This window comes from Mustelus asterias, chromosome 20 (genome assembly GCF_964213995.1).
Source record: "Mustelus asterias chromosome 20, sMusAst1.hap1.1, whole genome shotgun sequence".
Classification (NCBI taxonomy): domain Eukaryota; kingdom Metazoa; phylum Chordata; class Chondrichthyes; order Carcharhiniformes; family Triakidae; genus Mustelus; species Mustelus asterias.
In genome coordinates this window covers 59,523,766-59,667,944 of record NC_135820.1, presented here as the reverse complement: position 1 = coordinate 59,667,944, position 144,179 = coordinate 59,523,766, and the positions used below count along the sequence as shown (strand labels likewise).

General features: G+C 43.5%; 1 protein-coding gene across 1 annotated transcript; it reads left to right on the top strand.

Annotated features, from left to right (window-relative positions):
* Positions 1-41,411: 41,411 nt before the first annotated feature.
* Positions 41,412-140,555, top strand: mtcl2 (microtubule crosslinking factor 2). Its single transcript, XM_078236648.1, has 14 exons — positions 41,412-42,344; positions 51,541-51,765; positions 61,167-61,325; positions 80,085-80,147; positions 81,765-83,054; positions 95,452-95,619; positions 99,175-99,300; positions 101,205-101,435; positions 103,171-103,335; positions 104,898-105,065; positions 125,499-125,750; positions 130,577-130,647; positions 131,842-133,297; positions 135,361-140,555. Exons 1-14 carry the CDS (start codon positions 41,631-41,633, stop codon positions 135,496-135,498), a joined length of 5,226 nt encoding a protein of 1,741 aa, XP_078092774.1. The 5' UTR covers positions 41,412-41,630; the 3' UTR covers positions 135,499-140,555.
* Positions 140,556-144,179: the final 3,624 nt, after the last annotated feature.

The window sequence follows — 144,179 nt, the reverse complement described above, 5'->3', positions numbered from 1 at the left end:
AACAAGCGTAGCTAGGACCCATGCGGTTTAACTCACTGCCACTTCTCTTCCAGGAATGCCTACCCTGAAGAAGTACTGCTCTTCTCTCCAACAGGAACCATTCCCTCTGGGATAATCTAGTCCACTCCTCCACTATACCCAACACCTCTCCCGTCACTCATGGCACCTTCCCACGCAATCGCTGGTGTAACACCTGTCCCTTTACCTCTTTTATGTTCATCATCCAAGGTCCAAAACACTCACTCCAGGTTAAGCAGTGTTTCACTTGCACCTCTTTCAATTTGGTCTATTGCATTTGCTGCTCCCAATGTGGTCTCCTCTATATCGGAGAGACCAAGCGCAGACTGGGTGATCGCTTTGCTGAGCACCTTCGGTCTGTGCGCAATCAGGACCCTGACCTTCCGGTTGCCTGCCATTTTAACACACGATCCTGCTCCCACGCCCACATTTCTGTCCTTGGCCTGCAGCAATGTTCCAGTGAAGCTCAACGCAAACTGGAGGCACAGCATCTTATCTTCCGGCTCAGCACTTTACAGCCTTCTGGTCTCAACATCGAATTCAACAACTTCAGATGATTTGCTCTACCCCACCTCGACCCCTTTGCTTTCATTCTATTTTATTTAATTTTTTACTGTTCTCTACCTTTTATTTCTTTATTGTCTTTCTTCATTTTTCTTCCCCCCATTCTTTTCCCTCCACTTCATCCCCCTTCCCTTACCTTTTCTCCCCCTGCTTCCCCTTTTCTACATTCTACCTCTGTCCCATTTCCCCCCCTTCCCCCAAAATCTTCATCTGTCACAGTTTACAGCTTCTCTGTCGTTTGGCCATTCACACCCTTTATTCTCTCTGTGGACAGCTATTAGCAGTTTTTCCCCTGGTTTCCATGGCTATGACTCATCTTTCATTCCCTCCCCCTGCAGTATAAATATCTCCCACTTTCTATGCCTTTCAGCTTTGACATAGGGTCATCTGGATTCGAAACGTCAGCTCTTTTCTCTCCTTACAGATGCTGCCAGTCCTGTTGAGACTTTCCAGCGTTTTCTCTGTAAAATAGTTGCTGAAAACCACATGGCCTTTGGCATTCTGAACTCCGGACAGTCTTGAGCATCAGACAAAGATATCATTAAATATGGCAACTTACAGCCATCCAGGGAAACTCACATATCCCTTTGTTTGTGGATGGACCATTAACAAAATAACTATAGCATTCCAGCCAGACTGTCTTTCTCTTTCACCATGGACAAAGGAAACATCAAAATTCAATTTCTGGAATCTTACCGCCTCCTTACCGATTCCGGGGCGGGCAAGGGTCGCAGAACAGTATTCTTCGTTGGTCTCGGGCGGGGTTTTACGAGCGAGGTTGTAAAATCCCACCCAATGTGAATTAGACAGACGTGAATGGATCTCATCGAAATGTGTTTTTTAAGTTTATTTATTAGTCACAAGTAGGCTTAAATTAACACTGCAATGAAGTTACTGTGAAAATCCCCTAGTTGCCACAGTCCGGCGCCTGTTCGGGTACACTAAGGGAGAATCCAATGCACCTAATCAGCATGTCCTGTGGGCTATGGGAGGAAACCGGAGCATCCGGAGGAAACCCACACAGACACGGGGAGAACATGTGGGCTCCACACAGACGGTGACCCAAGCTGGGAATCGAACCCGGGTCCCTGGCGCTGTGAGGCAGCAGTGCTAACCACTGTGCCACCCTTTATATTATGATGTTCCCTTACCCAGCCTAGGCTGATGAATTTTAAGGTGTTAACACAGGATATGTGATCAACGCACCACCCCTAACACACTTCGTTAGCTTCTAGAAAAATAAAAGCAAAAGGTTGCTCTGCAGCGATGGGGATTCATCAGAAAGCCATCAAAGCAGCTGTGAATCATATCCAAGCAGCCATGGTAATAAACAGTAACACTTTGAAAGTGGGAGAAGGACCCCCCCCCCCACTTCCCGCAACCTGTCTGAGTTCACCTGAGAACTAACCTTCTGGAAATTTAACTGCATGAAACCTCACAGCTTACCAAAAATCCTCTGCTTAACAAGACTGTCACTGCAGCCCAAGTATCAAATTGCCCAGGAAACTACAGGTTTTCCCCAAAAGAGATTGAGATAATCATTAATTGCAAATGTATTGCTTTACCTTTATCTGTATCTAAGATTTTTTAGTGAGATAGTGGGTGTGAGTTGAGTGAGTGGGTTTTAAACTTCTGGGCAAGTGTGTGATAATAAATAGCCTTTTTTAAAAATAACTTAGATTAAGCTTGCTGCTGGGCTTATTTAAAATGGGACGAGGGTAAGAAAACATGCTTACGTGCAAAGCATACTGATCACAGACAGTAAGAATTCTGTATGTGATGGTAGAGATACCGACAGATTTCAAACTGGGGAGAATAAAAACATCTTTCTCAGCAGCTTCACAATTTTACTGAGCCAACGTCAATGTGGTGGGCAACATTGCCTCATAAGTTCATAAGATATAGGAGCAGAATTAAGCCATTCGGCCCATCGAGTCTGATCCGCCATTCGATCTATGGCTGATATGCTCCTCATCCCCATTGTCCTGCCTTCGCCCCATCAGAACTGGCTTGCCTGCAGAAGGCAGAGAGTGGTTGTAGACGGGTCTTTTTCTGAATGGAGGTCGGTCACCAGTGGTGTGCCCCAGGGATCTGTTCTGGGACCCTTGCTGTTTGTCATTTTCATAAATGACCTGGATGAGGAAGTGGAGGGATGGGTTGGTAAGTTTGCCGATGACACGAAGGTTGGTGGTGTTATGGATAGTCTGGAGGGATGTCAGAAACTGCAGCGTGACATAGATAGGATGCAAGATTGGGCGGAGAAGTGGCAGATGGACTTCAACCCGGATAAATGTGTAGCGGTCCATTTTGGCAGGTCAAATGGGATGAAGGAGTATAATATCAAGGGTAAGACTCTTAGCAGTGTAGAGGATCAGAAGGACCTTGGGGTCCGGGTCCATAGGATTCTTAAATCGGCCTCGCAGGTAGAGGAGGTGGTTAAGAAGGCGTATGGTGTGCTGGCCTTCATCAATCGAGGGATTGAGTTTAGAAGTCGGGAGATAATGATGCAGCTTTATAAGACCCTCGTCAGACCCCACTTGGAGTACTGTGCTCAGTTCTGGTCGCCTCATTACAGGAGGGATGTGGAAATGATTGAAAGGGTGCAGAGAAGATTTACAAGGATGTTGCCTGGATTGGTTGGCATGCCTTATGAGGATAGGCTGAGGGAGCTCGGTCTTTTCTCCTTGGAGAGACGAAGGATGAGAGGTGACCTGATAGAGGTGTACAAGATGTTGAGAGGTATAGATCGGGTGGATTCTCTGAGGCTTTTTCCCAGGGCTGAAATGGCTGCTACGAGAGGACACAGGTTTAAGGTGCTGGGGAGTAGGTACAGAGGAGATGTCAGGGGTAAGTTTTTCACTCAGAGGGTGGTCGGTGCGTGGAATGGGCTGCCAGCAACGGTGGTGGAGGCAAACTCGATAGGGTCTTTTAAGAGACTTCTGGATGAGTGCATGGGACTTAATAGGATTGAGGGTTATAGGCAAGCCTATATATAAGCCTAGGTAGGTAGGGACATGACCAGCGCAACTTGTGGGCCGAAGGGCCTGTTTGTGCTGTATTTTTTCTATGTTCTATGTTCTAACCCTTCAACCCATTACCAATTAAAAATCTGTCTAACCCCTCCTTAAATTTACTCACTGTCCCAGCATCCATCACACTTTGGGTTAATGAATTCCACAGATTCACAACCCTTTGGGAGAAGTAGTTTCTCCTCAACTCTGTTTTAACTTTGCTACCCCTTATCCTAAGACTATGACCTCTCGTCCTAGAATGCCCCACAAGAGGAAGCATCTGCTCCAGGTCTACTTTATCCATACCTTTTATCATCTTATATACCTCAATTTGACCTCCCCTCATTCTTCTAAATTCCAGAGAGTATAGGCTTAAACTGTTCAATCTCTCTTCATACGAGAAACCCCTCATCTCTGGAATCAATCGAGTGAAACTCCTCTAAACTGCCCCCAAACGCCACTACATCTTTCCTCAAGTAAGAGGACCAAAACTGTGCAATAGTGATTACAAACCTCCTGGCCTGCCACTGTGACTAAGGGAGGGCTTAAGGTGGCAGGTCGGGCCATATTTCCATTAATGTCTTAATTTAGCTTAGATCAGCTTGGGAGGACTACCCACCCACCCGCTCCAGGGAATCAGGGGTCCAATTAAAGGGTCAAGGTCATGGACCACTGATGTTATTCAGACATGCACATTATTTTACCAGAAAATGCTGGAAAAACTCCATCATGCGATAACTCCAAAATGGAGTTTTCCAGCATTTTCTGTTTTCCATTGAGGAGAGGTTAAGTAGGTTGGACCTGTACACCCTGGAATTTAGAAGAATGAGAGGTGACCTTAATGAGACGGATCGGATTCTCAGGGGGGTTTGACATGGTAGATGCTGAGAGGTTGTTTCCCCTTGTGGGAAAGTCTAGGACCAGAGGGCATAATCCCAGAGTAAGGTGGTCGTCCATTTAAAACAGAGATGAGGAGGGATTTCTTCACTCAGAGGGTAGTGAGGGAATTTGTGGACTTATTTACCAGAGAAGGCTGCAGAGGTCGGGTCTTTAAGTATGTTCAAGGCTGAGATAGACAGATTTTTAATCAGTAAGGGGATCATGGGTTATGGGGATACAGCGGGAAAGTGGAGTTGAGGATTATATCAGATCAACCATGATCTCAATGAATGGCAGAGCAGACTCAATGGACCTACTTCTGTTCCTATAGCTTACCGTCTTATTTCCAGTATCCGCAGTATTTCACTTTTATCACATTATTATAACTTTGGGCCACCAAAGGGAAACACAATCTCAAGCCAACTGCAGCATATGTTAGGTGGATTGGCCATGCTAAATTGCCCCTTAGTGTCAGAGGGACTAGCTAGGGTAAATGCATGCGGTTAAGGGGATAGGGCCTGGGTGGGACTGTGGTCAGTGCAGACTCAATGGGCCAAATAGCCTCCTTCTGCACTATATGATCCTATGATCTGGCAAGTTTATTTCTCTAAGATAAAAGCAAAACACTGCGGACGCTGGAATCTGAAACAAAAACAGAAACTGCTGGAAAATCTCAGCAGGTCTGACAACATCAGTGGAGAGAGAATAGAGCCAACGTTTCGAGTCTGAATGACCCTTCGTCAGAGCATACACGAATGTCCTGTCTCACCGGCAGTACAGACCCAGCAGAGTGGCGACACAGTGTGGTGGGAGTAACCCTGGGAATTCTCAACATTGACTCTGGACCTTGTGCAGTCTCATGGAATCAGGTCAAACATGGTCAAGGAAACGTCCTGTCGATTATTACGTACTGTCCCCCTCAGCCGATGAATCAGTACTCCATGTTGAACACCACTTGGAGGAAGCACTGAGATTGGCAAGGGCGCAGAATGTAATCTTGCTGGGGGACTTCAACGTCATCACCAAGAATGGCTCGGTAGCCATGGCTGACCGAGCTGGTCAAGTCCTAAAGAACATAACTGCTGGACTGGGTCTGCAGTGAGTGGTGAATGAACCAAGGAGAGGGAAAAATCTACTTAACCTCAGCCTCACCAACCTGCCTGCTGCAGATGCACCTGTCCATGATAGTCTCGATAGGAATGACCAGTACACAGTCATTGTGAAGAACAAGTTCCGTCTTCACAATGAGGATATCCTCCATCGTGTTGTGTGGCACTGCCACAGTGCTAAATGGAATAGACTTCAAACTGACCAAGAAACTCAAGACAGGGACATTGTGGTTATCAGCAGCAGCAGGAATGTACTCAACCATGATCTGTAAACTCATGTCCCAGCATATCCCCCTCTCTACCAGTACCACCAAGCCAGGGGACCAACCCTAGTTCAATGGAGAGTGCAGGTGGGCATGCCAGGAGCAACGCCAGTATCAATAATAAAGTATCAACCTGGTGAAGCCACAACACAGGAATACATGCTTGCCAAACAGCATAATTAGCAAGTGATGGACAGAGCTAAGCAACCCACAACCAACAGATCAGATCTGAGCTCTGCAATCCTAACACATCCAGTGATAAACAATTAAACAATTCACTGGAGGAGGAGGCTCCACAAATATCCCCATCCTCAATGATGGGGGAGTCCAGCACATCATTCGACTGAAGCATTCTCAACAATCTTCAGCCAGAAGCAGTAAGTGTATGATCCATCACGGCCTCCTCCAGAGACCCCAGCATCAAGGATGCCAGTCTTCAGCTAAATCGATTCATTCCACATGATATCAAGAAGGTACTGGATACTGCAAAAAGGCTAAGGGCCCTGACAACCTTCTAGCAATAGTCCTGAAGACTTGTGCTCCAGAACTTTCCGCACCCCTAGCCAAGCAGTTCCAGTACAGTTACAACACTGGCAACACTGGAAAATTGCCCAGGTTTGTTCTGCACACCTAGAGCAGGACAAATCCAACATGGCTAACTACCACCCCATCAGTTTACTCTTGATCATCAGTAAAATGGTGGAAGCGGCCATCAACAGTGCAATTAAGCGGCACTTTCCTAGCAATAACCTGTTCACTGATGCTTACTTTGGATTCCGCCAGGGCCACTTAGCTCTTGACCTCATTACAGCTTTGGTTCAAACATGGACAAAAGAGCCGAACTTCAAAGGTGAGGTGAGAGCAAATGCCCTTGATACCAAGGCCACATTTGACTGAGTGTGGCATCAAGGAGCCCTCATAAAACTGGAGTCAATGGGAATGGGGGGAGAACTTTCCACTTAATGGATTCATACCTAGCATAGAGGAAAATGGTTGCGTTTGTCAGTCTTGTGACGTCACCGCAGGAGTTTCTTAGAGTCGTGTCCTAAGTCCATCCATCAATTGCACATGGATAATTTCACCACCTCCGTCTGTTCTTGTCCTTATATATTCCAGTCATCTTCCCAAACCCTATTTATCTGGATCCCTTAAAATCATTTATTAACATAGTCTTTGCTGGGAATCTGTTCCACCCTATCCACCATTCACTGTGGGTGTGTTGGGGAGAGAGGGAGGGGGTGGGAAGTGTTTTCAAACAGTGTTTTCACCTGTGGCTTATAGATTTCCATATTTCTATTTTTCTCACCTTTTGCCTTCAATATCCAACCCATTCCTTTAGCTGTTAGTTAATATGAAATAAATTCCATGAGCTTTAAATTGTTTTCAAAAATCTTACATATGGAACTTTATCATATTTCTTTTGAAAGTCCAGGTAGCTGAAATCCATTGGATAACACTTAATCCTTGATTTAGGAAGAAAGAATGTGACCTCTTAGTAGATTAATGAAGTCATGATGTGGAGATGCCGGCGTTGGACTTGGGTGAACATAAGAACTAGGAGCAGGAGTAGGCCATCTGACCCCTCGAGCCTGCTTCGCCATTCAATAAGTCACGGCTGATCTTTTTGTGGACTCAGCTCCACTTACCCACCCGTCACCATAACCCTTAACTCCTTTACTGTTCAAAAAATTATCTATCCTTGCCTTAAAAACATTTAACGATGTAGTCTCAACTGCTTCACTGGGCATAGATTCCATAGATTCACATCCCTTTGGGTGAAGAAATTCCTCCTCAACTCAGTCCTAAATCTGCTCCCCCTTATTTTGAGGCCATGCCCCCGAGTTCTAGTTTCACCTGCCAGTCTAAACAACCTCCTTACTTCTATCTTATCTATTCCCTTCATAATCTTATGCGTTTTTATAAGATCTCCCCTCATTCTTCTGAATTCATTGGAATTCAGAAGAATGAGGGGTGGGCACAGTAAGAAGTCTCACAACACCAGGTTAAAGTCCAACAGGTTTGAGCTTTCGGAGTACTACTCCTATATCAGGTTAGATTAATGAAGTATCACCAATACCTTCTAAAGCTCTGCTGATTACTGTTTATAGCCTTTGAATTCTTCGGATTATCATTGATAGCACCCAGCATTATGCTGTCAAGTATTTTTTGCTGCAACAGATGTTAGACTTACTGCACTACCATTTCTTATTTTTCCTCTTCCTTGTACTTGACGGACTTTGTAAATCTGACAAAGAATGGATCAATAATTGCCTCTGCAAAAACAACAGCATACCAAGCCCAAGTGGCGCTATCATAAATAATCCTATCTTCCAGCTAAAAACCACTAAATAACTTCCATGTGATAAATTTTTATTCTGTGTTTAGTGGACAGAATTGCACAATGCTTTTTGTTGCATTAAACTGTAGCATTATTTGTACTGGTACCCTGGAGTTGATAAGTGCACTTTTCTCCAGAGGACATGTGTTTAGTTAGCACTGCAGAATATAATGGATGAGGAACAATAAGAACAAGCATCTATATAGCGGCTTTAATGTAATAACATCCCAGGACAATTCACCGATTGGATGAATGAAAACCAGATACCAGGATAGGGAGATGAGGATGCGTGACTAAATGCTTCACTAAATAAATGGTCTGCTGTAGAAACTTTTATAGGAGAGAGAGAGAGAGAGCGCTAGGGAGACAGAAGGAGATAATTCCAGAAAGTTGGATCCAAGCAAGTGAAGGCTCTGTGGCCAATGGAGGGAAGGAATGGCTTTTCTTCCTGCTCTTACACCATTATCTGTGGAGCTCCCCCAAAGTGCAGGATGGAAAACCAACCAGGAATCATTGATTCTGGGGAATGGCAAAGGCATGGACAAGAGTCTTGGTGGCAGATAGGTTGATGTTGGGGTAGGGTTACAAAAGGGATTTTAATGGCTAGGATTTTAGTGGAAAAAATGACAGAGCCGGTAGGGTCTCATGAAGAGGTGAAAGGCCATGTTATGGAGATGGGTGCAGACTTTGCAATGGGCAAATTGCCAATCGGGAGCACAGTTCAAAGTTGGGTAAATGATGAAGGTTCCGCACAGCCTGGCTCAGTTTGGGATAGTGGATGGGGAGAAGAGTGGAATTGATACAAAGGATACAATATAGCTGAAACAAGGATCATCAACACAATTAAAACTCGAGGGCATATCTTTAATAGGTGATTGGATGGAAGTTAACCTGCTTCTCCAGAAATTAGGTCATGGCATTTTAATTCTCGAGCCTTAGTTAAATCTTACCAGCTGATGTGTCTCCTACCAGGGAACTAACAGAAAGTCACATAGCCTGCAAGTTGTTCACTAAGACCAGGTAGTGGGATTTGCTACTGGCCTTTCCTGTAGGAGTTTCACTCCTGCTGCTGTTATCCCTACATGTAAAGCAAAAGACAGCGAGGTACTGATCTTCCTGAACCTCTTCCAGAGCTGATCCCTAATTGGTTGGTCTCGCAGGCAGCTCACTATGGACTGTCCGCTCAGGACAGTGAGTTTAAATTGCAGCCAGGTTGCAAGAATGGCGGCATGATTGCACAGTGGTTAGCACTGTGCCTCACAGCACCAGAGACACAGGTTTGATTCCCAACTTGGTTCACTGTGCGGACTCTGCATGTTTTCCCCGTGTCTGCATGGGTTTCCTTCGAGTACTACAATTTCCTCCCACTGTCCAAAAGACATACTGGTTAGGTGCATAAGCCATGCTAAATTCTCTCTGTGTGCCCAAACAGGCATCGGAGTGTGGGGATTTTCACAGTAACTCCATTGTAGTGTTAATGTAAACCTACTTATGACACTAAAAATAGACTTTCAACTTTCAAGAACGTTATTACATTTGGGAGAGAAACCTATCATCCCCGCCTGGTTGGTCTACCCTTCAAAATGCCCCTGCAAGCTACCCTGGTTTAGTAACTGCAGAGTCAATGGTTAATTCTATAATAGCTACTGAGCATGTTCATAAACAGCTGTGTCAGAAGGAGAGCTCACTGTGAGAGATCATGCATGAGAAGCACTTTAGAGAGGATCTGTAGCGATGTCCTGATAGTCTACAACCTTGTAAATAATCAGCAATGTAAGTAAAGGTACATTGAATGAAAGATCATCACCCCTGGCGAGATCTCTTCTAGAACGAGAAACCAAGGGATCCTGAGATGAGCCCACAGTAACAGAGTAACTCTCTACACACACAGTGATTCAAGAAGACCCACCCATTAATGTTTAAGAGATGGATAATAATTTTGGCTTTGCCGGGGACAGACCCATTCTCAGAATGAGGTTTGAAAAATCACAATGAGGATTTTTAAAGGTGAGTTGAAAAGAAGGAGCTGGCGCCAGGGAAGTATGAGGGCAAAAGAAAGAGAGAGGTCAAGGTACAAGTCATTGAATGGGACACACTCTACCTTGGCAGTTTGGGTAGGATAGGTGGGATGATCTCATTAAGGGATAAGGATCCTGATTTTCAGTGTGGGGTCAGGAACTAGAGACCTAGTGAAATTCTGTGTGGAATATCCATGTCCAAGCTGCATCATGCTCGCGACGCAATTTTTAAACGTAAATGGACTAATTGACCAGGAGCAGCACCAGAGACCAACAGCACCATTTAATTTATCCTCCAGCTCTATTCTATTGGCATCAGCGGAACATTGAGGGTGGCACAGTGGTTAGCACTGCTGCCTCACAGCACCAGGGACCTGGGTTTGATTCCCGGTTTGGGTCATTGTCTGTGTGGAGTTTGCACATTCTCCTCGTGTCTGCATAGGTTTCCTCTGGCTGCTTCGGTTTTCTCCCACACTCAAATGATGTGCGGGTTAGGTGGATTGGCTATGCTAAATTGCCTCTTATGTTATGGGATGTGTATGTTAGAGGGATTAGCAGGGTATATGTGTGGGGTTGTGGGGATGGGGCCTGGGAGGGATTGTTGTTGCTGCAGACTTGGTTCAGCATCAACTCAGTGCAAACCTGCCTAATTTACAAATGTGCCTGCTCAAATGACACACTTTGCAGAATGTTGAATTGTCACAGTGGCAGATTTAGATTACACCTGGTTTAAATTTTAGTTGCCATTGGTTGGGTGGAGGTTAAGCTCCGGGAAGCAGCATCCAGTTGACATCAATATAACAGGTTTAAAGAGTGAAAACTGGCTCAGCACTATTCAGATAAAATGTAAATGTTGCGATATTCTGTGATTTCCATAGTGAATGAGAAAAAGAGTAAGTGTAAATTTTCAAAGGCATGTCATTGGAAGTATTTAACATCAAAAAGAGAATGATTCCGAAAGGAAGTTGGATTTCAACTGCAGGAGGAACTATATTAATATGCAAATTTTCAGGACACTTCAACCCTCTCCTCTTCCTTTCAAATCAATTGTTTTGCTTATATGTAACCCTTTAAATCATGAATGTAGCCCCAATCCATCACACAAACCAGCCTCCCAGCCATTGACTCTGCCTGCACTTTCTGCTGCCTCGGCAAAGCAGCCAGCATAATTAAGGACCCCACGCAACCAGGACATTCTCTCTTCCACCTTCTTCTGTTGGGAGAAAGATACAAATGTCTGAGGTCATGTCCCAACAGTCTGAAGAACAGTTTGTTTCCTGCTACCATCAGACGTTTGAATAGACCTACCCCGCACTAAGTTGATCTTTCTCTACACCCTAGCTATGACTGTAACACTACATTCTGCACTTTCTCCTTTTCTTCTCTATGAGCGGTATGCTTTGTCTGTATAGCACGCAAGAAACAATACATTTCACTCTATGCTAATACATGTGACAATAATAAATCAAATCGAAAAATATTCAATTCAGATTTGGATTAAAGATAATACAAGCATGGTCAATTCCACGCTGTTTGTATGTTAATGAAAAATTACCCCAAATATTGAAACCTGTCTCTTTCTGCTCCACCCCACCATTGGCTTTCCTCAGTCAAATCAGTCTACTATCTGCAAATTCCTTCCACATATTGTTCCGTTGTGCAACATCCCTACCTATATTTCAAGGACATTTCTTAATGGCCTTCCCTTAACTCAGGTTCCAGGACCCTAGCTAATGTAAATCTTCTATTCAATCAATTTTTTGGGAAAATTCCACAGCTTTTGATCTCGGTAACAAGCTCCTCCAGCACATACCCACCCCTTCCTGCACTCCACCCCACCTCCCCTCCCCAACCCCCCAGCAATTTAATCAACAGCAACATCATGGAAAATGTGGACCATTTTTCCACATCTTGGAAGCATCATCTTGACAAAGGCAGTCATAGATGACAAAGTTCATCATTGCCTCCAAATGTACTTTATTCTGAAAATTTGTAAAGGTATCTTACATAATAGTTCAAATTTAACATTACATAAAGTAAAAGACGGATTAATTTCTTTCAATAGAGTTGAGATGCCTCATGTAGTGGTGACTCATTGGTTACATCTATAATGTACATTTAAATTTTATGTCATACATTCTCTGGTGCATAAATTGCGATGGATTTTTACATGGTTTCCAACCCCTCAATATACTATGGCTGGAGGACCTTAGACTTTCCCCATTGAGCCTTTGCAGGTACTGCCCCTAGCACATAGCCCTGGACCTTGGAATATGCCAGTCTGTAACACTCAAAGCAGCAACAGCTCTTTGCAAAGACAAGCAATAGACCCTTATTGGTTCGCTCACCAATTTCAACTTGACTGATATGTCCTTCATACCTCATCCAGCTTGGTCAGTAATGGTGCGACTGAGTCAGTCTCAGTGCTCGATATTGAAGTCCCCAATCCACATGTCAGGTGCAAAATCAATTTTTAGGCCCATACATTGTTCTCTGGGATTGGAGCAACCTGCGCCAGGTGTGGCGAGATTGGAGAATTGCCCCTTGTGGTGAACCATTGTTGGTTCCCACCAGGTAGTGCTGAGCCATGGTCTGGCCAGTACTATGAGTCTGTATATATGTTACTGTTGGGGTTAGGGTTGGGCTGTTCTACCTGTTAATATAGTTGTTATGGTACACCCCAGTCGGCTCCGCCTCCTGGGAGAGGTATAAAGGTCACTGCTCTGCTTGGTGACCCTTTAGTCTGGGATCGTGTACTGTATATGGTAGCTCTGTTATTGTTGGCAATAAAAGCCTTTATTTCCCGAGTACATCACGCCTCTCGTGTGTTATATCGCGCATCACCCCTCCCCCTTTATAGATCACCCACTGCTACCACTCACCCCTGTCTGATACACACAACCACTCAATGCATTCCATCCAGTAGGTGAATATGTGATCTTCAATCGCTCAAGAAGTCAGAGGCAAATTCAGGGCATTGGTGACCTTTACAGAGAAAGACTCTGTGTAGTCTTCAGGATGTGGAGATGCCGGCGTTGGACTGGGGTAAACACAGTAAGAAGTTTAGCAACACCAGGTTAAAGTCCAACAGGTTTATTTGGTAGCAAAAGCCACACAAGCTTTCGGAGCTGCAAGCCCCTTCCTCAGGTGAGTGGGAATTCTGTTCACAAAGAGAGCATATAAAGACACAAACTCAATTTACATGAATAATGGTCGGAATGCGAATACTTACAACTAATCAAGTCTTTAAGAAACAAAACAATGTGAGTGGAGAGAGCATCAAGACAGGCTATTGGAGACAATACACATCTTTTTAGCCTGTCTTGATGCTCTCTCCACTGACATTGTTTTGTTTCTTAAAGACTTGATTAGTTGTAAGTATTCGCATTCCAACCATTATTCATGTAAATTGAGTTTGTGTCTTTATATGCTCTCTTTGTGAACAGAATTCCCACTCACCTGAGGAAGGGGCTTGCAGCTCCGAAAGCTTGTGTGGCTTTTGCTACCAAATAAACCTGTTGGACTTCAACCTGGTGTTGCTAAACTTCTTACTGTAGTCTTCAGGAAGCAGCTCTTTGCCTTCAAGGAAGTTGCAGATCATAGAATTACAGAATCTCTGCAGTGCAGAAGGAGGCCATTCAACCCATCGATTCTGCACTGACTGCAATCCCACTCAAGCGCTAATCCTGTAACCCCACATATTAACCCTGCTAATCCCCCTGACACTAGGGTCAATTTAACATGGTCAATCAACCTAACCCACACATCTTTGGACTATGGGAGGAAAGCGGAGCACCCGGAGGAAACCCACGCAGACACAGGGAGAACGTGCAAACTCCACACAGACAGTGACTCGAGGCCGGAATTGAACCTGGGTCCCTGGCACTTTGAGGCAGCAGTGCTGACTGTTGTGCCACCCAAATGTCTGCTACCACTCGATGTGAGCCCGCATAGTCACAAACAGGATGCTTAGTCTTTGTCTCACATGATGAGTAGCTCCTCTGTGACTTAATCCCCTCTTTCCTTCTCTCCATTGTTCTCCATATCTGTGCTGTGCACCTTTCTTTTGTGGAAATGCAGTCCGAACACAGCACAATGATAGCCATTGCTTTCCTGCTCCACTGTGTTCTTGAATACACCGGTTACACATTACACACGCCGTGCTCCATCTTGATCTTGTCAGTTTAAAAGGCTCCAAAGGTTTTAGAAAGCAGGACCAACACGAGGACTCATTTCCAAATGTTAGCCAGAGGGAACTGAGACTCCATGTGAGCATTTATTCAGATGGGACAATCACAAGTTTAATTACCCACATGGACTGGGCTCAATCTCAACGCCCTGCTGGTGAGATTCATGAACCTCAACAAGTCCTGCCGGCAGCACAACCCCGTCTGTGGGTTTCCTGCCGGCATGGGGGTGAAGTCAATGGGAATTCCCATCGACAGCGGCAGGGCCAGGAGAATCCCATCGCTAGCAAACAACGTGCTACCTCCCGCCGGCAGGATGACTTTCAATAGATCGCAGCGAGATAGCTGCTCTGCTACTTACGAAACCCTGAGCCAGAATCAGGTCGTCTACGAATATTTTAGCACCACGTTCCCAACGAACATGCTGTGTGTTAACAGGAGAGAGGCGGCGCCCATCTGGCCGCACTCCAGCCCTGAATCGAGAGGCACTCCGCACCGACCGGAGTCGGCTATTCCCACCAGCAGGAAACACACAGCTGGGAGGCCGGAGAATCCCACCCATTAAATGTAAAGGTCAGTGAAAAATACCTAATTAGCATCTCATAAGGGCATTAATTGCTATATAACTGCTTCCCCACTTGCACTAATTAAGGTCCTGACTGTGATGGATATTCAAGTATCCAAACCCATTATCTGTTAAACTCGGAAGTTGCAGCAGTTGTAAACAGGTCATGGTCGTGAACCCAGAATGTATCAATTCAAACACCCACCCAGGCATTTTTGAAGGCTAAAAGATCTCCCCATTCCCCCACCATCCCCTGCCGCCCCAAAACAGTGCAACGCTGATAAAGTTAGGTCACAAATTGTATGTCTGAAAATGTGACGGTGAAGTGGAAATAAAAGTAAGATGACAGGAGTGCAATCTGTGCGCACTAGATGGTGCTGCAGGCTTGACAATTCTGAAAACCACCACACACACAAGACCAGAAGTAAGATTGCCTTTGTAAACTGCACATTCAACCAGTTACCATTGGACTCACACCTAAGTGTTTATATTTTGCAGCAAGTAACATTACAGGACGACTCATGAAACATTGCATCTTTACGTGACCTTATCAACATTAAGCAGCTCGGAATATAGGAAACATTTCAAGTGTAGTAGAGGCGGGTACAATTTTGTCTTTTAAGAAGCATCTAGACAGTTATATATGGGTAAGATGGATATCGAGGGATATGGGCCAAACACAGGCAATTGACACTAGCTTAGTGATTTTAAAAAAGGGGCGGCATGGACAAGTTGGTGGCAAAAGGCCTGTTTCCGTGCTGTAAACCTCAATGACTCTATGACTCTAAGTGTATTTACACTCCAGTTTCACTTTGCACCAACACAAACATTTTGAGGTGTGAATCGAGAGTTGAGGCCTGACCTGAATCTAGAATAAAGTTGAGTAAAACCATCTGGAAATTGAACCTTTATTCCAACACCACAAAGTTAACCAACCATCTAACTGGACAAGCCAACAAGTACTGAGTTGAAACAGAAAATGCTGGAAAATCTCAGAAGGTCTGACAGCATCTGTGGAAAAAGAATAGAGCCAACGTTTCACATCTGGATGACCCTTCATCAGAGCTAAGAGCAAAGTAAATCAGAAAAGATTCATACCATGAGTGTGGGGAGGGGCGAGGGGGGGGGAGGGTGCTGTGATAGGACAAAGGGAATGGAAATGAGAATGAATAAGGCTGTGAGAGGTGTTAAAAGGGTCCATTAAGCGGTCAGAATGTGTGAATGGCAGAACAGAGGTACAGATGGTTAAGGGGAAGGGGGGGGGGGGCGTTGGAGCAGTGAAGCGGGGGTGGGGGCAAGAAGGAGAGCAGGAATGAAGAAGTGGAAAAATGGAAGTGAGAAAGTAGGATGACAAAAATGGATGAATGGGAAGAAAGGAAGAAACAAAATGAAGTGAAATAAATGAAGGGCAGATGGAAAGGAGAGTGCAAGCTCTGAAGTAGTTGAATTCAGTGTTCAGTCCGGAAGGCTGTCGGAAGATGGATGCTGTTCCTCCAGTTTGCACTGGGGTTCACTGGAACATTGCAAAAGGCCAAGTACTGAGTAGTTTGGATAGGGCTATTGAAGGGGTCGCCCTGTCTATTTGCACCATGAGTTGCTAAGTGAGTTTATCATCATATTGAGTCAGGCATTGGGACAAACCATTTTCACGTTAAATGTTTTAAAATAATTCCACCATGCGCCCTGGACACCTATGGGGGATTTGATTTGATTGATTTATTATTGTCACATGCATTAGTATACAATGAAAAATATTTTTCTTGCGCACTATACAGACAAAGCATACCATTCATAAAGAAGGAAATGAGAGAGTGCAGAACGTAGTGTTACAGTCATAGCTAGGGTGTAAAGAAAGATCAACTTAATGTGAGGTAGGTCCATTCAAAAGTCTGGTGGCAGCAGGGAAGAAGCTGTTCTTGAGTCAGTTGGTCAGTGACCTCAGACTTTTGTATCTTTTTCCTGACAGAAGAAGGTGGGAGAATGTCCAGAGTGCGTGATTATGCTGGCTGCTTTTCTGAGGCAGCAGGAAGTGTAGAGGGAATCAATGGATGGGAAGCTGGTTTGCGTGTTGGACTAGGCTTCGTTCACAGCCCTTTGTAGTTTATTGTGGTCTTGGACAGAGCAGGAGCCATACCAATCTGTAATATAACCAGAAAGAATGCTTTCTATGGTGCATCTGTAATAGTTGGTGAGAGTCGCAGCTGACATGCCAAATTTCCCAATCCAATATAACAGGTAGCTCAGTTCTGCTGTGAATGGGTTTATGTCGGCCTGTAAATGAGCAACTTGCCAACAGCAATGACAAGCGTGGAAACCGTGCAGTCAAAACCATTTATGACCCAAGCATCCAAGGACCTACCCCACTGAGGGCTAAGAATGGAGTGGCACTCATCGAAGACAGAGAGGCAGTCAACACTTGTTGGAAGAAGCACTTCAAATATCTCCTCAACCAAGACTTAGTTGCGGCTCTTGAAGCTCAATGAAATAACTTGTAGCTTGTGAAATCAAACAGCACCTCCTTGTTTTCTTGTACTTTAAATTAATTTTAGTATAGATTTTTTTACAGTTGAGAGGTAATGTGAGCTGCTACCATACATTGAATACCAAAGGTTGAAATGATCTCTTTAGGTCTTTTGTCTGGGGGTCACTTCACCCAAAGACAGATAAAAAATTGCTGCAAAATCACCTGCAGCCTGCTAAAAAGTCCTCATAAATTCCTGCTCAATTACTAAATAATGTAAATTAGCTTACAATCAATTCATCAAACACACAGAGAGATGATCAGCCAACAACACCACCCCCCCCCCCCCCATCAGCACCCCCCAATGGGGTCCCATTTCCCAAAATGGCCAACACAAGCTCCCCAATCCCGACACCACATTGCACCCCATGTCCTTCCATACATCATGTTTCAATCCCCCTTATGTCCCCACAGGGGAAAAATGCGCACAACCGGCCATGAGGGGGAAAAGACTGGTGAGGGAGTTCCTGAGCTGCAGCTGTTGGCAGTCTGTGAGCAGCGTGCCCTGGAGCTGGCAGGCGGGAGGGGCATGCCTAGAATGGTAAATGACAGCCAGATCGGCATGTGGCATACAAATGAGCAACAGCTGAACCCTATTCCTAAGTCTTCTTTGAAGTAAGTTCTATGTTGCGTGGACTGTTTTCCGGATGTGTGGTCTTTCTGGACGCTGATGCACCAGGCCCTTCTAGTGTCTCCAAACGCCAACCCCGTCCCCCCACCCCTCCCCCCACCCCACCCCGCTGCTCCTGAGCCAACTTCCCTGGACACCTCAGACGATACCTCGGAGGGAGGCCCTGAAGAATCCTCCGAGGACAGCACCAGTGATTCAGCGCAGGCATCAATTACACAACCCACCAACACAGAGGCTATCATGACAGCGGGGCATGTTAGTGTTGAGGCTTGTGGGTCACTTACTGGTGAGTGCATCACAGCCGCTGATGCACATCAGATGGAGGTGGGCACATCCGGGGACTCGGGCACACAGAAGTCTGCCAGAGGCGAGGATTCAGCTGGCCCCAAGCCAGATGCCAGGCCTCAGGGTCCGTTCGTCCCAAAGATGGTGGAGATGCATCAGCAAACCCAGGGAGTTGTGGATGGGCTGTCAGTAACCATGGTGCGATTGCAAGACTATTTAGAGGTGGTGCCGGCACAGTATGGTAACCAGGCCAATACTGCAAGGGTGGCGTCCGCAGTTGAAAGTCTGGCACGGAGATTTGACCTCATGGGTGACAGGGTCCATGCCATCCTGGAGACACAGCGGGCCACGGTGAGGGTGTCGCAGGCATCCTGGAGGCCCATCGGTCCATGGCCACAGGGGAATGTTGGAGACTCAGCAGGCCCTGGCTAGGGCTCTCGCTGGGATTCTGGAGACACAGCAGGCCCTGGCTTTGGGCCTCGACAACTTCACCCAGTCTCACAGCACAGCAGATGGTGCCTCTCCTCCACAATTTGAACATTAAGTGAATGGAACCCCTTCCTGTTAATGAAAGTTTGCCCCTCACCTCACAGGGGCTGCAGGGCGATGTGTGTCCCATCCGTTGCCCCTGAACATGGAGTATCCCAGCAATGGTGACGAAGCCTGCAGCGCGGGCCTCCTACTGCGCCTGGCCAACATCAAAATGGATGTATTCACTTGCCCGGGCGTACAAGACATCTGTGACCTGATCCACAAATATCCCCACTAGGTGCCTGGGATGACCCTGCAGCATAGAGGTCGAGTGCCGCCGTCATCTGAATTTCTACTGGGAGCGGGTGGCCTCCCCTTCCCTGAGGTGCCAGGTGTGCTAGAACGTCACAAAGTGCAGGACCATATCCTTAGACTGGCAGAGCCAGCGACGGTATGCGGCCTCTGATTGGCCCTCAAAGGACCTCCTGATCCTGCATTGTCTTGGCCTCCACATCCTCCTTCTCCTGGTTCCCCTTTCGGGAGTCTGCTCTCCCACTTCCTGGGCATCACTGGCAGCTCCCTACCCTCTGGGTCTGCCACTGGCTGCTCCTGGAGTGGCCTAGCTACACCCTCCGCCTCCTGAGCTGTCTTCTCCTCCTCAGCCGCTACCATGATGGCCAACTCCAGACCAATAAGTCTGAAATCCATTCTGCACGGTGGGGGTTAGAGAGAGAGAGAGATTGATAGATACATGTCATTGCTTGCGACTATCCCAGCACCATCCCACCTCCCTAAAACCCCAGCACTCAGTGCAGTCCCTCACCACACCCCACAGCCAGAACAATGGCACATCCCAGTGGCTGCAGATAGCTGCCTGACCAGCACTCAGTAGAGGACCCCCTAAGGTACAATTACACTTCTCACTGTAGCCTCCAGAAAACCAACTATTGAGAAGATAAATCTGCAAAGAAATTGCAGAGAGCTGCAAAAAATATGAAGTAATTATAACGGGGGACCAGTACCCAGATATAGATTGGGATAGTGCTAGTGGAAAGGTCAGGGAGGGGCAAGAGTCCCGAGAGCGTGTTCAAGAGAATTTTCAATGGCAGTATGGTTCCAGCCCAATGAGGAAGGAGGTACCACTAGGACTGGTTTTTGGGAATGAGGTGGGCTAAGTAGATCAAATATCAGTAGGAGAACATTCAGGGGAAAGTGATCATTGTATCATAAGTCTGGCTATGGAAAAGGATAATGAACAATCCAGAGTAAGATTTTATTTTGTTCGTTTATGTGGGTGACATTGGCTAGGCCAGCACTTATTGCCCATCTGGCTATCTTCTAAGAAGAGATAGTTTGGGCATTCTTCAGATATAGGTGTTACTGGCAAAACCGGCATTGATTTACCCATTCCCAATTGTCCGTGAGATAGCAGTGGTGGCCATTCTACTTGAACCACTGTGGTCTGTGAGATGAATGTGCCCCTACAATGCTCTTAGGTGGTAAGTTTCAAGATGTTGGCCATGTCAATTATTTCTGGCAACGCCCCTTTTCTAAGACACTGGCCGCCATTAATCAAGTAAGTTTAAAGGTCCAACCAACTTCAAGTCAAGGAGATGGTAGGTTTGTCAGGCAAGTGGTTAGAGTTTAGGGGGTTGTGGGGGGGAGTTGGTGGTCAGACAGTTGGGAGGAGCAGTTGGAGGGGGGATCATTCGGAGAGGATGGGATTGGACAATCGGGACGGTGTCAAGACATTTGGGGGGGAGGTTTGGATAGTCGGGGGCTGGGAGTTGGACATTTGGGGGTGGGTTGGTCATGCAGGCAGTCTAACAGTCGGGGTGAGGGTTAGACAATTGCGGGGGGTCAAGCATTTGGGGGCATCAGGAAGTTGGTGGGGGAAGGTTTGGGCTGTCAGCGGGGCAATCAAGTCTCACCTATTGGGGGGGGAACTCAAGGAGGAGAGTCCCAAGTGGAGGAGGTGGTCCAATGGGAGTTGTTGGGGGAGTGGGAGAGTCGCATGGGGGGGTGGTCGGGGAGGGGAGGGGTCCTGTCGTGGGGTTTGTCGGGGGAGTGGGGAAAGTTCCCTACGAGTTCAGGGAGTGGGGGAGTCTCGGGGGAGGGGCAGTCATTGCGCGGTAGTCCTAACTGTGTGTAATCCAGGGATGGGGAAGGGTCCGCTGGGGGCTTGGAGGTGGGGGAGCCATATAGGAGGGGCGGTAATGTGGGGTGAGTCCCATGAGTGCTCAGGGGGAGGGGGGCGTACCATGGGGGTTGGTGTGAGTCTCTACAATGGTTACCCAGAAGTGCTTTTAATTCCTCTAACTTTTTTTGGATCACGATTGCTGTAAGACAATTGGAAACATACAAAATTTATGATTTAACTCACATTTTTCAGATTGTTTCCAATGCAGGGCAATTGTCCAAAGGAAGTTTGATTTTTCTGGGCAATTGCTGTACAATCCTCACCTGGGAATTTTCGGGGGACTCAGTGGGGTCGGTGTGGCGGGGGGGTCGTTGTTCCCTTGTGCATCTTTGAGCTACCCTCCAGAAACACAACACACTGCCCGAGAGCTCGGAATTCATGGCTCAGAGTAATTTATACTCAGAGTAAACAGTGAAATAATCATTTGAAGTGTGTAAGAACATTAACATTATAAGAGATTTATTGCGATAGTTTGGACATTTAAACATGAGAAAAATACCATTCTCGTAGTAACAACCAAGCATGACCAGAAACCAATTAATTTGTAACACATAAAAGCTAATGTCTGCATTAACTCACTTGATGTATTATGCAATAACTTGGTAGATTCAAAACTTTAAAAAAAATTACATTTAATGAGCAAAAGTCAAGCCTAGAATTATTTGGTGTCAAACACCTTTTAAAAGCTCTGCTATAATTTGGTGTGTTGAATTCAGGCTGTGCTGCCAGGAAACAGAAACTATTCCACTTCCATAATTAAGCAGAAACAGGAGATGATATTAGTAACATTTGAAGCGAGCTAAAGATGGTTCATGGTGTGCTATGATTTTCATATTACATTTTACATTAAGTCTGCTGGAGCTTGTGTCAGTCAATATAATGCATGTGTAGTTATTGGTGCTATTCAGATGACCCCTGTTCCTTAATCATCTCTGTGACTGAATACAGCTAAGGTCTGTGTGCTTCTGTGGAAACATATATGCGGTGATGAAAGTGTACCAGGTAAGTGCTACCTATTTTAATTTATCAACCCCGATAATGGCAATTTTGTCCTTGCCTTGTGCAGGCAACTCTGTGAAAGTCCCAGTAGCCTTCTATTGATTTGAGTCCACCAACATTGTACAAATAAACCTGTTGGACTTTAACCTGGTGTTGTTAGACTCCTTACTGTGTTTAGCCCAGTCCAACGCCGGCATCTCCACATCATAACTGTACACTACCATAAATTATATACTGCCCTTGTTGATAGACCTGGGTTATTTGCAAAGGTTCATTGATTCACTGTGCATAAGGCTGATTAGCTCTATTCCAAAAGTGGTCAAAGATAGGCTTTCTACAATTTGAAGTAAGTTCTGAGGCTGACTTTATGCTTCTTATTAGAGATAATTTGCAATTGACACAGCCAAACTTATGGCCTGACAATAACATTGAGGTGGACAGTATCCAGACCATGTCTTTCCAGGAAATTCAATTATTGGTTAGTTTTTAAAGTTAAAGTTTATTTATTCGTCACAAGTAGGCTTACATTAACACTGCAATGAAGTTACTGTGAAAATCCCCTAGTCGCCACACTCAAGCACCTGTTCAGGCACACTGAGGGAAAATTTAGCACGGCCAATTCATCTAAGCAGCACGTCTTTTGGACTGTGGGAGGAAACCGGAGCACCCGGAGGAAACCCACGCGTGCAGACTCCGCACAGACAGTAATGAATCGAACCCGTGTACCTGGCTCTGTGAGGCATCAGTGCTGACCACTGTGCCAATATGGCTTCCAGCAACTCAATCCATGCATCCTGTTCCTTATTCTGTTGAAGAATAGCACACATGCGCTGACCATCAGCTACCTTGGCCCTAAGCTCTGGAATTCCCTCCCTAAGCCTCTCCACATTTCTACATCTCTCTGTTCCTTTAGAAAGCTCCTTGAAACTTACTTCGCTGACCAAGCTTTTGATGACCTTTCCTAATATTTCCTCATGTGGCTCGGTGTCAAATGAAATTTGATAAAGCTCCAGTGAGGTGGATTTCATGCCATTAAAGGTGCTATATAAATGAAGGTTGTTGTTGGTAAAGGCTCTAAGGATGTGCAGGCGTTGTCACTGGTGCTTCTTCCTCTCGTGGACCATGTTTGGCCTGAGTTGAAGAAGTAAATAATCTTAAAAGTGATATTGAAGACATTGGCCTGAATTCTCCAGCCGCTCACACCTCACTGCCACTGCCAACGAGGACAGAAATTTTGGCACTTAGTGGTTAGCACTGCTGCATCACAGCACCAGGGGCATGGGTTCGATTCCTGGCTTGGGTCACTGTCTGTGCAGAGTCTGCACATACTCCCCATGTCTGCGTGGGTTTCCTCCGGGCGCTCTGGTTTCCTCCCATCGTCCAAAGGACATGCTGGTTGGGTGCGTTGGCCATGCTAAATTCTCCCTCTCTGTACCCGAACAGGGGCCAGAGCGTGGTGAAATAGGGGATTTTCACAGTAACTTCATTGCAGTGTTAATGTAAGCCTACTTGTGACACGCATAAATAAACTTTAAACTTCATCTCCGTTCATTGCAGCGGGACCAGAGAATCCCACTGCATACGTGCAGTGGTGCAAATGTACTCTAGAGAATCCCGCCCATTCTGTAACCCCTTTTCCCACCCACTTTCCCAGGCGATCCACAGGCTGATTGGCTGTTAGTGAAGTCGCTTGAGTATTTATCTGGCTTGTGGACGATTGTAGCCAGGGCTGATTTCATAGCAAGTTGCAAAGTGACCCAACACAAGCAATTTATTGAAGACGTCAGCAGTCACACTCATTATTTCTGCAGGCGCCTTGTTGTGTGTGCTTTCAGAAATGCCTTGAAGCTGCAGTCTGAATGAATCATTCCTCCAACATCCAATTCAGCACTCAATATTTACATTCAGCAAGTATTATTTTCGCTGCAGTTATCCGGGTGTGAGCTGAGATGGTGAATGTTGCTGGGATCTTTGTCTATAGGGAACGCACATCTAAATCTTCATTCACGTGTTCTTTGAGCAAAAGTCACTGGAGAAGAAACAGGAACAGGCTGACTTTCTAGTTTTCCACACCTTAATTTACAATACCCTGCCTGAAGAAATCAACATCAATTTGTGAAGCACCTGAAACAGCAAAATGCTGGAAACACTCTGTATCCATGGAAAGAAAATATGAGTTAATGTTCCCAGTGTAGAACCTACACCTGTGCGGCATGGGTGGCACAGTGGTTAGCACTGCTGCCTCACAGCTCCAGCAACCCAGGTTCAATTCCGGCCTTGGGTAACTGTCCGTGTGGAGTTTGCACGTTCCCATTGCGTCTCCGTGGGCGTCCTCCAAGTGCTCTGGTTTCTTCCCACTGTCCAAAGATATGAGGGTTAGGTGGATTGGCCATGCTAAATTGCCCCTTTGTGTCCCAAGATGTGTAGGTTAGGTGGATTAGCCATAGTAAATGTGTGGGGTTACAGGGATAGGGCGGGGAGGGCCTGGATAAGATATTCTGTCAAGAGAGTTGGCGCAAACGCAATGTGCCAAATGGCATCTTCTGCACTGCAGTGATTCTATGATGATCTTTCAGAATTCTGCCAGCAATGTGAGATGATGGTGTCCTTGCTACAACCAACTCTGGCTGCAGCCTGTGGTATGTTACCTTAGGAAGAATGGTATAGTTACAGCATTCAAATCAATGCTTTTTTTAGAATGTATTTTCACCACAAGATGGAGTGAAATAAATCATTCTTTGGAGGAGGCTAGCTTCCTCCCTTTAGCAACTCAGGTGCAATATCCGTCTGATTCTGTGGAAAAGCAACTGCATGATCGAATCCAATTTTCATTATTCACTACAACGCGACAAATTCTGCACTTGTAAAGTACGCCAACCAAATTCAACAGGCTTTCAACAAAGATTTCTGCAAAATTTATTTAAGATGTGGAGATGCCGGCATTGGACTGGGGTGGGCACGGTAAGAAGTCTCACAACAACAGTTTTAAAGTCCAACAGGTTTATTTGGAATCACGAGCTTTCGGAGCGCTGCTCCTTCATCAGGTGAGAGACTCACTCAGCTGATTGCATTCACCTGATGAAGGAGCAGCGCTCCGAAAGCTCGTGATTACAAATAAACCCGCTGGACAACAACCTGGTGTTGTGAAATTTACCTAAGAGGCAGGACAGCATGAATTGAACACAGATTTTTTTCCTAACGTCTGTGGGCATCTCAGTCACAGTGTGTTTTGCTTCTCAATCCATATTGTATGAGGCATCATTCATGTTGGTTTCAAGTTTAGGCCACAGCAGAGCCTGAGCAGGAGGAATCATAGTCCTTTTGCACTTGGAAAAAAGTCACTGTTCTGACAAAGGCTTGCCCTGTCGTGGTAGATTTCACAGGCTGAGGTGTGCAGCATAGTCATCTGTGTGATCCCCTGCACATTTCCCGAGAAGATGCTCAGCTGAGTGAACTGCCAGTCCTGCCAGACCGGTTGACTGTGGATATAGGGGGCTGTGCGTGGTGTGCTATGTGCCATGTGTCCTATGTGCTTGCAATATTTCAAAATTCAGTGGTGACAAGCATTGTCTGTCATGAGTCTTTGTGGGATGCTGAGTGTGGCAAAGCGTCTCTCAACCTTGAGAGTTACTGTTTTACTCATCATGTTTGGCAACTAGTTGAGTTCAAACCACCCAGAACATGAATCAGCTAAGACTAAGTGTTGTTTGCCGTTCCAGTTGAAGATGTCAGCTGCTGTGAATGACGATGGGAGGTCTGGGGCCTTGTGCAAATGCAGCAGCTCTTTTGCCTGACGCAGCTTGAGTGCACCGCACAGTGAGCATCTGGAGATTTCCTTTTCCACGTCTGCATACATGGAGGGCCAGTCCAGTGATTGTATGTTGACATCAAGTCTTTGTTAACAACTCGTAGCTATGTACACAATTACAGTAGAAGGCATAGATATGGAGCTGATCCCATTCTAGGTCTTAACCCAACTGTGTCCACCTCCAGACTGAACCTGGTTCTGGGGCATGTGTCTTCTTACATCACTGTGTGGACGGAACTGTACTTAGCCCCACAATAACCCTTTATGTACCTGACCCTTCTACTCCACTCTCCTACTGTAAGGTCCTTAAAAACTACTTATTTATCCAAGCTTTAGGTCATTTTTCCTAATACATTCTTAAGTGGTTTGGTGCCAAAATTCCTTTGACAATTCTCTAGTGAAGCTTGGGAATGTTTACTATGTTAAAGATGCTATAAAAATGCAAGTTATTGTTGTAATAATTCAAGCCCTGATTTGCCGCTAAGTCCATGAGGATCCAACTGCTATTGCTCCCTCTCTAAATTGTGGCTTGGCCCCTGATTGGGGATGATAATCTCAAAATCTGTACCCTCTACCATAACTATGTAGTTAGTTCAGTATTGTTAATAATTACTTCTTGGTAACTTCTACAAGACAGCTTAATGATGCTTAATGATTTCTAATCAGTAAGCACCATGGGTTTTGACAACCCAACAAAAGACTGATCTCATTATAGCCTTGGTCAAAACATGTACAAATGAGCTGAGCTCAAGAGATGAGGGGAGAGTGACTGCCCCTGATATCAAGGCAGCATTTGACTGAGTGTGGCATCAAGTTGTCCTCGCAAAACTGGAATGAATGGGAATCAAGGGAACATTCTCCATTGGTTACTCATACCAGGACAAAGGAAGATGAGTGTGGTGTTTGGAGGTCAATCATCTCTGTTCCAAGGCACCACTATTGGAGTCTCTCAGGGTAGTGTCCTCGGCCCAATCAACTTCAGCTGCTTCATCAATGACCTTCCTTCATCATAAGGTCAGATGTGAGCATATGCACTGATGATTACACAATTTTCAGCCCCATTCGCAACTCCTCAGATCCTGAAACAGCAACATACAAGCCTGGTCTGAAAATTGGCAAGTAATATTCGCGCCACTCAAGTGCCAGGCAATGACCATCTCCAACAAGACAGGGCCCAACCATCTCCTCATGACATTCAATGGCATTCCTTTCACTGAAACACCCTCTGTCAATGAGGGTCACCATTGACGGGAAACTGAACAGGGCCAGACATATAAATATTGCGGATACAAGAGTAGATCAGAGGCTTGAAATTCTGCCGAGAGTGTCTCACCTCCTAACTCTGCAAAGCTTCTCCACCATCTAAAAGGCTCAAGTCAATCATGTGATGGAAAACTGTCCATTTGTCTGAATGAGTACAGCTCCAACAATACTCAGCAAGCTTGACACCATCCAGGTCAAAGCAGCCGCTTGATTGGCACCCCATCCACCACCTTAAACATTCATTTCCTCAATCAACAATACACAGTGGCAGCATCTACAAGATGCACTGCAGCAACTCACCAAGTATCCTTCGACAGAACCTTCCAATCCCGCGGTCTTTACCACCTCAAAGGACAAAGGCAACAGATACATGGGAACGCCACCACCTGCATGTTGCCCTCCAAGTCACGCACCACCCTGACTTGGAACTGTATCGCCATTCCTTCAATGTCACTGTGTCAGATTCCTGGAACTCCCTCCCTATCAGCACTGCGGGTGACCCTACACCGCATCGACTGCAGCAGTTCAAAAGAGCGGCTCACCACCACCTTCTCAAGGGCAATTAGGGATGGAAAAGAAATACTGGACAGTACTGGACAGACGATGTCTGTGCCCCAAGAAAGAATTTTGGAAGTACCTGCACTTTTTGTACACACGAAAAAAACAAACTCACAGATCTATTCGGAAAAAAGAAAATCATAAATGTTAATATGAAGTTATTTCTAAAACCCAGCCATGCCTTCACAAAAAAATGCCAGAAACATGGCCTTTCATGTTCTTATACCCAAATCTTCTAAAATGGATGGCAGAGAAATCTCTGATTCTACTGCAGTCAGTCCTGCAAACTAAAAACTGTGCACAGATGGAGCCACATAAATCCCCACTTGTAAAATTCACATCCACTGACAAGGAACAGAAACCTCCAAATTTCATCATTGACACACAACTTCTCAAAAATAGAACTTGGCCTCATACACAAACTGCAAGCTCAAGACCTGGAATCAGAGCAATCATCACCGCACATGCTCTTGGAATCACTCTGTTTTATTTAAATTAATAATGGGTGAAAATATGCAAAATATGACCATAAAGTCCAATTATTTTTGAATAAAGCATTAAATGTGTTTTGACATATGGTACTTTATGTAAATTGAAGTATTATTATTTATTGCAACTTAAACACTCCAAAGAGCAAACTTAAATTAACACTTCTGCCTTTATTTACAGACACAGACAGATCTGTGAATGGCATCAAAAATGGTACTGTTCCACTGGTAACATAATTCTGTACTGGTCATCATCTGGGAGCAATGATTGACTCATTGATGGCTGTGAGAGCGTGGTCCCTTTAAAGGGTGATTCTTTGCAGGCCGTGTGATCGGGCCGGGCCCTACAGAGTGGCCGTGTGCAAAGCTGGGCCAATTGGGAGCGAGGGCATGTATCCTGGGACGTTTCAGTTGGAGCCAGGGAAGTGAAGCCTGTGGACCTGTGCATAAGTTCTGTCAGACCCTCTGGGGGGAATTTTCTTGTCCCGCCCGCCATGGGAATTGTAGTGGGCGGGGGACGGACCATGCAAAGGTCTGTTGACTTCAGGTGGGATTTTCTGGTTTTGGGGGGCATGACCAGAAAATCCCACCCTTTATCTTGTACATAGTTATATTAGTTAATAATCCCTTTGTTGTTGGAGCCACATCAAGTCACCTCCAGTTACATCAATGGCAAACATAGTCTAAATAAAATAGAAAATTCTCCTTGCAGCCCAAATTTCTGCCTGCCTGCATTAATCTGTCAGCATTTTTTTTATTCATTCAAGTGGTGTGGGCTTCGTTGGCTGACCAGCATTTAATACCAATTTCTAATTGCCCTTAATAAGGTGGTAGTCAGTTGCTTTCTTCTACAGCTGCAGTCTGTGTGCTGTTCGGGACGGAGTTTCAGGATTTTGACCCAGTGACAGTGAAGGAAGAGTGATATATTTCCAAGTCAGGACGGTGAGTGGTTCGGAGGGTAACTTGTGCTAGGGTGCTAGATCAGAAACTCCAAGATATATTATGAAGCCAGGTGAAACACCAACAATTTTTCTATTTTGGCATAAATGTGAGGAAAGGGAGCTTCACCTCAGGAGTGATTCCACTGACAAACGAGGGATTTTAAAAATCAAAACAAGTTTTATTCATCACACAGTTTTAAGTGTAACTCTAACAAAATGAAACAGTTTAACTCTTAACCATTGAACGATCTTTAAACATGGAAATAAACAATTCATAACTTCTATCTTATCACTATTCCATTCCAATTCAGCAATATTTCTCTTATAGACTTAAACCCCCAAAATAGTTAGCAAATACAGATAAACTTGCTCTCACATTGGAGCTTTCAGAGAGAGAGAGAGAGAGAGAGCTCAGCTTGTAGGCTTTTATCTTTAAACAGCACTCCCCAATAACTGAACAGCAAGCTGTTTTTCTCTGCTACAAAACTAGCTCCTCCCATTTCTTGGCAGGTGACACAGTGGTTAGCACTGCTGCCTCACAATGCCAGGGATCCGGGTTCAACTCCCAGCTTGGGTCACTATCTGCGCGGAGTCTGTACGTTCTCATGTCTGCATGGGTTTCCTCCAAGTTTTCCGGCTTCCACCCACAGTCTGAAAGATGTGCTGGTTAGGTGCATTGGCCATGCTAAATTATGGCACTTATGTCAACAAAACGAAGGAGATTGTCATCGACTTCAGGAAACATAAAGGAGAACATGCCCCTGTCTACATCAACGGGGACGAAGTAGAAAGGGTCGAGAGCTTCAAGTTTTTAGGTGTCCAGACCACCAACAACCTGTCCTGATCCCCCCATGCCGACACTATAGTTAAGAAAGCCCACCAACGCCTCTACTTTCTCAGAAGACTAAGGAAATTTGGCATGTCAGCTATGACTCTCTCCAACTTTTACAGATGCACCATAGAAAGCATTCTTTCTGGTTGTACCACAGCTTGGTATGGCTCCTGCTCTGCCCAAGACTGCAAGAAACTACAAAAGGTTGTGAAAGTAGCCCAGTCCATCACGCAAACCAGCCTCCCATCCATTGATTCTGTCTACACTTCCCGCTGCCCCAGCAAAGCAGGCAGCATAATTAAGGACCCCACACACCCTGGACATTCTCTTTTCCACCTCCTTCTTTCGGGAAAAAGATACAAAAGTCTGAGGTCACGCACCAACCGACTCAAGAACAGCTTCTTCCCTGCTGCTGTCAGACTTTTGAATGGACTTACCTTGCATTAAGTTAATCTTTCTCTCCACCCTAGCTATGACTGTAACACTACATTCTGCACTCTCTCGTTTCCTTCTCTATGAACGGTATGTTTTGTCTGTATAGTGCGCAAGAAACAATACTTTTCACTGTATATTAATACACGTGACAAAAATAAATCAAATCAAATCAAATCAAAATTCTCCCTCAGTGTACCTGAACATGCGCCGGAGTGCGGCAACTAAGGAGTTTTCACAGTAACTTCATTGCAGTGTTAATGTAAGCCTACTTGTGACACTAATGAATACTAAAAAAAATGAAATCTCGTATCACATGACTATATGACCCTGTATATCTAACTCATCTTTAATTACTTTAATCAGAACAAACGGCATGGTAGCACAGTGGTTAGCACTGCTGCTTCACAGCTCCAGGGACCTGGGTTCGATTCCTGGCTTGGGTCACTGTCTGTGTGGAGTTTGCACATTATCCTCCTGTCTGCGCGGGTTTTCTCTGGGTGCTCCGGTTTCCTCCCACAGTCCAAAGATGTGCGGGTTAGGTTGATTGGCCATGCTAAATTTGCCCCTTAGTGTCCTGAGATGTGTAGGTTAGAGGGATTAGTGGGTAAATATGTTGTAGGGATATAGGGGTAGGGCCTGGGTGGGATTGTGGTTGGTGCAGACTCGATGGGCCAAATGGCTTCTTTCTGCACTGTAGGGTATCTATGATCTATGAAACACCGCAGGGGTCATTTTCTTTTGTAAACAAAAGCACATTAAGCCTTCTGCTAAATAATCACATATGACAAAAATGAGTAATTATTCTGCTTTCCAGCAGCTGCTACATTCCTCCCAGACAAACCGACTGCTTCTAGAAAAACACTGAATCTTAAAGCAGTTCCCCTCAAATGTAAAATATATTAATAGCACAATATCATCACACTTGAAGCTGGTGGTGTTGTTCCCATGCATCTGCTACCCGTGTCCTTCGAAGTGGTAGAGGCCATGGCATTGGAAGATGCTGTTTAATGAGGCTTTGTGAACTGCTGCAGTACAATATATAAATGCTCCACACTGCTGCTGCTGCGTGATAGTGGTGCAGGGAGTGAATGACTAAGATAGTGGATGGAGTGCCAATCAAGCAGGATGCTTGGTCCTGGATAGTGTCCTGCTTCTTGAGTGCTGTTGGAGCTGCACTCATCCAGGTAAGTGATGAGTATTCCATCGCACTCCTAGTTTATGCCTTGTAGATGATAGACAAGCTTTGAGGAGTTGGGAAATGAGTTATTCTCTGAAGAATTCTCAGCCTCTGACCTGCTCTTGTAACCACAGTATTTATATGGCTGATCCAGTTCAGTTTCGATTCAATGGTAACTCCAGGATTCAGCAATGCTAATGCCATCTAACATCAAGGGGAGATGGGTTTAGATTCTCTCTTGTTGGAGATAGTCATTGTCTTGCATATTACATGGTAATTGTCTGCCCAAGCTTGAACGCTGTCCATTTATTGTTGTATGTGGACAGGAGTACACCAGGCTGTAATCTTGGAGTACACCAGGCTGCTTAAGTATCTAAAGAATTGCAAATGGTGCTGAACATAGTATCGTTATCAGCAAACATCACCATTTCTGACCTTAGTTTGGAGGGAAGGTCATTGATGAAGCAGCTGAAGGTGGTTGAATCTGGGACCACCACATTGAGGAATTCCTGCAATGATGACCTGGGGCTGGGATAATTAGTTTCCAACAATCACAGCCTCTTTCTTTGTGCTAAGTATGAACCCAACCAGTAACAAGCTTTGCCCTGATTTCCGTTAACATTAATTTTGTTACGGTTCCTTGATGACAGCCGGTCAAATGCTTCTTTGATGTCAAGAGGAGTTACTCTCACTTTGTTTCAATGGTCCTGAGGCCAAAAATCAGCTAGTGTCAGGGGCGCTTTTCTGGGTTGAGTGGAAGCTATGCCCACCTTTTCCTTATAGTTAGACCTCCAAAAAAGAAGGATGGAAGATTACAGCCGAGTGTACTCCTTCCACTGTTTGCTTCATACTCACACCAACGTTTTGTTAACATAAACAAAAAAAAAAAGATATCTTGTGGCAATGTGGCCCCTTTAAGGGGGCAATCCCTGAGGGCCATGTGATCAGGCCGGACTCTATGGCGAGGCAGCGTGGGATGCTAAGCCAATCAGGTACAAGGGCATACATCCGAGGCCGGGGGGGAACCTCAGTTGGAGCGGGGGAGCGGAAGAGTGTAGAGGGTAGAGTGTAGACATGTTTTGCAGTTCTTTCAGGCCATTGCTTGTACATAAATAGTTGGTAATAAACCCTTCCTAACTTAAGTCACAATGAGTCCCCTTCAAAGTTATTACACATCCCATGGTGTGATATATTTGGAATTGAGAATATGTTGGATATCTGTCAAGAAATCTTGATCCTGGTTTTGTACATTCCCCTCTTTAGGATTCAGCTCCTCAGCTCGGGAATCACTATTGAGCTTTGTTGGAAAAGGCAGGTTATGAAAATGGCTAAAACAGATGGCAGGCAAGTGAAAATGCTCAAGAAATGTTGGTACTGCCTGCCGAGCATCAGACTTCATTTTATTAAAAATTAAACACATCCCTGTCAAGTGATAGAATATTCTTGTGTTGTGCATAGTCAAAGCCTTTGTCAAGTTGATCTCTTCCTAATTTGGATTCTCGGAATCCAGCAGCCAGGAGCCAACTTCTGATCTTGGGGTGGTATTTTCCAGCCCCGCCCACCGCTGTGATTGTCCAGTCCCGCTGCCGAAAGTCAATGGACTTCTAACTGGGCCATCGAATCTCCCGTGGCAGATCCCACCACGACGGGACCAGAAAATCCTGGCCCTTATGTTTTTCCTTAGATCGGGGAGAGGGAGACACATAGATCCACTTTCCCTGAGTCTGCTAACCTGCTGCCAGTCTCAATGTAAGGGCCAGGAGCAAGCCCACCGAAACTAAGCCCTAATTGGAATCCAGATTAAAAGGCTCATTTAATATATTTCTTAATTTTGGCTGGTGTTCATTTTCCGTACCATTATAACCTGCCCGTCTTCCACAAGATCATATGTGGAACTGTCCACAAAATTTGTCGGTGGTGGTTAACTCAAAATTCCAATCTTACAAGGGATGCACCTCAATGTTTTTTTAAAGTTAAATTTAATTTATTAGTCACAAGTAAGGCTTACATGAACATTGCAACAAAGTTACTGTGAAATTCCCCTAGTCGGCATCTGTTCGGGTCAATGCACCTAACCAGCACATCTTTCAGGCTATGGGAGGAAACTGGAGCACCCGGAGGAAACCCACACAGACACAGGGAGAACGTACAAACTCCACACAGACAGTGACCCAAGCCGGGAATCAAACCCAGGTCCCTGGTGCTGTGACCCACGACGGGAATCAAACCCAGGTCCCTGGTGCAGTGAAGCAGCAGCGCTAACCACCGTGCTACTGTGCCACCCCACAGCAAAATGGTAACATTTTAAGTATTGTTGCTCCCACACATGGAGTTGTTTCTCAGGGTTTTGCTCTTTATTTATGAATGTTAAAATATAGAATAAACAACCTTCTGCTGAACCAGGGCTGCTGAAGCATATACAAGATCTGACAACAACTCGGGTTTTCCTATTTGTACCCAGATCATATTAGGGAGTCCTTGAAGGGGCTCAGAGCCTCGAAAGCTTGTGTGGCTTTTGCTACCAAATAAACCTGTTGGACTTTAACCTGGTGTTGTTAAACTTCTTGCAGCAACCACCAGAATAAAATCATGCCGTTTCCGTCTTCTTTACATTTTCTTTTGGCTGTGTTTTGTTTGGGTTGTAAGATTCCAGCAGACTGGAAAGCTGCAAATGTAACACCTCTATTCAAAACAGGAAGCTATAAACCAATTAGTCAAACATCTGTCATTGGGAAAATGCTGGAATCGATTATTAAGGTAGTGGGTAGCTAATCAGCTGAATAGAATTTTGACAAACATTTGACAAAATGATCATCAAAAAGGGTGCAACCAAATCTGAATCATTTTAATTTGCAAGAATCAACAGACACCTCCAACTTGTATGGATATGTACCCGCATGCAGACAATGTTGCAAGTAAAATAACAAGTTCAAGGAAATAAGGCAGTTGAGTCATTGCAGTTAACGAGAATGAATTAAGGTGATGTAGCTCTTGTGGGAATCTAAAGATCTCCAAAATAGACCAGCTTCCTAAACACAGAATGTAAATAATTGTTATGTTCCTAATAATGTATTTCTGTTGCCAAAATTGAAGGCAAAATAATACATTTAAACAGTTTATGACACATGAATGTTTAAAAAATACTATAATCCCACTGTCCTGAATAAGAACACTGTGTGTAAAATGACTGTTGTCAATTCTTAAACTTAAAGGCTATTAAGTTTTTTATGGACATTGGGATCTTCTTCTCATAAATTTTCAAACCTTTTTTTGAAATGTTGACATCCAATAGTAACTGTATAAATATTTGGGCAGCCTGTACCATGAGTGAAATGAAATATTCTCCTCCACCTCCACTCCATCTATAAGACAATAAGACCAGAAGACATAGGAACAGAATTAGGTCACTCAGCCCATAGAGTCTGCTCTACCATTCAATCATGGCTGATATTTTTCTCATCCCCATTCTCCTGCCTTTTCCCAATAACCCCTGATCCCCTTATTAATCAAGAACCTATCTATCTCTGTCTTTAAGGCACTCAATGACCCGGCCTCCACAGCCTTCTGCGGCAAACAGTTCCACAGATTCGTCACTCTCCAGGCTGAAGAAATTCGTCCTCATCTCTGTTTTAAAGGATCGTCCCTTTAGCCTGAGGTTGTCCTTCTGGTTCTAGTTTTCCCTACTCGTGGAAACATCCTCTCCACATCCACTCTATCCAGGCCTCGCAGTATCTTGTAAGTTGCAATAAGATCCCCCTCTCATCCTTCTAAACTCCAACGAGTACAGACCCAGAGTATTCAGCCGTTCCTCATACGACAAGCTCTTCATTCCAGGGATCAGCACCTCCTTCCTTAGATATGGGGCCCAGAACTGCTCACAAAACTCCAAATGGGGTCTGACCAGAGCTTATACAGCCTCAGAAGTACATTCCTAATTTATGTTATTGTATTTCTTACTATCTTACTCATCCATTTTTATTATTTTATATTCTTGTTTTTTATTTTTCCACTTCTAAAATCTCGCTTTCCATCTTGTTTCATTCCCCCCCCCCTTCAGGGCCATCTGCCACATTCCTACACTCTGCACCTTTGTTGCGCCATTTGCACATTCCAATCTCTAAATGGACGCTCTTTGCACCAATCCTACCTTTATCATTATCATTTACATTTCCTTTGTCTGTTTGGCTATGCCATTCCAAGCAATTACAACCCCCTCACCCTCACAGTATAAATCTAGTCTGATTTTCCTTGTCTCCAGCTCATGACGGAGGTTCATCCTGACTCAAAACGTTGGCTCTATTCTCTCTCCACAGATGCAGTCAGACTTGCTGAGATTTTCCAGCATTTTCTGTTTTTGTTTCAGATTCCAGCATCCGCAGTATTTTGCTTTTATTCTTTCTGGAAGTTCATTACTTACTCCGCAGAGTAGCATATGGGATTCAGGACAGAGTGGAAAGAGAACAGACTTACATTTAAACAAAACATTATCATACCTTGCGGAAAAAGTTCAAAGCAGTTCAAATACTAATTATTTGAAACACAGTGAGTGTTGTGATGTAGTAAATGACAGGAAACCTTTTGTGCATCGTATCAATCAAAGATAAGATAAGCTCTCACTATTTGCTTGAATCACATACAAACTGCATCCCTTTCCATGCCTCAATTCTGCCTCATTCTGTATCTGGCCTTGGAGAATCTATCACCCACTTTACATACAACAGCACTTTCAAAATCCCAACTGGCTAGAATTTGGCGCTGCATCCAATTTAACATTTCACCAGCTACTGATTTGATCAGTTGCATTATCTCCTGTTGTAGGGTGTTGGTTACAGTTCATTAAGTCTGAAGAGGTCTTCATAGTTATACACAGGTTAATTGTAAGTCTTTATTGACTCTTAGAATTATTCACAAATCTACTAGGAACCATGTGGTGCAGGTTCACCCACAGTGCTGATAGGGAAGGAGTTCCAGGATTTTGACCCAACAACAGTGAAGGAACGGTGATACATTTTCAAGTCAGAGAGGTACTTATCCACAAAGGAAGACAATCAGGAAGCAAATCAATTAGGGGTCACCTTAAATAGTTCTTGATAGATGTTTGGAAAATATTGTCATCAGAAAGTATGTAAGAATAGATTCAGCTCACCATTTTCTTTACATTCTTCTCTAATTGTATAATTGATCATAATTGCCCTCGTGCGAGAAACCACTGGTATGAACCTGCAGCTACAGTTTTATGTAACCGCAGCATAACGTTACATTAACTACCAAGCAATTGGGCGGTTACATTCTAAAACTGGAATAATGTCTGTTGTAAATGTTATACAGCAATACAAATAATCTATAAAAAGAAAAGATCAAGAAGAACGTTTTTTGGTTAAGCACTGAAAGTCAGGGAGCTTGAACCTCAGACCATAGGATCAGATTTGACTGATGTGTTACTCTCCATCGGTTAATAAACTTGTTCACACGGTCAAGATTTACACACAAAAAAATGGCCACAGGTGCAGGATGGGTAGAATCCTTGAGATGGATTGGTCTTACTGCTTGCCACTCTTCTGAGACCTCGGCGTGCATTATTGAGTTTGGAACAGGATCATAGGGTGTCCATTGGTTCATTTGGTGTTTTTGGCAACCAATAGATACTGATGACTTATCTTGTTGATACAGATAATCAGATTGTGTTTATAACATTTACATATGGGTGCCATCCTCTTGAGGGAAGTACTTATTAATTATAAAATCCCTACAGTACAGAAGGAGGCCATTCAGCCCGTCAAGATTGCACCGCCAACAATCCAACCCAGGCCCTAGCCCCTTAAAATGTAATTACCCTGCTAATACCCCTGACACTAAGGGACAACTTAGCATGGCCAATGCACCTAACCCACACATTTTTGGTCTGTGGGAGGAAACTAGAACAGTCGGAAGAAACCCACACAGACACAGGGAGAACGTGAAAACTCCACACCCAGCCCCGATTTTACTGACAGTGCCGCCCCGAAATCAGGGCGGGCAAGCCTCACAGAACGGCATTCCCCGTTGGCCTCGGGCATGATTTTACGAACCTTGGGCGGGAGTGCCGATAAAATTCTGGCCATACAGTCACCCGAGGCCACAATTGAACCCAGATCCCTGGCGCTGTGAGGCAGCCACTGTGCCACCATGAAGGTTGTTTTTTTTTTGTTCTGGTGGCAATGTAGCCTGTAAGCTGCCACTCTATTAGCAAATAAAAGAGGCACAGAAACTGCTGTTGCTTCTGGAGTCATAATGCAACACAAGTCACTATTCCCTGGAGGAGGAGGACTGGGCACCACATCCATTGAATCTCTTTTATTTTCAGAAATACCCACTTCGGCTGAAAATAAGGATTATGAAGTAAGGATACAACTTGTATTTGTGTAATGGTCATCCTGAGAAGAATCTTAATTATAGTAGGTGCTTGACAATATAATTTTCATAAAAAACACGATTGAGTGAGAACAGAAATAGCTGTGAATTCACGGCAAATGAATTAAAACAAACAACGCTTTAGTCTGTAAGGATTCAGGTGAAAACTCCCCCAATCTTGGGCGAGATTTAGAAAGGCCTGTTCGCCACAGACACAAATCCCATTATGGCCTCCAAACCTCGCTCGAGGGCATTGATAGGATTTGTGGTGGTGAGATCTCGCTTTGAGATCTTCGCCACCTCCCGCTGGCAACATAATCAGGTTCACACCTAGAAAGTGCATGAACCTGATTTCCATGAGTTTAAATTCATTTAAATATAATTATATGGCTCTTATCGCTGTAGCTTCCAGCACTATTAAATGCTCCCCCAGCCCCCGCCCCGCTGGTGTAACGTCATGTCAATGGGAATCACGGCTGGTTTCCAAAAATGAAAATCATTCGCAGTGACCACACTGGGGCGCGGAGGTGAGTATAGCCCCCGGATGGTGAGGGATATGGCAGAGCAGTGCCCTGGCACTCTCAGCCCTGCAACCCTAACAGTGCCAACCTGCCAAGTTGGCAGTGACAGGGATGGGCCCACTGGGTAGTCCCTTTGCAGGAATTTGCCTAATGTGTGGGAGGGACTGATGGTTGATTCGGGGGGGGGGGGGCGTGGGTGGGAGGGTTGTGCCTCATTGGGGTGGGTGGGATGAGTGAGGTGGGTATGAGATCTGGTGAGAAAACCTGGCCGTGTGTCTGGAGAGAAACATGTAGGCTTTCAGTCAGAACCCGACACTTTGGGTGGGGGGAAATTCTGCCCCGTTTTGTTTGTCTCTGTGCCCCTTTTTTGCCTTTTTGTTTGAAGCCAATTTATTTCAGCTTCACAACATTTGAAGGTGTCATGTCACATATCTAATGATCTGGATTTAAGAGGTACAAAAAGAAGTGACTAATGAAAGGAAGATGAATGGAGGAGAGCATTGTGGAAACCCATTATGGAAACCCAATTCAGACAGTGGCTGTGTGTGTGTGTTTTTTGGGGGGCGTGGGTGATGTGCAGTAATTCCAGTGAAAGCAATCTGATGCAGAGTTGGGGGGGGCAGTCTGATACAGGGTTTGGGGGGGCACTCTGATGCAGGGTGGGAGGGACAATCTGATGCAGGGTGGGGGTGTGGTTGTGTGTGTGTGTGTATGCATGTGTGTTTGGGGGGGCAGTAATTCCAGTGACAGCAATATTATGCAGGGTGTGGGGTGGTTGTGTGTGTTTGTTTTTGGGAGGGTGTTTATTTTTTGGGGGGGGCAGTAATTCCAGTGACAGCAGGCTTATCCCGGGTGGGGGGTGGGGAATGGTTGAATGTGTGTGTTTTGGGGTGATTTATTTTTGGGGGGATGACAGGAATTCCAGTCTCAGCAGTCTGATGCAGAGTGGGGAGGGGAGAGGAGGTGGTTGTGTGTGTGTGTTTTTGGGGGGGTTATTTTTTTTGGAGGGGGCAGTAATTCCAGTCTGATGCGGGGGGGGGGGGGGGGGTCGGGGAGCAGTCTGATGCAGGGTGGGAGGTGGTTGTGTGTGTGTGTGTGTTTTTTGGGGGGTAGTAATTCCAGTAGCAGTCTGATGCTGGGGGGGAGGGGGGGAGGTGGTTGTGTGTGTTTTTTTGGGGAGGCAGTAATTCCAGTGACAGCAGCCTGATACAGGGTGGGGGTGGTTGTGCGTGTGTGTTTGTTTTTTTGGGGGGGCAGGGTTTATTTTTTGGGGGGGTGGCGGACAGTAATTCCAGTGACAACAGTCTGGGGGGGTGATTGTGTGTGTGTTTTTGGGGGGGTGTTTATAAATTTGGATGGGGAGCAGTAATTCCAGTGACAGCAGTCTGGTGCAGGGTGGCGGAGGGGTGGTTGTGTGTATTTTTTTTGGGGGGGGGCAGTAATTCCAGTGACAGCAGTCTGATGATGAGGGGTGGGGCAGCCTGGTGCAGGGTGGGGTGTGTGTGTGTGTGTATGTTTTGGGGAGTGGGGGTCGTTTATATTTTTGGGAGGGAGCAGTAATTCCAGTGACAGCAGTCTGATTCCAGGGTGGAGTGTGTGTTTTTTTGGGGGGGGGGTGTTATTTTTGGGGGCTTATTCCAGTGACAGCAGTCTGATGCAGGGTCGGATATGTGTGTGTATGTTTTGGTGGGGGGGGGTTGTTTATTTTTTGGGGGAGAAGTAATTCCAGTGACAGCAGTCTGATTCCAAGGTGGGGTGTGTGTTTTTTTGGGGGGTGTTTATTTGGGGGGGGGGGTTATTCCAGTGACAGCAGTCTGATTCCAGGGGGGGGGGGGGGGGGGGAGTGGTTGTGTGCGTGTTTTTTTGGGGAGGTGTTTATTTTTGGGGGGGTTATTTCAGTGACAGCAGTCTGATTCCAGGGTAGGGAGTGTGTGTGTATGTTTTGGGGGGGGGAGTAATTCCAGCGACAGCAGTCTGATTCCAGGGTGGGGTGTGTGTTTTTGGGGGGGGTGTTTATTTTTGGGGGGGGTTATTCCAGTGACAGCAGGCTGATTCCAGGGTGGGGTGTGTGTTTTTTTGGGGGGGGGGTGTATTCCAGTGGCAGCAGGCTGATGCAGGGTGGGGTGTGTGTGTGTGTTTTTTGGGGGGGGGTATTTCAGTGGCAGCAGTCTGATGCAGTCTGGGGTGTGTGTGTGCGTTTTTTTGGGGGGTGTATTCCAGTGGCAGCAGGCTGATGCAGGGTGGGGTGTGTGTGTGTTTTTTTTGGGGGGGGCTATTCCAGTGGCAGCAGTCTGATGCAGTCTGGGGTGTGTGTTTTTTTTGGGGGGGGGGGTATTCCAGTGGCAGCAGGCTGATGCAGGGTGGGGTGTGTGTGTGTGTTTTTTGCGGGGGGGGGGGGGGGATATTCCAGTGGCAGCAGGCTGATTCCAGGATAGGGTTGTGTGTGTTTTTTTTTGGGGGGGGGTTGTTTATTTTTGGGGGTGTTATTTCAGTGACAGCAGGCTGATTCCAGGGTGGTGTGTGTGTTTATTTTGGGGGGTGGTTATTTTTGGGAGGGTTATTCCAGTGGCAGGAGGGTGATGCAGGGTGGGGTGTGTGTGTGTTTTTTTTTGGGGGGGGGTTATTCCAGTGACAGCAGGCTGATGCAGGGTGGGGTGTGTGTTTTTTTTGGGTGGGGGGTATTCCAGTGGCAGCAGTCTGATGCAGGGTGGGGTGTGTGTATTTGGGGGGGGGGGGGGTGTTTATTTTTGGGGGGGTTATTCCAGTGGCAGCAGTCTGATGCAGGGTGGGGTGTGTGTATTTGGGGGGGGGGGGTGTTTATTTTTGGGGGGGTTATTCCAGTGGCAGCAGTCTGATGCAGGGTGGGGGCAGTGTGTCAGAGAGTGGGCTGCCTGCGTCAGTGGCTGAGTTGCTGTGGGCGGTGCGGGATGCTATTTTCCAGGAGCAGCGAGTGGCGCATTGAGCAGGAGGAGAGAGTTTGAGTGAAAACACACAGAGAGACAGACTGTCCATTTGAAACAAAACCAGCAGCGGGGCGGTGTGCGTGCAGTGGGATGGATGCGGTGTCCGTGCCGGGATGAACATTAGGAGCGGCGCTGCTGTGTGTTGTTGTTGCGGTGTTTTCTCCTCAGTCAGAGCCGGCAGCGAGTGAGGGGGAGATGGAGGCGGTGAACGGAGAGCCGCCGCCGACGCCCCCGCCACCACCAGTGGAGAAGAAGCGGCCGCACCGAGCCCCCTCTCCGGCCAGACCCAAGGCCATCCGCGGCTGGTCGGTGGCCAAATCCAAGTGCGGGCCGGGCTCCAAGCCGGGGCTGGCCCAGTGCCGGCTGTCCCGCCACAGCCCGGCCCTCAAGGACATCAAGCTGGGGAAGCTGCCGGCCGGGAAGGCGGCGGGGGCGGGGGGATCCTCCTCCTCCTCATCCTCCGGCCGGCTGGGGAAGAAGCCGGACAGGGCAGCCGGAGGCCTGAGGGGCAGCGCCGGCGGCAAGAGGAAGGCTCAGCGGGCGGCGGGGGGAGGCCCGGCTCTGGCCCCGGCTCCGGCCTCCGCCCCGGCCCCCGCCAGCGGCACCGACAGCAGCTCCGAGCTGTCCGACTGCCCCTCCGAGCCGCTGTCCGAGGACAAGCTGTCCCCCGAGCGGGAGGCGGCCTCGGCCCAGGCCCGGGCCCCGGGCTCCCGGGACGCCTGCCCCACTCCCCCCGGCGAGGACACCTCCCTGGCCTCGGGCAGCGGGCAGTCGGACGCGGCGGACAGCCGGCTCCATGTCAGCAACTCACTGGCCTTCTCCGACTTCAGCGAGGAGTTCGTGGACAGCATCCAGGAGGAATTCCTGAAGGAAATCCAAGAGCTGCGCTCCGAAAACGATTATCTGAAGGTAGGCGAGGCGGCTTCACATTGTTATTCATCTTGGGCACGATCAGCTTTTGTCCCTGTGGCTTTGTGGCTGTGCCTGAGCTGGCTGGCAATGATTTGATTTGATTTATTATTGTCACATGTATTAACATACAGTGAAAAGTATTGTTTCTTGCGCGCTATACAGACAAAGCACACAGTTCATAGAGTACATAGGGGAGAAGGTGCAGGCTACAGTGTTGTAGTTATTTTAATTTGATTTATTATTGCCACATGTATTGGGATACAGTGAAAAGTATTGTTTCTTGCAGACAAAACATACTGTTCATAGAGTACATAGGGGAAGGGGAGGAGGCAGGATATAGTGTTACAGTTACTTTGATTTATTATTGTCACGTATTAACATACAGTGAAAAGTATTGTTTCTTGCGTGCTATACAGACAAAGCGCACAGTTCATAGAGTACATAGGGGAGAAGGTGCAAGCTATAGTGTTGCAGTTATTTTAATTTGATTTATTATTCCCACACGTATTGGGTTACAGTGAAAAGTATTGTTTCTTGCAGACAAAACATACTGTTCATAGAGTACATGGGGAGAAGGTGCAGGATATAGGGGAGAAAGAGAGGAGAAGGTGCAGGTTATAGTGTTGCAGTTATTTTGATTTGCTTTTATTGTTGCCACATGTATTGGGATACAGTGAAAAGTATTATTTCTTGCAGACAAAACATACCATTCATAGAGTACATGGGGGGAAGGAGAGGACGCAGGATATAGTGTTGCAGTTACTTTGATTTATTGTTGTCACATGTATTGGGACATAGTGAGAAATATTGTTTCTTGCATACCATCCAGACAAAACATACCGTTCATGGAGTACATAGGGGAGGAGGAGAGGGTGCAGGATATAGTGTTGCAGTTACTTTGATTTGATTTATTCTCACAAGTATTGGGATACAGTGAAAAGCATCAGCTGGAATTCTCTGACTGCTCCCGCTGGCGGGATTCTCTGGTCCCGCCGGCAGCGCACCCCTACCCGTGGGGTGATGTCAGTGGGAATTCCCATTGACAGTGGCAGGACCAGAGAATCCTGCTGCTGGCAAATAACACACCATGTCCTGCCGGCGGGAAATACGCCACTGGGAGGCTGGAGAATTCGCGCCATACAGACAAAATATACCCTTCATATAGAGTACATTAGGGAGAAGGAAAGGACAGGGTGCAGAATGTAGTGTTGCAGTTACTTTGATTTGATTTATTATTGTCACATGTAGAGAAAGATCAGCTTAATGTATGGCAGGTCCATTCAAAAGTCTGATGGCATCAGGGAAGAAGCTGGTCTTGAGTCGGTTGGTGTGTGATCTCAGACTTTTGTATCTTTTTCCCGACGGAAGAAGGTGGAAGAGAGAATGCCCGGGAATGAATTGAAGCAATCTCCAGGTGACAGGATGCTGCGCACTGGGTTCAGTGGATGGTTCAGTTGCCCTGTACTTATTCAGGGTTTAATAATCTCCACTTGTACAAATGCATCCAGGGATTGCCCTCATTCAAACCATCAGTAGATTTGCTGTTGACAAAAGGAACTGGCATTGCCAGCTGGCTGGCATAACTTACTGGTAGTTTAAAGTCACACCCATGACAGTTCTGGAGAGGTGATTTCAAAGATGGTTGTGTTTCAAGAATATTGACAGACAACAACAGGATATTTCTTAGATATTTCTCAGTGGAATCTGGAAGATTTGAGTCATGTAATGAATGCATCATTATATCGTTGAATTCTTGCAGGTCTTTGCCTTAATTCTGTTCTTTCTTTTGTGAGATGAGGAACTGCACACAATTTCTTGATGCCATGACTGGCATTATATTGTGTGGCAGTTTATTCATTTGAAGGGGCAAACCTATTGATATCCTTGTGGTATAATAATCAGCAGCAAAGGAAAATGGCTACTTCTGAACTATGTAAGCTGCAAAGAATTTCTGTTAGTATTCCATGAATGTACATGTGGTGTAGAACTTTTATGTTCGTGCTTGTTGTTTGGTCTTTTGCTGATATCCTTATTTCTGCCTTTGTTACCTCCCAGTCTCAACTCATCCAGTGCTCTTGTCATCTTCCATTCTCCATAAACTTGAGAGCTTTGTTGTTTGTATCCTGGCTGTCACCAAATTCCATTCACCCATACGTAATCCATCTGGCCTGCACATCTTGGGACACTCGGGGGCAATTTAGCATGGCCAATCCACCTAAGCCTCATTACTGAGTTCAAAACCCACCCTATCTCTGTGACCACCGTTAGCCCTACAAACCTTCAGAGAACTCTAATTCTGGCCTCTCGTGCATCGCAGCTTTATTTTGTCCCACTATCAGTGGTGTGCCTTCAGCTTTCTGAGCCCTAAATTTTGGAATTCCTTTCCTTAACGTCTTTACCTTACCTACCTTCTCTCCTCCTTCAAAATGCTCCTCAAATCCTATCTCTTCACCCAAGGGTTTGGCCACCTGGCCTGATATCTCCTGATGTGGCTTAGCGTCACATTATGTCCGATAACGCTCCTGTGAAGTACTTTGGAACCTTTTACTAAATTAAATGCAAGGTGACACTGTGGTATTTCAGATGTCACATTGCCTTGTGTTTACTTAACAATTAAAGGGATCTAAGCAGAGTAATGCATTGTGCATGTGTTTTCAGCAGCACCTAGGCCTGTCTTACAACAGTATTGTACAATCTACTGCAAGCAACACCGCAGGAGACCCAGTGTTCTTAAAATAGTTTTGTTTGTTTAAAAATGTCAAATGTTTTTTATGTTATGGACACGAATCCTGCCCTGATGTATGTTCCCTAAAATATTAGCTGATGCAGAACCTCTTGCATTACATGCATAATTTAGCCGATTTTGAAGAGTTTTACTAAGCTACTTACCAATTTGAATAATCTGCTTTCAAAGTGCCCAAGTTTAAGACCTACATATCCGTGTTGGAAAATAATCTTAAAATAATGTTAACAGTGCCAAAAATGGGTAGCTGTATCATTAAAAAAAAATCAGAATGAATTATTTTGTGATCAATACAACTTTAAATGAACTTTAATATTAACTGTTATCACAAAATCAGAATACACCAGCACGATAGGTCACTGTGGGCAGTATTCGGAAAACCACAGCTATGCGATTGAAATGGTACTATGCAGTATTAATAACAAACATATCAATTCAAAAAAAGATACAATTCCAGTGGCTGTCATCTTAATAAAAATCATTAATGTCTTTCTTACTCATCTTTCATTGCACAACTTCTAATCATGCTTCCATATGGATGCATAATATGGACAAGAGTACTCTAGGTTCAATCTCTCGCATGCTAAATTAGTTAATCTCAGCTAAACCTGTACATTTGGTCTCAATGTCCCAAGATTCGAGAGAGAAATTGACTTCACAACAGGATTTTGGCAGAACATTGGCACAATAAGGAAAAGTAGTACCTCTTCATAGAATCCCTCCAGTGCAGAAGGAAGCCATTCGGCCCATTGCATCTGCACCGACCACAATCCCACCCAGACCCTGTTCCCGCAACCCCACATATTTATCCTGCTAATCACCTGACACTAGGGTCAATTTAGCATGGCCAATCAACCAAACCTGCACATCTTTGGACTGTGGGAGGAAACCGGAGCACCCGGAGGAAACCCACGCAGACACAGGGAGAATGTGCAAACTCCACACACACAGTGATCCAAGGCCGGAATTGAACACGGGTCCCTGGCACTCTGAGGCAGCAGTGCTAACCACTGTGCCACCGTGCTGCCCTCTTAATGTGATTTCTGTTCACAGAACTTAGTCTGATTTTCATGATTAGTTCCATCAAAACAAACTAGTTTCACTTTGCCATTCCGTATTTTTATCCCCAGTGATAAATGCTTTATTTTTTAATGGAGTAAATTATTTTCATTTCATAAGAGATGGTCTGCACAGCTCTCCACATCTGATTACCTTGTGGGTTAAATACTGAGTAGATTGCACCTATTTTAACCAAACTAGAACATATGTTCTTTCTTTGATGTAAGCATACAAAATTAAATTACCTATTAAGTTTCAAAGTTGTCTGTTACACAGAAGCAACATTTGAGCGTGCCACTTAAAGTTCATTTAACCCATTGCCCTCGAGGCTTGCTGCATAAAATCTGGAGCGATAAGCAAGCATTTATTTCTCCAACTGTTGGGTTTTTTTTCAAATTAACAAAGAAAATTACAGTACAGAAACAGGCCCTTCGGCCCTCCAAGCCTGCACCGACCATGCTGCCCAACTGAACTAAAACCCCCTACCCTTCCAGGGACCATATCCCTCTATTCCCATCCTACTCGTATTTGTCAAGACGCCCCTTAAAAGTCAGTACCGTATCCGCTTCCACTACCTCCCCCGGCAACGAGTTCCAGGCACCCACCACCCTCTGTGTAAAATATCTGCCTCGTACGTCTCCTTTAAACCTTGCCGCTTGCACCTTATACCTGTGCCCCCCTAGTAATTGACTCTTCCACCCTGGGAAAAAGCTTCTGACTATCCAACTAACTGTTCTTATATAAAGTTATGGAGCTAAAACTTGTAACGGTTATATGACATGATATACATCAGTGCTGAATTTCAGACAGAAGAAATGCAAGGAAGGAACTCGGAAAATTACAATTACCAGGGAAGTGGTGTTGAGCAAATTGTTGGAGCCACGGGCTGAAAAATCCCCAGATCCTGATGGACTTCGTCCTAGGATCTTAAAAGATGCGGCTGGTGAGAGAGTTGATGGTGTAATTTTCCAAAAAGATTCAGGGAACGTTCCATTTGATTGGAAAATAGCTAATGTGACTCATTTGTTCAAAAAGGGAGGGAGACAATAAACAGGAAACTGCAGGCTGTTTAGCTTAACATTTGCAATAGGGAAAATGTTAGAAGCTGTTATTGAAGATGTTATGGCAGGGCATTTCGAAAAATTTAAGTTCAAAAATTAAGGCAGAGTCAACATGATTTTGTGAAAAGGAAATCCTGTTTCACCACTTTTGTGGAGTTCTTTGAAGGAGTCACATGTGCTGTGGATAAAGTGGAACCAGTGGATGTCCCGAACCTAAATTTCCAGAAGGCATTTGATAAGGTGTTGTATCAAAGGTTATTGTGGAAAATAGAAGCTCATGGTATAGCTGGTAGCATATTGGCATGAATAGAAGATTGGCTGGCTAACAAAAAACAGTGGGCATAAATGGGTATTTTTTATTGATGGCAGGATGTAAAAAATGGTCTACCATGGGGATAAGTGCTGGGGCTCCAACTTACAACAATTTATATAAATGACTTGGAGGAAGGGACAGATGGTATGATTGCTAAATTTGCTGACAACACAAAGACAGATAGGAAAGTAAGTTGTGAAGTGGACATATGGAGGCTACAAATGGACATACATAGGTTAAGTGAGTGGGCAAAAGACAAGCAAATGGAGTATTATGTGGGAAAATGTGAAAATGTCCATTTTGGCAGGAAGATTAAAAGCAAAGTGTATTATCTCAATAGTAAGAGATTACAGAGCTCTGAGATGCAAAGGGATCTGGGTGTACTGGTGCATGAATCATAAAAGGCTGGTATGCAGGTACAGCCTATAATTAGAAAAGCTAATAGAATGTTATCATTTATTGTGAAGGGAATTGAATTCGAAAGTAGAGGGGTGATGCTCCAGTTGTTTAGGGCTCTGGTAAGACCATATCTGGAGTAGTGTATACAGTATTGGTTTCCTTTATTTAAGGGAGGATTTAAATGCATTAGAAATTCAGAGAAGGTTTATTAGACTGACAGCAGAAATGAATAGGTTTCCTCGTGAGGAAAGGTTGGACAAGCTGGGCTTGTATCCACTGGAGTTTAGAAGAGGAAGAGGCAACTTGATTAAAACCTTTAAGATTCTGAGGGGTCTTGACAGGGTGGATTTGGATTGCATGTTTTCTTTTGTGGGGGAATCTAAAACTGGGAGTCACTGTTTAAAAATAAGGGATTGCTCATATTGTACAGAGATGAGGAGCATGATTTTTCTTTGAGGGTCATCAATCTTTGGAACTCTCTTTTTCAAAAGGCAGTGGAAGCAGAGTCTTTAAGGCAGAGGTAGATAGATCATTTTTAACCAACGGGATGCAAGTTAATTGGGGGTAGGCGGGATATTAGCAGTCATGATCTTATTGAATGGAGGAGCAGGTTCAAGGGGCCGAATGGCCGGCTCCTGATATATACATTCATATCTAATTAAGGAGTGAGGGGAAATTAAGTGAACTATTTATTACAAGTAATAATAATTCTTGCTCCCCACATTAGTATTCAAATGTCCAAGGTGGTGTTGTGGACCTGAGGTCTACTTCTCCATTCCAGTTGTGTTCATTTTCTTGTTTGCTGGTTTGTCCTGTTTGAATTTTGTTGGGAATATTTTTAGCATTGTTCATTCGTTGGTGGTTACATCCAAAATCAAAAGAGTAACAACATTGGTTATATTCCATAGCATAACCATATAGCATTGGTGAGATTTTCCACCCATTGGGCTACATTACATTGGGCCAGATTTGCTGAAACAATGAAGTGGTCTGAGAGGTGTGTGCTATTAATGTGCAAATTGGGAGGGGGTGAAGATGCCCCATGGATTGCAATGTGTTACATTGCAGACTAATTTGCATGCTCTGCCATCAGCATCACAAAAACAACATTTCCTGCTTCAGGTTTGTGGATTGTTTTCGGAGGTTTTAAAAAAATCTTACTTCGCTTTTTGCCTCTATTAATCCAGTCTTCCTTTCCTTTTATTTATTTCTCTTTATGGGTCGGATTTCCCGCCAGCCCCCCATGGCGTGTTTCACGGCGGCGGAGGCGGCCCGCCATTGGTCGGCAGTAGGATCAGAAGATCCCGCCACTGTCAACAGGGTTTCCCGTTCTTTGCAACCCCTATGCAGGCGTTTGCCGTCGACCGGACCAGAAGATCCCACTGGCGAGAACGGCCGGAGAATTCCAGCCTATATATCCTGACTTAACATTGAATTGACACAAGCTCTTTCCTCTTTCTTAATCCTTTTTTTTTATTGTCCCAGCCCTTGGATCTATTTTTTTTTAAGGAGATAGATTTTCCATCCCTTTTGTCACCAAGGTCCAAATGCCGTGTTGTCCTCACTGCAGTGTTATCAACTTGCATTTCCAGCACTCTGGACAATTATATCCAGGCCTTGCAATATCCTGATTGAGGTGGATATCACCCAGGGAACCTCGCACCATTGTGGGAGCTGCATTACTACAAGGCTTGAGGTGGTCAAGGAGAATGCCGAATACTACCACTTCTAAGGCATTTATGGGTAATAAATGCATTTTACCAGCCCTGCTCACATCCTAAGAACAGAAAAAAAACAGGATGATAAACTTATTTAATATACAACTTAGAATAGCACAAGGTCTCACTGGAAGATGCAACTTACTATGTTAAAGCTTGTTTGTGAAGCAGACTGCTTTTCTTTCCCTCAAAAGCCAGATTTTATTCTCACAACCACAATGGGTTTACACACGGCTGCTTAATATGTCTAAAAATGTAGGATAAAACCTAAATGCAGTGTGCTAATCACTTGAAATCTATCTTTGCCAGATTTCCAACTCAATGTGGAACAGTCCTCATCAATTAACCCCATGCTTGTCACTGAAATACCCCCTTGCACCCACAGGAAGTGATGTGAGCTAGTCATTTGATCCTTCCCTCTGTGGTCATTTGTATCCCATCTGCTCCAACACAAAGCTTTAATGTGTGGACAGCTGGCCCCACCATGCAGCTGGAAAATCAGTATTTCAGTACTGTTTGCATAACGGGTAACACTGAATTCTTGTCGTATGGAGGAATTCGGTGCATAATGCTTCACTGTTCTCTTCTGAATTCATCTCAAACGCAGTGAAAGGCACCATCGTACTTGGGTTGCAGCCATAATTAGATTGCGTTTACATCTTTTTATGTAATGATTCATTAGGCTGAAAATAATTGTGATATTTTTTCTAATAAGTTCTATTTTGTTACTGTAAAATGGAAGCACGCTGAATTACTTTGACTACAGCTGGGAAAATCACAGGAGACAGTGACGTCCGTTCTTATGCAGGAGTCCTGCTTCTCAGTGGGATTTGGTGCATCTGAAGCTCATTTTGTATGATGCTTGTTGTTAATCATTGCATTAATAACAGTTCAGAAAAGACAAACCCTGCACAATCATTTAATTGCGATTCAGGCAGTTTCAACCCATCCCAAATATTAAACTGGTTTATTTATAGTTATTTTGAGTTTCTATGCCGCACAGAGAAATTGGAAGCGCAGTCAGTAGTTTAACTGCCCTAAATGTTTTACAAATGTGAAGTTTTATGTCATGCATTGTTGAATTTCTGGTATTATAGATAATTAGTTTGTCCAAACTGAGACAGATATTACACCTGCTCCCACTCAGTGTAAATTATCTGCTCTTTGTACTGTGTTTGCAGTGTATGTGCTTGTTTATTGACTGGCATATCAGCGGGAAGCTGACTACAGAATGATAAGGAAGGTACATTGATACATGATGAGCTATACTACTTAAACTCCTGATCGATCATTAGAAAATGCTGCAGTTGCTTTTGAATGCAATGAACTGTTCTTTCCTTTACAACTGTACCATACAAATTCAATTGTTAAAGCACAATTAAGAATGATCAGTTGTTTAAGTGCTAGTACATTTAGCGTTGGCCGCTTCATTTCTATTCACAAAATAGGCTGAATGTTTTATCTGTGAGAGTTTTAAATTTCAGTCATTATGAATATCGATTAAACCTCTCACAACAATGAAACAACAGATATCAAATCAGATTTGGAAACATAAAAAATAGGAGCAGGAGGAAGCCATTCGGCCTGTTGAGCTGCTCCGCCATTCATTACGATCACGGCTGATCATCCAGCTCAATAGCCTGATCCCACCGCCCACCCCCCCCCCACCGCCCCCAAATATCCTTTGACCCCCTTCGCCTGAAGGGCTATCTCTAACTGCTTCTTGAAATTACGCAATGTTTTGGCCTCAACTACTTTCCGTGGTTGCGACTATGCGGCATATGATTCATTGTTATGTGGAGGCTAACTGAATTTATTTGCTTTTTCATTTGCTGCCTTGCCTTTTTAAAAAAAAAACTGGTGCAAAAATATAATAAATGTGAATGTTTCTTGATATTAGGATGAAATTGAGGAGCTTCGAGCTGAAATGCTGGAAATGAGGGATATCTATTTAGAAGAAGATGTTTACCAGCTGCAGGAACTTCGTCAAGAACTAGACCGAGCAAACAAAACTTGCCGGATCCTTCAGTACCGATTGCGAAAGACGGAACGAAGAAGCCTACGAGTAGCTCAGACAGGCCAAGTTGACGGAGAACTAATCCGAAGTTTAGAGCAAGACGTGAAGGTATTTGTTCTATTTGTTTTCGTTGAGCCGTTTTGTTTCCAGAATATTGTTAGACTACATTAAGGAGATTGGCAACTGCATCATGCCTTATTGAAACTTTCTGTAAATTGTATTTTTATGTTTTAAATGTCATAATTTATTGTGCAGTAATCCTCCTGTGTAATGTCTTCCTATCTGATGTTTCTTGCCAGAAGAATGGTTGGATGAGTTTGATCAGGAAGTTGCATTGCCATGAGTAAATTCACAGGAATGTTCGCTGGACGTAAATGACAACGTAATGCAATGAAGTGCATAGGCAACGCAATGAGAATAGGGCTCTTCTTTCTAAGCAGCTGTCAAGGTTTATTTTTGTGTTGGAAACCAGTGGCTTGAGAATCAAGTTTTGAAATGAGTTGAAATTTAAAAGTAAAATAGGAATCGTATTTAACTCACAGCACTTTGACTGATGATAGTCTTCGTTTCAGCAGCAACTCTGTAGCATGAATTAAATGTTTAAGATTCATGTTTTAAAAATTACAGTTTTTTTAAGGGCACTTTTGAAGACTGACTGAGTGATGCTCCCCCAACTCCACAACCATTGCAATTTTCCCCCACCACTCATGGGACTTGCCAGTGAGGCTCTAAATTGTCTTTTTTCTGATTATTCTATTGAAACGTGTAAAATTCATAAGCAGCTTGACACAATAGATGCTGAGAAAATGCTTCCACTGGCTGGGGAATGGAGAACACAGGGTCATAGTCTCCGAATAAGGAATGGGCCATCTATGACTGAGGTTAGAAAAATTTCTTCGTTCAAAGGGTTATGAGTCTTTGGAATGGTTCACCCAAGAAAACTGTGGATGCTTGGTCAGTATGATAGACCCTTGTATATTAAGGGATATGGGGATAGTGTGGGAAGGTGCAGTTATGGAAGAAGATCAGCCATGATCTTGTTAAAGGATGGAGCAAGCTCAAAGGGACGAATGGCATATTCCTGTTCCTATTGCGTATGTTTTTCTAAAGCCTGAGGACTAATTTGTATCGATCCTCATACTTCGTGGTTCAGGAATATATGTATCAAATTTTAAGTGTAAAATAGTTGTGCATAATTTTTCTTCAATTGTAAGCAATCGCATGATGTGACTATGTTGCAAGTTCTAAGCAGATTGTTCACTTCAAAGTATTTGATGCTTGAAATTTGACCTTAAATATGAAATCAGGCAGTCATTACCTTGGCCATTGAAAATAAATTGTTCTGATCCAAAGTTTGTTAATATGTTATATATCTGTAGCTTCATGCTTGTACATACACACCCCAAAGAATGGGGGTGAGATTTGAAGAGTCCATCAAGTGTTTAAGATTGATCATGGAGTGGCAGGCATGTGAATTTCATCACCAAAGCCCTGTGGCATTCACCAAAACATATCAGCTTTAATTTGGTTTTGTATATATAAGGCCAAATCATCTGAGTAGCAGCTCTCTGGAGGATAATTATCAAAGGTGCTTTATACCAATTTCATGCGTTGATATTAGCACCATGATAATAAAAATAATTTTGCTTGTTACAACCAGTCATTCCATCTTCCCTGCTGCTTCAAATATATCTGGAATTTATCTAATTGATTCCAAATGATCAAATGCTTTTCATTCCTTTGCTGGGAAAAGTTGAATTTAGGTTAGGTAACTGTATTTGGGGTGAAAATGAGTTCAGGGTTTTGCTTTGAATGGTACCAGAGACAAATTATAGAATCTCTACAGTGCAGAAGGAGGCCATTTGGCCCATTTGAGTCTGCACCGACCACAATCCCACCCAGGGCCTATTCCCGTAACTCCACGCATCTATCCTGCTAATCCCCCTGACACGAGGATCAATTTAGCATGGCCAATCAACCTAACCAGCACGTCTTTGGACTTTGTGTGACAACGTGTGGGCACATCTATGTGCATTATTTTGTAAATTTCAGACCAAAGCATTTCCCATTTGTGTGGTTAATGTCTTCCTTGGTAAATCTGGTGGATATAATACTCAGGAAGTTTTGTTACTAACTCACCTCCCATGTTGTAGCTCAGAACATTTGAATCTACAATCTGCTTCATAGTGACAGGAATGTAACAATTTTTTTCCAAAACAAAGATGTGTTTAAACTGTCTTAAGGTGATAAAGTCTCAGTGTTGCCAAGATAGGTTTCAGACATCTGCCCGCCCACCCCCCCACTTTTTTATTGGTTCTGAGGCCATCATGGGAAATGGTAATCGCAAGATTTGTTGTTATCCCTAAATGCCCTTTGCAGTCAAGTTGCTGTAGGTTTGGAGTCACACGTAGGCCAGACCAGGTAAATTGGGCAAATTTCCTCCCTGAAAGGACATTAGTGAACCAGCTGGTTTTCTGTGACAATTGATGATGGTTCCATGATCAATATTACTGAGACCAGTTTTCATTCCAGATTGTTTTAATTAATTATCTGAGTCAGTTGCCGTTGTGGGACTAAACTCATGCCCCAAGGGTATGAGCCTGCATTACTAGTCCAATGACATTAACACTACACCACTGTCTCCACTTGAGTCACACCCACTGGGCACTGTGAGTCATATTAAATCATGGTTACTGCACTTGGAATCCTATGAGCTATTGCTACAAGAAACTCTGGAGTTATGCTTCTGTGTTTACTCCTAATATTTGTTTTGTACTCAGCAAAATGCTAGTTTTCGTAAGTAAGAGTACGATTCCTGTGAACTAAAATCTCTGCCATTATCCATGTCATAAGTGGGCTAACATGCCATCCTAGTTATAGTGGAGATCACATAGGATAACATCATTTCCTCCTATTTCCTTTTGAAAAGGAGTAATTGCAACACTATTGGAACTAAGTGTACAAACGTAAACAATAGATTTATTTACACAATGATATGAAGAAATTGTTATGGAGTACGTTATGTAGGAAACAAAGATTAAACCAGTTTACCAAGAAGTAAAAAACTTGTAACTGCCTGCAGTAAATAACTCCCCTCCCATGGCCACCCAAAGCCTATTTGCCAACTACATGGCACAAGCAGGAGTGTAATGGAATACTCTTCATTTGCCTGGATGAGTGCAGCTCCAACAACGCTCAAGAAGCTCGACACTATCCAATTCAAAACAGCCCGCTTGATTTTTACCCTTTCCACAAACATTCAATCCCTCCATCACTGATGAACAAAGGCAGCAGGATGTACCATCTACTGCTCACCAAGGTTCCTTAGGCAGCGCCTTCCAAACCTGCAACCACTATCATCTAGAAGGACAGAGTAGCAGATACTTGGGAACGCCACTACCTGAAGTCACTCACCATCTTGAGTCATAGAGGTTTACAGCATGGAAACAGGCCCTTTGGCCCATTTGTCCATGCGCCCCTTTTTTTAAACCCTTAAACTAGTCCCAATTGCCCGCATTTGGCCCACATCCCTCTATACCCATTTTACCCATGTAACTATTTAAACTCTTTTTAAAAGACAAAATTGTACCCACCTCTACTACTACTACCTCTCGCAGCTTGTTCCAGACACTCACCACCCTCTGAAAAAATTGCCCCCTTGACCCTTTTGTATCTCTCCCCTCACCTTAAACCTATGCCCTCTAGTTTTAGACTTCCCTACCTTTGGGAAAAGATATTGACTATCTAGCTGATCTATACTCATTATTTTATAGACCTCTGTAAGATCACCCCTAAGCCTCCTTTGCTCCAGAGAAAAAAGTCCCAGTCTATCCAGCCTCTCCTTGTAACTCAAACCATCAAATCCCAGTAGCATCCTAGTAAATCTTTTCTGCATTCTTTCTAGTTTAATAATATCCTTTCTATAATAGGGTGTACACAGTATTCCAAGCGTGGCCTTACCAATGTCTTGTACAACTTCAACAAGATGTCCCAACTCCTGCATTCTGTGTTCTGACCAATGAAACCAAGCATGCTGAATGCATTCTTCAGCACTCTGTCCACCTGTGACTCCACTTACTATGAACCTGTACCCCTAGATCTCTTTGTTCTATAACTCTCCCCAACGCCCTACCATTAACTGAGTAAGTACTGCCCTGGTTCGATCGACCAAAATGCATCACCTCACATTTAACTAAATTAAACTCCATCTGCCATTCGTCAGCCCACTGGCCCAATTGATCAAGATCCCGTTGCAATCCTGGATAACCTTCTACACTGTCCACTATGCCACCAATCTTGGTGTCATCTTCAAACTTACTAACCATGCCGACTAAATTCTGATCCAAATCATTAATATAAATGACAAATAACAGTGGACCCAGCACTGATCCCTGAGGCACACCGCTGGTCACAGGACTCCAGTTTGAAAAACAACCCTGTACAAGCACCCTCTGGCTTCTGTCATCAAGCCAATTTTGTATTCATTTGGCTACTTCACCCTGGATCCCGTGAGATTTAACCTTGTGCAACAACCTACAATATGGTACCTTGTCGAGGACCTTGCTAAAGTCCATATAGACAACATCAACTGCACTGCCCTCATCTCCCTTGTTACCCTTTCAAAAAACTCAATCAAATTTGTGAGACATGATTTTCCACTCTCAAAGCCATGCTGACTATCCCTAATCAGTCCTTGCGTCTCTAAATGCCTGTAGATACTGTCTCTCAAAATACCTTCTAACAGCTTGCCCACTACAGATGTGGGGCTCACCGGCCTGTACCTCCCAGGCTTTTCTCTGCAGCCCTCCTTAAACAACATTTGCCACCCACCAATCTTCAGGCACCTCACCTGTGATTATTGATGATTCAAATATCTCTGCTAGGGAACCTGCAATTTCCTCCCTCGCCTCCCACAGTGTCCTGGGATACACTTCATCAGGTGCCGGGGATTTATCTACCTTGATGCGCTTCAAGACTTCCAGCACTTCCTTCTCTGTTATATATATACTCCTCAAGACATCACTGTTTGTTTCCCCAAGCTTCCAAACCTACATGCTTTTCTCAACAGTAAATACTGATGAGAAATATTCATTTAGGATCTCACCCATCTCTTGTGAATCCGCACATAGATGACCTTGTTGATCCTTAAGTAGCCCTACTCTCTCCCTAGTTACTCTTTTGCCCTTTATGTATTTGTAGAAGCTCTTTGGATTCTTCTTTGCCTTATCTGCCAAAACAATCTTGTGTCCCCATTTTGCCCTCCTGATTTCTCTCTTAACCCTACTCCTACATCCTCTATACTCTTCAAGGGATCCACTTGATCCCAGCAGCCTATGCATGTCATGTGTCTCCTTTTTCTTGACCAGGGCCTCAATACCCCGAGTCATCCAGGGTTCCCTACATCTACCAGCCTTACCCTTCACTCTAAGAGGAATGTGCTTACCCTGAACCCTGGTTAACACACTTTTGAAAGCCTCCCACTTACCAGACATCCCTTTGCCTTCCCACAGGTTCCTGCCTGATGGTATCAGGCAGGAACCGTTGAAAGTTCCTGCCTGATGCCATCAAAATTGGCCTTGCCCCAATTTAGAATTTTAAATTTGGGCCAGACCTATCATTCTCCATAGCTATCTTAAAACTAATGGAATTATGGTCACTGGCCCCAAAGTGATCCCTCACTAACACTTCTGTCACCTGCCCTTTCTTATTTCCCAAGAGGAGGTCAAGTTTGACTTGGAAATGTATCGCTGATCCTTCACTGTTGGGTCCAAATCATGGAATTCTCTCCCTAACAGCAGTATGGGTGTACCTATGGCTCGGATTGCGGCAAGAAGTCAGCTCACCACCACCTTCTGAAGGGCAACAGGAGATGGGCAATAAATGCTGGCCCAGCCAGTGACGCCCGCAAATGAATAAAAAGTAGAAGTACTAACTTCCCCTGGATAATTGCACTGGGCTGGGAACCACTCAACAAAGTGATTTAAATCACTAACTTCAGATGGTCCTGCCAGTTTTACACCAGTAGTTATTTTGAAAGAATTAGAAGAAATAGAACCGCTTTAGAATTCAGTGTAACTATTATAAACACCCAGACCAAGCCCTGCACAGGACTCCCCCACATGGCATATCTGCTAACTCCACATCCCCACACGGCAGAACCGCTAACTCCACATCCCCGCACGGCAGAACCGCTAACTCCACACCCCCGCACCGCCAACTTACGGGCCTGACTCTGGACCACCGCCCACAAGACCTGGATCCCCGACTATTGCTGGGGACCTCGGCGACTCTTTCCCTGAAGGCCCTAAACAGCTCCAGCCAGCGGCGGTTTAAACTGAGTTTTCCCGAGCAGGTAAGTATGTTTGTAATTCCAGTGGGCCGGGACTCTACGCTGCTGGGTGGATGTTACGGCCCATTATTTCTTGATACAAACCTGATGATCCGCAGGACTTTTGAATAAAACAGTCAAGTCCTGCAGATGATCAAACTGAAGAAATTTATAAATAAAACAGAATATTTCTTTAAAGATTTATTGGACGTAGATGAACTTGATTTTCCAATCCAAGGTGTTTATACCTGCAGCCCAAATTAAAACTCTGAATGCATGCTATGGGATAGTCTCAACTTCCAGCCTTGGCTTTGAGGTTGGCTGCTGTGACGTGTGGCGGAGAGTGTAAATTAAGTACAAAGTAGTTTGAGATCAGGAATGGCAGTTGTAAATGTTAACGTGCAGATTCCTGGATTAGCCTGTTAATGGAAACTGCCTTTTTGTCACCAGCGCAGAATGTTCCGGGAGAGAATCCAAAGTGGAACACCTTTGTTTCTCTTTGCAGCATAGCGTCAGACCTGCACACATCTTGATTTGATAGGGTTGAAAAATTAGCTTTCGAATACACAGTAATCATTCAGTTTAAAGACATCGCAACCTTTCAGGTGGAGCCAGTTGCCACTCTATTGGGCTTGGTTGTCCAATCCAGCTCATTACCTCTCTGGCAAGCCACTCAGCTGTACATTTTGGATTATAATTGTTTTGGAACGTTTCAGGCGGGCAGGCTGATTGCAGATGAGATTGTGTATTTGTGGCGAATAATTAATGTGTCTATCAATTATCCCGATGAAATAGCATCCAGAATCTGAAGCCAAAGTACAACTCGGAGGATCAAGGACTTGTTGTCCCATTTTATAGGTTTTGGCAAACACAACCATTTGTACATTGGAGAAGAGCTGGTTCATTTTAAAGCTTTCCAATTGTTAAAAATTCCACACCAGAAGTTAGTGAGGTTTTCAGTAGTGCACGTCACTTCCTTAACATGTGATTTTCTGTATGATGACTGGATCACTTGCTGCGCAATCTTTGTTTCAACTCGAGTGCTTCTGTCTTCAGTCATCGTTAAGCCCTTGGTTCGTTGCTTCTGACAATGTGCTGCATCATTTTAACGATGGGTCATAGAAGGTTTTCTTAAATTTGGCCAACGCTGCACAGAACTGTGGCTGAGCACATGCATCATTTGAAGATGAAACTTCCAGCTCAAGGATAGTGTGAGCTGAATGACCTTCTGCTAATCATTATTTAATGTTAAGTTGACAAGAAAATTAGACATGTGAAATGTTAACACAATCAAATCACAATGTGCAGCTCCTTGTACAGTGAGCACCTGGTCATTGCTCTATTTAACTTCACGTCGGGTATCGGTGTACAGATCATTGCAAAGTCTTGTAGATCACACTTTACAGGAGCAGAACTCAACCGAGTTTGAATATGGTATTAATTTTCAGAAGAGATTTTTAATAATAACACCCAAATCCTTTTGAAACTCACTGCGTTTATGTTCTTTACTGGATTTGTCAACTCTAAATTCTCTACATGTGACTGATTCCTCTTGCCACATCATTCTACTTGCAGTGACTTTTCCCAGCTCCTTATTTTCACCACCACATTTTGACCTGTTCTAACTGGGAGATTATGGTGGCTTGGTCTGGATTTCCCTGTGACAGCTGCTACACAAGGGGCTGAGAGGAAATGAGCAGTGCCTTCTGTCTGTACTGACATGAAGACTGTTTCTATAACAAAATGTTCCACTGTTCAGAGAGAGACAATCACATAAGAGTGTGTAGCATAAGGGCTTAACTGATGACCTCGAAATGGTGCAGCCTGCAGTGTTGCTGTGTGATTGCTAGTCCGTTGTATCTTAGGTTGGCAACATAACATACAAGATAGGAACAGGAGGAGACCACATGGTCCCTAAAGCCTCTTTCAGTATGATCATGGCTGATCTTCTGCCTTAACTCCACTTCCTTTCTAATCCCCACATTCCTTGATTCTCAGAGATCAAAAATCCAATGATCTCAACTTTAAATGATGGAGCACCCACAACTGACTGGGGTAGAGAGCTCCAAAAATTCATAACCCACTGAAAATACATTTTCCTCATCTCAGTCCTAAATGATTGACCCCTTAACTTGAGACTGCATGTGCTCTCATTCTTCAGCCTTGGAAAACAATCTGTGTCTACAGAAAATGCTGGAAAGGAAAGCTCTGAAGAAGAGTTAAATAGACCTAAAATGTTAACTCCGTTTCTCTCTCCACAGATACTGCCAGATCTGCAAAGTTTTTCTAGCATTTTCTGTTTTTAGTTCAAATTTCCAGTATCCGTAGTTTTGCTTTTAGTCTCCGTGTCTCTGTTGTCAAGCCCTTTCATGTGGAAGAAAAGGATGGTGTGGGTCTGACTCAAAAATGTCATGCAGCTTGGTCAACTGATGTGGTTAAAATTATTTTATTTAGCGACTGCCAAGCAATAATCTCATTTGCTGAGTTCAAGGTACACTGTTTAGTCTGCAGAGGGGACACTGTCAGTAACGTGTAGTACTGTTTGTGTCTCTCCAGGAGTACATAAGAAGATATGTACTGAGGCCCCAGTGGTGGAGGTTGGCTGAGCCAAGGGCCTTGGTCTGTCCTGAACCTGTTTCGCAAGGACCCTACTCACCAGGGTAGTTCAAAACCCGCCATTTGACAGATGGGTTTTGTCACAAGGAATTTGTTCGTGCCTTCTCATGTTTCCAATTCCTTGTTCCAAATAATGTCTGCTGGTAGTTTTTTCTCAGGAAGGATGCTCAGTAGCTCCTTTTGGAATGATGTTGAAGCTACACAAATGTCATATTCTCAGCATCTCCCTGAAATGAATTTTTGAAACGCAGACCTTTTGTAGTGCTGTTTTAATACAACAACACGCCTTTCGTACAGTAGATAGGGCATTGCTTACCAGTTTTTGACAATAGGATAACAATTCTTCTGAGCGAACCTTTTACAACAAATAATTTCAGTGTGTGAGAATTGCAAAATGCCTCTGGTGACAACATGCCTAATGAAATTCAGTCAGGGGTGCGAAAGATTTAAACTTAATTGCTGTGCAATAAACAAGTGTGGTTTTATGAGGCATTATTTGGGGAAAAAAAAGGCACCGTGCCAAGTGCATGTTCTGAATACTTTGAATTGACTTCCTACATAACAGGTTTCAAAAGACGTGTCTGTAAGGCTTCACAATGAACTGGAGGCTGTCGAGAAGAAAAGAATAAAATTAGAAGAGGAAAATGAAGATCTTCGACAGAAACTCATTGAAATGGACGTTTCCAAGCAGGTGCTGCAGAATGAAGTGGATAAAATGAAAGAGGTAATGCTGCTTTCATTTGTTGGCTCATGACATCTTGAAATATTGTACATGATCAGACAAACACATATGGGCAGATTTTTCATGATCTCACTGCTAATTAAGGACCTTTCCCACAGGAGCATTTACTGAAAAATCACAGCACATTCCCCATGGTTTTAATCCAATATTTTCTTTAAATCTGACTATGCACTCCCAGCAAGCAAAACCTCACACCAATAATGTCATTTTGTAGAACAGACCCTATGAAGTCCATTTTATGCCTACTGGAAGTTGACTGTGCCTCAGGGGTCAGTGCTGGGACCACAACTTTTCACAATATACATTAACGATTTGGAGGAAGGAACTGAAGGCACTGTTGCTAAGTTTGCAGATGGTACAAAGATATGTAGAGGGACAGGTAGTATTGAGGCTGCAGAAGGACTTGGACAGGTTCGGAGAGTGGGCAAAGAAGTGGCAGATGGAATACAGTGTGGCAAAGTGTGAGGTTGTGCACTTTGGAAGGCGGAATGGAGGCATTGACTATTTTCTAAATGGGAAAATGCTTAGGAAATCAGAAACACAAAGGGACTTGGGAGTCATTGTTCAAGATTCTCTTAAGGTTAACATGCAGGTTCAGTCGGCAGTTAGGAAGGCCAATGCAATGTTAGCATTCATGTCAAGAGGGCCAAAATACAAGAGCAGGGATATACTTGTGAGGCTGTATAAGGCCCTGATCAGACCCCATTTGGAGTATTGTGAGCAGTTTTGGGCCCCATATCTAAGGAAGGATGTGCTGGCCTTGAAAAGGGTCCAGAGAAGGTTCACAAAAATGATCCCTGGAATGAAGAACTTGCCGTATGAGGAAAGGTTGAGGACTCTGGGTCTGTACTCGTTGGATTTTAGAAGGATGAGGGGGGGATCTTATTGAAACTTACAGGATACAGCGAGGTCTGGTTAAAGTGGACGTGGAGAGGATGTTTCCACTAGTAGGAAAAACTAGAACCAGAGGGCACAACCTCCGGCTAAAGGGATGATCCTTTAAAACAGAGATGAGAAGGAATTTCTTCGGCCAGAGAGTGGTGAATCCATGGAACTCTTTGCCGCAGAAGGCTGTGGAGGCCAGGTCATTGAGTATCTTTAGATAGATAGGTTCTTGATTAATAAGGGGATCAGGGGTTATGGGGGAAAAGGCAGGAGAATGGGGATGAGAAAAAAATCAGCCATGATTGAATGGTAGAGCAGACTCAATGGGCCATGTGACCTAATTCTGCTCCCCTGTCTTATGGTCTAATTAGATGCAGTTAAGAGGAGGCTCAATTTCTTTGTTTGTACCTATTAAAAAGGACGGGATGTAGGGTTATACTGATAGATGTATGAGGAAGGATGGGAGGAGACCCCAGGGCAATATGAACACAGTCATGGAGTGATTAGGCCAAATGGCCTGTTTCTCTGCTGTACATTCCTTGTAATGCTATGTAAAAAGCACAGACCGCTTTTTGAAACACTGCCAGAGTTGAGATGATTCACATGGAATTTCTCCTCTGCAGTTGGCTGATAAGATTTCTGCTACTTCATGATCCAACTAAAAATGACAAATAAGCTTCAAGTCTACACACCTTCCTCGTTTTATGCGATCCAGCATTGTTTTACCGACTGCTGATAGGTTTTGAGAAACCACCAGGAAAGCTAAGGTGACAACTTGACCTGATAACAATGTATGTTCTTAATTTATGATCGAATGGGTGTAATTGTATATTTAACAAGGTAAATATTCTTATCCTTTTAATTGCTGGCAATTCCAGAAAAACAAACAAACTGGCTAGTTTTATCAGTGTTCTGCTCTGACTCTGTATTGACTCTAAAACAAACAGGATGGTGACAAGCTGACTCCATTATCAGGGAAAGCTTTACTACTTAAATATGCAACTAAAAATGATAATTCGACTTGCTCAACTACCCCCCCCCCCTCCCCCGCTGCCAATATTGTGCAGTCCTTGCTGAAACCAACCAGATTTAGTGATGATCATTCTCTTTAGACCACCCTGGGATGCATTCGTGAAGCCTTTGCAGCTGGAACCAGAATGAAGTCTGTCGTAGAACTGAGTAAAATACGACCAGGAATTAGAATGAATAATGAGGACTTAGAATGGTGTAGGCAGTTTTGCATTTTATTGTCGAGTCTCCGACTCCTTTGTTTATTTTTTAGTATTTACTACGCCTTCAGTCGGCTGCAGAATCTTTTAACTGGAAGCTTCTAACCTAAACAAGAAACCTGAGCGGCAAAATCAAAACGTTGAGGGGTTATAGCTGTAGAATATGACATTGTTAATCCTTTTGTGACAATTGTTTCTTAACCTCTTGGATATCTGACCTTTGGATTTTATCTCTGGAGTTGATGCTGATGGCATTTAGCAGGTTTCTTTTTCATTTATGTTCACAGATCATGCATAATGTATCGGGGTAAGAATAAGCCCTTGCAGAGCGATAACTGAGCACCGATTTTACTCCTGTCTGTTATAAAGCTACACATTTCATGTTTAAAGCGTTGTAATTTTTCCATTGTGGCACATTGCAAACTACTGATCTGTTAACTAGTCGTATCATAGGAGGAGTGTAGCCGTCATTTAGGTAATACAAGCAGCCAAGTGTAACGTTCATTGTCCTGAATTATAGTCGATTGAAGAACGAATGGTTGCAAAACCATGTTGTAAATGTACGATGAAATATAATAAAAGCAGATTTATTAAAATATATATGTGATGTTACAATAGAAAAATATCAAAAGCATGTAGCCATGGTTGCCTCAGTAAGAATTGGATTTTGCTTACAGTAGTCAGCAGTAAGCTGCAACATATTTGTGCAATCAGGAAGAACATTTCACCCCTCTGTTGCTCTAAATTCTCCCCAGCAGGAGTGCTGTGAATTCATTTACTGGCCTGTCCAATTCTATTTTGAAAACAAAACCAGGAGGGCCCTTGGGCATTCAAAGTGCCCCTTCCCTGATTTTCCATTGTCAGTCACCTGTTTTGGAGGCGGGCAGCAATTGAAAATCGCCCCCAATATTTAACCTACTCTAGAAAGATAAAAGATTTTAATATCCCTGAAAGAAAGAGGCACGCTGCCTCACTTTTCATCTCGCATGCTTCGGGACCGAATGCGCATGGGTATCAATTATACAGGGAACAACAACTTATACTTCATGGGGGAAAAAAGTGCTGATTGGTTGGCAAGTGGACTCGGATAGGTAGAGCCGTTGCCCTGGGGAATGCACCAGGGAGCAGTTAACTGCCAAGCACTTAAATTCAAACCGGGCAAGTTAACTCTAGATGGTCAAAGTATTGACCTGGGGAATGAACCTGATGTCCCCCTAGGTTTTGTTTAGTTGAAAGGGGTGCAAAATGTGGACATGCTCCTTCTGTCTGCAAAGAATAGGGCCCTGTGCATGAATCTTCTTGCACGTTTAACTGAGCCATACTGCGAGCCTGGCAATTTTAAATTGGCTGTCAGTGTACATTTTAGCACAAGATTGTTTAGCCAGTGTTCTCCAATCGCAAAACCACATCTAACATTGAGTTTTGCAAGCAGGGACTAGTTGGATATGGTCAATACGTTGTTCTGAATAGCCGCAGATACGTGCTTTGTGATATGATCCACCAGTTGTTGGGATGTAAGGTCTGTATATCTGGTGTCACACTGGCACTGAAATCCATATATCACAGTACTCATTTGTGTGATGGTAGAATGTCTTTTTGGCTTGGTGGTAGCGTCCTGTTAATGGTGAATACCACTCGTGCTGCTGCTGCATAATAGCAGCATGAAATGCCTGTGTTCACCTGGTGCTTAGCTTTTTGAGACACCTTACCCTTCCAGGGTAACCTGAGGTAAACTCCACACTTATCAGGACTGAAAGTGGTGCCCTTAGGCCCATTCATGAGTTTGAATGATATGCAACTAGGAAGGGAGCTTGTTTGACTGGTGCATTTTAAAGGTGAATTTGAACATAGGAACATAGAACATATTTAAGGTGTAAGGAAATTCTGACATACAGCTGAAGATTTAAATATAGTACATTTATCATCTATAAATCAGAAATATACAAAGGGTAAGAGGTTAAGTGTCATTCCATCGAAGACCTGTTTCTTGTGGAAACCGACAAAGATATTGCGAGAACTGAGCCTAGAGGGAATTCCATGGCAACATAATGTATTTGGACATACACGGTGTTGTTAACTAGTTAAATCTTGCAGCCCACTGAGACAAAGGAGGGCCACTCATGCGGCCCACATCCATCTGACAGGGGAGACAGGCCTCAGTTTAACATGTCATACGAAAGTCAACACTTCCCAGAGTACTGCATTGGAGTGCCAGTTTAGATGTTTCTGGAGTGGCACTTGAACCCTTAACCATTTGATTCAGAGGCAAGAGTGCTATCAATAATCCACAACCGAGACTGTTCCAAGACGAATGGATCTGCAATGTTTTTGAACCATTTTCAAAATCGTTGCACTCATGTTTAAGACTTTCTGATGCGAAACCTTTAGAATTAACCAAATATTCTTGGCAGAAGTTAATTTCATCGCGATTTGAATAAACAATTCTGACAAAGTGTTTGTAATAATGTGGCTCTGTTGTATTTTGTGTAATTTCCTGTGTTGCTGGAAATGCATTAACCAAGGCCAGTGGAGAGTATTCCAACATACTCCTGGCTTGTGCCTTGTAGATGGTGAACAGGTTTTGAGGAGTCAGGAGGTGAGTTTTTTGTCACTGAACTCTCAGCCTCTTGTAGTCACAATATTTATATGGCTGGTCCAGTTACATCTGGTGAGCCCAGATGTTCAAATCGTAGAATCATTACAATACTGAAAGAGGCGATTCAGCCCATCGAATATGCACCGACAACAATCCCACGCAGGCCCTATCCGCATTATCCCTGCTAATCTCCCTGACACTAAGGAGCAATTGAGCATGGCCAAGCATCCTAACCCTCACATCTTAGGACTGTGGGAGGGAACCGGAGTACCCAGAGGAAACCCACGCAGCCACAAGGGGAATGTGCAAACTCCATGTTGATGATGTCAGTAGTATTAATGCCATTGAATGTCAAGGGCAGATGATTGAGCATTGTGCAAATATTAAGCATCCTCACTTTGGATCTTAAGTTGGAGGGAACGTATTAATGACTGAAAATGATTGGGAACTCCTGAGGAACTCCTGCAGTGATGTCTTGGGAGTGAGTGAATTAGCCTCCAACAACAGCAGCCATCTTCCTTTGTGCTAAGGTTCCAGCCATTGGAGAGTTTCCCCCCTGATTCTCATTGGCTTCAACTTTGCTTTGGCTCCTTGATGCCACAATCAGTCAAATCTACCCCTTGATGTTACCAGCAGTCTCTCTCACCTCCCTACTGGAGTTCAGCTCTTTATTTAGTCCATATTTGAACCAAGGCTGCAATAAGATCTGAGCAGATTGACCACGGCAGAATTCAAACTGAGCATCTGAGCAGTTAGTTGCTGAGTGAGTGCCGCTGATAGCATTGTTGATGGTGCATTCCATCACTTTCTAGATGATTGAAAGTAGAGTTGATGGGCAGGAAATAGACTCAATCAGATTTCTCCTGCTTTGTGTGTACGGGGCACCCCTGGACAATTCTCCACATTAACAGGTAGATGCTAGTTTTGAGGCTATACTGCAGCTGTTGTAGCTGTACTGGAATACTAGGAGTGTGGCTAGTTCTGGAGTACAGCCTAAACTATAATCTTAAAAAACTATATTTTTAACCGATCATTCATGCAACATGTCATCCTTTAAAAGGTAAACAAAAGTATTCATTTTTTTTTACAACCAGCTCCACCAACTCGCAATCTCTTATGACTAAACACACTGGCCCTAGTAAGTGAAAAAAAATCTCTCCTGTTCTCTTCTCCATAGAATCCCTACAGTACAGAAGGAGACCATTCGGCCCATCATTTGCTCCGACTCTCCAAAAGAGCATGTTGCCCGGGCCCACAACCCTGCCCCATTCCCATAACCCGCGTTAATCCATCTAACCTATACATCTTTGGATACTAAGGGGTGATTTAGCATGGCAAACTCAACAGTCACCCAAGGCCAGAATTGAACCCAGGTCCCTGGTGCTGTAAGGCAGCAGTGCGAACCACTGTGCCATTCTCTGTTCTATGTCTGTCTCAATTCTCTTCTCATGTGTCTCTGTCTCTACCTCCTTCTATTCTCTTTCTCCCTCCTTTCTCTCCTCCTTTCTGTCATCATTGCTGCTGCTTTCCCCTTCCTCTTTCTCCCCCTTGTCTTCTCTTTCTCACATTCCTTTATTATTTTCTCTTTATCCTTTGTCCACCTCTTCTTACTGTCTCTTTTCTTTATTTCTCCCCTATCTTCTCAACCTGTTCAATCTTTGCCGCCCTCTTTGTCTTTCTATCGCTTCTTTGTCCCTTACCACCCTCCTTTTTCTTCTCTTATTTCTTCAACATAATGGGATTTTTGCACTAAATATTTGGTGGGTTCCTGGAATACTTATCTTCCTTTCGTATTTGCATCTACAGATTGAGTACAGAATACAAGCATTGTGATATAAGTCACAGGACTGCAGTGCAGTCAAATCCCGATAAACACATGATTAGTTTGCCACATAATTGCATACTTCAGCTAGACATTCTGTAAACAGCAGATAAAAATAGCCAACTGAAAACCCTTGTACCATAGACTTTATAAATAGGCACTCAGCCATTTAGTCTAGACAAAAATGGCCAAAATTCTGGGATGCCAAGCGATAGGGTCGGGATAAAGTGCTACTCACTGGAGTTTGAAAATGGCAATATAAATTTAAACATTGTTATTGGCAGTATTATCATAAATATCCATAACATGGCTGTGCCAAATCTTTTGCCCCAGTTATTTAAGCAGAGATGTGATCCTACTTAAAATTAATGGGTTATAACAGCATAGGGAGGAATCTATTGATTGTGGAATAACAGTGACAACTGTAATTTCTGCTACATTGAGCATTAGAAATTGATGGTCGAAAACAATTGTCAACCTTGGTCAGTAAATAGTTGCAGAAAGAATAAATGGAAGGCAGTTTGGTGAATTGAAATGTGATGCTTGAATCAGGCATGCATTAATCCTGAATTAACTATTTCTCTGTTATTTGGTACCTTTTAGTTCCCCCCGCCCACCCTTTAACAGACAGCCCTCTTTCAATTAGTTTCTTTCTCATCATATATAGTTTAAGAATATTCTTTCCATCACTTCATCCCTGCAAAATAGATATGGCTTTTGAGCATTTGTTCAAACTTAATGGTGGCAAGATGAGCAAAAGGATGGTTATTTTGCAGGTGGTTTTAAAACAAAATGGTCAAGGTTAAATTTTCCTTGTGCTAGCAGCAATGTAGGATTTCCTGGGTTGCAACAAAGAGAAAAAGACAGGAAAATCCCAATTGATAAAGTACATTACACATTATCGAATAGAACATTACAACGTGCACAGGACCATGAGCTGGTTCTACAGTTGATGCTATCCCAATGCAGATGAGCCCTATTGTTACAAGGCAACTCTTGCCCAGATCTTCTGGTCAGTGTCAGAGAGAGTACATCCGACGCTGACTGCAATTTTGATCTGCCTGCTTACCACTTTACTGGATCCTTTATACCTTCCTATGCCGGCTCCAACAGGGATGAACAGAGTTGGGCGGCCAATTGATGAGCTTAATTCCAGTACAGGTATGTTCCCCTTTTCTCATCATGAACTGAAAACCCGCCCCTTCAGTTCATTAACTTGCATTGTTTTAAACAGTGCTGTCAACCACAATATGGCATAGCTTCATCCCACTGCAACTGCTTACACTGCCTGATAATGCTCACCTTGCCAAAAATGCCCCCGACTCCTCGATATTAGGGATGTGAGAGTGATTATGCTTGACATCGAGGCAGCATTTGACCACGTGTGGCATCAAGGAACCCAAGTGAAATTGAAGTCCGTAGGAATGGAGGAAAACACTCCAATGGTTGGAACCATGCCTAGCACAAATGAAGATGGTTGTTGTTGTTGGAGTCAAATATCTCGTCCTAGAAAATTGCAAGGCGGGGGTTCCTCGAGATAATGTTCTCAGCCCAACCATCTTAAGCTGCTTCATTAGTGACTGTCACCCCATCATAAGGTCAGAAAGTGGGGAAGTTTGCTGATGATTGTACAATGTTCAGCACTATTCAGAACTCATCAGATATTGAAGGAAGACTTAGACAACACTCAGGCTTGGGCTGGCAAGTGACAACCGTGCCAGGCAATGGCCATCTCCAGCAAGAGAGCATCTAACATCTCCCCTTGACATTCAGTGGCATTGCCACCACTGAACCCCGTGGGCTACCATTGACCAGAAACTTATCTGGACTAACCAGTGAACTACTTGGCAGATCAGAGACTGGGAATTCTGAAGTAACCCACCTCCCGACTCCCTAAACCCTATCCATCATCTACAAGGCACAAATCAGGAGTGTGGTGGAATATTCTCCACTTGCCTGGAAGAATGTAGCTCCAGCAACACTCAGTTCAACAGCATCCAGACAAAGCAGCACCGATTCACCAACTTAAGCATTCATTTCCAACTACCACTGACGCACAGTGGCAAATGTAGACTATACGCAGAATGAACAGCAGTTACTCGCCAAGTCTCCTTCATTAGCACCTTCCACAGTTAGAATCTCTCGCACCTAGAAGGACAAGGGCAGCAGATGGATGGAAACACCACCACCCGCAAGTTCCCACCTGAGCCACACCACCCTGACTGTAACTGTACCGCCATTCCTTCATTGTCACTCGATCAAAATCTTTTGACCTCCCTCCCTAACAGCACTCTGGATGTACTTGCACCATATGACTGCAGCAGGTCAAGAAGGCGGCTCTCCACCTTCTCGAGGGCAATTAAAAACCAGCCAGTGTTGATCTTGCCAGTGAAGTCCAAATCCCATGAAAGAATGCAAAGACCCCAGTGAGATCCAAATGGCGATGTTTCATATTTTATATCTTGCTTTTGCTTGAAATTCTTGGATTTCCCATAAAGCCTAATTTATATGCTGCATAACTTGGACATTTTTTCTTTTCTGAGCAGCTGTATGACCCTTCTCTTCCCCAGCCACTGACCCGTCTAATGTTGTTTTCCCCCTTTACTGGCCTATTAGGCACGTACCTTCCTGAGTCCAAATGGGCAAGGCAGGAAGCCAACTCCCCACCCATCACCAGTGTTGCTTTTGGCCATCTGTCAGTAGATTCATGAGTACAAGCCAGGAAAACATCATCCTGACTGCTTCTCTCCACCCCTTCACATATACAGCAATGTTTTAATGCCTGTATATTTCTAGCAATGCAACTGGGAAAGTGACACTGGGGGGTAGAATTTTCCCGTCCTGCCCACCATGGGAATTGGGGGGGGGGGAACCATGCAAAAGATCTGTTGACCTCGGGCGGGATTTTCCGGTCTCGGGGCAAGCATGGCTGGAAAATCCCGCCCTGGGACATCAGTGTGATAAGAGTTAGGAAGAATTAATGCATCCTACCACTCTGGTGCCAGGCGTTAGTAGTGGAGTATCTTGTGCCCCTATAATAAACCTCTCTTGCTTAATCTATATATTTGGTTACTTTTAATATATATTTCCTGTTTAACATACTCAATTTTATATACATCAGTAGGCTGGAACTTTTCGGCTTTTCACACCGGCAGATCCTTCTTGGTCCCACCGACGGCACACCCCCACCGCGTATTTCCCAGCAGCATGGGATGGAGTCAATAGGAAATCCATTGATAACGGCAGGACCAGAAGATCCCGCCGTCAGCAAGTGGCATGCCGCCTTCCGCCGTGAGAAAGGCGCCGCAGAGAAGCCAGGGTATCCCACCCGTGGTTTTATTTTCTCGGCAAATATGTTCCATTTGATTGGTTTATGGAAATTTCTTCCGGCAATTCTTTGAGGGAAAAGGGCTAGACGTTTTGTAATGTGGAGGGAACCCATGGGACAACCAGATGATGCCTTGTTAACATTGAGGTCAGAACCCTTGTGACTTAAGAATTTCAGTTTAAAAGAAAAATCGGATACCTTATCCAACTTTCTGTCTATCATCTCGTGACAGAAACTAGACAGTGGGGAGGCAGTTAAAGTGGAATCGGGAAGTGACCCACTTCTTTCCCATCACTCACCTTGTGCTGGGATTCGTTGACCCTGGCAATGACCTTCTGCCACCTGAATCTGATGACCAGACAGCACAGAAACAGGCTGTTCAGCTGATGTATGCCACTGTTTTATACTCCATAAGGGGTCTTTTCCCCTGCTCGTGACCTCTTCTCACCCTGCCCTCTTAGCCCTTTGTTCACCTGTTCCTCGTGTACGCAGCAGTTTAACTCAGAGGGTTCGCCACTTTAAGAATTTTGTGATAACATCCCCATTTAAGGCAGTGAAAATTGTCATGAAACCGCAGTAAGTGTTCATAGACTATCAGCAACTTTTATGTAACCAGAATATTCAACACTAAGTCTAGTATAATTTCTGTGTACAAACATATGTTTACTGGTGAAATTACTTTTTCCGCACAACATTGTTTAAAGTACTGAATGTGGGATAGACGGTACCGTTATCAGAGTAGAAAACAAATGCAACAAGAAGATGTTTATAATATTCCATTCTTTTTAAGTAAATATTATGGAACTGTCACCTCCAGCAACAGTTGGAGTTGGTTGAATTGTTTTTGTGACAGGAAGTGGCCATTCCGGTTTAAAGGAAATCTCCTGTGTTCAATATACAGGCTGCAAATCAATGGAACTTCCTTGAACTTTCCAGTCTAACACCCATTCTGGCTCACTGCACCATTTTAACAAAACATGCTTGATTAGCACCACTTCCTGGCTCAATTCAGGGCAATTTTGATCATCTTAACTAATCCTGTGAGGGTTTGTTCTCTTAAAGCTTTCACATGCTTGATCTCATTTACATATTTTTGAGTGACGTTTTCTTTGAGTCGTCGCCCCCCCCCCAACCGAACCCTTACCGACCCCCTCGGCGCCTGCAGTGATAACAGTGAGGCTTGGTTTCTTTAAACAGAATTTTTGTTTTGAAAAACACAGCTGACTGTCCTCCTTTAAACAGCTCCATTGTTAATTTACTAAATGAGCGATTCATCAGAAGCCAGGGACATGCCCACAGCAAGAGAGGGAGTGAGAGAGATATTGAGGCTGAAACGCTCACTGGGCTATTGTGTCCCCGCTGCCAGTTGCCTCCAAATAGGCAATGGTGGAGACATAGAAGGTCCTCTGCCCATTCTTCGGGGCTGCAGGAGGTGAAGGGGACCAGGAGCGGGAATACAAACATGATACACCCTTAAAGATACTTAGAATTTAAACCACTGGCAGAGTTGAAATTACCTTAAGCTCTTGATAAATAGGGAGTTACACTAACAGTGTATCAGTCAAAAGATTTGAATATTAAAATGACTTTAAAATTTCGTAACTTTAACACATTTTGGAATTGCCCCTTAGTGTCAGGGGGACTTGCAGGGTCAATACGTGGATAGATCCTAGGTGGGATTGTTGGTGCAGGTTCGATGGGCCGAATGACCTCTTTCTGCACTGTAGGGATTCTATCATTCTAAGATAAGTGGAATATTTTCAAGTTGGCCAGCTTTGGAGTGCTGTAAGGATTAGTGTTCGACTATTTGTACAAAGTAATGTATTTAAGCTTGCTGATACAGAGCTAGGTGGGGATTTTCAAGCTTTAGGAGGCTGCAGAGATGTATTGACAGGTAAAGGGAGTGGGTACGAAGGTGGCAGTATAATATGGAGGAGTATGAGGTTATTCAGTTTGGTTGCAAGGATAGAAAAGCAGAATATGTTTTAAAAGACGTGACACTTGTAAATATTGATGATCAGAGAGACACGGTGTACTTATACAAGGAACACACACACGTTAGCATGCAGGTACCGTAAGAGACAAGGAAAGCAATTATGGCATGTTGCCCTTTTTCGCAAGAGGAAAAGAGATTGGAATATTAGAAGAATTAAAGGTGAACCCATTGAAACATTCAAGATTCTGAAAGGTCGTGATAGTACGTGCTGAGAGGTTGTTTCCTCTAACTGGGGAATCTAGAATAAGGAGGCATAGTTTCAAGATAAGAGACCGATTATTTGGATTCAGAAAAATACATTTCTTCACTCAGAGTTGAGAATCTTTAGAAATTTCTGCTCTTGAGGGTTGTGGATGCACCATCGCTGAATATATTTAAGGTTGCATTAGAAAGATTTTTGGTCTCTCGGGGAATCAAGTGATACAGGGAGTGGGCAGGAAAATTGAGTTAACATCCCCCCATCGCTAGCATCCCTCATCTTTTATGTTCATAAAACCTCATCAAGTCCCAATGAGAGAGGATCATTTTCTTAAAAATGTGGTATTGAAAAAAAGCAGGTAAGTTGCACACTCTTCAATAAAAACACTATTAAAAAAGGGATACTATTAAAAAGGAATAAAGTTCATTGTGTGATGCATTTTTACTTGTGTGTCTCACAGGTACAATATAAAAATCCTGCCCTCGCATAGTATCCACCTGCCGGACATTTAATTAAATGCACTATCTTAGGTGAAAGGGCCTATATTTCGTGTCTGACAGCTGTTTTGAGTGTCGCACAGTTACTCTGTGCACAAACCAATCTCGAAACTGTCACTTTAAATTTGATCTCATTATCTCACGATCAGATGATCGTACCAGTGCCTGATGTTCATTTTCACATTGCCTCTACAGGGGCACAGCTCACTCCCCATCACTAGTGATGTATATCTATTTAGGTAAAGCGAGGATCCAAAATTTAAGATGGAAAACATATTTATTTCAAATCCATGACAATGTTGTATTCAAGCTAAAGCTTTGTGCTGCATGGGCTTGTTGTGTCGATTAAAAAAGAAAGAGCTAGCATATGTATAATACTACGTCATGTCATCAGATCACCCAGGCGCACACTGTAAATTGTGTTTGAAGTGAAGGTAACTTCTGTGTAGCAAAGACTTTCACTGCAAAATGTTTTTATTACAGTATCTTTATATGAATTCTGTATTCATACATATTTATGTTATGACTCCTTGTTGTTACTGTGATGCAGTAAAATAATGTGCTTTAATTCACAATTATTTACCGTTCCCAAGCCTATTTTTTTTTGGCAATAAAAAGAAAGGAAAAATTGAATATTGCTGCTTACTTTGAGAACTCAACACTATATGGATCTGAGGAAGAAATATCCCGCCAAAGGGCACCAGTTACAACTCAGGCCCATTTTTCTGGCAAGGTGAGCAGTAGCAGCAGTTGGAAGCTCACCTGCTGCTCCGGAAATGAGGCCCAGGGTTTCTATTCCTCGGGTTTAATTTAAATCCCACTGGCCCACTTCCCACCCATTCCAGGTGGGAAGCTGTCAGGATTAGTAGAAAAGTTACACGGCCTGAAGATCACCCACTGAGAAACAGATAAGTGATAGGATCACCCGTTGGGGCTGATCAGTGAATGATGTTGCACTTTGAGATGAGGGCAATGAATAGACAGGAGATTCAGCAAGGGAGTTCTAAGCTTTGCACGTAAGGACTAGGAAACCATTCTGCTTCCACAAGGCTCAAAAAATATTTTTAAAACTTCTATTTTTATCTTTTTGGGCTTTTTCTGGCCATAATCAGAATTGGCATGACATTAACTTCATTGCTGCTTTCTGGCTCACAGATATTGTAGAATTTAGCTATGCCTTATAGCTGGTACCTGATACTGTGCCATTTTCTTATTTAGCTTTGGGTATTAATGTTAAACTAATAGGACATTGTTCCGCCAAAGCTTCAGCATCCTTCTTATTAGGAACTGCAGCTGATCCATGCATCAGTACTGGTGTTTGTGCGGAGATCTTCCATAGCTGTCTCTCTCGGGTCTGGTAATCTTGTAGTCCTTTATTGATTGAAATTTGATTATGTTCAAAATGAAACTGATTTGCCTGCTGTATGAGAGACAGATGGTTAATGTGGAGCACTTGTACTGTTGCTTCATATCAAAACTGCATCTGTAAATGACACTTGTGATTGTCTGCTATGGGGCAATAGACTTGTTCTTAATTGGCTAGATAAAATTCTCTAGCATTGGAGACCACAAAAATGGATCTTTGAATGAAGGGGCATGTTATGTTGTTGTCGTCTGAGAGTAGCACATACTAGGAGGACTACAGCTAAGTGTTTGGCAGTACCAACATCTGTAACTGGATTACTGATTTCATTCATCTTTGTCATGGCAACGATGCTTAATTTTACATTATGTGTCACATCAGTGGTTGGCAATAGTAGATGTTTTGAGAATAAATCCACCATTTCATGCCATATATTTGTATCTGCCATTTCCTCCTCTCGCAATTCCCACACTGGCCTCTTTGAAACTTGTGTTTGTTGCAGATTTTTTCTCTTTATTTTCTGGTCTGAAATTTGGGCCGCGATTCTCCCAAAAGCGCTAAATTGGCAGGAAAACTGCTCTAGATCCCGACTGTTTTGTAAGTTCAGCTTCTGACTCGAATCTCCCCACTCTGTGCACTGCAGAGGTCCCAATCATGAATATCATTAAAATCCCAGGGGGGGCGGGGCCTATTTGTGCCAGAGTCTGACAGTTCTGGAACTCTGCGCATGCGCAGTGGCCCCGATCTGTCAGTCTCCCGATTGCTGGCCAGTCCAGGACCCCACAACAATTCCCGGGCCTCCGGGAGGCAGGCCACCCACCCCCCAGCCTACCCCAATCACTGCCCTCCCTTCATCCCAGACCGATCACCACGCAGAGTGGCAGCGGGCCCCGCCCACAGGCCCCATGCCCAGTGGGCTGTGCCAATGTGCCCCCTGGGTATGGGCACTTTGCTCCTTGGGCAGTGCCAGGGGCACAGGCTGACACTGCCAGCATGCCCATGCCCAGGGGCACCACTGCCACCCCCCCTCCCCCCAAACTGGCCACGCGACCCCTTGGATGGTCCCTTCAATCCAGCGGGGTCTCCCGCTAGTTCCATGAATGTGGGGAGCTACTCTAAACCCCGCCAGAATGAAGTACTCCTGGTGGGGTTAGAGATTCAATTGGGACTGGTAAGTTCCCGATAATGAAATGTAAAAGACATTTAAAACATTAAAAATAGATTCAAATTACTTACCTGCCTTCCTGTCGGTTTCCAGCATGGCCTGGCCTGCGAGTGTTCGCCAGCTGTGGGAGATGCGCATGCCTTCCCACGCATGTGCAAATCCCGGAACAAAGCTGGCGACGTGCATCTCCCACCCCAACCGGCCAGAAAAGTTGCAGGTCGGGTTGGGAGAATCGCGGCCTTGGATTGTGCGAGTAATCAGGTGTGGATATCCCTCTTTCTCTCAGTGGAAGTAACATTGCCAAGCCAGATCCTTCTCTGTGGTGTCAGCCAGTGGGTGGGGGCAACCTAAAGTACTAAGTTTACCCAAACTGAAGCAGCAACACCTAGAATATACGTGTTCTCTTTTTTAGAGAATGCGCCCAGTAATCTGATAGATTGCCTTCTCCCAGATTTGCCAGTCATGAGGATTCCTGTAACTGTTACGCAAATTGGAAACCTTTCATATGGAACTTTGACAGAAATGATTGGAATAACTAAATAAATTATAAGGCCTACCAATGCCCTTTAACATCCTCAAACTAAGTCAAGGAGGTTTATTCTTTCAAACCTTTAATGTTGACAAGTCACCAAATGAAATTTGGACTGAACCATAAAAAAAAGTCTGGAAGTTTAATGTGAAATGACATGAGGTGCAATTTTCCTATTTGCTAAATTAGACTCCTTAATCTTGTGTCTTATTTGCTGCTGCATCATTTGTTCCTATGTGTGGGTCTCAATGTTTAACAGAGACCAAAGAAATGGAATTCGGGTTTAAATTATCGCCTGCATTACGTTTAACATCATCGCATAAGAATGCGTGGGGAAAGCCATGTAATGTACTGGGATCTGAGCCAGGCTGACATCTCAAATGTTGTCATGTAACCAAGGAGATGCGATACATATGGCAAAATCCATCAATGTTGGATTCATTGTGAATTGTTCTGGATTCGCATCATGCAATTCTCCGAGGGTGGAGATTTTACTGTTTTTTTTTCCTGTTTGTTTTAGTTGTTAGTGAAACTTAAATAAAAACAGATAAATGACATATAGTTTCTTTTTTTGGTTTGCACTGTGGTCAGATTAACATATGCTCCACAGCGGGCAGCCATTACTGAACTAACTTCATTTACACCTCCCCAACAGAATGGGCGGCAGAGAGGGCAACATAACAAAATGCCTACATCTCGCATTATATCACACACTTTTAACTTCAAATACAACCTGTACGTTAAAATATAAAATGGTAGATACATGTAATTTTCGAAATTCAGTATCACTAAACCAAATTAGAACAAAATACTGCAGTTGCTGGAAATCTGAAATAAAAACAGGAAATGCTGGATAAACTCAGCAGGTCTGTGGAGAGAAACAGAGTTGACCTTTCAGGTCTAAATGACCATTCCACAGAACTTCCTGTTTTTATTATGACTAACTAATGCTATCTGAAAATTTAACAGGTTGAGTTGCATATTTATTCATTTGCTGTAATTGTACTTGCAAAGTAATTTGTGTAAACAAAATGTTTTTCCTTCATACCAGTGTGTGTTGACCTAAAATGTGAATTAACAAGAAGTTGTGAAAAGAACAACTTTTTTCTCTTTCCTTCCCCACATAATTACAATTAACCTATTTGGTAACTTTCTCTTCTGTATCTACTTCTATTTCTATTAGCTGGACTCTGCTGTCTCAATACCTCTGAACTTTGACTACCAACTCCACTTAATCGTTGGGACTGTGACATTGATTGATTTGTCATAATCGACCACCTTGACTCAGTTTCCTTTTGACTTCCACTTTTTTTCTGACTTTCACTTTGAACTGTCGGGGATTTGAACTGTAGGAGATTTATCAGGTTCTTCCTTTGTCAGATTTCCTCTTTCAAACAAATTATCTACACGACACTGACGGAATCTATCCCCAATCTTCAGTAGATACGTGAATGCGCCCAGTCCAGTCCCTACTTATCCTTATCACCCTGATGGTTATCTCCTTGTCCTATTGACCAGTACTGAGCTCTTTCAGTTTCCTGCCTCAGGTATCAAGACTCATCTTCACTTTGTGACATTTATCCACTTGCTGTAGCTATCAGATTGCTCAAAACTTCCTCAAAATCAACTTTAGAAGTTCCGAAAGTATGTCACACTGCCATTTAGTCCTTTAATTTTGCAAATGAAGTGTAAAAAGGAAATCTGCCTTATCCTTGTAACCACTGATTGCACTGATTAAGACTGACACATGCTCAACTGCAGACTGCCATTATTAAACTAACTTTATCTCCGCAGCAGAGAGGGCAATATAATAACATGCTCAATTCTTGCATGATTAATATCACTATTTTCCAAGTTACCGTAGTTAACCATTATGGCGAGGTTTGAACAGGGAATTCCAGAGCCTAGGGCATTAACAGCTGAAGACTAGATGCCAGTAGTGTGGTGAATGTGGTGAGCGATGCACAAGAGGCCAGCATTGGAACAACGCAGAGTTCCTGAGGGTTGGAGAAGGTTCCAGAGATGCAGACAGGATGAGACCATGGAGAGATTTGAACATAAAGATGATGATTTTAAAACTGAAAAACTGGTGAGCCAAGAGCCAATGTCACTGCCAGGCACCAGAATAGTGAGTAGTAAATTAATTAAATGTGGAATCTTTTTGAATGACGTCTAGTTGCAGAACTGAACACAAAATTATTCAATACTGTTCAGATAATGAATCATTTTACATGTGCTGCAATGCGGCCTGCAATGCATTTGAAATTAATAAAAGGCAAGAGTTGTAAGATAAAAGCACTTGCAGTGTTATAAATCAGTAAAACCCCCAGTAGGTGAAATGATGATCCATCTGAAAGGGGAAGGCTGGGGTGTACAATTAGTACAAAGTACTTCTCCGCACTTTTAATAACCACGCTATCTTACCTTTCTGGATATAATATATTCTTTCGGTTCAAGTAAACCTATGTTCTAGACACTGATTCTTTTCTGAAGTTCTCCATTACAGGTTACAAGAGGTATTCCCCAGCATGGATTTCAGTGGGGCTAGCAATTCAGATTACTTTTGGAGCCCAGGTAGCCAAATGTGATTTGTCCAGAGTTAAGTGGGGCTGAATTGACTCTGGGTCAATCCAAATTGCCATTTCATCCAACATGACCACCGCATTTTATTGGGGATATACACAGAAAATCAAATACATGTCAATATCACCTTAAATCTGAAATAAATAATGATTTTTGTTTTCTTTCAGGAGCATTATGAGTGACTGCTTTATAAATAAAATTCTTGACCCATCATTCTTTTCATTTTATGTTTATTGAACACAGCGGAACAGTTCAGTTTGCAACTGACTGGTATTCCCTAACTAAGTGGTTTTGTTTCTAACAGATAATTGCATGCACATGATATTAAAAGCATTAGGATTTAATGAAAGAAGGGAATAGGGTGTGTAACTCAATTAACTACTCAGCATGTGGTTGCTATGCTGGAGCTATTTTCTAAAATGCGTGTTCTGGAAAGCTAGTATGGCCCACTGGTTCTGTCGTTCTGAAACTGATTACACATTGTGAAATGAGCCCGTACACACACGGTTACAATTTTAATAAGATCATTCTCTTTTACTGTTCTTTCAGAGCTCCCTGAAGAAAAGAGTTAGCCGTGTTGCTATAAAACCAGAGAAGAAGCCCTTCCTACAGGTACAGAGGCAGTTCCACTTCACTATCAGTGATTTGATATCATTTGTTTCATATATGTGGTTGTATAAACTCATTGTGAAAGTATCGAACTGTCCAATAGACGAGAGGCGTCGACAGTGTTTGGATGATCCCTTGTATAGATGTGTACAGGCTCAGTAAAGTAGCCATTAAGTTTTATCTGTTTTAAATTAAAATGGAAGGAAAATGCCAGCGAGAACTCCTCGGGCAAAGACCTAATGTGACAGGAGTGTAATTGGAAAGACCATCTGAAGCACTTTCTTCAAGTGACCCGGTTGGTATTTCATGGAGATAGTATCATTGTCATCTTGGTAAAACTGCTGTTTTCAAACTGAATGAACAGAAGTTAGGTCTGGCAATTGTGCCCATATTTGGAAATGGTCTCATGGATGTCATATTACAGAGGTTTTTGCTTACAGCTGTTGCTGCAGTTCAAAACATGGTGAGGACCAGTCAGAGCATTTCACAGGAGCTTTTTCTAGACGAGCGAGCTGCTTGTGAAGATTTCTTTAAAATACAGCTATGGCCCTTTGATAACAGACTGTACCTCAAATCATCTTAAATGGCAGCAATGTAGGTAATCTGTCCTTCCTGTTAGTGCATGATGATGGCTGGTGAGACCCAGGAAAGTGCCAGGGGCCTTTTGAAAAGGAAATCATGCCTTCAAATTTAGGAGTCATTTTTCACATTCAAATAAGAGGCGTTGTTTGAGACATTGGGCAATCTGTAACAACTTGCCAGTGCTTGCAGCCTTTTCCTTTAGGTTTCGCAGGTTAAAGCAAGTCCGTGATTCTCGGATTACAGCTTAGCGTTCGTTGCATATATTATTGCACAGACTTCCTATCCTTTTAAAAATAGTGCAGCTAACGTTTTACATGATGCTGCTTTTGTGTTTTCACTTATGAACCATAGAATCCCTATTTTAAAAAAAGAAGGGATACCTACAAAAAAGTATGAAATGTGTTCATTCGACCCACCAAGTCTGGCACTCCAAAAGAGTATTTCACCCAGACCCACCCTATCCCCATAACCCCGTGCCTTTGCCATAGCTAATCTACCTAACCTACACATCTTTGGAGTGTGGAAGGAAACCGGAGCATCTGGAAGAAACCCACACAGACACGAGGAGAATGTGCAGGCTCCACACAGACAGTCACCCAAGGTTGGAACCGAACACAGGTCCCTGGCTCTGTGGACCAGCTGTGCTAGCCACTGTGCCACCGTGCCGTGAGAGTCACACTCCCTCTCCTATCTTTTTTCCCTCCAGTTTTTTTTCTCATGAATGTCTGCCAATGCCGGTTCGAAGCCAACCAGTCAAACCTGCAGAATAATGTCTCGGGAATGATTCACCCTCCTCCGCCAATTGACCAGCAAGTACCTGACATGTCCTGATTTTTCCATAGCAGGAAACTATTAAATCTGGGTGGCAGTGGTGCCTTTCATGTTGCAACATTGCTCACTGTAGTGTTTTGCTGCTCTTATGTACCACATCATGCAAGCTTGATTTGCAATTTAAATAGTAGTGAGTGAAGGCATGTTCTGAACTAATTTGCTTTGCAACTGAGTACATTTATATTAATTCTTTGTGATTGAAAATAGGAGGACAGTGCTGATCTGAAATGCCAGCTCCACTTTGCTAAAGAGGAGGCCGCTGTGATGTGCAAAAAGCTGACCAAGTTAGTGAAGGAGAATGAAAACATGAGAGAGGAACTGGTGAAGTACAGCTCTCTTTACGGTGATTTGGACAATGCAGTGTCTATTGGTGAAATCGGAGAATCTCCTCATGTCAGAGAAGCTGAGCTAAAACTGCATCTAAAGTTGGTGGAGGAGGAAGCCAACATTTTGAGCAGGAGGACAGTGGAACTGGAGGTTGAAAACCGTGGATTAAAAGCTGAAATGGATGACCTAAAAGGTCACGGCGAGAAAGAATCCTCAAGCCAGGATATCCGACTAGGAATTACCAGCACCAGCTATGGCGAGTTTGGGGAGAATGTCGGGGAACTCCGGCGTCACCTTCAGTTTGTGGAAGAGGAGGCTGAGCTTCTTAGGCGATCCTTAATCGAGTTAGAGGACCAAAATAAGCACCTCATGAACGAACTGAATAGATACAAATCTGAGTCCAACCAGGAGTCAACGTGGTCAGACAGTTGTCCATCATTAAATGAACCTTCCCAGGAAGAGCTCATGGCAGCAAGACTCCAAATCAACGACCTCAATGGGAAAGTCAAGAAGTTGGAATATGAGAATCGTGTGCTCATTTCAAACCTTCAGCGTTATGACTTGGCGTCCTATCACTGCCAGAAATGCTCCCGAGAACTTGACACAGATTTTAGTGACTCTGTGGATATTTCTTCATCCCAGCCCAGGAGAGAAGTGCCAGTTGGAGGAGAAACTGATTCCAAGGAAACCCAAGAGAGAACCTCTGGAAGTGGGAGCAGCAGAATTGCTGATAATGATGATGTCTCTGCTAAATTGCTGGGAAGCAAAGACCTTGAGGTTCTGTTCAGCATTAAAGATCAAGCCGAACTTGTTAGCGAGGTCATTGATCTCTTAATTTCAGACACAAGTGGCTTTATTTCTGACGCCACGCTTTGTTCAACTATTGATTTGCCAAGTCAGTCCTTCAGTGAAATGAATGATGAAACTGCAAATGCCAATGATCCTAAATTAATGAGCTCCATTAATTCAAGGCTTCTTGGCTTAAAGACGGAGTTGGCATCTGTCACTGAGAAAATTGACCGCCTTGGTGAAAGTATCAGAGAAGAAAGCAGAAGCATGTCTCCTTTACCCCATCTAACAGAGTCAGCGAGCTTCCTGTCCACTATGACAACAATGTCTCAGGACTTGCCCATGGATTCTGTAGGAAAAGAATTTGCAGCGGATTTAAAGGTAAGAGAATATTTTTCCTTGCCGTTCTCCTTCCTACTCCCTGTGATAACATCCTGCTTTGTCATGCTACACACTTGAAGTAACAAAATAATAATAACAGTTTTCTCAAACTAACACGCAATTTACATTTTTAGTAAAATTAACTACTGAAAAGCTAACAACCCATTGCATTGCAACAAGCACATCAGCATGGAGCTTTGTACCAATGAAGTGTGCGTGGTACAAGAAAATGATGCACGAATGTGAATGGGAAAAATAGCCATAAATTGTCAGTAAAGTTTCAACAGATAATAATTGTAGTTGGTAAATTAAATGTTGAGGTCCAAGTCACTATTAATTAAATTGTTTTAAGCATTGGAGTTTTTGAATGCTCATTTCTTGGGGAAACTAAGGAACCTACAGGCTAGTTAGCTTAACATCCACCGTAGGGAAATTGCTGGAATCAATTGTTAAGGAGGTTATCGAGGAGCACTTTGAAAATCTCAATGCAGTCGAGCAAAGTCAACATGGTTTTTGAGGAAGGAATATCATGCTTGACTAACTTGTTGAAGTTATTTGAGGAAGTAACAAGCAATGTGGGTAAAGGGGTGCCTGTGGATGTGTTGCACTTAGATTTGCAGAAGACATCTGACAAGCTGCCACATCACAGGTTGCTGTGAAAAATAAGAGCACGTGGTGCAGGGGGTAACATATTAGCATGGCTAGAGAATTGGTTATCTAACAGGACGCAGAGAGAAGGGATAACTAAGCCATTTTCAGGTTGGCAGTCTAACTAGTGGAGTGCCACGGGGATCAACGTTGAGACTTTAGTTATTTGCAATTTATATCAATGACTTGAATGAAGGACCTAATGTATGGTTGCTAAATTTGCTGATGACACAAGGATAATTTGTAAAGTAAGTTGTGAAGAGGACATAAGGAGTTTGCAAAGGTTAATGAGTGGGCAAAAACTTGGCAGATGCAGTATAATGTGGGGAAATGTGAACATGTCCACTTTGGCAGGAAGAATAGAATAGCAGTATGTTATTTAAATGGGGAGAGATTGCAGAACTTTGAGGTACAGAGGGAACTGGTACATGAATCAGGAAAAGTTGCTATGCAAGTACAGCAAGTGATTAGGAAGGTAAGTGGAATGTTCTTTATTGACGGGAATGGAATGTAAAAGTTGAGATACTTTGCTACAGTTGTATAGGGCATTGGTGAGACCACATCTGGAGTCCTGTGTACAGTTTTGGTCTCCTTATTTAAGAAACAATATAAATGGGATAGAAGCAGTTTAGAGAAGGTCCACTCAACCTCTCCATTGGTGTCAGTCACCTGAATGAGGGAAGATTGAACAGGCTGGACCTGTTTCCATTGGAAATTAGTAGATTGAGAGGTGACCTTATTGAATAGTATAGGATCCTGAGGGGACTTGACAGGGTGGATGCAGAAAGGATGTTTTCCTCTTGTGGGAGAGACCAAAAATAGGGGTTTAAAAATAAGTGACAGAGATGAGAAGGATTTTTTTCTCAGGGGATCTTAACCTTTGGAACTCTCTTCCCCAGAAAGCAGTAGAAGCAGGGTCAATTAATATTTTTAAGGCAGAGTTTCTTGATTAACAAGGGATTCAAATATTATTAGGGGGTAGGGACAATGTGGAGATGAGGCCACAATCAGATCGGCTATGATATTATTGAATGACGATGCAGGCTCAAGGAGCCAAAGGTCCCACTCTTCCTAATTCGTATGTTTGTACGGAGTTACCAGTAGCTTGAAATCATATGGATTGATCTCAACGCTCGGAATCCTGTTGCTATAAAGTTCGTGTCAGTTCCTGTGTTGTAGAATGTGCTAGGGTCATGTTTGTGCTTATGCTGCAGAGCTCCAGACAATACCAGCGCAGATTCGGAATTAGGGTGTGTTGTCCTCTCTGCCCAAATTCCTCATGTGCACTCCATCAGATGAAATGTTATAAGAAGCCTGCAGACTTGTAAAATGACCATCAGAGCCTCAATTCCCTTGACGTACATCACATTTATCCCATACTTGTGCACATCCTGCATTTCCGTTCGTATTTTCTTAAATTGCGTCCTGAAGGTTCCCTGTCAACCATGAAAATAAAAAGTGGGAACACAGTCCAGTATATAATACCTGATATGGGATTGGGATTTGAGTCTCGGTCTCATTAAGCCCAGAAAGGTAACATTCGATTATTTAAATGTATTTTCCAGACCGTCATGTATGTATTGTGCAAATAAAGTCTGTTATGTTTTTTTTCTTTCATGCGCTATCATTAGACTGGATTGAGAATTCACAGGTTCCACCCAGCAGAACCCTGACACCACAAAAAGCATATTAGTTACCATTAACTGAGAAACAAACAGACTCTATGTAAGCAAAGATTTAATTTTGGGTCTTCTGCACTGGTCAGTATAGTGGAATGGAATTACCGAGCGCATGAATATTTTTATTCATCATTAACAAACTAGGGCAGCAAGGGAAACTAGGCAAAAATTCAAACAAAGTAAAAAGAATGAGAAAGACTTGCATTTATATAATGCATCTCTCAATCTCCAGGCAGTCCAATGCACTTTCCCGCCAGTGAAGTTTTGTTTAAAGTGTGATCACCCAAGTAATGTAGGACAGTGGTTGAAGGGCCCGGTTTTCAAATGGATCAGTAATCATGAACCTCCCAATTAACAATGATAATATATAAATAGGAAAGTGCTGCATGTGTAGTGTTTTAATAATGATAATCAGCCATAGTCCATGAAGTACCTTAGGCATCTCTCTTCATTAGAGAGAGACATTTGGTTGTATAGCTTGGGAGGGCACCACTCACATCGAGCATGGGGGACGGTAAGGAGGCAGGCTTCCATGAACTAGCATAACCAATACAAGTTTGAACCCATGCCATTGGTGTCAGTCTGGATCACATTCTAAGCAACTGAGGTAACCGGCCCCCACTAAACTGTTGTGATGGCTTCAGAAAACAGTAGGAAAATTTTACTGATGAGGTGATGAGATGAATCAGCAATAAAGTAGAAGTGCGACTCCATTCTAGTGCATGCTAACTGAACTAATGGTGTACATACCCAATCAGATCACAGATTACATCCAATACAAACAGCTCTTGGTCAAATCAGTATTAACAGCAATTCCACCAAATTTAGCTGCCCAACAGGTTCAAAGCAGGTTTTTATTTTAACTTGTTCAAAAAGACTTCCCATGTATAGACGAGTTCCCTTTTCTCCAATTCAACTACCACGTACTCAATGGATGTGACACTCTCAGGAATATCTTACAGACTTGTGAAACCCAGCCCAGTTTCTCAGTGTTATTTGATCATTCAAGGAATGTACATTATTGCAACATGGTGAAAGATTTAAATAAGTTAACCTGACAGCTTTTCCACCATTCCAAGATTCAAACAAATAAGAGATTAATATCAACAGAAAAGGCTCGGAATGGTCAGCAGCACAGACAAATTTATGGTAGCACTTGCCAATTGTATGAATCCAAATTGAATTCAGCCATATCACAATTGGCCTCACCTTTCCCCTCCCCTCCTGCTGAAATTAAGTGCAAGGCTCATCACTGAAAACCAGCTGAGGTGTCCATTATTGCAAGAAGTATTTGTTATAGTCAGAAGTGGACATCTTGTCAGCCGATCATGTGTAACTCACGTTAAAGACTGTAATTTATACAAAGCAGGTCGGTCCCTTGTCTTTTGTCCCCTTTCTTTCCTTTTCTCTTTTTTTTTGTTTCTCTCACGCGCTAGAGAGATGATTTCGCAGACCTTCAGGTGTGCACGAACCCCATTTTGAATATCCACTGCTGTAGGAAATGCTAATTTGTGCACAGCAAGACTCCACAAACAACAGTGTGTTAATGACCAGATAATATCTCTTGGTGTGATGTTGGTGGAGGCACAACTATTGGCCAGGACACCAAGGATAGCTCCTCCTCTTCAAAACCCTGCATGGGACCTTTAACATCCACTTGAGTGAGCGGAGGGTCCTCAACTTTGCAATTTGTCTTAAAGACATAGAGTACTCGCACAGTGACCATTTAATACATGCATATGCCATTATACTTAAAAGTACATCCAGCTTAAGTAGAAATGTAATGTCACCCATTGAAATGAACTAACCAGGCTTCTTTCTAAAAAGTGCATGTTATTTGATGAAGTTTCCTAAAAGCTTTTATGCTCAAAATCCAATTTGAATGGAAATAGATGAAAATATTATATATATGTTGTGCACTTATTCTGCCTAAACCTCACTCTTCACGACTTAATAGCTCCACAGTGCCTCAGCAGGTTTACTCTGATTGGGACAGAGTAGAAATGTCCATGGGCTCGATTTTTGTTACTGATATGCGTAACTCGAGTTGGAAAAATTCCCCACTTGTCAGAACTGCCTTGATAAAGGTGCCCCAAAGCACGCGATTTTCCACTCTGTGGGGGCAGGGATGCTGGGTCGAGGCAGGATAGAATCTGGTTTGCCAACCTCACAAACAGATCAGGTGTGGAGGCAGGCCTTAATGACAAGAGGAAGGAGATTACGTTTTGGGCCTTCCTGGATGTAGCTGCTGCTGTGAGGGAAGAACCTGGTGTAGTTTTGCTGGTTCGTGAATGAAGATGTCCATCAGTAAGCAGTGTAATTGTTGGCTAATTGGTTAGATATCCTGGAAGACATTGCCCATCATGGGCCTTCCATAGGAAAGAGTTCAATGTGACCTGTTGACCTTGCTTATTGAAGGATAGTAACCCCTTAATGCTGGCGAAGCTCCACAGCACTCAGCTATAGTGATGGCTGCATATTTGGCCAATTCCGCAGGTCCCCAAGCTCTGCATTCAGTGAGATTATTACCTCAGGAGCTGGATTCTAAATGCTACATGCAGGATCTTTGCCCTTCCAACTTACCCATTCACCAACCCACAGTCAGGGTGTGGGCAACCAAATGTGCCTTGACCATTGCCCTCACTGCGACCAAGTGAGACTTTGAATAAGTGTGAAAATCTGGTTTCCGACACGTGAACGAAACAAAGCAAGAAGTCTTAGTTGCCGATGTGTTTTCTTCATTGTCATGCCAACATGTCAAAAAAGGGGACAGCTCCAGGGAGGGGTGCTGCCCCCGTTTCTGCAACTGGGACTTCAGGATTCTGGACCAAGAGGGCATTCTCTATCCATGGGAAGAAAGAATGCTCCTACCATTATAAAGTGAGCTTGACCAGAGATTACACCCACAGTGAAAGCATCAAGGGAATACCATAGTTCATGGATCCAGTACTACAAGTAGGTCCACAACCTACTGCACTCCAAGTGGAGATTTTTAATTCTTTCACTGAATGGACAATTAGGGATGAGCAAATACCTAATTGTACGCGAAAAGGCGGTGGTGAGTTGCAGGAACACACACATGTTCCCGTGATAGATGACAGCTGAATGCTGCACCAGCTGGGGCACGCTTGGCACATACTACTCCTATTACATGGATGAGTGAATGGTCAAGGCACTCGTAAAGGTCCAAGCAATCATGGGGTGACGTGAATGGCCGCTCTTACCTGAAGTATAAAAGTCTGGCAGATATAGTGTGGAGCTGAGTATAGTACTACCCACACGGTGAAGCAAAAGAACACGTGCTGCACCTAAGGATCAGTCTAGTGTTGGATGGAGCCGTGTAAACAAGCAAGCATGGGGACAGCTCCTAGTCTGAAGAGTGTGTGTGCCTGCGCGCGTGTACATAATTCTTGTATTTATTGATGCATACAATTAACCTACTTGACCCACAAAGACTTCATTAAAACCTACCGAATGATATCCAACAGCCTTCAACATGGTGGCAGCGAATAGAAGAAAAAAACCCAAAACCTCTCAAATAGAGAAAACCTAAAATCCTGGAAACTAAAGAAAACTTTGAAGAAGGATTCTGACCTGAAGAAAGCTCGAGAAGCAGAAGAAATTCACCATGGAAATGCTCCAAAGAAAAGGTTGGAAGCTGAAGGCAGAAATTTAAAATTCCACACTACAGCAGAAGAGTCCATAGGATCTCTTAGAAGTCCGGCTACAATTTCCAGTGTGCAGAGTTAGCAGACCTAAAAACTCTAAATTCCATGGTACAGCAAGTCCTGAGAAAACTTTTATTAGTTTAGTGCTGAGGAATTGCTGTTTAAAAATCTGTTGGACAAACGGGATTCCCAAGATTGTACCTGAACACACGGCATCCAAGCTCGCTTCAAAAAGGAGGATGGGATAATTAATTAATTTGGAAAAATCGCAACTAAAGAATCTACTTTAAAGATGGGATTCAACACTTGCGACCCTATAGCATAGCACTGAAACATAGAAGTCTGTGGCTAGTTGACCCAAGCAGCTGTTGTTTACATTTTTTTCAAGGCTGAACACAAGTGCCATTGCAGTGGGGGCCCACCAAAACTGGCAAACACAGGTAAACTCTTTGACTTCAAACAAATCGAGGCGCCGTCTCAAATTTCAGCAACTTCTTGTAGACCTCTGGTTTTGAACAGACCACAGTTCTTTGGGCCTGAAGGAATCTGACTTCTGGTCATAGACATAGCTCTGGAGCCATTAAGATATGGTGACGAACAAATCTCTGAACTACTGTAATTCATAACCAGTCTTCTCTCTCTCGAGCAAAGATGCCTGTGTCACCCTGTCAAAACAACCACTGTTGTATATTCTACAGAACTGCAAGTTCCCAAGAGCTCAAAGAAGAAAGAATATCCTGACTGGCACTTCAGCTCTGAACTGTCTTCTCTCTTTGCAAAACAAGTTTGCCCATTTTTGCTGCAGGTACAGGAAAGCCCTCATTGGTCAGACCAGCCAACCACTCAGATGATTAACATGACACTTCCAGTGGAGGATAAACAACAGAGCAACCAACAATCAGAAGAGACTCGACCTCTGGCTCCAACACCTACTAATGAAGTCCACACCATGGTCACAGGGCAAACGCTACAACTCCCAGCCACCATGACAGTGTCACAATGTTGGAACCGAGTGGCAGTTGTTCATTGCCGACAGCAGATTACACAGTCATTCGAAAGGTGAGCTTACCGAAAAAAAAAAGACATCCTCTTAATGGGAAAGGCCACCCTCCGTTACAGAGATCATCACCACAACCCACACAATGAAAAGAAAGAGAAGGAAAAAACAACATGGAGATAAAACACAACATTCATCACCCGCAAGAAATGGGATTGAGAGACAGCCACCTATCACCACAACTGCCTAATCGACAGGGCGGTTCAATACTTAGAAATGGAAAATGCGGATAAAAAGATACCCAGATGTCAGGACAACCCACAAATCTACAGAGTTTGCCCGCAACAACCGAACCTACCATTTCTCCGACAGTAGTGTGAGCATCATATGGAAGGGTTACAAGGCCTCCAGACTGCCTGAACCTGTGCACTCAGACTTGAAGGGCAGATTGGGTAATAATAATGATGAAAATGTATTGGATAAAGACTTGTGGGGTAGTGTAGTAAAAGGATCTGACACATTTACGATTCACCTTGGACTGAGTAAGGTACTGCACAATGATGTAAGAGAACACGTGATCTGCACCTAGGAGTCAGTCTAGTGTTGGACAGAGCTGTGTGCATAGGCAAGCGTGGAAACAGCTCCCAGCTTGAACCCTTTACTGTATATATGTATATAGATCTTGTCGTTAATGAATGCACACATTAAAACTACTAAAGACTATGAAAATTTAATTAAGACCTATCGAACGGTATCTAAAATCCAACATCATGACCCACTGCCACATTGATGACTTTCATTCCTGGATGCAACAAAGATTGGGCTTACATCACTCTGTAATTTGCGCTTGCAGGAGAAGAGGCTTCACAACACCAGAGAGATGGGGTGGGTTAGTGTGGCTAAGGTGTCGCTCTGTTGAGGTTGAAATTGCGAGGCTGCCCTCTGAGCTCATTATCAGAGATGGTGAATTGCTCGTAATAGGTTAGGTCCATGTTCGATCATCGAGTCAGTTGTGGAGGTAATTCTGTCAATCCACTTGGCAGGTTGGAAAGTTGGTTTGGGGGGATGTGCTGGGTGGATTGTACAAGAAGGGTTCCGTTAAGCTGGTTTAAGGCATTGGATTGGATCCGGGCATGCTCTCAAAATATCCAGGTCACACTCTAATTACCTGCTTTAGTGTATCACAGACATCTCATCGGTGACTACCAAATCCCCCACCCAGGGCTGTCTGATCCCTATGCCGACACAGATACTAGCAACTTCAGAGGGATATTGCACACGTGTAGAGTTAGTTTCACGTGAAGGACACTGTATCAGAGTGCAGGAGAAGGCACCTAAATCAGAGACATCTGTGCACAGTTCCCTTTGGAGTGAGGAAGGTGGTCACAATGAAACTCCAGTAGTCATTGAGGTAGGGCCTCAGAAGTCACCTAATGGGGCACAGTACATGAATAATGAGCAGCAGCTATGTGGCTATCTGGCAGAGTTCACTGAGGAAATGCAAGCCCATGCACATGTAGAGGGCTGTTCCAGCATTTACCGTCCATCATAGAGGCAGCTACGATGACCCAGCTTGCTGATAAAGATGCTGTTCATACTGTGTAGTACCATGCTGAGTGCTGTGCAGAAGGAAATGAAACGCATTTGAGTGTTCCACATGATGGCAAGTCAGGAAATTGCGTTTTTCATTGAAGCTTGTACTGTGGGAACTCCCATTCAATTAAAGTATTCGTCTTTCTCGGTGGCAAAGGGCATGGGTTCATGAGGAGCCTTGGTGAGTTGCAATACTTACTACCTGTTGTAGGTGTCACACATTGATGTTACTATGGTGGGTAGAGATTGTGGAAGGAAGTGGATGGGTGGCAAGCACACTCGTGGCTTATTCCTGCACAGTGTCCAATTGATGCATTTCTGTTGCCCGTGCATTCTGATCTGCAGATCTTAAGTCTTAACTCGCACTGTTTAGGTCTACTGTTAAAATGGGGGACACACTTTGGCTGGGTTCAAAGTGAAATTGTCTCTGCTTATTTGTCAGGCTGTAGCAGAAAATTGCCGGTCCAGCTTTGAAAGGACAACTTGCGACTAATCTGAGGAGAATGGTAAATCCAAGAGTGGTGATCTTGCTGAATTCAGCCATGCTGATGACATTGAATGTCAAGGGTCCCTGTTGCATTCTCTGTTGGGGATGGGCATCTCCTGGAAGATGTGCATGAATCTGCCACTCAGAATGTCGCCCATTGTTGCCACCTTCCTCAACATCATCTCCATCAAAATCAATGAGATCCTCCTCTCCCTTCTTCTCCAATACTGTAGCTCTTTTGCTGACCTCTGAATGTGAATGCCCCTTCATTGCATCATATTATGGAGCAAATGACCATTATCCTCTCGAACCTTGCAGGCGAGTACTACTGCGCTCCTCCTGAGGGATCAAGACATCTGAACCGTAACTTCATCAGGCCAATAGCCTACTCAATGACGATCCTCGTCTGCAAGCGGCTATTGTTGTAGCGACATTGGGGCCCCGTCTCTAGTTGCCGCAAGAAGCAGGTAGCGATCTTCTTGATCGGTATCGTTTGTCCCACAGAAGCCAACCACGACCTGTGTCAAGGCTGGAAAATTTGCGACAGGCATGAATGCCTGAGAAAATAGCCATGGTAAATGCCAGGAAAACATGCACATACATGCAGCAAGGTCCTATTATGGTCACACACAACCTGCACATTGGAGTGAAACAATTTTCTGTCTCATATGTCTGCGCTGTGGCATTGGTGCGTTGTAGGGAGTCTACCACTCCTTGAAGTTGACTTTCATTGCTATTTGTGATATATATAAATGATTTGGAAGAAGGTGTAACTGCTGTTATCAGCAAGTTTGCGGATGACACGAAGATGGCTGGACTTGCGGAAAGCGATGAGCATTGTCAGGCAATACAGCAGGATATAGATAGGCTGGAAAATTGGGCGGAGAGGTGGCAGATGGAATTTAATCTGGATAAATGCGAAGTGATGCATTTTGGAAGAAATAATGTAGGGAGGAGTTATACAATAAATGGCAGAGTCATCAAGAGTATAGAAACACAGAGGGACCTAGGTGTGCAAGTCCACAAATCCTTGAAGGTGGCAGCACAGATGGAGAAGGCGGTGAAGAAGGCATATGGTATGCTTGCCTTTATAGGACGGGGTATAGAGTATAAAAGCTGGAGTCTGATGATGCAGCTGTATAGAACGCTGGTTAGGCCACATTTGGAGTACTGCGTCCAGTTCTGGTCACCGCACTACCAGAAGGACGTGGAGGCGTTAGAGAGAGTGCAGAGAAGGTTTACCAGGATGTTGCCTGGGCTATGAGGGCGAAATCTGTTGGTTTCCGTGTTTGGGATGCCACATCCGTAAGCAAGTTGATGTATTTTCCCAGCTGAGCAAAGAGTGCCAGTGGTGATGTACTCGTGGGCAGCTGATTGAGAGATGCTGATTGAGAAGTCTGGAAGGAGCTCGATGCACAGACATTCAAGGCCATGGTGCACTGAGTGCAACACTGAGGCAGGGCATGGCAATTGGTTGATCCTCCACCATGGCACAGGTATCTCTAACCATTTCTCTTGACAGTCGGAGCCTTTGCCTGCACTGCAATTCATTCATGTTAAATAACTTCTTTGGAGACAGTTCACCCTTTGGGGTAATATCTCCCCCTCCTCCCTACTGCACTTTATGGTGGCTCTACCAATTCCCGGCCGGGTAGCTTGGCCACGTGTTGCTACTGCTGCACTTCCTCTATGGCCCGGATGTGGGAAGGTACCTGATCATCTTTTTTTCAACTTCATTCCTTTCTTACGTATTCTTCATCCAGCAGAAAGGTTGTCTTTCTTGACTGCCCAATGCTGAGGCTTCCTTGTTCAAATATTAACTTTTCAGAATTCTGCACAAGGGAAGCAAACCTTTTCAGGGTCCTTCAGAAGCACTTATGACTCCAAATCTGTGTCTCTTACACTGAGTCAGCAGTGAAAATTGCATCTCTTTAAACACTCCATTAATTAGAAATGGACCTCCAGTTTGTAAATCATAGCCTACCTCCTTTCCCCCACGGCAGAAGTTGTTTCAACATGGAAATGAAGGTACCGCCTGCCATCTTTGAAGGTCCGCCAAGTCTTCCTGACGCTATTGTGAGGCACTATGGTTGGTTAAGGATGGAGAAATCACCTATAGTTTGTGCTCTTAATCAATATCGGGTGGCCTGCGTTGAAAATCCATTATGGGCATTGGGTGAGGACAGAATCAAACTGCGCTGTGGTCACACCCTGGTTCAGAACAGCCTGATTAAACATTGACTGTCGAGATCACACGTGAATAACAGCCATTTCGGCAAGGTAGTCGAGTGTGAATGTAATTGTATCACAGCAAAACGTCAATAGCTTCAAGAGAGCATAGCAGAAAATTGGTAAAGATAAAGGGTATTTTAAATGTTATTTTTGATTTAATAAAATCAATGTAACCTTGGAAACGAAAGCATCGGCTTTGGGCACAAAGTACCATAACGTGTATTCCTGCAGCATTCACACTGTGACTAAAATATGCTGTAACTTCCCGAAAAATCAGTGAAGCAGCAAAGCTGAAGGCATAGCTGTTTTAAACACTATAGCCCGCTTTGCCGTAATTTAGATGTTAAGTATTAAAATGAAAAAGGTAGAGAGTAGCAGATGTTTTAATAGAGGATTTCTAATGATCTACTTTTAATTCAAAGTCACTTACTTCAAACCTGATCCAGCAGCCTTTTAGCATTAAATTCCCACGCCACAATGTTATTCTCATGGCGTAATTCAATGTTAGGGTAATTTGAAATTGTAGCACAAAACATTTGAATTAACTGCACCTTAGCAAGATTTCAGTACCCGACTATGACACTAGATAAAACACTTGCAATGGGATATTGTGTAAGTAGGTTTGTCATCTCACAATCTGATTATCAGACACAGTGTAAATTGGATATCGCCTTTTTTTAATTTACTGGTCAGATGCTTTTGTAGTTTAGTCGATTTGGGTTCACAGCCTTTTATTGCTTCCGAGAATGTTTCCAAGAAGTGCATGCCACCCCCTTGATTGAATCAGAGCTCTATTGCCTGCATGTTGCTGGTTTAATCCCTGCATCACTCACTGCATGTGCACCGTAACTGGTGTTTGCACACTTTTTCTTCTCTTTTCTCTTTTTTTTCAAACACATCAGCCCATAATTTTGCCCATTGTCTTTTTAATTTTGTTTACGACACTCTCATATGCCACTGTAATAAAGATGTTTTTCCTTTTCATACTTTTCTTTGTCTTGTAGTTTTTTCAATGTTTACTATACCCAGTTTTTGTTTCTTTGTTCCTTCCCTATCCTTTGTTTTGTTTTCATTAACTTGCCCATGCATGCAGCAGCCTGACTTTAGGGATCAAGTGGACTGGCAGCAAGATGTTAGCCATACCCCAGAGATCTGTGCGACCGATGCTGACACCAAGGAGTACCGGGAAAATTCCAAGGAGTATACCGCTAAAGATTATAACATCTACGGCCACGAGGAAAGTGACTCCTACGCTACAGAGGTAAATTTATAAAATTATCTATGTCTATAATAAAATTACAAGTTAATAATGGAAAATGTGTCACACTATTTCTCAATATCCACTATTATTAGTGTGGTCAGGTAAAAAGCAAATCTCGCTGGGGCTATTTATGGTCGAGAAGAGGACGCATTACTTCATAAGGAATATTATACTTTGTAACACGGTATGTTCTTATAAGTTATGAGTTTATGTTTTTTAAGGCGAAAAGTCTAATTCTTGGTGAATAAAACTGGATGGGTTTCTACAGCGATTAATTGAGAGACTGCAGATATTCTGGATCTGGCATTTTGTGTTCCTGTTAAGTTATTCAAGTTAAACATGGAAATTTGTGTGTAGTAGTTGAAGTGTGACCACAATATGATGGATTGGCTTTGTGTAATAGAATTAGTGAATTGATTGGCATGTATCAAGTTGAGGATTTACTGTTTTTTGAGGACAAATACTTATCATTTGATTCTCTGCCTTTTGGCTGTGATCAATCCCAAGATGGGGTGCAGTGCCTTATCTTGTCTCCCTTGTAGGGGCCATGAATTGGATTCAATTAGATTTTGAATTTGGTTTTTGGAGCAAGCAAGGAAGGGATTTAGGTTTACCCAGTCCATTCTGAGCATTGGCTTTGTAATTTTAAGGATAGAGTAAAAATGTGTTTTAAAAAGCAATTGGAAGTAGTAGCAGACTCTTCATTGTTCAAGTATGCCCACACTCTAAGTGGTTTCAAAGGCTTCACATTTTACAGCTGAACCTACATAAATGCATTTGATTTTAGTGGAAAAGGGAGTCCATGCTGCTTTTGCATGAACCGCGTGATAAGGAAGATCCAAGGTATCTAAGTAGCTTGACGACTGCAGTTGATGACGAGTACAGGGTGTTTCACTGTTTTCACTCTTTGCCCCAGGGTTGTTAATCATGGCCTATGTCCATGGTATTCCTATTGGGCAAGGCGAGGTGGGAATCACCAAAACCTACCCCAGCCAGAAAGGGGATTGAACCGGCATCAAGAACAGATTTTAGAGTCACTTTCCACTATTATTGATTTAAGGATGGTTAAGTTAAAGGTCTCTTCCTGCCGCTATTGGCATTTTACCCACAGTGAGGTAGATGGGGAGACTGCCCGGTAAAGCTTGGCAGCCTTCCAGTGAGCTTGGGGAGGGAGTCCTTGAGCTCTTTGGCCCTCCCCTACCTGCCCTCCCCTACCTTGGCTATGGCACCACATTCCCCCCACTCCTCTCCCCACCACACCAAGGTTCATGGTTTGACCGCTTTTTAGCAGCTTCGAGCTATTCACACAACATTCCAGGTTTTAGACCTTTTTAGCCAGCTTGTACATTGTCTCGAAGAGCACCTTTTCTGCCAGACAGAAAAACTGACCTCTTCCTGAGAGTGACTTGCTTCTTCTCCTCACATGAATTCTGTGTTTCTCTTTCTGTTTCTGTCTGCTTCCGCTTTGTGTGTGCATCTCTGCCTTCATCCTCCAGCTTTACTGCTCGTGTCCTTTGTGTCCACAGCTCTCTTTTGTACCTGTCAACCACACAGCTTCTTTTGACGTAAGCAAATAAATAGAGACTATTGCAAGAATCATCGAATAGCTTTTATTGAAAATTAGATGCACTCCTCGTTGATTCCTGATGTACATAGCTGGTTAATGTAGTTCTCACCTCTGTGTATTCTTGCCTTTTTATGCATATGCAAATGTGTCCCCGAAGCGATTGAATGATAATCTTGCTGAATTTAGTTTTTATTCTTTATTTGTGAAGAGATTTGTATTGCTCAAAAGGATCCGAGTTCCATTTTCAGATAATTTTGCAGACAATTGATTTTGTTCATTATGCCTCGACACTGGAGGTCGAATTTTTGTCTGGGCTCAGAACAACCTGATTGACACGCACTGGCAGCTCGCAAAATGCACACCCAACCAATGTGGGACTGTAGAAGGGATTTTTGTCTTTTCACACACGGGTTGGGTTTACAGAGCATTTTGCAAGCTACAATGGAGTGCACGAGGAGTGTGGGTGCAAACATGGACAGGTTAGATCCTAGAACTACCTTGGTTCTCCCACACAGCAGTCCGGTCCCCAACATAATTCAAAAGCCCACTAAATCTCACCCGTCACCTACACCTGCGCCTCCTCACATTCCCCATGTGACCTCAATGCCCCCATGTACCCTCAATAATAACATCCAAGTAGGCACCAATACAGTTCTCAGGAGCCAAGCAATTTTAAATAAATTGGAAAAACATTAAACCGCTAACAATCTAAGATAGCCCTGAATTCAAACCCACTATCAATGATACTGGACCAAAAAAATCCAAGGGGAAAAAAAACATTGCCATCCTTTAAGTGCCTATTAGGTCTGTAAACAAACAAGGAACCACAACAAAGACATGTTCTGTTAGGCTCATAAAACTTTCAATAGTTCTTGGATCAATAATACCACCTGCTGAGCTGAAGCTTTTGAAACCCAGTCAAGCATTAATAATGTAATAGCTGTCATCACAAAGGTTTTCAATGACAAAGCAGATATCCATTTCCAAGCAGAGTGCCTGTCAACCAATGGGAGTGAAGCAGATCAGATCATTTTCTCTACCGTCAGAAGCAGGTTTTTTGATTGAATAAAAGCAGCGACTCCCAGTCCAATAAGTCAGAATATAAAAACATGACAGCTGAGAAATTGTTTTACATTTTTAACACTTTTACTATACTTTTTCCATCGTAGAAATACTGTATTGCATGTGAGCAATTATACAAAGTTGGTCAATATAATGGTCAAGTTATCTTCGCAGGACTGATCCTGCGATGAACTGCATTAATAAACACATCTACATTACAACACAACAACGAACGGTAATGTTTGACGGTGTCAGAATATTTGACATTTTGCTGTCAGAACATTCGCAAATCCTCAGCAGGCTTTTCATTTTCTTCACAAACTCTCAAACCTGATGTGTTTTTAATGGGCTTACCAAACCCCACCACCGAAAGAAAATGGAATACAAGAGAAAATCAGATTTTCATTCCCATTTAAAATGCGGAACCCGATTTCAGCGGCGGGAGGGGTGGGTGGGGTGGTTTTTAACAACAGGCATTCAACAGGCACATGCCAAAAGGTTAGTGGAAAATGGCGCAGGCTTTTGGGAATGTCGAGGGAAAATCACTTACCGGTGGGGAGGGGGGGATCAATGTGGCTATTTGTGCATCGAAGTGTGCCTCCGTAATCTGACAGCTATTCAGCCCCAGATATTCAGAGCTCGCATTGCAATTTTCATATCTCCTTCTGCTCAGGGAACTGTCATTAGTTCTCAACTGGTCATAAAATGGGAAGTATTATTTCAGCACAAGTGCCATCACTCATTTGTATCGTCTTAGAACCACTTTCCAGAGGCTGGGGCAATTCTGAAAGTCAACACTCTCCTGTTGTCTTCACTGAGGGAGATTGTGTAGTATGTGAGAAAATTGTTGGGAGAAAAGGTAACCTAAAAATTTCCTCATGACCCTGTTGCCGCTCCTAATTCTATGATTCCTCATTTAAAACCAGGTCAAGGAACTACAACTTGATTTATCCGAAGCCAAGGAGACTATCCGAGGACTGCAGGAGCAACTTGTTCAGGAAAGGGAACTTCGGAATGAAGAGGCGGTGAGATTTCAACAGAAGGTGTCACAGGTCAATGTCAAAAGAATAATTCATTTCACATAAAATGGAATTTGAGTTTTAAAATGAAACGTAGCATGACAGTGTTACCATTTAAAAATTGCCACTGTTCAAATTCTGGGGTAAATAATAATTAAATTGATCATGTATGTACAACATGCAACCAAACAAAGTGGATAAATCTTGTTCAGGCAAAATGTCGTCACGCACTTGACACTTGTTAATCATTGGAACATCTACTCAACATGGTGTTATTTTCAAAGATATTCACTTGTGGAAAGGGCACTGCCATAAATTGAACACTTTACTATTTTGCTTCATTTTCAAGTCCCAAATCTCTTTCTACAGGGAATTTTGCAGGATTGCTCTTTAAAGAGAGACCTATCCACTGCTTTGTCCATGTTTCAGGCTTATTGGCAGCTATGGGCTGAATTGAGGCTCTGATAAGACTGACAAACATGTGCATGTTAAAGTGCATTTGTCTCTCATTTTGTATTCGGATTTGCGGTTTTTCTGCCTCTACTTCATTTCCCACGGCTGACTGTCAACATCAGTTATCTCTGTTCGTGTGTCTCTGTTTGCCATCTGTCTGTCTCTGTCTCTTCGTTCTGCGCGCGAAAGCTGGAGATTGTGGGAAGCGGTCATTGCTGTCCCAGCATTCAGCATAGAGAACCTTTTGAAGAACTGGAGCAAAGTATTGGTCAATTCAAGGATCTCCTGCTTGGATTCAATTCTGTTTACATGAAATGTTTTGTTTGTCAAATTGGACTTCTACTGATGTTCTGTAATTCCTGTAGAAGCTGGAATTCTGCAAATGGCAGTGACCAGCGCTTGGACTATTCAACACTACTTAAAAACAAAGATTGCAAAAATAATAATGGATAAATAATGTCATTTAGCCTATATTTCCTCAGGAATCAATCTATCAGTATGTAGCTTTTTTTGTATCATTTTTTTAAAACCTTACTTGGTAATTCCTGTTTCACTCAGTGTTTTGTACAGTATACCTTATAAGATCCCCTCGCGTTCATCTTTGGCAGCTAAAGAATCTCAGCTTTGCTCTTTTCATTAAGAAAATTTGGCATATCCTTGAAGGAGAACATTAGCAGCGCATGGGGGGAGTTCTATTGGATAATTCCATCAAAGAGCCAACATAAGTATGATGGGTCAAAAGGCCTCCTTCTATGATTCTACTGCATACAGAGTAAAATAATTTTGCATTGACTGGAGTTTTGCAGGGCGAGGAAGATTCAGTATCTGGTCTCTGCTGAATGAACTGTTTGGAAAGCAGTAAGGGTGTTAAATTGGAAAAAAGAAAGCAAGCCTGATCAGGGACTACCACTCACGATTGTTATCCATCATTCCCAGTCGAAGCTCCCCTCCGAAGAATGAGCATTTGACTGAGGTACCACAGGGCTGCTGGCACCATTTGAGCAATGAGGAGAAACGAAAAGAAAATCATTGGAAAAGAAATGCCATATTAATGCACAATTTGTGTGTGTGCGCGCCTGTCTGCCTTCTGGGAAAAAGCCAGGGAAATGAGAGCATGAGTCACCTTGGGCCAGTCTTGCTGACTTCCTAGTTACATGGAGGCATTGACAGAGCCTTGGGGTACATGTCACATTCACAGCTCCAAACTAGCAAACCCAGTCTCGTATCTGAGGGTCAAATGGAAGAACTGGAAAGACTTTTTTAATGTTATTTTTCTTGAGGTACTTAAGCAAGCACTATGGAATTTGATGAGACTAATGGGGCATATCTGTTTTAGCAGCTGGTTTTTATGCCGAGGGTGAGTGTGCAATGAACCACGACACAAACATACGAGTTGCTGATAGGAGACATGCATGGTTTGGTTCACTGTTAATCTAAATTAAGGCTTTTATGTTTCTCACTGGTACTTTAATTGCTTTCCACAGCTTAAAGAGGAGCAACAAAAAGCTCTTGTACGAAGAGATTTTGAGCTGCAGAGCCTGAATTTGCAGAGCAGACTTGAGCAGAAATTCTGGAGCCAGGAGAAAAACCTGTTTGTGAAGGAAGCTGATCAGTTCAAACAAAACCTCTTCCTGCTCTACATGAAGCTGAAATGGTTCCTGAAACACTGGAAATGTGGCAAAAAGATGGATAATGATGGTGATGATTTACTAGAGGTGCATTATTTGAAATTATTTCTTTAAATCTAATAATCTGCTCACTCTTCCAGGTGCTTACGCTTGAACTCTCAAACCATTTCAACAGCGCACAATTTCACCTCTAAAATAGATGCAGTCTACATGGAATTTTATATTGATGCAAGTCAAGTCATCCGATTAGTAAGGATATATGCATACAAAGTAAATCTTCGAGTAGATTACAAGGGCAGTGCATAGAGCACGTCTCTTGGGCTCATAGTCTTGCAGCTTAGAAGAATGAGAGGTAGTCTTATTGAAGCATATAACATTCTGAGGGGACTTGACAGGCTGGATGCCCAGATGTTTCCCCTCGTGGGAAAATCCAGAGCTAGGAGGCACAATTTCAAAATAAGGTGTCTCCCATTTTAGTTGGAAGTAAGGAAAGATTTCTCCTCTGAGGGTCGTTAGTGTTTGGCATTCCCTTCCCAGCGAGCAGTGGAAACTGTATCCTATATACTTAAGCGTGGTTTAGTCAGATTTTTAATTGACAGGGGAGTCGAGGGTTATGAAGGGCAAGCAGGAAAGTGGAAGTGAGGCCACAATCAGATCAGCCGTGATCTTATTGAATGGCAGAGCAGGTTTGAGGAATCAAATGGTCTACACCTGCTCCTATTCTGTCCCTATCCAAGCTAAAAGCGGGTTACTTCTGCAACCATGCTCCCAGTGGGGAGTCTTGCTCACTGAAAGCATGCCACAAAAGTCCTGTGTACATGGTGCACATATTTCAGATCAAAATGTGTGAATAATTACATGCATTGAAATTTTTGAGTTGTGCTTTTGGCAAGAGTAAACAGAGGAGCACAAAGTAAGAAAGTTTTAATTTTTTTAAACTGTAGTCTCCATTTTTAAAAAAGTTAGCATATTTGTGTACCATAATAGATTAGCCATTAGTGTGTAACAATGCACTACATTTTTTCAAAAATTTGTTCACATGATGTGGGCGTCACTATCTAGACCAGCTTTTATTGTTTATTCTTATTGCCCATGAGAAGGTGATGACGAACCACTACCTTGAGCCGCTACAGTCCATGTGGTGTAGGTGCACCCATAGTACTATTGGGGAGGGAGTTGTAGGATTTTGACCTAGCGACAGCAAAGGATTGGTGATGAAGTTCCAAATCAGGATGGTATATGACTTGGGAGGGAAACCTGCAGGTGGTGGTGTTTCCATGTATCTGCTACCCTTGTCCTTCTCGGTGGTAGAGGTCGCAGGTTGGAATTCACTATCGAAGAAACCTTGATGGATTGCTGCAGTGCATCTTGAAGATGGTGCACACACTGCTGCCACTGTGCATCATTGGTGGAGGGAGTAAATGTTTAAGTTGATGGGTGGACATGTCCTGGATGGTGGCAAGCTTCTTGAGTGTTGTCAGAGCTGCACTCATCTGGGCAAGTGGAGAGTATTCCATTCCACCCCTGATTTGTGCCTTGTAGACAGTGGGCAGGCTTTGTGGAGTCAGGCGCTGAGTTACTCGCTGCAGAATTCCCAGGCTCTGAGCTGGCAAGTCCAGTTAAGTCAATGATAACTCCAGGATGTTGATAGCGGGGGATTCAACGATTGTAACACCATTGGATGTCAAGGACAGTTGGTTAGATTCTCTCTTCTTGGAGATGATCATTGCCTGGCACTAGTGTAGCACAGGAGTTACTTGCTGTGTGCTTCATTTCTGTTAATTTCAGTCAAACAGTCCATGTGCTTTAATGCATTTGACAGGTGAATAGTGTGAAAGATTTATATTTGCTGATTGAAGAAGAAGAGCTGACCCCTCGCCAAGTGGACAATAAGACAGTGACCACAGATGATCAGTCTCAGAAAACCTTTGAGGAGGCTTTGAGTGTTCCAGTGGGGAAATCTGTTCCTACATCATGTTCGAAGCAGGTACGCCAATATTTTATAAGCAATTACAGCAATGAAAAGTAATGTTCTTTTCTGTGGCCATACTATCCAAAATTAATTGCTAAAACTATGTTCTATTAAAGTAAAGGGTTCATCTCCATTAAAGGCTCTACTCAAGAGAGTTTAACTCATGGTTTTTTTAAATAAGTAACAGTAGTTTGTATAAATTGTGTTTAAAGTACAGGCTATTATTATGATAGTTCATTTTTAATAGTGTGATAGTTAAACAAAAATATTGTGCAAGGTCAAACTGGAGTTCTGACAATGCTTAGCTTTATCTGGAATTGAAAGCTAGTCAAAGTAATGGTGGAAGGACATCTATTGTCTTTACCCGGTCTGGCTCACTTGTAACTCCAGATCCACAGCTTAACTGCCCTCTGAAATAACCTAGCAAGCTATTCAAGGGAAATTAGGGATGGGCAACACATACTGGCTTTGCCAGTGACACTCGCATCCCACAAAAGAATAAAAAAATTCATGTGACCTCTTTCGTGTGATCTTTGATGGGATGATAAATTTTGGCTACTTAATTTAATCAGTCTAAATTATTTTGTATGTCTTTCGCCGCTGCGTCTTCCTCTTTTCACATTGTCAGCAAACTTGCATTTAATTTTGGAATCCAAATGACTTGCATGGATTAGAAACAGCAGGAGTCTAGTCATCAATTCCTGTGGGAGTCAGTCTGTTCATCCCATCTGCTGTTGTACCTATCACAAGCACTGCTTAGTAATTTTAACATTGCTTTTTTTTCAGGTGGATCCAATAGCCAGTCATATAGTCTGTATCTGTTCTAGCTGTTCAGGACGTGGGCCACTTGGCCACAAGTCACTCAAACAGCTTCCTACCGCCACGCTTTGTGCCCTATTACTAAGCCAGTTTCGGATCCATCTTGTCAAGTTTCCCTGAATTCCATGTGCTTCAACCTTCTCAGTCTCCCATGTGGGAGCTTGTCAAAGGCTTTGCTAATGTCCCTATAAATTACATCAACTGAATTTCCCTCATCCACACACTCAAACACTTTTTCCAAAAATTCTATCAAATTTGTGGGGCATTACTTCCCTCTGACAAAGTCATGCTGATTACTCTGAATCAACCGATGCCTTTCCAAGTGGAGATTAATTTTTCCTTCAGAATTTTCTCCAATAGTTTCTGTACCACTGAGGTGAGATTCACTGGTCTGTAATTCCCTGGTCATCTGTACCACCCTTGTTGAAAAGTGGACCCACATTAGCCGTCCTCCAGTCCTCTAGCACTTCCCCCGTCGAAGCATCGCCACATCACTTCTCCCGTGGCCAGACATTTATGTGAGAAAATACAATTTCTATCTTGATAGACTCACATCCTTCCTTTTCTTTTTAGCAACTTCCTTCATCTAATGCTGTTACTATTGTTAACAATTGTTAAACTAAAATGTTACTGACATTTCAGTTTCATTAGGTTTGAGAATTGATGGTCAGTTGTGTCAAGATCATGTCCGTTATAGCAAACATGTTTTTGTTTTTTTTGACAGGAATAACATTTTAAGCTTGTTCTATATTTTCCAGTCAAGTGAATACAGTAGAGTTGTGGGAGACATTAAAATGATTGTAAAGGACCTTTGCACAGAGTTGAAGGAGGAAAGGAGGCGAACAAATGATCTTCAACTCCAGTTCGCAAATGCCAAATCAGCCTGGGAGATTGAAAAGTTGGAACTGAAAAGTCGAATTGCACAGGTAAGCAGAAATTGAAAACAATGTTTGAGGCAGCTCTGTTGTGTCAGCAACAGTCCACAGTTATCCTCACTACATCTGTTGTCCAAAGGCTAGTGTGCTCTCATCACTATCTAAGGGGTATTAAAGTACATTTGCGTCCTAGCTTTTATTAAGCACCAGAGACTTTACTATGATAACAGGACATTAGCAAGGTTGGACACAATAAAATATCATGCCAATTGTTTCACTGATCAAAAGCACATTCAAAGATTTGTTCAGCTGAACATAATTATGAATGTTAAGTATATACTACTGAAGATTGTCATGATTGTTTCTAATGGGTCTTTTTAAAAATCAAATGAGTTGTTATGGATGCTAATGAGAGAGTTGAGCGTAACTAAAAAGGACACTCGAAGACTAACAGTTATGTGTATATGGGTGTGACTTAGAAAGTGTGTCATTATCCACTTAAGTGCCACTATATGCTCAGTAGAGCTATTCTTTCTTGGGCATCTTTGCATAGAATTACATATAATAGGCAGCACAGAATTAGACCATTAGGCCTAAGCAGTCCACGCTGGCAGGCATTCTCAACTCAAGTCTCCTCCAATCCTTCCTTGTCTAAGTCTTATCAGCTTTGCCCTTCATTTCCTTCTCTCTCATGTTTGTTTAGATTCTCCTAAGTGCATCTATTCCATTGACCTTAACAATTCCACATTGTCACCACTCTCTGAATTCCCTAATTGATTTCTCAGTGACTATTTTACATCGCCTTCAGTTTTGCTCTTCCCCACAATGGCAACACACACCCCTGGCCCTGGATTTTTAGGGATTTGTGGAGAATGTGCCTTATCCAGAATGGTGCCACGGATCTGAATGTTCTGCCCACATATCCGGCACGGGCTGTTTTCATCAGTGGGGAAGGCTTGGATTATTTCCATGCACCTGCATTTTAAGTAACTGGCGGGACATTTAGAAGTGCAACTGACTACAACCAGAAGCAATTTTCATCGGTGCCTGACTCATGTGACCACCCTCCAACTCCCTTGTGTGTCACCTACGCATCTGTATTTGAACTTCAATTTTTTTGCCCTTTCCCAGGCAAAGACCTTCTGCTAACTTAAAACCTCTGCACATTCATTTTTTGCACTTTCCAAAAAAAAGTCCACTGGGATAAATGCAGGCGTGTGGCTGATACCCAAGGGAATTGGAGGAAGGGGCGTCCTGTGACCTTGGAAAGCCATACCTCATTGGCTCTCCTGACTTTGGCATCCAGGTAGGAGGAAGGATGGTGTGCCAGATAAAGGGATGAGTGCGCAGTGTGCCAAACAATGTGGAAAGGGAGATGACGCCATTCCATATACAGGTCAAAGAGGCACGTGAGCAGGAGCAAGGTGCAGCTAGAGATGGGGGACAAGGGCAGGAGTTAGAGGCAGTGGGGAAGACCGTAAGATATTAGCCCAAGATAAGAGTATATCAACCTCAAGATCATATCCGAACATGACAGAATACCAGTGTAGATGAAGGCTGGTTGCAGACTCGGGTGCCATTGTGCAAGAAGATCTGGCAGGGTGTGTGGTGTGGGGGTATACTTTCAGCAAGATGGCTGAAATCACGGTGCCAATGTTCCCGAGAGGGACTTGGGGCCTATGTGAAATTCCATCCTAAAGGGGGATCAGTTCAGATGGTGTCCCTATATATGCTCTTTTTAAACAACTGTACTGAAAAAAAAAACTACCAAGTGGGTGATAGCCCCTGGTGGGGCACTGTAACTAAATCAAAACTTTAAAAAGTCACTTAACACATCAAATTAAAGCGGTGTTCCTGTGGGGTGGAGGGGCAGGGAATGATGATGATATACTCCAGCCCCTGCAGTACTCACCAGTCACGGAAGGTCTCAAGTGTACCAGTGGACACCGTGTGCTCCTTCTCCAGAGCCACCCAGCCGCAAACATAGCCGCGGAGGAGTGCAGACAGTCAGTTGGATGATCCCCTCCACCGTCTGTTGCCTGGGTCTGTTAATAGCGTCTCTTTATACTCTATTGAGTAACCATTAACAAACTGAGGGACAAATTAAAAGAGTAGCTCCTTAAAGGGATCAGACAAAAAGCAAATCACAAAGGAAACTTAAAATGTTAAACCAAAATGTGACTAAAGGGCTCGATTAAACACCCCAATCCCCATGATGCCCACTGGGCACGAAAGGTCTCAGTGGTGCCAGCGGATACTGCATGCTCTCTCTCCAGGGACAACTGGTTGCAAATATAGCCACAGTAGAATGCAGATTGTCAGGCCAGACAACCCCCTCCATCCCCTGCTGCCTGGACCTAATAATGGTGTCTCTTTATATGTACTCAGTTAACTATCTAATCAATGCCTTCAACCAATATTTAACTTCAATTGATATAATTAGCACGGGTTAGACCACATGGCCTATTTCGGTTTGGTATATTCTATGTCATTTTATGTGAGCATATTTATGAAAGCAAAGCTGTAGTGAGCAGATGGCGGTATTGAATGTATGATGGCACGCATCCCAAGCATAACATGGGATCCATATGCGTGAAGCTGCAAGTTTATCAATGTCATCTTGCAGTCCTCCTCAATGTTGACAATCACTCTTGATTTTCCTGTCATTCTCAAATTTAGAAATTGTGTTCCTGATTCCAAAGCCTAAATTGTTAATTTGACAGTGCTTAGACTAACATTATCACAACATTGTTTGCTTTTTCACATTGAAGCATTTTGTAATGAGTAACACAGCCCTGCCATTTTCACGTTTGATGGATCTGAGTTGACACAACTGAAGCCTGTCAGAGTTTGTAACATGGTGACTTGGTAAAGTTAGGTAGAGGTCAGTTGGAATCACACCTATGTGACATGTTCGAAACAGATTAACTGAAATAGTGAGTGAAGCTGCTTAATTAGAATGCATTTCCTATATTTTGGAATCTCTGCTGGTATGCATTCAGGGTCAGGACTACTTCATCACCTTGAAAAGCTTGTTAGTTTTCTTTTAACATGGGGTGGCCTGTCCACATTTTCATGCATAGAATATTGACTAGCAGTTTTATTTATGGTGCTGCATTTACAGTTTGTTAGATTGTCAAAATGATTCTGGCATCTGTGTAGGATTTCATTTTTGTTAATGGTTAAAGTGTGCTTTGTGTACTGTTCAGCGTGGAAGAATCAGGAAATTTGCTTTGTAGCTTTTTGAACGTTGTGTGTCCTGATGTGCAGAGCCAGCAAGACAATGCTGTGCTTGTGCTTCAGTGTAAACTTGGAAAATTACTCCCTAGATGATTCCAATATTACACTTCACATTATAGTACTTCATGTTTGAACAGGTGTGGTTAGCATTGGTAGAGACACCAAGCTCAAACCTGGGGAAGAGCATTTCCCTTCCCACCCTCAGTTAATCAAAAGGAGATATAAAGGTGCCAGGATCTCCACTCCACACCTTTCTGCCTGACCTCACAGCCCACACCTCTCCTCCCCACCTCCGAACCTGCCTGAAGAGGCAGTAGATTTTGCCTGAGGTAAAATATCAGAACTTCTACAATCAACAGTGTGATAATCTTTTTTGTGATGTTGATTGAGGGATAAATATTAGCCACAAAACCGGGGATAACTCCTCTTATTGAAGTAGTGCTGTTGGATCTTTACCATCCACCCAAGCAGGCAGATGGGGCCTCGGTCTTAACATTGCATCCAAAAGATGGCACTGTCAATAGTGAAGCACTCCCTGAGTACTGGAGTGGATTGTCAGCCTTGATTTTTGTGCCCAGAGTGGGACTTGAGCCAGAATCTTCTGGCTCAGAGGCCAATGTATTATCCACTGAGCTGTAAGTGGCTCAGTGGATTCTCTGGGGGTGATTTGCAGCCTGTGTTTGCCATCAGAGAGATCGGCGACACAGGCGTAAGATTTCTGCCGGCGAGGGTTGGGGGTGGAATTTACAGGCACAAGGGAGAGCAGGCAGTGAAGGGGGAGCCCGCAATTGATTGTGTGTGTGTTCTCGAGATGTGGCCATCAGTGTCAGGGCATATTGTGTATCCCTAATTGTTCTAGTTTAATGCAGTGTCTTACTCGACCACTACAGAGGCGAGGTAAGAATTGACAGTGTAGGCATAGAGTTGTGTATCTGCCAGACTGGTAGGTTTCCTTTTCTGAAGTGCAAGTCATCCAGTTGAATTCTTATACCATGTGAGGTACTACACCACAAACTGTATATATAAATTAAATATGGATAAAATTGAACTGAGACCTTTAAAATGGCTGAACTTATTTCTGTCTGTGAGCCCCACTTTAGATTGTAGGGGCAGCACACTGGCTAGCACTGCACCCTCATAGTGCCACGGACCCGGGTTCAATTCCCGACTCAGGTCACTGTCTGTGTGGAGTTTACACGTTTTCCCTGTGTCTGCATGGATTTCCTCCGGGTACTCCGTTTCCTTCCACACTCCAAAGTTGTGTGGATTAGGTTGATTGGCCATGCTAAATTGCCCCTCAGGGTCAGGAGGGCTAGCAGGGTAAATACATGGGGTTCCAGGGATAGGGCCTGGGTGGGATTGTTGTCAGTGCAGGCTCGATGGGTCAATGGCCTCCTTCTACACTGTAAGGATAGTATGATTCTATGAAAAGAAGCTACTTGGCAGTCTTGGAAAAAAACGTGCGCCTTGTTATCTCGAAGGAGCTACTAATGTCCACCTGTGGGGACTCTACATTCCAATTTCAAAGAGAGCGAAAGAAAAGCCATCTGCAATTAATAACTCCAGCTGGGCAGAAGGAGATGGACCATCTGTAAGACAAGGCCCTGCAACCGTCCTTTCAATTCGGAACGGCTGAGACATTTAACAGTCTTGGAACCCAGAGGATGCAGTGGTGATAGCCACATGACATGGACTTCCAGCTTGTGGAACAAATAATATCACCTTGCTGAACTGCATAACTCGGCCTGTTGTATACTATCTAACTAGTAGCCTCACAGACAAGGAGCTCTACTCAGGTGGAACACTTGGACCCCATCTACATTGCATCTGCTGGAAGTTTGGTCCCATCACCTACAAGATGATGTATCTCTACATGCTACCTCATCATATGGAGTCAACGCCACCAGAAAAATGAATTATCCAGCATCGGTTTTCAGTCCATCGACCTCGGTGAAGGAATACCTCATTGGACTTTGATTCTGGACTTTGGAATCCGCAGGAAACCATATTTCCTTTCTCTGTGCTGTAAATCTTCCCTTTTTTTCATTCCCTTTCTTTACAATCTGAATACAAGGGGGATGTTGCGAACCCTCTTTTCGCGTTTTGAGTGTGTGCAAATAAATTAACCCCTTGAGTTTATCCTATCTTGAGTTTATTGTAGGACAATTAATAAAAGAAATTGGGTCGCACCAAAACTGAGCGTTTTGCAAATACTTACAAAGGGGGAAACCAATCATAAACACCTTTCTGTTTATGGACGAGTGGCAAGAGGAGAAATTAAGGTTGTTTAAATTAAGCCCACGCCTGTCTGTAACAGAAATCCGGGAACACCCATTTGAATTGACTGGAGTCCAAATAGGACACGGGCCAAATCTGATATAAAAGAGCTGATTGGAAATCAAAAATTAAAACTCGGTGACTGGAACAAATTCTAAAGCACAAGTAACTTAGCGCAGCAAATTCCTTTTCCCTAACACTAAGAAAATGGCAACTTTTGATGCCCGGATATGGGCCAAGCAAGGAGATCTGAATGGCAGAACATTAGCATCCCTTTGCACAGAGCAGCTGAAAGCTGTAACTAGGGGGGGGTACAGCTAAAGTTACCCAGTAAAGTGAAGGAAACTGATTCAGTTGTTGGTAGAACATTTGGATCTTAGTGCAGTTAGATAAAGTGCTCAATCTGAATCCCCTCCCCTCGGTAAATCCGAGCTGGAAAAGGTCAGAATGCAGCAAGAATTTCAAGAAAGTGAAAGAAAGAGAGAGAGCGAGGGCACGAGAGAGAGAAAGGGAGAGAGAAGAATTCCAGCTCCAAAAATTGGAAATGGAGAGACCGAGACCAAACAACTGAAAACTGCAATGGAAAATGTCTCTCTCCGTAGCATCCCCTATCTCCCTAACCCTGACCCACATTCTGGGGCCCTCAAGCATGCTCGATTCATGCCCAGGCTCGAAGAGGATGGTATGGGTTTTTGTTTTGCCACTTTTGAGAAAGCAGGGCAGCTAAAATGGCCATCAGATATCTGAACCTTTGTAATTCAAAGGCAGCTGTCAGGAAGAGCCCAAGAGGTCGACTCGGTATTGACTCCTGATGTATCCTTGAATTATGAGCTCACCAGGCCTGCCACCCTAAGTGTCTACCAGTTAGTCCTGGAGGCATACCACCAGCAATTCCGGAACATTTGCAAGAACCCCATGCAAACCTACCTTAAGTTGAAATGGGTAAGGTCACTAAAGATCCCATGCAGCAATGCGAGAGGCGGTGTTAGGGTGGGAAGTGGTGTGCGGTGGAGGTTGCATAAATTGGTATTGTTGGAGGAATTAAAGAATTGCTTGCTTACCATCCAATCTGCAGATGCACAGAGTGGAGCAGAGAATCCTCATAGCCAGGGTTCAACAGTCACAGCAGGCAACTACAATCTCGCCCATGGGCCTGGAAACTCTGGCAGACCCTGTCTAAACATTCTCATGAACATTGAAAAGATAAAGCGATCTAGATAGGAAACACCGCCCCCCCCACCCCGCCAACCCAGAAAAGAAAACACAAAGGAAGGTGTGAGGAGTCCTGCAGCCCAAAAGAACAGTCTGAGGCTGGTGTATTCCCACTGTAATAAAATCGCCCATTCCAGGCCTCAGTACTAGAAATTAAGAGGGAAAACGATAGGTCTAATATGGCTCCACATGAGTAATCTCCTGAAAGACACTCCAGAGAGGCAGTGTGACAGAGCAGGCCAAGACACACAATAGAAACTTTTGGAGGGCATAGCACTATATATGTCCGAACCAGACAACCTCCCAGAGAACCTACGGAGTTTTGTCCTTCCAGGAGCAGTGTTCCACCACACACACCCTTACCCTAAAATGTGAGCAAGTCCATTGTACTGCTCCAGGAGAGAAACCTAAATCTACCACCCTCCTCCTATACCCAGTCCTCCTTGAGGGCCAAAGCCCTGATTAGTGGAGTGGAAGGATGATATGTATTTGCACCCCTCCATAGGGTCCACCTTGAGTGTGACTTTTTTTCAGGCCTTGTCACAATAGGAATTGTCCCTGATCTACCAGAGGCATTTCCTCCTTGGAAACAATTTGGCTGGCACCAAAGTGTTAGCTAACAAAAGAAAGAGGCCAACATCAGCCAGCAGGAATCTGCAGGAGTGTAGAGGCTGGGGAATGTTTAGAGGCCCAAATGGGTGAAATTAAACTCGTAGCCATTGAAAGAGGGCTGCTTGAATGTAACAAGGTTGAAGTCAGGCAGTGAAATTAAAAGAGGACCAGGAAGGGCCAAGATTCTCAGAATATCTCAGAATTACACAGAAACCAGAGTGGTCCCAGAGCACGGAAAAAAGTAGTGAGGGAAATGCCCTACATCGTCAAAGAGTCTGAGGAATGGCAAGTTATTAAACCAAGAAAGACCGAGCCAGAAGGAGATGGATCATCTGCTAGGACAAAGGCCCCACAACCTGTCTGTCAATTCCTAATGGTGGAGACACTTGACAGTCTTTAGGATTCAGACGATGGATTTTGCATCCTTTATGAAAGAACTGGTGGAGAGCTGGAAGTCATGTGACATGGACCTCTGGCTTGTGGAAAAAGTAACATTGCCTTGCTGAACTGCATAACTCAGCTTGCTCTTTACCATCTAACTAGCAGCCTCACTAGACAAGGAGCTCTGCCCAGGTGGAACATCTGGCCCCATCTACACTGCTGTGCTGGAAATCATCGACGATTCATCTCTGCAACACTATCTCAGCATGTGGAGTCGACACCACCAGAAAAGTAAATTATTCGGCATTGGGTTTCAGCCCACTGACCACCATGTAGCAATACCTGGACTTTGATTCTGGACTCTGTAACCCATGTGAAACCATATTTCCCTGTGGTTTCTGGACCGTAAATCTATTCTTTCTCTATCCCTCTCTCTTTACTACCTGAATGTGAGGGAGGCATTGCAGATCCTTTTTTTCCCCACATTTTGAGTGTGTGCAAATAAATTCATCTTTTGAGTTCATCCTATTTCAAGTTTGCTGTGGGGTTATTAATGCAAAAATTGGATCGCACCAAAGCTGAGAGGTTGGGCAATGTGCCACCACTTCTAAAGAGGGAAACGTGTCAAAAACACCTTTCAGTTTACAGGCGGGTGGTGAGAGAAGTTAGTACTGTTTAAATTAGCCTCCCTCCTGTCTGTAACATTTGACTGTCTGACGGTTTCACCTTTGCTGGTGTTCTATTTGCAAATCTTTAAAACTGAATCCAATTTCTCAAACTGATTTGAAGTTGTGCTCACTATTATAAGTCCAGTAACATCTGCACGCTTTTGTGTTTTGTTCAACAATATGCTTTTAATTTTCTGTATTTTGAGGCTATTTTTGAAGTCTGAATCAGTATTTCAGTTTGTTTTAAAAATAAACCTTTAATGTAGATTCACCCGGCAAGCCATTAATTCCTTTCAATGACTCTACAAATATCTGTGGCCAAGGAACCACTTTTCCTGATTTTATTGGAGGGAGGAATATGTAATATGCTTGCACAAGATTCCATTGGCATGCATTTTTGCACAACATTAACTCACTTAAAACGTACAGGTCATTATCATCTGTGTTAAAATAACAAGAGGAGAAATGTCATATCACCCCATTAAATACCATTCACTCATTTTGGAAAGAGTAATTTCTATGAATAAATCAGTTCTGAGATAATGTTAGTGTAGCTTTGAGGGTAAAGTATATTTAGTAGAATCTCATTTTTTATTTGCATAAAGTTCTGAATTAAATTGTTCAGTCATTTGTAATCGTCTTCAAATGCAAATGAGAGTTGTAGAGTCACAGAGGTTTACAACATGGAAATGGGCCCTTCGGCCCAACTTGTCCATGCTGCCCAGTTTTTACCATTAAGCTAGTCCCAATTGCCCGCATTTGGCCCATATCTCTCTATACCTATCTTACCCATGTAACTGTCTAAATGCTTTTTAAAAAGACAAAATTGTACCCACCTCTACTATTACCTCTGGCAGCTTGTTCCAGACACTCAACACCCTCCGTGTGAAAAAATTGCCCCTCTGAACCCTTTGGTATCTCTCCCCTCTCACCGTAAACCTATGCCCTCTAGTTTTAGACTCCCCTACCTTTGGGAAAAGATATTGACTATCTAGCTGATCTATGCCCCTCATTATTTAATAGACCTCTATAAGATCGCCCCTAAGCCTCGTACGCTCTAGGGAAAAAAGTCCCAGTCTGTCCAGCCACTCCTTATAACTCAAACCATCAAGTCCCGGCAGCATCCTAGTAAATCTTTTCTGCACTCTTTCTAGTTTAATAATATCCTTTCTATAATAGGGTGACCAGAATTGCACACAGTATTCCAAGTGTGGCCTTACCAATGTCTTGTATAACTTCAACAAGACATCCCAACTCCTGTATTCCGTGTTCTGACCAATGAAACCAAGCATGCCGAATGCTTTCTTTACCACCCTGTCCACCTGTGACTCCACTTTCAAAGAGCTACGAACCTGTACCCTTAGATCTCTTTGTTCTATAACTCTCCCCAACGCCCTACCATTAACTGAGTAAGTCCGGTCCTGGTTCGATCGACCAAAATGCATTACCTCGCATTTATCTAAATTAATGCCGGGGGAGGTACTGGAAGCGGATAAGGTAGTGACTTTTAAGGGGCGTCTTGACAAGTACATGAATGAGATGGGAATAGAGGGATATGGTCCTCGGAAGTGTAGGGGGTTTTAGTTAAGTTAGGCAGCATGGTCAGTGCAGGCTTGGAGGGCCGAAGGGCCTGTTCCTGTGCTGTAATTTTCTTTGCTCTTTGTTCTAAACTCCTTCTGCCATTCATCAGCCCACTAGCCCAATTGATCAAGATCCTGCTGCAATCCTAGATAACCTTCACTGTCCACTATGCCACCAATCTTGGTGTCATCTTCAAACTTACTAACCATGTCTCCTAAATTCTCAGCCAAATCAATAATATAAATTACAAATAACAGTGGACCCAAGACCAATCTCTGAGGCACACTGCTGGTCACAGGCCTCCAGTTTGAAAAACAACCCTCTACAACCACCCTCTGTCTTCTGCTGTCAAGCCAATTTTGTATCCAATCGGCTACCTCACCCTGGATCCCATGAGATTTAACTTTATGCAACAAGCTACCATGCGGGACCTTGTCAAAGGTCTTGCTAAAGTCCATGTAGACAACGTCGACTGCACTGCCCTCATCTACCTTCTTGGTCACCCCTTCAAAAAAACTCAGTTAAATTTGTGACACATGATTTGTGAGAATATTCTGCTCTGGTAGCTCCATTGTCCCCGTTTAACAGACTAAGCTTTAAATATGAGAGTGAAACATTGTGGATGTTGGAAATCAAAAATAGGAACACAAAATGCTGGAAATACTCGAAGCAGCTCAGGAACCGTTTGTGAAGAGAGAAACGGAGTTAGTTTTTCAGGTTGGTAGCCTTTCATCAAAACTCAGGACTGCACTTACTGACAGTGACAATGATATACTGTTTCCATGGCCCAGATTGTACCGTCGAAGCAAACGTAATGATATCTGCTATTTGTTAGACTTGCCCTACACATTTAGGTTTTTTTACATTTTTGCGTGGCAAATTCCAGAAAATTTGAGCGGATAATGGTGCAGCGAGGGGAGCTGCTTCTCTCCTTAAGCAATCAAATTGAAAGATCGTGGTGTCGATGAGAGTGGGCGAATTCAATGTCAAATCAGAGACAAAGAGAAATAAAAAGAGGGAAAAATTGGATTATGGGAATGAAAAAAAGAGACAAAGGAAAAGTCTTTTTAAAAAGTCACGTTTTAAGTTTAACATTTTTAAAATCTCCACCTCATAAAATCAGAGTCCATCCTTGTACTAATTAATTTTTGAATGTCAGGCAGGTTAATGGCAGTTATTAACAGTCATCATATCATTAGGAAGCTTAGACTTGAAATGTCGGGTCTTCACTTTCTGCGGTGAGTCCAAAACCACAGAAACGCAGTAACTCCACACCATTCAAAGCATTTCAATCGTGAGGCAGGCAGTGAGGTGACATTTTTCTGTTGCCAATGGTGAAGCAGTGGTACTTGGACCGCAACTTTTGGACATTCATGATTAACCATGCATCTGTCCCCCGAGTGAAGTGGCCGTATCATTTGTGCATCAATGTTGGTGAGCACCATTGGCCCCTCCATTCATTTGAGAGAAAGATCTGGCCCCATCTTTGTCAGACCATCACAATTTTGCAGCAACGTGCTATGGAATGTTGGAACAACTTAAATAACTTGAATATTACAGGCGGTCTTGACAATTGTTGATCGCAGTACCTGTGGCAACAATCAGTCCATGTTCAGGATCCAAGTTCAAATCTAAAATTCCAAAGCTTTTGCACATCTAGCCTAATAGTTGACTTTAAGGGAATCACTGATTTTGGCAGCTCAATTCATGGAATTGCCTCCTCCTCCCCCCCCCCCCCCCCCCTCCTTTTTTCTTTCTAATATCTGAGCTGCTCAACACTGACACGCAGATGTTGGCTGATGTAACTGAGCCACACCATTACAACCCTTCAACTCCATAAACCACAGTTTCCTTTATCAGACTGACCTCGGGACACAGCTGTATGTTTGCCCCCGGGAATGAAAATGCTGTGATTCAGATGGAAATGTGTAATCCATGTACTGTCTCAAGACCCTTCTCATGAGAAATAACCCTCCTAAAGAGAGATCATATTCATTTTTTCACAGAAACGCATTGATATTTGGGAACTTTCAGCTAGTATTGAGTAGAAAAATAAAAGGGAAAAAAGCTTTGCATTTAAATAGCAGTTTACCCAGTCCTCATTTCAATTGCTGTGGCCATCCAGCAAAGCTCTGTCTAAAAGTAAAGTTTATTTATTCGTCACAAATAAGCTTACATTAACACTGCAATGAAGTTATCCTAGTCGCCACACTCCGGCACCCTGTTCGGGTACACTGGGGGAGAATTTAGCATGGCCAATGCACCTAACTAGCATGTCTTTCGGACAGTGGGTGGAAACCAGAGCACCTGGAGGAAACCCACACAGCCACGGGGAGAACATGCAGACTCCGCACAGACAGTGACCCAAGCCAGGAATTGAACCAGAGTCCCTGGCGCTGTGAGGCAGCAGTGCTAACCACTGTGCCACCGTGCCGCCCCTGTCTGTGCTGGAGAGACAGTAAGAAGTTTAACAACACCAGGTTGAAGTCCAACAGGTTTATTTGGTAGCAAAAGCCACACAAGCTTTCGGAGCCTTAAGCCCCTTCTTCAGGTGCTGGAGACACCAGTTCAGAAATTCTACGGCACAATGATTTGTGAGAGCGTGGCATCTAACGATGTCTGCCGTGCCCTTGCATGATTTAGATTTTGAATTTTTGTACCTGGAAAGTTGCTGAAAGTCCAAAAAGATAACCTCACAATGAGGCAAAAACTTATCTGGGACCTGAGTGAACAAGGCAAGCAAGTGCACTTGACCAAGGTTCTTAACTAATCTTAACTCAAGAACCGCTTCTTCCCTGCTGCCATCAGACTTTTGAATGGTCCTATCATAAATTAAGCTGATCTTTCTTTTCACTCTATGTGGGACTGCAACACTATATTCTGCACCCTGTGTACTCTATGAAAGGTATGTTTTGTCTGTATAGCACACAAGAAACAATACTTTTCACTGTATCCCAATGCACATGACAAATCAAATCAAAGTAACTACAACACGATATTCTGCACCCTCTCCTTTCCTTCTCCCCTATGTACTTTATAAAGGGTATGTTTCATCTGTATAGCGCGCAAGGAACAATACGTTTCTCTGTACCCTGATACATGTGACAGTAATAAATCAAACCAATCAGAGTACAGGATTGTGAAATTAATAGATCATGGACTTAGATGGAAGTGTGGGAGTGGGTGAATTCAATGTTAAATCAGGTACAGAAAGAGAAATAAAGTGAGGGAAAGAGAGATCGGATTGAGAGAGAACCGGAAAAAAGAGACAAAAGGGCAAGTTTAATAAAAGTTTTACATTTTTAAAATTTCTTAACAATTAAAACCTGAAGAAATGAGACTCCATAGAATCATAGATCATAGAAACCCTACAGTACAGAAAGAGGCCATTTAGCCCATCGAGTCTGCACCGACCACAATCCCACCCAGGCCCTAGCCCCATATCCCTACATAGTTGCCCACTAATCCCTCTAACCTACACATCTCAGGACACTAAGGGCAATTTAGAATGGCCAATCAACCTAACCCGCACATCTTTGGACTGTGGGAGGAAACCGGAGCACCCGGAGAAAACCCACGCAGACACGAGGAGAATGTGCAAACTCCACACAGACTCCACATTGTAATAATTCAATTTCAGTGCCTAAGAAGCTGTCAGTAGTTAAAACTTACCACAGCATTTACAGGGTGCTGTGATTTGAAATGGACAAACTCAGTCTAAGAGTTTAGTTGACACCTACCACACAAATACAACACCCAGAAGAAAAAAAAAACACAATTTGGTCCAGTATTCTTCTTTCTCTGTTTAACTGGTGTTCCATTTTAAAGTATGCAAGGTCGATTCAGACCAGGACTCTTATTTCCCCATTTTACTGGGTTTTTTTCCCTCTGCAGCGTACCTTAATAGCAGCTAATGGTAGAATACAATTGTCAGAAGATGGAATAATCTAGGATTTCTCAGATTCAGCTACCATGACAACTAAGTGCTATTTAACTACATCATTGTGAACACAATATATTCCCTTTTTCATTTCATATCGGAGTGAACACCAATTATGTTGGGGGATGGATAGTTAGTGGGAAGTACAAATAATTGATGCTACCATAATAATTCTGGCAAAGGGAAACAATATATATTTCCCATCAGAGTGGAGATGCAAGGTTATGCTTAACGAGCACATTTTCCTGTTTAGCTTCTAATGTTAATTGCAGTAATTTTAGTATTGCAAAATCTAGTTTTACTCACATTAATCCTAACCCTCACGTGATGTTTATATGAAGGAATCCAAATGTTACAAGATCTCCTTTTAAGTAACATAACCTTGCATCTCCATTTTGATAGAATTTTCTCTGTTCTCAGAATCATTGTGATAGTATCGATTTGTTTTCGCCTTCTCCTCCCCCCCCACCAAAACAGTTTGAGTCTAAAGTGATACATTTATCCATTGTAATGCACAGTCACCAATATATTGTGGTTTATAATTCTTTCCCAGCATTCAGTAGTTCCAAATCTGGAACTTAAACATCTCCGGGTGTTCAAAAAATGTTATTGTAAGAGCCTGATGCAGAAGAATATAAATCATACCAAGTTGCCAAGACATGACTAAATCCTTATTAGTGGTTAGAAACATATTCATCATTCAATCTCTTAGGACTAATATGTAGAGCTCAGAATTTAAGTCCGAAGAATAGAACATAATTAGCCACTGAAGGGCGATACATCATTTAAAATTTTACTGAGAACTTTTGAGTGGAAAAACAGCCCCTAACTCCCTGTCCCATTTGAAAATCATAATTCGCATTTGGAGGGTATTGCTATTTTGAACATAGGAACAAGAGTAGGTCACTGAGTCCGTAAACGTGTTGCACCATTTATTATAATCACAGGTATTCTGCATTCTATTTGCACCTATCCACCTTTGTCCCATTACCCTTTGGAGAATGAAAATCCACCAATCTCATTTCAAATTAGCAACTGATCTACGTTGATTGCCTTTTACAGAAGAGTTTCAAAATTCTACCATCCTTCATGTGTACATCTGTTTTCCCGTTTCACCTCTGAAAGATCTGGCTCCAATTTTTAGACTTGCCCTTCGCCTTAGTGCTGCACTCTCTCAACCAGCGGGAACAGAAATAGGAGATAGAATCTGTCTAAACTTTGTATTTCTCAGCATTTTGCCAACTAGAATGCTATATTAACCAGAATTTCTGATATTCCCCCTAATGCAAATCGTCACGTTATCAACCGGAAGCTACCAGAAAGTCATCCAGATCCATAAAATGTCCGTGTGCTGTCGGGTCATCCTGGCACAGCATGCCAAGCTTCTGGTAGAGGTGCTGATAGCCCTTGCTCCATACACAGTAAACATAGCCTGAGTGCTTTGCAGAAAGGTGACACCAGGCAGAAGAGAAGCAGAGTTAAATAACAATACAGTTGTGGGCTGAACGAATGGCTCAGAAGATGATTTTTCAGGAGGGTTTTAAAAGCGGGAGAGGTCTGAGGCAGAATTTGGGAATGTACTACGTTGCACGTGTTGCTGAAACACCAACAATTAACGGTGGAGTTCAGGGAGTGGGGAACATTGGGCAGGATTTTACGGCCTCGCTCAACCCGACCGAGGTCAGCGGACCTCCCCATTGTCCTCCCCTCGCCCGCTTCCATTCCCATGGCCAACGGAGCGGTAGAATTCCAGCGATTGGGTGCCAGAGTGGTACTTTCTCGTATATTTAACACACAATCGAGAAAGATCATCTTGATAAAGCAGTAGTTCTCCCCAGGTTCTGATCCCTCTGTGGTTTCATGTAGTCAGTGTTCTGAACTGCAAATCTAGCGACATTTTGATTTTTAACACAGCTTTGACTAGCCTGATTCCACACTATTTAACCAGCATTATTAATTAATCGGCAACACTGATTCCCATAGCATGCCAGATAGCAAACGTTTTACTTTAAAAGTTTGATCAAGTTTTTAACCTTCCAAATTTCGGGGAATATAACCCGAGTTTGTGCATATCTCTCTTCATAATTTAACCTGTGGAATCTACCTATCATTCTAATAAATCTGTGCTGCCCTCCCTCAATGGCCAATATGTCTTCCCTGAGGTGTGATGGCCACGACTATAGCATAACATCTACCCCTTGTATGCTAGTTCTCTAATGACTTCCTATTCCATCATCTAAGTTCATAAATATGGTGAATAATTGAGGCCTCACTACAGATCCTTGCAAGATACCTCACACCTGCCAATTGGAGTACCATACTCATTATCCCTACTTTCTGTTTCCTGGCACAGCCTATTTCTAAGCCAGGTCTTCAATTGCATCAGCTTCAACATTAGCTATCAGTTTCTGATTAGAATCCCTACAATGCAGGAGGAGGGCCAATCGTTCCATCAAGTCAGCACCAACCCCCTGAGTATCTTTGCTTTTAACAAATGCTTTGCGCAAGTCCATGCAAATAATGTGCATTCAGATTCATCAGCACCCCTCAACTGATGAATCAGTATTCCTCCGCATTGAAGCACTGAGGGTGGCAAGGACACAAAATGTAATCTTACTGAGGAGAGTTCAATATCCATCAGCAGGAGTAGATGAGTGGCACCACCACTGACCAAGCTGGCCAAATCACAAAGGACATAGCTGTTAGATGGGGTCTGTGGCAGGTGGTGAGGGATCCAGCAAGAGGGGAAAGCCTGCTTGACTTCATCCTCACCAAATTACCTGTCACAGATGCATCTGTCTTGGACAATTTTAGGAAAACTGTCAACTGTACAGTCCTTGCGGAGACAAAGGTCCCATCTTCACATTGAGGATATCCTCCATCATGTTGGGTGGCATTACTACTATGCTGAGTGGGATAGATTGCGAACAAATCCAACAACTGTGAGCCATCAGTAGCAGCAGAATTGTACAAAACCACAGGCTATAACCTCATAGTCTAGCATGTCCCTCACTCTACCATTACCATTAAGCCAGGGGGATCATCCCTGGTTCAATGAAGAGAGTAGGAGGGCATGTCAGGAGCAGCACCAGGCATACCTAAAATTGAGGTGACAACCTGATGAAGCTACAACAAATGATTACTTGCATGCCAAACAGTGAAAGCAGTATGCGACAGACGGAGAGTGATCTCACAACCAATGGATTAGACCTATGCTCTGCCACGCCCCCAGCAAAGCTGTTCCAGTACAGCTACAACACTGGATTCGACCTGACAATGCAGAAAATTGCCCTGTTGTGCCCTATCCACAAAAGGCCAGCCAATTACCTTTCCATTAGTTCACTCTTATTCATCAGTGAAGTCATGGAAAGCATCATCGACAGTGTCATCAAGCGGCACTTACTTAACAATAACTGCTCACGCACGCTCAGTTTGGGGTAAGTCAGGGCCACTCAGCTCCTGACCTCATTACAGCCTTTGTCCAAACATGGACAAAAGAGCTGAACACCAGAGATGAGCTGTGAGTGACGGACCTTGATATCAAGGCAACATATGACCGAGGATGACATCAAAGAGCCCTAGCAAAACTGGAGTCAGTGAGAATTGAGGGGAAATTCTCACCTGGTTGGAGTCATACCTAGCACAGGATGGTTGTGGTTGTTGGAGGTCGATAATTTCTGTCCCAGGACATCACTGCAGGAGTTCCTCAGTCTCAGGGATAGTGTCCTAGGTTCAACCATCTTCAGCTACTTCATCAATGGCCTTCCTTCCATCATAAGGTGCGAAGTGGGGAAGCTTGATGATGATTGCACAATGTTCAGCACCATTTGCAGCTTCTTAGATACTGAAGCAGTCCATGTCATATGCAACAAAACCTGGGCAACATTCAGGCTTGGGCTGATAAGTGGCAAGTAACATTCATGCCACACAGATCCCAGGTAATGACCATCTCCAACAAGGAACAATCCATTTCCCCTTGATATTCAATGGCATTGCCATTATTGAATCCCCCACTATTAACCATTGACCAGAAACTGAACTGGAGCAGCCATATGAATACTATGGCTACAAGAGCAGGTCAAAGATTAGGAATCCAGCAGAGTGTAACTCACCTGACTCTCCAAAGCCTGTCCACCATCTACAAAACACAAATCAGGAGTGAGATGGAATACTGTCCACCTCCCTGGATGAGTGCAGCTCCAAGACCACTCAAGAAGCTTGACACCATCCAAAGCAACGAAATATGATTGACACCCCATCCACCACTTTAAACATTCACTTCCTTCACCACTAATTTGCAGTGGCAGCAGTGTGTACCATCCACAAGATGTACTGCAGCACTCACCAAGGCTCCTTCACTTGGAAGGAGCCTTGCCACCTAGAAGGACAAGGACAGCAGACACATTGGAGCACCACCACCTGCGAGTTCCTCTCCAAGCCACACACCATCTGGACTTGGAACCATATCACCATTCCTTCACAGTCGCTGGATCAAAATCTTGGAGCTCCCTATCTAACAGCTCTACATGTACCTACACCACATGGACTGCAATGATTCAAGAAGGCAGCTCACTACTACCTTCTCGAGGGCAATTAGGGATGGGCAATAAATGTTGGCATAGTCTACAAAGCCTACACCCCGTGAAATAACTTTTTTAAAATTCCTCTTTTCCACTACTTGAATCACCTCTTCAAAAGTTCAAATTTATCAGGCATGACCAACCCTTTACCTCCCCGATTACCTGAAAACTTTCAAGGTATTCAGTTACTCTACCTTTAATTGTAGACTCTTGTAATCGCTGACATATTTGTTCAAATAACTATAATTCTCTAGTTTCCCTCTTCCACCTTCAAATAGCAGAATAATATTCACAGTTTTTCAATTTTAAAAAATTAGTTCCTGAATTAAGAGAATTTAGCCAGATTCTTATCTACTTCCTTTAAAATGCTGGGATGGAAACTATCTGGTCCTGGGGAGCATCAGTGAGCAAACTGAGCATTACTTTCAGTGACTCCTTCTGTCAATTTGCAGATGATTGAGAGGAGGCTGATGGGGTGGTGATTGGTCAGGTTGGATTTGTCTTGCTGTTTGTGGAATGGACATACCTGGGCAATTTTCCACAATGTTGGGTAGGTAATAAGGCATCCCCCCCCCCTTTGTTGGTTCTCAGACATGCATACTAAAAACAATCCTGAACACACTAGGGAAATGTCACTGCCTTTCTAATGCACTAGTCTGCTTAGGACGGTCCATATGCAAGTTAAATTCCCTGATTAAAATCATTCTGCCATTGCTACATGCTTGTCTAATCTCTGCATCTACCCCTTCAGAGTTGCTATTAGGAAGCCTGTAGACATTTCCCTCAATAGCCTTAAATTCATAATTATACTTCCACTACCCGTTTATCTCTTGTTATATCCTCTCTTATTGAAAAATGTTAATCCTTAACCGCTAAGGCTACACTTCTCACTCTACTATTTTCATTATCTTTATTTCTAAAGACCTGTAAGCGTGTTATACATTCATAGAATCCCTACAGTGCAGAAGGAGGCCACTTGGCCCATCAAGCCTGCACCTGTCCTGTCTTATAGTTATGTCTTCATAATGGCTACCCTCCAAGTTGTATTTGTCCCTAGAGTTTGTTCAATTTGTTGTCTTTGGATTTGCATAAGGAATGCTTAGCTGGGCCACACGCCCTTCTCGTTCTGGTGAAATGGTTTGCTCGCCTGTTCTATATGTTCCTCTCTCTTTAATTCCTTTTTATCTTCTAGTTTTCCCTTTACAGAAAAAAAACTAAAACAAAGTTTATGACTGTTGCTGTGCTCTCTTCCCTTTTATTTGTATTTGAACTGTTATTTATACTTCCATTTTCACCTGAGCCCTGAAGTCATTTCATGAATATAAACAGTAAAAAAAAGTATTTTTTAAGATACATTTTTCACAAGTGCCAGAAATACAGGAGAAGAAATGTGGAACCAAAAGAGAAAATGCTGGAAAATCTCAGCAGGTCTGGCAGCATCTGGAAGGAGAGAAAACAGCTGACGTTTCGAGTCCAGATGACCCTTGTCAAAGGGCCACCTGGACTCGAAATGTCAGCCCTTTTCTCTCCTTATAGAAGAAATGAGGAACTTGAGCTCAAGATGAACTGTTTTTCATCAAGCTACATAAATTGCAGTCGCATTATTAACGTTCAAAATTAGGCTAGAAGACTCCCAGTAGGTGCGGTAACATTGCAGTTATGTTTCTGGACTAGTAATCCAGAGGCCTTGATAATAATCTGGAGACATGAGTTTGAATCTCAACACTGCAAGTAGTTAAATACAATTAAATAACTCTGGAGTTAAAAGGCTAGTATCAATGGTAGGAAGGAAATCGGCGCTCTTTGCCTAGTCTGTGCTTTATTTGACCCGACCCAAAGAAATGTGGTTGACTCTTAAGTGGCCTCACAGGTCACCAGTTGAACAAATTAGTGGTGGGCAGTAAATGCCAGCTTTCTTGGCAACCCCCGTGAATAAAAATAAGTTATGAAACTTGCTGGAAATTCAAACTAAGATACTGATTTCCCACAACAGCTGGAAGGTAAGGCTGGCAAAATGACGTCTGAGAAATCCCCGGGTGATCTGAAGACGGCTTTGAAATGGGAGCGGGAAGAACATCAGCAGCTCCTCGCAGAGTCCTACAGTGCAGTTATGGATCTAACACAGCAGCTTCAAATCAGTGAAAAGAACTGGAGTCAGGAGAAATTAGAGTTACTGGACCGATTTAACACTGAGCGGAACCACAGCGAGCAGCGTTTGAAGGAAATGCAGCACAAGATCAATCAGGTACATGCAAAACAACCTCTCAATATGTACTGAACATTTTAATTTTGTTTCTAAATCTGTCGTCGTACGAGTGCATGTGAGTACCCAACACCCCCCGACCCGTCCCCTGCAAGGTTTCTGGGATTTTCTGACACGTGCTGGGAAAGTACCTCCCCTTTAAAAGACAAATGTTGGCAATAGAATTAGAATCATTCATCGAATTCCTACAGTGCAGAAGGAGGCCATTTGGCCCATCGAGTCTGCACTGATAATCCAGGCCCTATCCCCGTAACGCCACGTATTTACCCTACTAATCCCTGTAACTAAGGGGCAATTGAGCAAGGCCAACCAACCTAACCTCCACATCTTTGGACTGTTGGGGGGGAAACCAGAGCACCCGGAGAAAGTGCAAACTCCACACAGACAGTCACCCGATGCTGGAATGAACCAGGGTCCCTGGCACTGTGAGGCAGCTTTGTTGATCACTGTATCATCCTGGATGAGGGAGAGTGGCACAAAGAACAGGAATTCCCTATACCAGGAATTCCAATGTCACTGCCTCCCTCAGGACCCAGTTTATGCTGTGGGTTACTGTTTGAGATAAAATGCACCTATTCAGCTCAGCGAGGTGGACCATTTAGGCTGGATCAGCATCCTGGACCTTCAAAGAAAGGAAATTCTGGTGAAACAGAAATTGATTGTTCCCCCTTAGACAGGGGGCCACAGGGGAGTTGGCCAGGCTCTATAGTGAAACCTGGCAGCCTCCCTGTAATGGAGGGCAGATGCCAGATCTGCTGGGTGCATGGAGCAGATGAGTAATGGTGATATGACCTCCGGCCCCATGCACATTGGGGGTGCCCTTTTGCTGACCCTGCAAACTCCTGGGATTTTTGCAGCCAGTATTCAGCAATTGCCCCAGTATTACGACTATTAGCATCAATATCAGATATGCATAACACTTTTTATTGTCACCATTTAAAGACACCCACTTCTTTTAACTTGCTTAATGTCATTACAGGGAATGCTGCAATGTTTCCATTATTTTTGTATTGCTTTCAAAAAATTCAGTGTTTTATTTTGATCCCCTTTGTTTATTTTTTTGTTGAGTGAGTGGGCAGATGACCAGTTCCCATTCCGGTAGGTCATGAGAGAAGTTAAAGGCAAAGAAAGTCCCAAGCTTTGCCTCCTGTGGAAAAATGTGTTTCCATGCAGCCTAGCTACTGTGCATTATGAGTGCAAGGCTGTGCCCTGGAACCTCATAACTTAGTTTGTGAGAACACCATCACAATCCAACACCAGGGACTTACAAGATTGAATCTTTTCCATAGCAACAAACTACCTGAATGAGAAATCCTTTCGCTAAAAGTAAAATCTCTCTCTCCTGTTGGGAATGATGCCATTAGTGCTGACCTGCTCCAGGTTCAGCTTTTAAGGTATCAACAGAAGCGTTGGTGGTTTCATCTATATTTAATTCACTGGATTAGTATAATCCCTCAAATGGAACCCACTCAGCATTACTGTATCCATATTTCTTTAGAGAAACATAATAAAAATGGAATGAATAAAACATCATTCAGTGCCCCAAGCTCTCTTCCTTTACCATGTACACAGTGTATCATGAGCCTATCCCTACTTGTATACGCTCCTGTGAAGAATAAGACTTTCTGGAAAATAAGGCTTTGTAAATTGTTTCCCTGAAGTAAAATAGCTGGAAGTTCAAAGTGGCATTATAATTCCGGTCATTCAACAGTGGCCAGTTGTATTCACAGAATTCATTCATGTTGTATTCCATATGACATTTGATCTAAAATTTTGTGTATTTGTGCTGATAACCTTACATCCATCTCACAGAGGAGTTCATTAATTCATCTTCCATGACATTAGTCTGACAGGCACATAACCAAAATATCCGAAACTGCCGATTCTTTGCAATTGATTTCGTTGCAATTCATAGAATCTCTACAGAGCAGAAGAAGGCTATTTGGCCCATCGAGTCTGCACAGACAACAATCCCACTTAAGCCCTATCCCCGTAACCCCACATATTTAACCCACTGATCCCTCTAACCTACGCATCCTAGGACCCTAATGGGCAATTTAGCATGGCCAATCCACCTTACTTGCACATCTTTGGACTGTGGGAGGAAACCCATGCAGACACGGGGAGAACGTGCAAACTCTACACAGACAATGAGAGCCGGGAGTCGAACCCATGTCCCTGGAGCTGTGAGGCAGCAGTGTTGACCACTGTGCCACCGTGCCGCCCACAATTATAATTTCTTGTAAGAATTTTTTTATAAAGTAAATCCATTTCTAATTCGCAGTAACAGTTGTTATTTTGGTAAACTTTTCGAATGAATGAGTGTTCCCCACACAGAGCCTCACAGAAAGGGAGCATGTATCAGGAATCGTTATTAAGGTCAATGTGGGACGCACAATTTGCAATCAATGGATAGAAAGTCATGTGGGATGTACTTCCAGAAAGCACTGCCATTGTATGAAGCTCTGAGCGGAGAACACTTAGTTTATAAATTCTACCCACGAATGTGTTCATCATTTTTAGGATCATTAAGAGCTATTTTGGTTCTCTGTGCTCACAATTTTGTGGGGAAATGGCGGTTTGGATAGGATGAGAATGCTTAAATTATAAGTGGCACCACATTAGGCAGAGTTTTTATTGGCAATAATCCTAATATCTGATTGCAATTAGGGGGTACCTAAGTGGTTGACAGAGCACTGTGGAGGCTTATCCACATTCTAATTGAACAGTTGCTGAAATTTAGAGTATTATAGTTACTGTCAGGCACTAGAAGCTATACTGCGAAGAGTCTGGCTGCAGGAGGGACACACTGGGGACTGTCACGTCCCTACATGTGCCTGGTATAGTAGGTGTGGGAAGAGGTGGAGATACAAGGGAAGACCATTCAGCCACTTTGGCAGCAGATGGAGCTGATTCAGTTTCACCGTGCACAACCCAAGGAAATATAAGGCCACCAATATCCTAGAAGACTGAGCGAGCTCCTGCAGCCAGGTCGCTTACTTACCCTTCCACGAGGAACTAATTTCTAAAGAATAGGTTAAATTTCAAGTCAAAAAGGGGCAATGCAAGTTTATATCAAACTGACAGCATTTACACACCACATCATGGGTAGAATAATTGAATTGAATTTATTGTGTATCATAGTTATTTATTATTACTTTGAATAAAAAGGGACAATGTATGGCCACGGGTCCATACATATTGCACTGTCCCTCCCAGGTAGCTGGGATTGTAGCTCTGTGTAGTGTCGCAGTGAGATCTGATCGTGCACTGTCTTCTGAACAGGAAGTACTTGGCAGATACATCATTTTTTGTAAATATATATAAGCAGCTATGTCGTGGAGTTGGGCTGAAAGCAAGAATACACTGCATTTGGCATTGGAATCATAGCATTCCAACTGCTGATAGAAAGTAGCAGTTAGAAGGCTCTGAGACCTAAGGACTGCCATGAAAGCAAGATTAGCAAATTGTAACTATCAATAGATCAGAGTCTAATTTTCGATCTTTGACACACCCCAATGCCTTGTTTCCTCTGGGATCTTGTGGCACCCAGCAGATAGCAATCTGAGATCATCCCTCCTACCTCATATCCATGAGTATCCAGAACTTTTGGCTCAGATCAAGCCCAGGATGGGGTACAATGCCTCAATCTTGTCAGCTTGGATCTTGTTTGTCTCCCCTGTGGGAGACCTTGAATTGGATTCAGTTGGATTTTGAATTTGGTTTTTCGAGCAAGCAAGGAATGGATTTGGGTTTGCCTGGACCATTCTGAGCATTGGCTTTGTAACTTTAAGGATGGAGTATCCGGGGCTTGCACTTGCTCTGGATTCATGCTCACTTATTGTATTACTGCCAATAAAACAGCAATCCCAGCTTGGTGTATTGGAGGCAGAGACCTGATCTGATGGCCCCGCACTTCTTTTTCTTAATTCCTGTGTCTGGAAACTGAGCGAAATGGGAGATCGCTCCTCAAACTGCAGAATATGGAGAATTATTTTGTCCATGGGACATGGGTGTCGCTGGTTGGCCAGCATTTATTCCCCATCCCTAGTTACCCTTGAGAAGGTAGTGGTGAGCCACCATCTTGAATCACTGAGTGAGAAGGAGTAAAATTATAATTGGGCTTTATTTAAATGCAGATTGTTAATTCAAAAAAATAGCAATTTTGAACTTCAGACACACTCAATGTACAGAATATCACTGATTCTGAGTTTGTTTAGAGATTTTTTTCTAAAAAAAACGAGGTTATTTTTCTCTAATGAATTGAGAGATTTTGGAGAATGCAGTTTTGTTAGTAGCTCATTTAGTTTAGGAGAGGAACAGACATTCCCTTTTTTATCATTAAAATTGGAATTACATCCCCTCACCCGTAAATCACATGATCTTGAATAAATTAAATTCCTGCAGGAATTTAGTGCATTTAGTGAGCATATCATGATCTGCTTCAAGGGATTTAAAAATTAACTAAAACCATGATGGAAAATTTGTGTTGTGCACTTTCTGAATGGTTTACAGTTTTTGTGAAACATCTATGAGGGAAATTTTAGCCCCTTTACCTCTGCTATATCTCATTGTTGTAACTACATCAAGCAGAAGATCAAAGACCTGTGATAATCCAGTGACGTTGGGACAAAGAAATGTGTTATTGTTAAGCTAGTACAGGGACAGGTTGTGTTTTTTTTTCAGATGTTAAACTGGAGTGACTTGCAGTGACAGACGATATATTTGTGAGGAAATTAAAACAGATTCACCAGAACCTGCAAACTCCCACGTAATTGTTTACAAGTCAAATTCTTTGTGTTTTTCAGATGCTGCAACACAGAAGCAGTGAGAAGGAAACTTCAGATGAATTAGAGGCCAAAGGAACTAATTTACAACGGTAAAAATCAGATTATCTGCATTTAGATGAAGCATTTGTTGCCCAGCAAGAAATTACATTGTGATAAGAATATAACATGAATTCGGCTCCAGTTGGCCTTTTCTTTACTAGTTTTCTAGATTTTTTTTAAGTTTTAAGGTTTGATCAAAGTACAAGTTAACTATTTTAAACCTCAATTTCTTTCTGTTGAGCTGTTTCTCAGACAAAACATTGACATTTTTTGAAAGAAGGGAACAGGATTAGTCCATTCAGCACCTCCATTCGGTCATGGATGATTGGTACCTCAACTTGATCTTACTCACCTTTTGCTCCATGTTCCTCAATACCTTTACCTAACCAAAATCTATCATTGTCTTGACAATTCCAGTTGAAACAGCAGCCACAGCTTTTTGCAGAAAGGGATGTCAGATTTCTCCTACCTTTTCTATGGAAAACGTGCTTCCTTTGGACTAATTTTAAGATTATGCCCCCATTATTCATGATTTTCCCCATCAGGAGAATTTGTTTCTCTATATCGATCCATTTAATCCTTTTAATCGCCTTAATTAACTCGCCTCTCAAACTATTGCAGGTATAATAGCAGCCCCCGCTTTATGTAAATTGAAGAAGGCAGTGAGATATTAATTGCCCAGAATCGAGGATTGATAAGGAGATTGAAGCAACCATTGAACGTTGACTCAAGCACAACATATCTCCCTGTAGTTCATTCATTAACACCAATCCCACACAAATGTGACTGGCACCTGCATTTCCCTATTATTTATTCTCTGTTCCATGCATCTGGCACCTCCCTCAATACGAACAGAATAATTTGCGATCCGTGTTTGATAATTGGCCCAGATGTTTCTTGGCATTGAACCAGTGAATTTACATTTTTCCAAAGCTGTTAAACGTCTGAATTCTAGGTATATTAAAATGTCAGTGAAAGACTTCCATCCTAACTAGAAAATGAGTATGGTTGACATTCTTGCTTAGTAAAGGCAAATTATTGAGGATGCTGGAATTTGAAACAAAAAGAGAAAATACTGCAAAATCTCAGCAGGTCTGACAGCATCTGTGGTGAGAGAATAGAGCCAATGTTTCGAGTCTGGATGACTCTTCGTCAAACATTCTTGCTTGTTACCATGGATGATGTGGCCTTTGCCTTTTTTTTATTTCACCAAATAACTCATTTTTTAAATGCATTATTTTTAGGGCCAAGTCAGTTTCTTCCATGTCTGAGTTTGAGAGCCTGTTGGATACATCTCCATATTTACCTCCCACCTCCGCACCCTTGTCAAAAGGTTTAAAGGATCTTGAGGAGCTGAACAAGAAAAATTGGAAGCACATGAACAAAGATGGGGAATTGTTACACGAGAAATCGGAAAGCACGCTAATCGAGCAGTCAGATGTGGAGATGCCTGTCATTTCATCTTGGGACTTCACCATGGCAGCAAATCTAGTTAACCCACATCTCAATAAAAAACAAATGCAAAGGAGTTACACAGCACCAGACAGAACCGGCATTCGGATTTATTACAGTCCACCAGTAGTGCGCAGGATGGATGGTTCTGTGGTTCAAAACAACGAAGGAAAGGTTATGATTGAGCCAGGCTTCTTGTTCACCATGGCGAAACCCAAACAAACGGGGGATTCAGAGCCCCATTCTGAGAATGTGTGCAGCAAGTGGTTCAATAACCTTTCCAAGCACCGGGATCTGCTGGAAAGTGGCGCTGGAGAACATCCTGTTTCCGTTTCTGCTACTGCTGCCACTACTGGGTTTCCATCTGCTCTGCATGATCTGCAAATATCAGGTAACATGAGTGATGACATGAAGGAGGTGGCCAATTGCGTCAGAAATGTTATTTGTACCACCTCATTGGAAAGGAAGGTTAATACTGCAAGTCAGACCGTTGGACTCATCAGTGTTGGTACTCAAACGACCCAAAGTATTAGTGTTGGGTTGCAGACTGACAGTCCAAGATCTATCTCTAGTAGTCTGCACCGGTCATGGGCATCGAGGGGCTCCTTACTGATGCCAACCCAGAGTTCCCGTAGCAAACAGCTCTCTTCATCTTTGGAAAAGGTGCCGACTAAATTTGAACGACCTTGCTGTTCACCCAAATACGGTTCACCAAAGTTGCAGAGAAGAAGCTCGTCAAAAATAGATCACACAAGAGAGCGAAGTCCGTGGGCCATGTCTCATCGAGGACAAAATGAGTCAGCGTGGGCTAGGTCGACAACCACGAGGGATAGTCCAGTGCTCAGTTCGATCAACGATGGACTGTCCAGTTTGTTTAACGTTGTTGAGCACGCATCTGGAAGTGTTGACTCGGTTTGGAAATCGAGCCAGCATGAAACAAAGACAAAAGGCGATACATCACGATATGGGATTGTTCAGGAGTTCTTCAGAAATGTGTGTGGCAGGTCCCAGAGTCCAACAAATGGAGCGGACAAACCATGGAAAGAACTTGTCTCTGAAGAAAGTGTCAGAAAAATAGATTTGGCTGCTCCAGTGGGCCAGACACAGGTGGACAGTATTTCCAGAATTGTAAATAAAAGACTTCCCAAGCAACCGAACAAGGAGGACCAAAAACCAACATCCCATCCAGCCCAGGGAACTAAAGATCCAGACACACGGGATGCCTGTGGAGCATCTGGTCTACTTGAGGTAGCTAGAGTTTCATCTTATTAAAATATGGTCTTTAAATTATTTTTAAAACTCTGTATTCTAAATCTTCTACTATTTAACATGTACTAATATAAAATCAACAGAATGTTACAGGACAGAAAGAGGCCATTCAGCCCATTTTGCCTGTGTCAGCCCTTTGAGAGTGCCATCCAATTGGTGCTTTTTAGATTTATAAATGTCAAAAGAATCTCATTTTTATTTGCTGTTACTGACAGTAAAAGAAGTTCGCTGAATATTATAACAAACTGCAAGTTTGTTTACGATACAGATTAAGGCCAGAATTTTCTGGCTGTTCATGCCAGAGGGATCTTCTGGTTTCCTGGTGGCACACCCCCGCTGTGGGTTTAAATGGGAAATCCGGTTGACAGCAGCGGGACTGGAAGATCCCTTCACCGGCGAATGATAGGTCCCCTCACACCACAGGCAACATTCTGCAGAGAGGTCAGAAAATCCCCTCCTAAATCGAATTAATGCAAATCAAAAATGCCTTTAAAACTCTGAAGGGGAGATTTAACAAGTTGCTCATGAGCCTGGACATGATGGAAAAGTTCAGGAGCTCTGTGATTCGGATACACGGATACCAGCACTTCCACTATATTGTTAATGGCCTTTCCCCTCTGGAACTTGGAGGTCCCAATTGCCTCCAAATTGGTTTCCAGCAACAATTGCCATTGGAGACAGCTTCTTTCCTCCTATCTCAAGGTTTAATTTCTAACCAAGGCTGGAGTTTTATTTGGAGGCGGTGCCCCTAGCGCTCCCCAGTTTAAAGGTCAGAGGTGAGCTGGCCTCTGCATGGCCAGGAAGCCCCGAGCTGATTTTACTGCCATCAGGCTGTTAATTGATTCAGGGGAGACATCTGAAAGCTGATGGCTATCTGCACGGTGGCACACTGCAACCTATGTACTGCTGTCTCACAGAGACCCGGGTTCGATTCCCGGCTTGGGTCACCACTACCTGTGCAGAGTCTGCAGGTTCTCCCCCTGTCTGCTTGGGTTTCCTCCGGGTGCTCCAGTTTCCTGCCACAGTCCAAAAGATGTGCTGGTTCGGTGCATTGGGCCATGCTGAATTCTCCCTCGGTGTACCCGAAAAGGTGTCGGAGTGTGGCGACAGGGGATTTTCACAGAGACTTCATTGCAGTGTCAATGTAAGCCTACTTGTGACACTAATAAACGTACAACTTTACCTGATTGGTAGGAGCTCCCAGAGATGGAACCTCCTCCCAGATAGGTTCAGATGTCACCCCTGAATCAATTAACAGCCTGATGGCAGTAAAATCAGCTCGGGGCTTCCTGGCCATGCAGAGGCCGGCTCACCTCTGACCTTTAAGCTGGGGAGCGCTAGGGCCACAAAACTCCAGCCTTGGTTAGAAATTATACCCTTAGATAAGAGGAAAGGCTCTTCTGCCTGGTGACTGAATGTGTCCCATGGACAATATGTTTGAACGATTTCAATCCCATTCAAAATGGAATATGAGTCTAAGATACACAATGTCCCGACATCAGCACTAATTGCCAATATCACTGCAAAGCCGCTGGCTGGTGTGGAATGGGGAGGGGAAGGAAGTCACAGTTTTGGATATATCCTTCTGAGATTGAGGCATGTTGTGGGAGCAGAATTGGGGAGCTTATTCGCACCCAAAGTTTCCTGGGGTTATGAAGCTGACACTGAGTGCTTGAAATGGAAGGCATTCCTTTGCCCAGTGCTCACATTCCTCACCTTAATGAGCAGTTGGTTTTTTTTACTTGATAAAGGAATTGCCGCTGGTGATATTAGCATCGCTTGCCCAGCATTTCTCTGTCTGCTGATTCAATACAAGCGTGAACACATTTATTTTAAATAGGTTAGTAGCTCTACAAAGTTAGTTGCTATGGAAGCATCGCGTCAGACTGTTTAAAGTGCTGAGTCTTGTCATCGCCAGCGGTAGTTTCTAGGTTTATCACTTAAGGAATTTCTTTCTCAGTTCTGAAAGCATTTATTTGGCAAGATTGCTTTTGCTCGGCATGTAAATATTCACGTTGACTTTCGTTCATGTTCTTGTGCAGGAAACGTCATGTGATTGTACGTCTCAGTCACTCACCTCCTGCTTTCCATCCAGATCGTCCGTCCGCCATTCGTTATCGCAGTGTAAATCGCGCTCTTTGCCTTCAGATCCCAACATGTCAGATGAAAAATCAGGCTGAGTGATGAGAACTGTGCCACGTACTGGGGCAAAGAGACAGCTTTGTGTGTGCTCAAATAACCTCTGCAACTTTCGCTTTATCTGACAGCATAAGTGAAATTCTCAGAGACACTTCGAAAAGATGTTTGGGGCTTTATTGTCGCGATCACTGTGGATTGCAAAGTACAAACTGCTGGAGGGGAAGCAAGCGATTGATTGGTTTTTAATCAAGAGAATCTGAGCGGTCTAGGTTATAGCGCACAGGTGGTTGAATAATTACTGTGACAAAAGTGCACAGATATTCATTCAGCAAGACAACTGTTAAGCCAGATTGTGATCTGTGGCAGTCTCTACTTCCTTTAGCAAGCATTCTCCAACCTTTGTGCTGCTTTTCTTCCAATTCTCATTTGTGATCTGTCGATGTATCTGGGACCGCCATCATTATCGTCCCACTCCACAGATATGTTTAACCGAGAAGAAATCGAAACTCGCAATGCGCATTTCAAACTGCGCATTTGGAAACCTGGAGAGCTTTCGCTCACCAAGCATCTTAAATTGAGTTGCACTTTGTTAATGTGTAGAAAGATTATTACAAACTAGTAGCGTTCTCTGTGGCATTGTTGTCAGGAAGTCTGAAGGATGAAATCTGACTTGGGTGGAGAAGCTAAGTGAATGGGATTGCAAGGGCTGCCTGTTACACACCCTGCTCCACAAAGGTGGGGTGGGGTGCCTTTAGGGAACAAGACTTATAAGCAATATCCCCTCTAAATTTTTTCCAGTGTGCACTGGAATGCGCAGGATGTAAATTTCCCTTGTCTGGCAACACAAGCACGCACGGTGTCTCAAAGGAGATAGTTGTGAGCGGTCAGAGCGGAGCTTTCCAAGTTGTTGTGCCCACTGTGCGCAGCTCACAGTGTGCATTAGCGTATAAGTGTTAATTAATTAGTGCAGCCATTGATCAGCTGATTGCTTTGCAGATTTGAAAGAACTTGCAAGCTTCAGGCCGCTGATCAGCCCCTCTCTCGTGTTCAGAGTTGTTTTTCACCTGTAACAAAGTAGTTTGTCCGGTGGGTAATAAACTTGAATGTGATAGTGAAATAAGTCCCCGCGTTACCTCTGGCCCAAGCACTTGGTGCCCACATCAGACCAGTCATTCATTACCATTCCTGAAGATGCATTCTATCATTTGAAAACTCTCTTTAAAGGGAAATCACTGAACTGGAAAAGGAGAAATTAATATTCCTCTTGGATAGGAACAAAGCAGCCCATTGTGTTACCAAGCAGGAACATCCCTTAAAATTGAATTAGTTTAAAGAAACCATTTGAAATTTGCTTCCATAATTTACTATATCTGAGCTATTTCATGTTACTGTTTTGTGACACAGTGTATATTAGAGGTTCCATATACCCACATTGCATTGTAGGTTGTGCAATAATCAGAGGTCACTGGCATAAAAGTACTTGTGCGGGTTTAGTAGGGGGGAGGGAGTGAGAATGACCAGCGAAGGCTATGGCCAAATTCTGAACCTACAATAGACAGGGCAGAAAGTGAATACTCATTATGAGCTAAACATGTGTACCCTGTAATATCGACGTTGGCAAAATAATATTGACAGCAAGGACCCGAGCCTGAAGCAGGTGTTAGACTCTTGGTATATTCAAGGGATCCAATGCCAGTTTGAGGCTCCCTCTGCAGTATTAGATTGCCCTGAATGCAGCCAGTGCTGAACCTCTTAGAACAGGAAAACAAGGTCCCTATTTAGCCTTACGGGTTGATCTAAAAGTGACAGCTGCAGGCCACATCCATAATGAATGATAAGTGCTTCAAATATACTTAACCTGCATGTGGCACTGGGAGGAACAAGTGTTTCCCCTGTGCCCCACAAGAGAACCACGCAAGCCAATGCTGGCCAGCACCCTGCATTCTCTTTGCTAACGTGTTGCCTAAGAAAACCCATTAGGTGTCCACAGCTCACTATCACAATGATCTTGAGGTGTGAGGGCCATTTATGGGCACCTTCGAATTTCAAGACCATTTGGTTTTTTTCCTCCGTTCGTTTTGTATTACCCTGGATATAATCCAAAAAACAAATTCTGAGGGAGATTATTGCTCAGCACTTAGAATACATGATATAGAATGCTGAATTTCAGTATTGTTGCATGAGGAAGGAAAAATTACCTGAGGAATGCTGACCTCCCACAATATGCAGTGCAAGGATTTCCTCAGCTTCCCAAATGGGCCTAGAGTAGTCCTAGTCGCAGTATAACCACCTGAGGAGGGAGGGGCAGTTTCATTTTCTTAACAGTTGGGTACCATAGCAGAGGGATGCTGAGGAAATCCAAGCAGGTGATTTTCAACTGCTACCAGCCTGTTTGTCATCTGAAAAACCAGGTGCTGGCATTTGACTGTGGGTTTGGAGGTGGCATTTTTACCACCCAGGGCTCTCATGATGCAGTGAGTGGTTTAACCAATGAACCATAAAACAGCCACTGGCATTCTTTCATAAAACTGCCCAAAGCCTTTTCATCTTTCATGGTGGCACAGTGGTTAGCACTGCTGCCTTGCAGCACCAGGGACCCGGGCTTGATTCCAGCCTTGGGTGGACTGTCTGTGTGGAGTTTGCGCATTCTCCCCGTGTCTGCGTGGGTTTCCTCCGGGAGCTCCGATTTCCTCCCACGCTCCAAAGATGTGCAGGTTAGGTGGATTGGCCAAGCTAAATTGCCCCTTAGTGTCCCAAGATGTGTAGGTTAGGGGGATTAGCGGGATAGATGTGTTGGGTTATGGGGATAGGGCAGGGGGTGGGCCAGGGTAAGATGCTCTGTCGGAGAGTCGGTGCAGATTCAATGGGCCAAATGGCCGCCTCCTGCACTGTAGGGATTCTATGATTTTTGTGGGGTCAGAAGTAAAAAGCAATGTTCCTCCTTTCACCATATAAATATTTCAGCCTGCTGCTGGACCACATGCAGCCCATCCAGCCCACTGTGCTCCCACCATCCTACCCAGCTTGGATTAACTCCACAAACACAGAGGTCTACTGGACCCCAATGTGGTGCATGCAGCTCGGGGTCCACGTAAATGAGCCTCCATCCGCACAGTACCAATGGCGGGCAGCTAGTAGATATTCCTTATCTCAACCTTTCATATCCAATCAACTCTAACTTCTAAATTGTCTGCCTCCCATTTTCAATCCCCTTTTGTCCAGTTCTGACTCTTCCCAGTCTGTGAGCCTGTGGTATTCCTTTTCCATTTTCCTGCCAATTTGTATTTTCTTCTCATTCACCCTTTCAGTCTGACTTTCTTTAACATTTCTTGTTCCTATTTCTCCTCCTCCATCTACGTCCTTTAGCTCCTCTTCACGTGACCTGCCCCAATCTGGCAACCTTTGCTATTGCCCCTTCCAAAACTTGTTACCCCTCTGGTGCAGTTTCCTTCTTGTCATCTTTCCTAGTTTGTTTCCTTTTATCACCTTTGCTGCAACATTGTCATCCATCACATTGCCCGTTTGTTTGTTTAGCTCACCATGGCCCTTCTGTTTTAGTTTGACTGTCGGTTTTCCTTTTCAAGTTATGTCCCACTTGTCTTTCTTTCCCTTACTCCTTCCAAAGAACAAAGAACAGTACAGCACAGGAAACAGGCCCTTCGGCCCTCCAAGCCTGTGCCGCTCCTTGGTCCAACTAGACCAATCGTTTGTATCCCTCCATTCCCAGGCTGCTTCCAGTCTGGTTCATGTACAGAGTTGGCTCCCTTCCCCATTTTCCCACCCAATCCATCCTTTATTTGAGTTTGCTTCCCAATACTCCCAACCTGGCATTTTTTCCACTGCCCATCTCAGTCTGGCTTTCTCGTTTCTCCTCTCATTTGTTCTCCCCTCCCATTCGCCAATTTTCACACTTTGTTCATCAACTTCATTTGTATAACCCAATCTAGTATCACATCTCAGCCTAAAGCTTCTGTGGGCCCTGGTGATTGTGTAGCGCAGGACTTCCATTCAGTACTTTGGCTTCCTTGTGGCGTCGTTGGGATGGGTACTCTGTATCAACAGAAGTATCTGTTCCATTTTTAGGAGTGGCTTTGCCCTTTGCCTTCTCCACTGTCAGTTCTAAATGAGATGTACACCTGCCCTTTGCTCCCCACCCCCATATCCTCCTCGACTGGCTTTGTGCTAGATGTCAAAGCGCCCTTCCCCTCCCCCAATCCTATCCTCCTATCCAAGACTAGTAATTCACCTTAGGCAGTGACATTAAACTGGTGCCTTTGGATCAGCCACCCATTCGACATGGCACCTGATATTTAATTCCACTAACAGCCGTAGAACTGAATATCGGGCATTGCATATTGCTGATCTAATGCCATCCGCAAGCTCCACAGCCTGAGATAAATTTGTAGCCCTATATCTTTATAACATTAGTAGATTAGTTGCCTTACTGTGTTTATTACCCTGGGGGAGTGAATCAGCCAGCTGTTGTAGAACCTTGATTTAATGGAATGAATTTTTTTCTATAATCAGTTGCAGACCTGCTCCACCTCGATTACTGTTCAACAATGAAGTTGAAAGTTTTCCCCTTTCTGTTGATTATATTTCTTCTGTCTCTTCCCCTCCCTGGTATTTACACATCTCACAGTGTCACCATCTGTTATTGAGACCACACCCCTTTCCGCACTTTTACCCGTTTCACATTCCCACAGCCTCATTCCCTTTCCAAAATTCTCTGCTTCCAATTTCCTTTCCTAATATATCAGCCTGTCTTCCTCTTTCTCCTCCTATTTCAGTGTCCATGTGCATAAGGGCGGCACGGTAGCACAGTGGTTAGCACTGCTGCTTCACAGCTCCAGGGTCCCGGGTTCGATTCCCGGCTCAGGTCACTGTCTGTGTGGAGTTTGCACATTCTCCTCGTGTCTGCGTGGGTTTCCTCCGGGTGCTCCGGTTTCCTCCCACAGTCCAAAGATGTGCGGGTTAGGTTGATTGGCCAGGTTAAAAATTGCCCCTTAGAGTACTGTGATGCGTAGGTTAGTGGGATTAGCGGGTAAATATGTGGGGGTAGGGCCTGGGTGGGATTGTGGTCGGTGCAGACTCGATGGGCCGAATGGCCTCCTTCTACACTGCAGGGTTTCTATGATTTCTATGATTTCTATGATTTCCTCTTTGTATATCCTTCATTTCCTCCCAGTTTATTTTGCCATTCTACTCACATCACTGTATCTGCCTATTAGTCCCCGTTCTGACCCTATTCCTTCTCTCTTCTGTTATATTCCTCCTTTCTTTTGCTTATCTCAACCTTTCATATCCAATTAACTCTAACTTCCTCTAATTCTCCTCTCCCAAACTGTCTGCCTCCCATTCCCAATCCCCTTTTTTGCAGATCTGACTCTTCCCAGTCTGTGAGCCTGTGGTATCCCTTTTTCATTTTCCTGCCAATCTGTATTTTCTTCTCATTCATCCTTTCAGTCTGACTTTCTTTAACATTCCCTGTTCCTAACAGCCTTGGTATTGCTGCTCCTCCATCTACGTCCTTCAGCTCCTCTTCATGTGACCTGCCCCAACCTTTGTTATTGCCCGTTCTGAAACTTGTTCCCCCTCTGTTTGGTGCAGTTTCCTTATCACGTTTCCTATTTTATTTCGTTTTATCACCTTTACTGCAACGTTGTCATCCATCACATTGCCCTTTTTGTTTGTTTAGCCCACCATGGCCCTTCTGTTTTAGTTTGACTGTCAGTTTTCCTTCTCAAGTTGTGTCCCACTTGTCTTTCTTCCCCTTACTCCCTTCAATCTGGTTCATGTACAGAGTTGGCTTCCTCCCCATTTTCCCACCCAATCCATCCTTTATTTGACTCTCTTCCCAATACTCCCAACTGGCATCTTTTCCACTGTCCATCTCAGTCTGACTTCCCATTTCTCCCCTCAATTGTTCTTCCCTTGCACTCACTAATTTTCACACTTTTTTCATTGACTTCATTTATTTAAACCAATCTAATACCACATCTCGGCCTAAAACTTCTGTGGGCCCTGGTGATTGTGTAGAGCTGGACTTCCATTCAGTACTTCGGCTTTCTCGTGACTTTGTTGGAATGGGTACTCTGTATCAACAGAGGTATCCGTTCCATTTTGCCATAGGAAACTAGGAGTGGCTTTGCCCTTTGCCCTCTACACAGTAAGTTCTAAATGAGACCTACACCTGCTCTCAGCAGATATGGGTTCTGCTAAGCCTATCAGAAATTTCAGGTAACATTCTTGTGGTTGTCCTGAACAGCTCCAGAAACATTCCTAAATTCCTGGGATACTGTGATTGATGCAGGCAGAGGTACCTAACCTCTCTACATCCGGGGGAAACTTTAAGAGGGGTGGAAACCTGACGGAACCAAATTGCACACCTTCTCCCCTGCCGAACCAATAAGAATTCTTTACTGAGCAGAAGCTTTATGCTCTTTTCATCCCCCCCAATTTGTTTTTCCTTGTTGTTCCAGTCTGACTCCCCTTCCAATTTATCTTTTCAGCCTAGCCCTCCTTCCCCTCACCTCTCACAATGTCGCTCTGGTTCTCTGTGTGTCTCCTCTACTCTTTCTCCATTTTTTAACCTCTTCAATTGACTCCCCTCTCATTGCTTGACCTAATATGATTTTCTTTCCCATTACACTTCCTTGTCTGACTCCTCTCATTATTATATTACTCCAATGTTCCTTTGATGTTTAATGGAACATTCTGTCTTCCTCTGACGGCACTGCCATTACCTCTGTAGACTATATTCCATCCCATTCCCTGCTCATACTCTTCCCTTATTTCCTCGCTTTGCCTAACTCCATGTGGCATCCCATATTGATTACCCTCCATCTCTTGATTCTTAACCTCCCACTTTATTTACCTCTGACTTCCCTTTTTGTCCCTCTCATCATAATGTGACTACCTCTATAAGGTTTGCTCCACTAATCTCTCTCCCCTTTCCATTACTTCTACCTATTTGTTCTTTTCTCTGGCTTTTCTGTGATTTTTATCCCTGCCAATCTGTCTTCTTCTGTGCCCATCCCTACTAACTCTCCCACTTTGGCATCAAGGAACCCCAGCAAAACTGAAGTCAATGGGAATCAGGAAAATCAAACATTGCACAAGTGAAGATGGCTGGGGTAGTTGGAAGTTAATCATCTCAGTTCCAGGACATCACTGTAGGAGTTCCTCAGGGTGGTGTCCTAGGCCTGACCATATTCTGCTGCTTCATCAATGACCTTCTTTCCATCACAAGGTCAAAAGTGGGGATGTTGGCTGATGATTGTAGAATGTTCAGCACAATTCACGACTCCTCAGATACTGAAGCAGTCCATGTCCAGATGTAGTAAGGCCTGGACGATATCCAGGCTTTGGCTGACAAGTAACATTCACACCAAACAAGTGCCAGGCAATGATTATCTCCAATAAGAGAGAATCTAGCCATTAACCATTGACATACTTAGAATCATCAAATACTTACGGTACAGACAGAGGCCATTCTGTCCATCAAGTCTGTACTGACCACAATCCCACCCAGGCCTTATTCTCGTAACCCTCATTTACCCTGCTAATTCCCCTTATACTAGGGTTAATTTAGCATGGCCAATCAATGGCATGACTGTTGCTGAATCCCCACTGTCAACACCCTGTAGATGACCATTGACTAGACACTCAACTGGATTAGCGATATAAATACTATGGCTACAAGACCATGTCAAAGGCTGGGAATCCTGTGGCAAGTAACTCACCTCCTAGAACATAAGACTCCAAAAACTGTCCATCATCTACGAGGTACAAGTCAGGAGTGTGATGGAATACTCTCTGCCTTGCCTGGATGAGTGCTGCTCTAATAACACTTGACATCATCCAGGGCAAGCAGCCCATTTGATTGACACTCCATCAGTAAACATTTCCGCCCTCCACCACCAACATACAGTAGCAGCAATGTGTACCATCTACAAGATGTACTGCAAGAACTCACCAGGGCTCCTGAGCAGCACCTTTCAAATGCATGACCACCAACATCTAGAAGGACAAGGACAGCAGGCATGTGGGAGCATCATCACCTGGAGGTTCCACTCCAACTTGCTCACCATCCTGACTTGGAAATATATTGTCATTCCTTCACTATCTCTGGGTCAAAGTCTTTTAACTCCCTCACTAACAGCACTGTGGATGTACCTACACCACATGGACTGTAGCGGTTCAAGAAGGTAACTCACTACTACCTTCTCGAGGACAATTAGCAATGGGCAATAAATGTTAGCCTAGATAGCGATGCCCACATCCCATGAATGAATTTTTAAAATTCTCTTAGTCATTGCCCTCTCCATTCTAATGTCTCTGCTTCTCATGATACTAATCATCTGTCTTTATCAGGCACCCTTCCTTTTATGTCTTCCACTCTGACTCTTTCATACTGGCTTGCTTACTATTAACCTGACATCCATCTTTTCTGGCTAGTTCCCCTCCAGTTTGTGATGTTCTGGTTTTCATTGCCACTGCCTTTCCCTATTTATTTTCCATTGGCTGTTCATCCTCTTGCCCACCCATTCCTCCCATTCCAGTTCGTTCTTGGAATCCTTGTCATTGCCACTCTCTCCTCTGCCTTCCCATCATGCTTACTCCATTCAGCCTGGCTTCTTATGACCCTTGCCTTACAAATCTAGCCCTGTTGACCTTACCTATTTTAGAATGACCTCTCCTGACTTCCCCAGTGTTCATT

What these genes read in the sequence shown, in the direction of transcription:
- mtcl2 (XM_078236648.1), top strand. Translation starts at nt 41,631, where the DNA reads ATGGAGGCGGTGAACGGAGAGCCGCCGCCGACGCCCCCGCCACCACCA. An exon ending in AGAAGAAGCCCTTCCTACAG is followed by an intron (nt 80,148 to 81,764) that starts GTACAGAGGCAG and finishes GATTGAAAATAG; the next exon opens with GAGGACAGTGCTGATCTGAA. An exon ending in TGAAAAGTCGAATTGCACAG is followed by an intron (nt 105,066 to 125,498) that starts GTAAGCAGAAAT and finishes TTCCCACAACAG; the next exon opens with CTGGAAGGTAAGGCTGGCAA.